This window comes from Rhipicephalus microplus, chromosome 4, assembly GCF_043290135.1.
Source record: "Rhipicephalus microplus isolate Deutch F79 chromosome 4, USDA_Rmic, whole genome shotgun sequence".
NCBI lineage: Eukaryota > Metazoa > Arthropoda > Arachnida > Ixodida > Ixodidae > Rhipicephalus > Rhipicephalus microplus.
This window is the reverse complement of record NC_134703.1, coordinates 42,250,265-42,386,087: the sequence shown is the minus strand read 5'-3', so window position 1 is coordinate 42,386,087 and position 135,823 is coordinate 42,250,265. Positions and strand designations below refer to the sequence as shown.

The 135,823-nt window shown below is 44.4% G+C and overlaps 2 protein-coding genes and 1 long non-coding RNA gene across 4 annotated transcripts; 1 reads left to right on the top strand and 2 right to left on the bottom strand.

Moving 5' to 3' along the window:
• Nucleotides 1-15,721: 15,721 nt before the first annotated feature.
• On the bottom strand, nt 15,722-16,733 carry LOC119171382 (uncharacterized). The gene is made up of 2 exons (XR_005109801.2): nt 16,634-16,733; nt 15,722-16,013 (listed from the first exon to the last, which is right to left on the bottom strand). It is a non-coding gene; the product is annotated as an uncharacterized LOC119171382 (long non-coding RNA).
• Nucleotides 16,734-26,818: 10,085 nt separating this feature from the next.
• LOC142814247 (uncharacterized) lies at nt 26,819-33,270 on the top strand. 2 transcript variants are annotated; one of them, XM_075892632.1, is made up of 3 exons: nt 26,819-27,034; nt 30,670-31,156; nt 31,217-33,270. In XM_075892632.1, exons 1-3 carry the CDS (start codon nt 27,023-27,025, stop codon nt 33,145-33,147), a joined length of 2,430 nt encoding a protein of 809 aa, XP_075748747.1. In that variant the 5' UTR covers nt 26,819-27,022; the 3' UTR covers nt 33,148-33,270. The 2 variants fall into 2 exon arrangements, with proteins under 2 accessions (XP_075748747.1, XP_075748746.1); XM_075892631.1 differs by having other exon boundaries at nt 30,670-31,168.
• A 2,085-nt stretch (nt 33,271-35,355) lies between these two features.
• On the bottom strand, nt 35,356-119,898 carry LOC142814248 (uncharacterized). The gene is made up of 3 exons (XM_075892633.1): nt 119,394-119,898; nt 42,058-42,100; nt 35,356-35,910 (listed from the first exon to the last, which is right to left on the bottom strand). Exons 1-3 carry the CDS (start codon nt 119,579-119,581, stop codon nt 35,881-35,883), a joined length of 261 nt encoding a protein of 86 aa, XP_075748748.1. The 5' UTR covers nt 119,582-119,898; the 3' UTR covers nt 35,356-35,880.
• Nucleotides 119,899-135,823: the final 15,925 nt, after the last annotated feature.

Sequence of the window (135,823 nt, the reverse complement as noted above, 5' to 3'; positions counted from 1 at the left end):
AGATTTCATAACTATTGGTCTATATGCATTAGGCGAATTGAGCGGACGTCCTGGCTTTGGTATGAATATTACTTTCCCTCTTCTCCAAGCCTGTGGGAAGTGTCCAATTCTTAAGGCGGTATTGAAGATAAAATAGAAAAATTGAGGATGGTATTCAAATAATCCTTTAATGAACGAGTAGGTTAATCCGTCGTGTCCAGGAGCAGAGTGTGAATTACCCTGTTTCATCGTGCACTCTATCTGATATATTGTAAAAGGAGGGTCAGAAGTATGCCACGGGTAAGGATTAGCCGCAATGTTACGCATGATAGTGTGGTGCATGTTATCTTCAGAACAGCTGTCCACTACTACCAATGTATCGAGTAGTAGCCGGGCGGACTCAATTACAGAAGCTGTGCGAGCGCCGTTAGGTAAATCTAGAAGAGGAAGAAAAGTTACTTGGTGGTGTTTTTGAAATGTGGTTTTGAAAACATCACCATATAAACATTTCTTAGTGAGAAAGTCACAAATGTCTTTATCAAATGATGATTTTGCTTTCCTGATTTTGTCCTTGTAGGTTGAGAATGCATCAACGTACAATTTGCGATACATGTCTCGAAGGAGGGGGTCAGCTGTTTGCTGGTATCGTCGTCGCGTAGCCCGAACACGCTTACGTTCAATAGTCAATTCTGGTGTCCACCAACCATTACCTAATTTACTACGCGATGTTGACTAGTAACGTTGACTTAAAGCGGAGTATATGGCATAAAACTTGTCTATAACCATGTTTAGGGCTTCAGGTGACCCAATGTTGCAGCCGAGTATCTTTGTGAACCAAGTGTCGTCCTTTAATTTGTTAAGAATTTTCACTCTTCCTAGATTAGTTAATCGTTTAGCACTGCTGGTATGTGCTTGCGAGAACGAGAATTCATTGTAGTTGTGGTCCGAGAGGGTAGGAATTTGGAGAACCTTCCAACGTTAAGCATCGCGAGTGAGGTCATGCGAAACCATGGTTAAAGCTATCCATGAATCTGCATACGGAGTTGTGAAAGTTGGAGGGGAGTTGGGGTTGTTCAATATGACTAAGTCATTCGCCGTCACGAATTGGACTACTTGAGAGCCTCGAACATCCCCTATAGCTGGCCCCACATTCTATGCTCAGAATTGAAATCTCCGGCTATGATGACAGTACAATCTGTAATCAATGAAACTACACATTGCAACTCATTCAGACTAGGTCAATAGGTCTTTGCGGCAGTGCATACACAGCTATCAGTATTAATGTTTGGTCAAGGCTTTCACACTTTACTGCAACAACCAAATCTGTTACGTGTAATGGAAATAAGTCAAAATTAGTGTTGTGTACTAGAAGCATGACGGGAGGATTGTTTGGTGCGTGGAACTTTGTTATGGTGTGTGGTATGCCTTGAACAGTGCCTGCGCGAATGTGCGGGTCACACACGAAGGCGAAATTGAAGTGTTGTTGCGTCATGTGTTCTATCAATAATTTTGTGGCATCACGTGTATGGTCTAGATTAGCCTGTAAAAATTTTAAGTTATTGCTGTGAGTCATGATAGTTCTGATCAATTTTAAATAACAAGCACAACGCCTTTCCTAAAACAAAATTGCGAAAAGCTGTAAGGAGCCTTTTTTTCATGTATTGCAGTGTGACCCGCGCAACCAGCAAATATCTTGAGGAAAGAAATATCGTGTAATTTTGTGAAATGTGTAGTTACTTGTGAAATGTGTAGTAAGTGTGTGTCATATGGTGTAATTTCATGTATGATTATGCCATAATTAGAAGAATAGCAGCAAAAGCAGCAACCTCCGTGTGGTCCATATAAATGAGTCGAAAAGGATGCGGGCACTAATGCAGGAAACCGTAAATAACACTGCTCGTTATAGAGGCCGCTGCGTCCTTCTTTGATGTACACGCCTCCTAGGTTATCCATAGTCTATTCTGGCCCTCATGCGGGCGACACGTTCTCGTAATATAGGACACATTTCGTGTCCTGTTGGATGAGAACTAGGTCCTGCGACCTTTTGGCAGTCGTTGCAAACAATTCCTGGATCGTTCATTCTAAGAGTGCATGCTTCGCCAAGATGTGTACCCGTGCACTTCGTACCCACCACTTTGTCAGGTTCGTTGGCGACAGGACAGGACTTTCTTGTATGGCCGTACGTTGCACAATATGTGCACAATGGCACATGAAAGTCCTCACTCACGCTACATGCTGTCCAACCGAGAAGAACTCGTTCCTGAGCAAGCAGTGAGCGACAGGTGGAAGAATCCACTTCGAGCACATGTGTGAAGTTGCCCGATTGCTCCTTGTACGATACCGCCACTCGGCATGTGGTCGGGTCTAAATGTAGGTTCAGATTGCGCATGTTTAGCTGTGAGATGATGTTGGCGGCTGGAATATCGAAGCCTACATCAGTGACTTTGACGCGAGGTTTTCGCTTTTGGGGCAATCGGACTGACAATGACATGCTTGTGATTGCGTTCTTTTCAAGTGCATTCTTTCACCTAGTAATAGCGTTATGGTCATTTGTTAATATTGTTAATCCATGACGTGTCTTTCTGATAGTAAGTTCGCCAATGTTTTCCCTAATGGGGTCAATGTTTGACGAATCGCTTGCGGTCATTGTGGCAGCGATGAAACTATAGAGCACGTTCTCTGTCACTGCCCTCGTTACAGCGTGCAAAGACGGCAACTAGCTGCTGCGTTAGCTCGCCTTGACGACAGACCTTTGTCTGAACAATCAGTGCTGGAAAGACGACATGATTTGTGTGCTCACAGAAAATCAGTGAAGGCCTTACTGAACTTTTTGCGTGGCAGCGGCCTATTGTATAGACTGTAGCACCCCAGCTCCCCCCCCCCCTTGTTTTTTCGCGCGCGTCTGTTTCCCTCTTCGCTTTCTTTCCAATCTTTCTTCCCCATTCCACCTTCCCCTAGTGCAGGGTAGCAAACCGGATGCTCCATTTTCTGGTCAACCTCCCTGCCTTTCCCTCATTTTATTCTCTCTCTCTCTCTCTCTTAATAATCTTCGTGACCTCATTGGCACGATTGGTAGACGGAATGAGTGGGGTTAGAAACATAATATGTGTGTGTGTGTGTGTGTGTGTGTGTGTGTGTGTGTGTGTGTGTGTGTGCACGCACGCACACACACTTGAGTTGCGCACTCTTCGCGCACCCTTAAGTCGCGAGCAACGTGTGTGCGCACGCACGCGCACGTTGCTTGCGATTTAAGAGAGCGTGGTTAAGACAAGCCGGCTCCGCCCTCCGCAGAGGTAACAAAGAACTTGAGCAAGGCTCATATCTAACTCGTCGCTTGTTGTATTTTCTCGTGCTATGGCACTGTAACCGTCATGCATTCTGAGAAATGGTATGCGCACAACACGTGCGATATTGTTCGCGGAGATTGGAGCAGGCCACCGGCTAGATGAGATGCATATTTTAGTTATTAAACATACTTTGCTGTACAAAACTTTCTGGTAACTCAACGTGGAATGATTATACAGGTCATTTGGTTCGTTCTACGGTGGAGGTATTTAGATTAGTTACTAAAACGCTATGCTCGTAAAAATTATACAACGATGCCATGCAATTTAAAAGCTTTGTATCTGCTCGCGTGTTTTTCTCAGTCATTTCGGAATGTTTACACAAAACTCAAGATGCCCTAATTGGACAGCAAGAAATAAAAATTTATTATTAGGCTAGAATATTCTAAATAAAGTTGTATTAGCTATTGAACAAAAAAGGTAATATCTCTGCAAATCAATTTTCAAACTTTTTTTATATTTGGACGGCCTGTTAATAATATTTATTTCATGAATCTGGCTCGCATACCAAAGCTTTGGTTTCAAAAGACATACTTTTTTTAAAACTTCATCTGTGTCCTCCTTCTGCGAGCAACGATAGAATTTTGTGCATATAGATTCTCCTTTCTCTAGCTAGCGACCAGCAAAAAAAAGTAAAACAGGCTAATAATAAGTGAAAACAAAGAAAAAGTTCTCTCCTTTATATACGTTTGCACCCAATTTTTAGGTAAGGTTTTTGCATGAATATCTCAGCCTATCCGAGCTCCGGCATCATGAGTCAGGCGTTTATGGGAACAGGCCGCGCCTCTTAAAAATATTGCATTGGATTCGAAAAATGCTATCGAATATCGAAAAGAAGACAGAAAGAAAGCAAAGAAGAATGTAGGAAAAAAGAAAGAAAGCAGAGCGTAGAAAAAGAATTTTTTTTATAGTTCGATTGAAAAGAAAATTGAAGAACCTCCTGTTTTCTATAGGGAGTGTACGGAAAGGGGGGTTTGATGTAGGAATTGGAGAAGAGAATGTGGATTGCGTGCGCGATAGAGAATGCACAAAATAACGGTAAGTGGTCGTTCAAGTTGGCAGCATTCTACTAGTTTGTAGTAGTAGTTGTAGTAGTAGTTGTAGTAGTAGTAGTAGTAGTAGTAGTAGTAGTAGTAGTAGTAGTAGCAACAGCCGTAATTGTAGTAACAGTTGTAGTAGCAGTAGCAGTCAGGATCGCAAGGTTCAGAAATTTACGCCATTAGGGCTACTTTTCTGAGCCGTGCCAGCTGAAATGGCGTCTTGACTACCCGGCTGCTTCTTGGGTACCTTTGATTCCTCGACTGCAGAAAAAATATGTTTATCGCCGATGCAGCAGCCCGTTTCGCCGAAGTACGTGGTGGAACATCATTGTGGTCCGTGTGTTGTACTTGCTTCAAAGACTGAACTTGGAATTTGCAGCATACAGAGACTTTTTCGCGACTTTAATTCCACCGAGAGACTTTCTGACGTGTGGCTAGAATTCAGGGGAATATGTTCCATGGAGCCCAAATTTCGACACGGCCTCTTGCTTAATGCAACTTTCAACCGAAGTTGGGAGTGAAAAAGACAATCGAAGCGGCTCCGCATTTCGTATCGAAAGTATTCCGCGTACAAAAAGATGAGCAATCAAATGTGCTGCTGATTTTTCACACCCTCATGTGCTAGTAATGTTTATTGTCACAAAAGTTTCTTAATTCCACTCACTCAAACTGCTTAAAGAGAATGCTACTTTTGCGACAGTGGAGGAAGCTTCATTAGGCTGACTGTAGGGATTATTAACGTCGAACAGTAATGCTTACACCCAACTTTTCCAATTTCAAAGTGTCTTCAGCTGTCCTATTTGCATTTCTGCGACAATATTGGGTTCAGTGATTTAAATAACACGTGTGCGACTGCCTTTGGCTACATTTATTGCCCGTGGCTTAAGTTGGCTACTTTTCTGTCAGCTTTTCAAATTCTCATGCATTTTTTTCTTCCCCTTGTAACCTTGGTGGTGGTGGGGGCGTGGGCGTATAATAGTAGTAGTAGTACTAGTAGCAGTAGTAGTAACTTTAGTAGCAGTAGTAGTAACTTTAGTAGTAGTAGTAGTAGTAGTAGTAGTAGTAGTAGTAGTAGCAGTAGTAGTTGTTGTTGTTGTTGTCGTTGTTGTTGTTGTTGTTGTCGTTGTTGTTGTTGTTGTTGTTGTTGTAGTTCAAATGACGTTACTTATGACTTCATGCAGGAAAAGAGCACGGAGAGAACAAAAGAGGGGAGGGGGGCGAAGGCGTTTGCCACAATGGGTCCGCCGTCCCACTCAAAATCAGCTCCAGAATGGACTCGTCTACCTTGGTTGTGTAGCTCAGCAATGAATCCCCCCCCCCCCCCAGCGTATCACCAGTTATGATATTATTGAGAGCAGAAGGCGCTGGGTGTCCACGGCATCGCCTCATAACGTTGTTAACAATGATGGCCGCTGGAGCACAGAGCATTTAGTGAGACTCAAGGACTTTAGTGTCACAGAGCCCTCGGAACAGAGCCCCTCAGCCTCACTAATGGGACCAGAGATAGATAGAGGGGGGATTTATTTTAATGAATAGCTGGAGAAGTATGCCTGGTTTTTCATCTGACATGCTACTGCAGGTGCCGGGTGATGACTACGATATATACAGTAATAAACACATAACACATAACACATGCAATACACAATTTACAACGTTTCGTTGAGGACTGTGACCGGCAAGAATGTTAGTAGGACCAGTTCTGTGCTGCAAGGCAAGGCAACTGCCCCCATCGAAGAAAGGGTCCAACTACTTCAAGCTTCCGAAACTTCTTAGTGATCAAATATTTTTTTTTGGCAACAACGGATGTTACCACGCTTCGAGTTCGCTTGATCACAAGTTTGTACTTCCTAATGCTAAGCAGCAGGAAAAAGTTTTTCTCTCGATGGGAGGCGCAAGGGCTCCATTCATGGTGGAAAGTGTCAGTTTTGCTTGTTTTCAGAGTTTATTTATTCCTTTTTCACTAGAACGATTTCTCGTTCGCTCTTTCACTCTTACTGGATATAGCCTTCTGTTTAGCTTTAATTTCATTGGTGGCTCTTTCATACTTTATGCAATAAGAGTAGGTTTGTAATCTGCAAAACTGCAAATCCGCTTGCTTACAGAATCTACGGGACTACATCAGCATTTGCATAGTCTTCTCATGCAGAAAGCACCAATCTTGTAAGAAAGGATAAGGGGGTGGGCACACACGCAGTATTGATCTGTGCTGTTCTTTCAGTTGACTTCTCTGTTATTTCGTTTTAGCACAGAAACAGAAAGAGCAAGGAAGCAAGTTGGGAGTTACTATTCTGCAGGCTTGTAAAACTAGAAGCCCGATATGCAAAGTTACGAACACCAGCCGTCATTTCGGAAGCAATGCATTGGTCCGGCTTAATTATCACGCTGGGCATAATGAGTCTTAGTGAAACAGAGCAGCAATGCAGGCGATGGAAATTATCAAATCTGAGGCGGTCGAGTGCTTAATACCGTAATCGTGTAAAATTCATGCTAGAACTTTGAATCGTACCAGTTCGTAAAACTAGGGCGCCTTCTAGGTCAAGCAAGTCACTATTCTTAGACGTTTCCTACAAGGTTTGAGTAACACGCTTTACTACACTAATAAGCGTCTAACGGCGAGATACGGTGAGGGAATGATAAAAACGCGTGCAAGATTATTGTGAAATGATATTGCAAATGAGAGATAATCATGAGACGAAACTAGTAAATCAGTTGATCGTCTTTATTCCTGAAATAAATTTTTTCTTAATATAGAAGTAGCTTATTATAAAAAAAATGAACAGTTGTTTTACGTACCTCCTCTTTGTATAAGTTGTCACTGAAAAATAGCAATGAGAGAATGAGGAGCAAATGATTAGAACAATAATTCAGGTTTTCAGGGGAGGAGGAAGACGAAGTGATTTTTTGTGGAATGAGTCAAGATCTCCGAGGAGACAAGACAAGACATCTCACTCCTATATTACCTAATTATTCCAACCCTCTCTTTCAAGAAGTGAATTATTTAAAAAGCAAGGCACCGTCCCATTCATGGCCTATCCCCCTAGGTGGGTTGCGCCAAGGTGTTGAGGAACCAACCAACCAACCAACATCTCGCTCGTCTCAATGCTTTTCTGGACTTTTCGCTGAAGTTGTGGGATGTATTGCCCCGTGCGTTGCGGTAATGGATGTACAACCTTACGAAGGGGCATCCGACACCGGTTCGACTGCGGCCACTATCTTGAGGAAGCTAGGAAACACATCCTGCGAGAGCGATGACACTGAGCTGTACTCTGCATCCTGCGACGAGTCCTCAGATGATGGGTTTCAACCTGTCCTGCATCGCAAGGCCAAGCGACGGATCGTCAATCCATCGTCGGTGTCAAGTACGGCCACCGTGAAAACGGCACCCCAGCGATGGCCTCATTCCATCCTGCTTGTGCCAAAGAACACTACCAAAAGTGTGCCTGTTCTGAACAGGCAAGCGCGCTGACACTATTTTGAGAACACTGTGCTTAACGATATCAAAGACGTACAGCTAAATAAAAGAATAAACATCCTGGCTGTCGATGTGCTGCACCCGAGTGCGCTGAGCACGCTGCAACAAGTAACACGATTGGGGAGCATAGCAGTTAGGTCCATCATACTATCCGATGGTGCGACCCCATCAGGAGTCATTTACGATATTACCACGGAAATCCGAAACGCAGACCTTCCAATACTTATAAAACCAGCGAGTGAATACAACGTCATTGTCAGTGTGGGACGCCTTGGTAACACACGTTGTGTGAGAGTAACGTTCAAAGGTTACTGTCTTTCCGCCTACTTGAAGGTTGGCCACTTTCATCAACAAGTTCGACCGTTTATTCATAAACCTGTTGAATGTTTCAATTGTCAGAAGACCAGCCATGTAAAGATTGTTTCCAGAATTCCGCAGCGTGCCCCGGTGCACCGAACCACATGCGGAAGACAACTGTAGTGCAACCACACTGAAGTGTCCTAACTGTCAGGGCGCTCACAAGGCTTCTTCTAAAGAACGTCCACACATAAAGAAAGAGTTTTCTATTCTGAAGCAAATAGCGTGAGACAACTCAATCCACCAAGAACCCGCTGAGAAAATCCGGCGAAGACGACGTCGCCGTCGAAGGTCTTCATGTCGGACAGCGCCAACTTCACGGCAGTAAGTCGACGACGCATCAGGAAAAATCGCCAGCTGCAGTTTCTAGCACGGCAAACGCAGACATTGAAGAAGAGCAAAGGGGCAGATCAACCTCTATAGACGAGTGGCCGCCATTTACGCGTACAAAACACGCAGAAGAACCACAGCAGAAGCCTTCTACTTCAGAGCAAGCTGCTGCGATGGAGTAATTGCGGAACACAGGTGAGCAAGTGATAGCTCTTCTGCGACCCTTAATTCACGCCATGTGCTTGTTGTTAAGCACACGCACACAACGTCAGCTAGAAGTGCATTGAAATTACTGAACGCTTTGAGTCCAGTACTCATAGCACTTTCTAGCCACTGTCTTTCGGAGAAGAGGTCTGAAAGGCAGCGATTATACAATGGAATGCCCGAGGACTGAGACCACGCATCGCTGATTTCCGTCGGTTCTTGTACACCAATAAGCTCTCCATCATTGTCATGTGCGAGCCAAATTTGCCGAACGAAATCGGACTTTCTGGTTATGAGTCATTCATGTCATCTACAAGTGCGGACAATAGCAAAGTTCTGATGTTTATTCCCCATGACCTCACCTACATTCATCCTCCGGTGTCACCCCACGACGACAATCAATATATAAGTATAACAGTCAAGAAGAGACCGTCACGGTTGTGAGTGCCTACCTCTCTCCGTGAAGCCGTTTCAACCTTACAAGACTACAAGGTGTCCTGTCAGCAACTCCTACCCTCCTCACCCATGCATTATAATTGGCGACTTCAATGCTCATCATACAATCTGGGGAAGTTTGAAGACCAATGTTAAAGGGAGAAAGTTGAAGTCATTCACCTCCGACAATAAACTTTTCTTGCTAAATGACGGTAGTTCAACGTTCCTGCGTGGTTCAAGGTATAGCAGCTGCCTTGACTTGGCCTTTGTCTCACGAGGCCTCGTCCGGCATGCTGAGTGGTTTCCAGACATAGAAACGTATGGAAGTGACCACATTCCCACTTACGTCCAAATTGAAGGATTGTCCCATGCTAAGATACGCGATAGCGTTCAAAGAGTGGACTGGTTGAAGTTTCAGCCTCGCTTGGAAGAGCAACGTCAAGCAAACAGAACCCTTGACATAGAGGAGATATTCAAAAGCACAGTACACAACACTACACGCACTCTCACATGCTGCAAGATGGCAAGTTGGGCTAGTTGGATTACGTTCATAATTGAACATTTTGTTGAAGCGATCTAAAAAACGGACGGACAGAAGAGGCTGACAAGGACAGCGCTTTTCACATGCTCACATGCTCTACGAAAGTCACGGAATTTGACATCGAGTTAGAACGACTTCAGGCAACCCGACGGCGTGCTGAACAAAGATAACAACGCACGGAGGCAATGGAAGACTGAAGAATTGCTCGACGTATACAGGAGAAGATTCAGCGCCAAAGCGATAAACTGGAATCACAACGTTGGACTCCTTTTTGTGAGTCGCTTGACGCACGAAAACCTTTATCACAATTGTGGAAGACAGTACAAAGTCTCCGCATGAATTCCACTCAGCGATCACAATTCAGGGCTCTCGCACTTTCTTAACAGCGACGCGACATTGACGTGGCAGAAGACTTCCGTGCTAGGTTATCTCGGCCACTCGCAGTGCTCAATAACCTATTGCTCTCGACCAACTGTCCACAATCACTGGATTCTCGCATGGATGTGCCTTTTTTCATCCTTGAACTCAAAGCAGCACTAGCTTTGTGTGGACGCACGTTGGCACCAGGGCCCGATAGAATTTGTTATAAGGCACTGTGTTATCTGGGTGAACGCGCGAGAATCCTGCTCTTGGAGTTGTACAGCAAATTCTGCCAAGATGGGATGCTCCCGACAAGCTGGAAGACGGGTCACCTAGTTCCACTTCTGATCCCAAGCAAGTCACCGTTGGAGCTCTCATCCTATCGCTAGATCGCATAGGCCAGTTGTGTGGGCAAAGTTATGGAGAGGATGATCTTGCGACGCCTGCAGTGGTACTTGGAGTGCAACAACATCTACCCAGATGCCATGGCAGGATTTTGGCGTGGTTGATCTGGTCACTTACGTCCAACACGAGAAAGGCCGTAAGCGTCTCGGCGAATATTTGTTCCTAGACGTCAAAGGTGCGTATGACATCGTTACGCATGAAGCAGTTCTCACGGCTCTCGAAGATGTAGGAGTAGGTGGTCGGATGTATCGCTGGATACGTAGTTATTTGTCAATGCGATACTTCTTTGTGAGCACTGAAGACGGTCAAACCTCTCCGCATTACAGCCACTGTGGCGTCCCCCAGGGTGGCGTACTCAGCCCTGTGCTATTCAATCTTGGGCTTATTTCTCTCACTGAGCATCTGCCAACCACAGTCAGGCTATCAATGTACGCAGCACATATCTGCGCTTGGGCATCGGCTGTAACACGCCTGCAGTTGCGAGCGAGAATTCAAAAAGCTGCCACTCAAACACTACGTTACCTCCGAAATCGGGCTTAGAAATTTCTTCCAAGAAACGCGCCCTCGTAGCTTTCACACGCAAGCCTATGAATAAGCACATCATAAGCAACAATGGTCAACCTGTACCATACGTTCGATCGCACAACTTTTTGGGCGTCATAATTGAGAGGAATCTATCATGGAGTGAACACGTTTTGTACATCTGTAATCTGCTGAAGTTCTTTGAAGAGACGACATGAGGAATGTCACTCAGTGCAATGCTACAGCTATACAGGCTAGTTTTTCTTGGTTTCCTCCGGTACAGCTTACCGGCATTGACCAATGCAAGCAAAACAAGCCTACGAACGTTACAGAGCTTTCAGTCCCAGACACTCCGGATTTTCCTCGGCTTGCCTCGTAGTGTGTTGACCATGCCTTCTATAGCAATCGCCTGTGACCACCTCATCGCGACACATATTGACGTTGAGACACTCAGGACACATATAAGGCATATTGCTCGGACACCCTGCCACCACCTAGCCTCTTTACCAGCAGACAGACCACGTTCGTTCTTTTGCCAAACGGTAACCACATATCGCGACTCTTTGCCAACATGCTTCACACCCGCCGCCAGGCCTTCGACTCCTCCTTGATGCCTAACTCAGGCTAACATCAGGCTAACTATACCTGGCATTCAGAAAAAAAGCAGATATTTCGTCACCTGCTCTTAGGCAGCTTGCTCTGCTCCTGTTATACGAGACGTATCAAGGCTCTATACACGTATACACTGACGGCTCTGTTTTACAGAGGAGTTCAATGCATCATTTGTTATACTAATAAAAGGCACAGCACGTAAATTCAAAACCTCCCATTTTACGACATCAACGGAAGCGGAGCTCACAGCTCTTTGTGCCATATTGCGATTCATCAGGGATCAACAGCCACAAAAATAGACAATTTTCAGTGAGGCAAAGGCGGCACTGCAATCCCTTCTATCACCTTTACGCCGTGGCCCGTACGAACAACTGGTATTAGGATTGCAGAAAAGACTCACTATTTCTTTGATAAAGGACATGAAATAGCCTTGCAATGGCTTCCAGGTCATTGTGGAATAACTGGCAATGAACGGGCCGATTGGGCTGCCCGTTCTGTCCATACTGAAAGTGATCAAATATCGATTCCGCTCTCCAGAACTGACGCTGCACGGAAACTCCGCATACTTGCTCGCAAGCGTACCACGTCGCAATGGAACGGGTCACATTTCACCCTTGTACGATTATGTACCTTAGACCCAACTCACAGTCGTAGAATTCCTCCAGAACTTCGCCGACGAGACGCTACTATGATGTGCAGATTATGGTTGGGTGTCGCATTTACCAATGCGTACGCGTTGCACATAGGAATGGCCGACCCTGCTTCATGCGATCATCGCGGCAGTGACGAAACAACTTGGCACACTCTGGGAGAATGCAAACAATACTGCTCGCAGAGACAGTCACTCTGCAATGCACTAGACTAACTGGACAACCAGACTCTTTCGGAAGGAAGAATCCTGCGCTACCGACAGGACAATATGTCACAGAAGAAGGCTGTGAAGGCGCTCCTGCGCTTCTTGCGTTTAACCGGCCTCCCCAGTGTCTGTGATCGGAACGCCCTGCATGTGTGTGCGTGCAAATTGTTAAAGACGATATTCTTTCTTGGGGACCTTCGACGCAAAACTTTGGCCTGTATGTATGTATGTCTGTCGGTACATTTGTCTGTTTGGCCACTCTTAACGGCATCGGCTATTTGAAATGGTCGACCCCAGCCGCAGCAGCCACCAATGTTGCTCAAGATTGAACGTTCATACTTGTGCAATTCCTAATTAAAAAGCAAATATTGCGCATGTCTGGGACACCACACCAACACGTATATATTCTGCATGTGTGTCTTTTACAAGAAAAGGCATACATAAGTAATTTTAAGGACTGTAGCGCTTATGACACTGCGCTGACCATGCAACGCTTGCACGAAATGGCGAGTGTTTCCAACGCTTTGCTAAGACGAGACCGTGGTGGCACCTACCCGTCGCCTTGTGTTCTACACGTTATCACCTCTGAGACGGGCGCGCACAGCTGTCTCAGAGCCACACGCTTCGTTTTCTAAGAAAACTGCCAGATGGCGCTCATGTCTCACGCGTGACGTGCCTTGATTCGTTCGTTCGCCTCCGCTGCATGATCCAGGCACTCTAACACAGCACCTCCAGAATACTATTCACCGATTTTCTTGCGCAGGACATCAAATACATGTTTTGTTCACTCTCTCCACACGTAAGACTATCGTCTTTCGACGACATCTGCAGATTAACATGCAGATACGCGGCCATTTTTTATAATTTATTTTATACATCTCTATCTCTATCCTCTTTCCGACCCTTATTCCCCCACCTCTGTACAGGGTAGCAAACCAGTTCTTCTAGGTTAACCTCCTTCTCTTCCTTTTATTTATTTCTCTCTCTCTTGAGGTCTTTATGTGAAGTGACAATAAAGAGCTCCGGTTCAGGACCTAAGTTTATCTACCTTGTCACAATGAGCCAAAATTCAACCAACAATCATCCCGTAAATCGATGTGGTACTTTGAGGTGTACTGTTAGGAAACTTCGATCGTATGAAACGAAATGTAATGAGACGGTGTGGTCAGACATTATATGTCAATGTAATTACGTAGTCTACAATTGTTTCTACCATATTGGTGTATAAGTGAAACTAAAATGTTCCTCTTTAAACAATCAACTGTGTATTCATAACGTAAGCAAATTAGCTTGTACACTCTTAGAAAAAGTGTGGTAGTACTTGCTAACTTTGGAGTAGTAACGGTTTGTCACATATGTAACAAGCCTGGTAGTAAGCGCAGTTAGTAACGGCAAGGGTGGTAACAGTTACTACCTTTACTATTACTACCAGCATTTAGTAACTGTTACTACCGTAGCCATTACCACCCATGGGTAGTAACTTTAAAGGTTGCAAGAAAAAAGTAGTAACCGATACTACCTTGTATACTCATTCTGACGAATTATTTCTCCACTGCTAATGTTAATCAATAAGTGTCTCAATACTCGACAACTTCGTAAAATGAGGCGTGGTGTGCCATGAAGGCGAAGAATAGATACCCCTAACATGCTCTTTTTTTTTTACGCTTACATATACTCTAAAGTAAGCGTGGGGTATATATAGCCCCTACTTTTCAGGGGCATGTCTGACACAGGGCAGCATTTCCGTTTTAGGATGAATTACAAGAAATTTGAACCTATAGCACTATAATATACGACCTGATTATGTGTGTTTGGTGACGTAGCACAAGACGTTTATTCAGCCTTACTTATAAAAGATTATACGTCATATTTATTGATTATAAAACGGCCACAAAAAGACAGCACGTACAGTGGCCGAAACAAGGTACCGAACTTATTCTCAGTGCCTTTGAATGCTTCTCACGGCTAATACATCAGCGTTTAAAAGGTGATAATTGTTTTTGGGGTTTGGTGGCGCAAAACAGTGATAATATTTGGGGACGCTGCAGTGGAATAATTGTGACCGTCATCGCGGCTAATTGTGACCATCTGGGTATTTTGATACGCCGAGCTTGTTAATATTTGCTGCAATTTACTAAGTTTATTGCAATTGTCTATTACAACGCGTGTAGCGCTTGCTTACGGTTCGTTAACTTGTACTTCTCCATTTCGACGATATCATAACGTCGTTTACATATCTCGGTTGCGTAATTTAAAACAAAATGTATTCTCTTGATCTATAGATATCTTCTGCGTCATTTTTCTGTTTACTGATATACGTCTAGACGATTCTTCTCATAAATTATCAGAATAGGAATCACACACTATTTTGGATTAGATAGTCAACAGCCGGGTAGCAAAATGGTAGTAACAGCTAGGGCAATAAATGTAGTAACGGGTGCAGTTACTACCTATTTCATTCCAGTTACTATCTTTTTACTAACGTAGGTAGTAAACAGGTCGCAAAAAGTTAGTAACGGCAGCAGCTAGTACTAACGTAGATAGTAAACAGGTAGCAAAAGGGCAGTAACAGTCTAAGAAAGGTAGTAACCGCTACAGTTACTACCTATTTGCTTGCAGTTGCTACCTTTTTACAAACTTTTTTTAAGAGTGTAGGTTACACAGGGTATTCTAAAACTTCTATACTAATAGTTGCCACTTGTAAAACAATACCTTCTATACCCATCTGCTTGGCGTGCAATTTACTTTAAGCTAAAGTCGACAAAGGTTGTGAATATGAAATAGTTAATTACTTTTTGTTCTATCTAATCATACAAGTTATTACGAGATCGGAATTCTGTACATGTTGAATGACATCGCTTAACATGCAGACAAACGTTGTGTACGAACGGTGCTTGTTGAATACAGGTTAGCTAATGGATAACTTGGGATATTGACGGTTCGTGTAATTTTATGTCATGGCGATTGCACTGATAACGCTGTTAACAATGGCCGTTGTAGCACGGAGCTGTTCACATTTCGTGAAGCCCAAGGACTCTGATGACATAGTTCCATCGATATGTTGTGTGGGTCCAGTGTATACCTTAGAAGCAAGACGAAGAAAGGGAACAACAGATATGACATGAAAATTGCTGACTCATGCACGTCTTGTCCTACACTTTCTTCTAGGTCGTTCTCCCCTTCGAAAGGTCGCAGAGTCGAACTTTATAGAATGAGCTGAGTGACCTCTGTCCGTTGCATGCTACTAAAAATTACAGAATCGCGTTTCATGTATTGCAACAGAACACTTTATTGAAGCACATAGCACACAATCACATGACAAGGCTTTCGAATCCCTCAAGGGCTTGCAGCAGCCTCTTCATCCATGATGCTTGCCACCACCGTATCCTCCGTATCTGTGTCCGTAGCCGTGAGACTTTCCGCCATATCCACCATGGCCCATGTGATAGCCTCCCTTGTGACCACCTCCATATCCTCTGTGACCACCACCGTAGCCACCATGGTAGCCGCCAGCCAAGGCAACACCAATCGCCAAGGCGAAGACAAACAGGAAAATCTGCAATGAAGCATGAGTAGTATTTTTTACTTATCGTTTGAGTACGAATGGTTTCTAATATAGTTTGCGCCATACATTGCCGCATCAGGCCCAGTGTAATTCTGGGAGCTTTTGCGAAATGCTTGCTGTAGTGGGGACTTCATCGAGCAGTACATAGTGTAACAGCTGAATTGACAGTAGGTTTTAATAATGAATATGGGAGTCCGAAAAAATGACATAGCGATTAATAATCATAAAAACCACTACTCTTACTTTCTGAGGCCTGCAGTACTCAATAATAATCCGCGGGAATGAACAGAAAAAGTGTGAGAAATGGAATTTCAGAATGTATGTAAAGGATCAAGGGAACTAGTGGATAATTATCAGCATGTTCAACATTACGTTAGTTAACAAAACGACAGCTAATAATTCATTTCATCCTAACTTTGCTTTTCTGCGTTTTATTGTCTTCATAAAAGTATCTCGCATGTAAAAACTTCGCAATGTAGGGGCAGAACTTCATTTTCCTGAACCTACAACAGGGTTTCAGAATGTGTAACATCAATCAATATAATATCCGCTTTTGACTAAATTCAGGAAAACCACAACCCAAAATTATTATGTAAAGAAGCGTTTCTTACCGTGACCTTCATGGTAGCTAAAGACTTTCGATGGAAAGATTCACTCCAGCGATGTTCGCAGACGGCAGCTTCGGAGCTTAAATACAGTTTTCATTCTCAGCACCGAACACGTCCAGAACATAATTCGTGCACACGCGCACACCTCCCGTTGTGTTGCGTGCAAATTCCAGATGGCATATTTTGCTAGCTACAGGATGTATCAGACCTTTCTATTTTGCCTGTTCGCGATGCCTCCAGTTCGTGATGCTCACAAGATGACTTTATAAATGTTACTTCGTATTATGCAGATTATTTTTTAACGCTCAGAATGACAACAAAGTTTAAGATTCGCCGACACGTCTGCTGAAACAGAAAAATGCGTCAAGTTCGGTAGTTTAATGTACATTCGTCGTCAAAGCCATGACTTTGTACTTCATTCAAAACCTCAGAGAGTACATTCGCTATGCCTCTATTATAGGATGCACAAAGGCATTCCATCCTGTTAGCTGTAATATTTTACGAGAATAAAAGAAACCCATGATGTCAAACGACTCTTGATTAGCAGTGCTGGGAATAAAGTTGGATGCGTGCATAGAATGAGGACATGAAATTCTCAGTGGGGGCAATGCCTTAACAGGGCCTCTTTTATGGATGTGGGAGCACACTTTAGTAAACGGAAGGGAGTGGTGCTCGGTGGCGCTTGGTCGCGATGGTGATGGTCATATACAGTAGTGCTAGTGACACTAGTATCAGTAGTAGTAGTAGTAGTAGCAGCCGCAGCAGCAGTAGTAGTATATGGTAGTAGCATTCAGTATGATAAAATATTTATATATACAATTAGGTATGACAGTAGAAGATTCGTCTAGCACCTGGGTAGTTGCGCCATCAACAATATACAACTAGCGTCATAATTTTTTAATTTTCATTTTGTGTCACGTAAATATGTAAGCAAGCTCTTAAAAGCAATCTTAATACGAATGCTTCGCAGCGTATCCTTATGTAGTTTGATTGGTACTAACGCAACGTATACGTTCGGTTCTCGAGATGTTACCCATGCATGCCAACATACCATCCAAACATACTAATTATTATCTTTGCAACAGCATCCAGCGCTTTGCCGCTCGCATCACCCAAACTAGTACAGGTCCCGCGTTGGAGCTTGCGGACGACTGTACATATAGATTGCTGCTGGCTTCAAGATTTTTCAACTTCTATGTTGTTCCCAAATCATGGTAAAAAGTGAAATAATACACTTCCACATAAGCCTTTTCTAGCTCCGTTTTTTTTTCTTCTTTCCTTTGACGGTGTCAACATTCCCTGCGTTAGGGTAGCAAGTTGCGCGAGTTGAAAATGGTCATGACGGTCAGCGCAAACAAAACACGTACGGAGAATAAAATGAGGACAAAAGCGCTGTCTAACAACTGAATGTTTAATAAAAAAAGTCACAAATATATAACTGTATGAAACTCATGGGTGTGCTCAGATGTTGAAGATGTGGTGATTGCGCTGCATGGTGTGTACACTACGCATGTCACTCCGGTTCCGGTCCATGTAAAAAGTACAGTCACGCAATTAATAATGTCCATTGAGAGTATCACTTTGTCCTGCCGTCAATCTTATGGTGTTGTTTTGCCCTAACAAGTAATCACTATGCATTCCCACCAATTAGACCACCAACGCACTGTGTATCTTCTGTTCACTGCGTCACTTGAAGTGCGAAGAATGATTCCTTTTTATTACGTTGACTAAGCTGAATATTCGGTATGGCTATGCATTGCGACAGCAGTGCTTGTACAAAGATTAAGAGCTCAGATATTTGTTTTCAATTGGCTTGAAACGCGACTTTCTAGGAATTTGCGCAGAATGGAAGGAGGGGAGCGTGCGCGTGCGCAAGTTATTACACGAACGTGTTTTCTCGCCAATATGAAAGGGGTATTTAAGCTTCTCAGAATCTCTCTGCGGTATGAGAAACACGCTCGCACCAGCGGACTATCAACCATGGCTTCCATGAAGGTTACAGTAAGGAACAATTGTTATTTTCTCTCTCATTTTAGTAATTTATTTCTTTTTTTATTTTGTGGTAGAACCCAATAAGGCTTTGATTTTCGTCAACAACTTGTGAAAGTAAATAAGGCCTCGCGTTCAACCAATGCTAGAAAAAATGCAATATGGTAGCCAAACGCAGAAAAAAAAAGTTTTTGGCGCATTCGCAAACACAAGTCGCTAATAGTAGAAAAACCACCTACAAAGCAAGCCACCGAAGTCTGTAAGCTGAGACATGAAACTGCCAGGGGTTGCAGACATGCAGAATTTATATATTTATATTTTTACTGTGCCTATTACTTCAGTGTTCTTAACAAAGCGGTTATACGGGTATTTAGGGACTGACCGACATCCCGGTTATAGACCTAAGATGTGGGCTCAAAAAATACTCGTGTTTTATCCAATTTCTGGAGGCGTTATTCTAACAAAATTATAATCACAATATGGGCACTGACGCAAATATCACTTAAGAGTACGTCACTTGTCCTTTGTTTGGATCTAAATAGGTTCGATATTTCGATAAATTGACGCAGTTGTAAACTGAAAATGTCGGGCGAGCCACTAATGTGTGCATGAAAACGTTGTATGCGCTCTTACGTTCTTGTGGCACATGCTGTCAGCCTTTTGATATGGCGCCCTACATTGCACTGGAATCCTATATGGTGATACCATGCCATTATGGGCCCCACTTAGCTGAGGATCAGCTATGGCCCTGAATGTGCACAATCGGATTATGACAGTACTGCCCATGTGAATTTCACCGAAGGACCGTGCGAGATGTCACTTCAGCAAAAAATACATCAGAAGCCCTCCATGATTTTTTGTATAAATGTGTTTTGTATAAAGGTAATGAGTACTAGAATTGAGTTGAACTTCTAGCAAAATAACATCCAATTTGTCGTTTAAGCTTACTTTAATAATATAAAGAACATTAAATGTCACGCTCACGTAGATGGTTACAGAACTATATAAAGCTTTTCCGAAATATGTAATTTCTTTTTACGAACCAATCGCGGTATGCCTGATAACAGGACTTGGCACTTGCAGTGGATCATCGCCTATAGCCCTCGTCAGTGAGCATTACGTCAATTGATCATTCGTGCATGAATAACAAACAATCTAGTCTCTTCTATTTTTTTCTACGATTTCCATGTGCCATGTAGTAGCGCTAATAACTAGGTCAAACAGTACTGAATTCTTGGAATGTGAGGCCTGCGCGAAATCTGACCGATATTCACAACTTCTGGCGTAACACTACCTGGTCGCTGTGCGGACGAAAATGCTGATCGTTTTTCTAATCTCCACACGCTTTATCGAAATTTTTGTGAATGAAGTTGTAGTGCATATCCGTGTTTGTTTAAGCATAATGCAGTTATGCGATCACTGCATACACGCCAAATGTCGTCCAACTCAGCTGCTGAAGTCTGCTTGACATCTAGCCAGGCTGACAACACCACTTTTATGTCGACCACTTTGCCTCTTTTTTTATCGGAGTGACGGGCATTTCCTGAAACTTAAATATTGCTGAATGAAAGCCAACGGAAAGATAACAGGGAATGCTATTTTCAAGTCGTTGAGAAGCTGGTCTGCCTGTTAGGTTAGCTAATAACGGCAAAACAAAAATGTGCAATAATGGCACAACTGTGCTGACATAATTTTGATGTCATAGAGTTGAAAAGCTCGTTCCACAGAAATCCCGATGCCGCGGTGTTGGCGTCAGCGTTCGTGTTGGCACTGTGTCAGCATCGTTGCTTCGGAGTGAAAAGTAATTTTGCCCGTGACCACAAAATTGAGAAAGATGCGAATGCAAAATTAACATTCAAGTAATAATTTTACGTTCGATTGAGCACCAAGTCAAGGTCGTCGGTTTCACAATCAGGTGTTGAACCACAGATCCACACCATTGCTTTGAACTGCTTCGGCCCGTAATACTATATTAATGTTATGTAGTGGTTCTTCTCGGAGGATCAGTGGATATAGGTGCTCGGCTGCTGATCCGAAGGTAGCAGGTTCTATCTTGGCCGTGGCGGTTGCTTATATGAATTGCGCTGAGCCCGCGCGTTTTAAAGGCAAGTCCAATTCAAGGCACTCAGGCATATATACCTGCTATCAGCTGGAAGCGCATCAACAAAGGGAGCAGCGGCGTAGGTTCGCATGTTGCCTTACGGGTGCGTTGTGGGCCTTTCACCGATTCTAAATAAGAATTATGGCTTAGTGAGCACCGAACAACTGTACTTGCAGTAGGCATTCTAGAGTAGATTTAAACAGTCAGCGTTTTGTGTGCAGTCGTTCGCTTCCTTACGGCGTGGTTGCGGCATGTACCGAGAACTGAAGTCGGGCTGGCAATCGAAGAGGCGATGCGCATGTGGTCTGATTACGCTATGGCGTTCTACTCTGGAAGGCGAAGCTCAAACGTCCTCCAAGCTTTTCAATGCTTCCTAATCGGGGGGGCTCTAGTGGTTAAGGTGCGCTGGCCTCAAGGTCACGGGATAAAATCGTGGCCGTGGCACCCGCATTTTTATGGAGGTAAAATGCTGGAGACCCCTTCGCTTAGATTTGGGTGTACATTGAACACCATCAAGTGATCTAAATTTCCATAGCCCTTGATTGCGACATTCCTCGTAGTCAAATCATAGTTTTCGGGCGTAAAACTCAATTTAATATTCAGTTTCAAAGCCCTTCACGCTTGCGTTTCACTGTGTTATGCGTGTGCCTTGAGGGGGCCTCTATAGCGCTTATCATTTCAAAGTACGCACCTAATGATGGAAAGCACATCATCAGAATTTCCGGGCGTCCAAACGGACAAAATTCACCAAAACACTGGGCAATTCGAGCCGCCTCAACGGTGTCGCTGTGAGTCCACCATACAGCAAAGAATGTTGGGGTTTCATTGGGAACGAGGGATGAAGCTTTAGACAAAAATCCGAAGAATCTGATTGATTGTTCGCTTCAGTTTCTCTTCCGATGCTGAGTTCCTTGAAATCCTCACAGGTCGCCTTCTTTTTGATTGCCTTGGTTGTCGGCCTTGCCTCGGCTGGTGGTCACTACGGCGGCTACGGTGGCGGCCACAAGCATTACGGCGGTGGCATGGGACACAGTGGATATCACCGCAAGAGTCACGGCGGATACCACCATGGTTACAGTCACGGACATGGCGGTTACGGAGGCGGGAAACACTATGGTGGAATGGGACATGGGGGCAAACACTATGGATGAAATTGTTACGGACACCACAGATGAATGAGGCGAATCCTCCGCCTGTGTCTGTATCTACTGACCTATTTGAATAAAACTCTGTGTGTGGAATATGCTTCATGATGTACTGTCGGATATCGCATTCCAGCTGAAAACTCCAAGCGGATCCAGGTTAGACGTTTTCACTTTATGGCAACAAAAAAGAAACATTTCCGGGTGTTTTATGTTTGTTGCTTTCTTATATACCAATAAGCAAGTACAGTTAAATATGTTTTATTTACACGAGAGCCCGCACACATGGCGGATTATTCGAAAATCTAGAAAAAGCTTCATATGGCTAATACCGCATGTCGGAGGTGCCACACACCTCTCTGGTCGCATGACTATAGAAATGAAGACAACAGAGTCAAGCCACGCTGAAGCTAATCTTTGGTGTCAGCCAAGTACTTGACGTACCACGAATCAGTTTTATTAAACGTTTGAGCGAACTTTAGCTGTTTAGGATTACCACGAACACTTTGAGATTTGTGGGATTCATTCATGTTGTTGACCGACATATAGCATCGCCGCAATTATAATAATTGCTGAGCCACAATTTCAGTAAATAATTATGCGCCGAGTAAGTGAGCCACTTGTTTTATTGCTCTTGTTTCTGCATGAAAAGACTCAAGGCCTGTTCAACTTGATTCTCATGAGATGGTTCAACAGGAAGCATTGAGAAAATTACAGGCAGTGAAGACTCCTTAAAAAACTACAAGAACATATCTTCAAGTCCTACGTGAACGGGCTACGCAAGGCGATGCAGCCTCCCTAACAGTTTTCGCAGCTTGATTCAGCATTGGCTTCTGATAATAACAAAAGCCAGCCAAAGTGTGTTCCATGGGTCACATTTTTCATCGTTTTGTATTGTATATTTGCCGCTCACTATCTCGCCAATATTAGCATACTATAGCGATTTACACTATTAGAATAAAATAAAATAAGAGACGCATAAAAACTGTACGTCCAAGAAATAATGCAACGCAGCGTCTAGATGTGGTGCTGTTACGAATACTTTTAGGTCGCTTTTGTTCCCGCTTCACTAAAAATGTGCGCGTGCTCTTATAGCGTTAGCAGTATTAGTACACGGTTTATATATACAACACGTTGCCCGCAAAATTTTGTTGCCTTGTTCTAGTCGTTGTGAATGTCACGGGCAGTATAGGCTAGAGCATCAGCGTCTGCCTTTGGCTTACAACCTCTTCGCACAGCAGCCTGGACGTCGTGCGTAGGCTTAAATAGAGGAAGCTTAGCGCTATAACTCTGTATACAATGCATTTAAGACTAGAAATGTGCCAAACTACTAAAATGCTGTGTTTCACAGTTGAGAATGTCGTAAATAAAGGCACATAAAAGAGCGCCGTAGCTGCATATGCCACTCATAAATAGCCGGAGAGTTAACACCTCACCGAAGTTGGAGTCGATAACCACGAGTTTGAATTGCGGGGAAAGAGTACACTACCAAAATGCGAGTTCACCCATGACGCCGTGCGTATCCGTGTCTTTTTTACCTATAGTCACTTTGTGCAGTTTAAAAGAACACTGAACAAAATGTTTGCCTCCAAGATTTGTTTATTCTTCACTTCAGTTGTTCATTTCACGTTTTTCGTTGTTCATTTCAGGCAAAAAGTAGCGTAAAATAATGATTTTGATGTTGCTTTTTCCAAACTGCCGCGCCTGGCTGGCTCGACATCAACTGATAGAGATCTTTGAAGTCCCAGAAAAACGTGCGTGCCAACCTTGCCAGCCATTGCTCGAGTCTTTCAACCCGTCTTGCCCCGATTTTGAAGCAGTACTGCCACAGCAGCGAAATCAATCCACTCACCTCCGCCACAAAAGCGCGTATAAAGAGCACGTAGTATCCGCCTCAGCGCCTTTGTGGAAGGCTTGTAAATGATGTATAGCAGAGGTGCGAAAGTGAAGTAGCAGGGCAGGAAAGCTGGCACCTTGCTTTCACGTCAAGTCACGACCGTTGATTCGCTGCTCCTAGGATGCTCACAATCACCTCAAAATACAACCAACTGTTCAGCGCCTTTGTCCTTTTTTTTCTACTTAATTTCAAGGTCCCTTTAAGCCCACTAAATGGTTCAATTGTTAACCATTTTTATTCACAACATGTGATTATGTATGTTGGGACGACAAAGTTTGTCCGACAATATAGAGAATAAAAAAATTGTACTTGTACTGTTACATAGCGTAACACATATGATCTATAATCCACCACTTGATAGGCATAGCGCAATAAATGCATTGGCAGAAAATGTTCGCTAGATGAATTTTTTTCCCACCCTACTATAGTTCTTCAGACCGTTGCGTTACCGCTGTAACAAATAGTAAAAACAAATTATGAAAAAAAACAACGAAACAGAATATTAGAATAGACCAATCGAAACTATGCTACGAGTTCTTCGAGTATAGAAATGGAGTTTTCACTATGTCATGATTTGCATTCACTCCCACCACGTAGTTGTATTGGGCACAAGTGAACCGAGAACAAATATTAACGTGTACACAAAAGCGCGTTGTAGAGATCAATGCGCAGTTCTTTCCCGCAACATACAGTTAATAAAAAATAGGAGGACGTGTCGTTGCATACCAATAGCGCTTCAGTTTGCTTTATTTTACATTAGAAGAAAACTAAACACTGCAGGAAGTCAAAAGTGCCAGACTACTGCGGCACCACTAAATCTTATTATGCCTCTCACATTTGTGAACAAGCGAAGGCTATCTTGCACTGGCATAAATGTCGTGAGAGGTTTTTACCTCTCACGACACGCTTCCAGTAGATTCGAACTTGTTTGAGGCCAATGCAAGTTTGAAATTAAATTAACAACAGTGCATGAGCCAAACGTCCTGGAGGCCGAAATGTTGAAGCAGCTTTTTAGCCATTGCAATTTGCTCTCGATGAGATGGAAACCTAACATAGCCTAAAGAATTGAAAAAATAATGGACGTTTCAGCCTTTAGCTCGTGGTTTCTTTGTAAGCGAGTTGTCTACCTCTTTATAGTCAAAACCTAGGTTTTTGTTGCGAACCTTTGCACACATTTACCAGTCTTTTGTCACTGATGAGGCTACGTGGCTTTTGAATAGCAAAAGGTAACCTTGATTTAAAAGATTATTATGCCGTTGCTGTAAAGCTTCTATTTATTTGATATAATAAACAACATGAACATAGAAAATTGACAATCAGAAATTGAATACACGCATTTGCTTATTCTGGGCATAGAACACCCATGATTCACATTTTTGGACAACTTCTTTGGACGAAGGCCTGCTTTTAGTGCTGTGGTGAGCAAGAAAGATAATCTGATGGACGGAACCCTCACCTGCGCAAAAAATATAAATATGACACCTCAAACGAGACAGGCAGCTTTCATTCTTCAAAGTTTTCTCTAAATTTGGTGCGCTCTGACTCAAGCTCAATCATCGCGCTGTTTGCTTCCGAGATGAAAATCACTTCCGCAGTATTTATTCGTGCTCCTTATTTGCCTAATCCTTCCATGTGCAGAGTTTTAAAGGTTTATTTTTATACTCTCCAATTATGCTCATCTATTTTTTTTATTTGCTGGGTACAACAGACGCAAGCAGGAAGCAAAAGGATGGAACAGAGCCCCAGCACTTGATGTGGTTATGCTGTACTCGGCTGTGTTACATTCATATAAATCCGCAATCAGTTCTCCTTTAGTTCATTACTTCGTTCATGCGTAGACAAATTGTGGTTCTAAGAGAAGTAGACGTGATTGGATGACACAGGTGGGTTAGGAAAGAGCAGCATATTTGTTGCGCTGCTTGATCAGCTTCAGATGCGGGCGTATATATGCGTCTTCTGGTCGATCGGTTCATAGATGATAGAGAAAGAGCTCGACATGTGCTGATGGAAAGGTACAGAACATCTGGTTGTTGGCACTCCGGCACTTCTTTCTTTTATTCTTATGTCGTGGTTGTGGGACTATTTCTCGAACACAATAGCCAGCTTTTACCAAGTAAACGAGTTTACTATTGTTGAACAGGCTGCTAATTATTTACTGCGCTCTGCAACATAAATAAAAGGAAGCATTGGTTGCAAGGCCTATTTATATAAAAAAAGGATTGATGAGGTTTCGTTTCTGTTCCTGGTGTTTATAAAAGTGTTTTGGGGTCCGCATACGTAAAAATGATATAAAATATAACAAATGTGAAACCTGTATGAGATGCGCTTAGTCCATGGGCATTCAACAATGTTATGTCATAATATAGGGTTAGTATAAATTTAGAGCATATTCACCTCCAGTCAATTAGTGCTGTTATAATACAATAACTTGTGATTTTTACAAATGTCTGTATGTGTAGTCTCATGTCTCCTGACTGTCTCCAGTAAAAATACCTCAATATTTCGTGTAGACGAGGTATCACTGTATTCTATCATTACGGCTTTGACTGTGATAATAATACCTTATATATACGTGCCAAAACCATGGTCAAAAGGACTTCGTATAGGATTACGAAGTTTCGAATATTTGGTGTTCTTGAACGTGCACCTGCATCGCCCAGTATACGGTACTCTATCATTTATCCTCAACATTAACTGAAAGGCAAAGTGGTTACTTATATATTTTGGCTGGCATATGTAGACCTAGCAACTCATCTCAAGGTAACGGACACACGCGCCCAGCTGAAACTGCATGCATGCAACAATACCTGCTTCCACTTGGCTTTCATTCAGACTTCATCAAATTATCTAAGAGCAGTTCCGACCAACAACCGTTTATCTTTCAGCAGGTATCGTTGGTGAAACGCGAAGCCATGACTATCGCAATCCGCGAGGCTTGCTTGTTAACAGACGAAACGCGAGCTCCCTGGAGACTTCATCGGAAATGAGGTGCCAGACGAGGTCGAGAATTTCACAACACCGCGTAAAAAACCCAAGCCTGATAGGCCAGCTGCGAGTGCACCGAGCAGAGATTAGCAGCGGGTCAGTCGGGCTCAGCAGTCTTACGTTGCGGGGTCTTCCGACAGTGTCCATCTGCACAACTCTGCTGCACTGACCACTTTCCTCTGTCAGGGAAAAGATTGCAGCAGCATTGCGCTGGACGGGCGCAGAGCGCTCGACTTCAATTTGTGTGGGAGGCCACGCTGAGTTGGCGCTGCACTGAAATGAAGTTCGCGGTAAGTCAAGATCGTGATGTATTTCCATCTTTGAAAAAAAAAACCTGTAAGAATTTATGCAACTCACTCACAACCCGAAAAAGAGGTTCTTTGAGACATTCTTGCGTAAATATATTACATAAGGATCCCACTTAAGGCATTCAAGCCGGAAATTGTCAGTGTTCTTTTAGTTCGTTCACTTTCAGGGCCATTTGTCTAGTTCTTTTGTCGTTCCGTGCATAACACCGTTTCTTCGAAGGAAGAAGAAAAAGAGAGGAGGTAGGGTGGTTAACCAGGCAAATGACCGATTCGCTACACTACGCTGGGAGAATGGGAAATAGGTGTATAAAGGTGAGAGAGAGAGAGAGAGGAAACAGAAGAGAAAGAGAGGAGAAAAGTGTCAGTACATGCACTGACACGTATGCAGCGGGAGTAATGTGCAAAATTCGAAGGCGTTCACATAGGCCCGTAGTCCTCAGAAAGCGCAAGAGGACTTTGACTGCCTTGGGTGCTGAATTATGCAAGTACTAACTATCCCAGTCAAGTGCACTCCTGTAGTTCTTTCATGTTACTGTGAAACGCGAGAAGGTCCGAAATTACTCGAATGGTATGTGATTTTACAGTTGTAGCAGTTGCTTCCTTTCAACTCTTACAACCTACATTTTGAACCGCTTTGGTTTTAGGAGTACGCTGCAGAACGATGTCTGGCCCCAGCTCTACCTATCTCATTACGCTGAAATATTTAACTATTTACTTTTTGGCATATAGTGTTTCGATAATTCTATAGGCACTCTCCTTTCGAGTGATTCTGACCAATATTTGAATTCCCCATCAGATAGACGTGATATCACTTGCACGAGAAGCATTACTATACGCTAATAGACTTCACACCCTATTCAAAATGATGTGATCATTAAAGAGACCCTAAAGTGAAATAACAGTTTACACCAGAGCGAAATCTCAATGTACGACAACATATAAAACGACAATATTATCGACAGCAGTTCCCAACTTACCCATAAATTGACGTAAATGCACAAGAACACATGCGCCGCAGTAGGACATTCTCAAAATGATGCCGTTGACATCAGATGGACCGCCTAGAATTAATCACTAGTAATCGATCTAGCTGCACTATATAAAGAACCTCCAGTACATCAAGAGACGCAATAAAATGCTGCCTGTTCGTTTCTGCTTGATTCATAGAAAAAATAACCGCCTGACGTTACTATGAGGAATGGCGAGAGTGCTTCGAAAATTCTATTACACTGAACAGGGGGTGCCATCTAGTGGGGAGCAGTTGAATGAAAAAACATCTGCAGTCTCGGAGCTGATGGTGGAAAATTGATCAATGGCCATTGTGGCTGCTGTGGCTTCCATTGTTTTCGGTCTGCCGCTACTAGCGCAGTAAAGCCGGGCAATGTTGTGCACGGTAACAGTGACGTGAGTCGGTCCGGTCAGTCCGCTTGTTGAGGCGGGTAATTTTAAGTGCGCTAACCTGATGCGGACCACTAAAACGTAATTTTATTTCAGAATAGGCCCTTCCTTGGCACAAAACTATCACTACGAGATTTCTGGACCACTATTTCAACAATCAACGTAGACTTAATACTTGCCTTTAGTGTCCCTTTAACGGTTATTTGCGAAGGTGAAGTGCCCACATGTTCAAATAATTTCTCACAGAGGGCTCAAACGAGGTGCTTAAGATTTCTTTGCACGTCGAGACACTTTTACTCTCACCAGTAACCAGAAACTATGTTTAGCCGCTATGTCATGCATGCTATGAATTACTAGATGCCGACCTGTTCAAGACATGGGGATTCGCAGAAGTTTTGAACGCCTTACGAAAGTTTTCTGGTTACGTAAGTTCCCAATGTTTTTGGGTGTGATACAACTATCATCCATGTTATCAAACTTCTTCACTACAACAATTAGTAGTTGGTACCACTTGTTAACCCTGTTTTACGGAGCCAGTGTTTCTTATTTTTTACAGCTTTCATATCTCAGTCTGCCTTGCCGTTACGCGGCAATATTTTAGACACGGACCACAAATTTGAGTTGGAAGAAAATTCGGCAGATTTCGCGTACCCTAGGTCACGAGGAGCATGCGGATAGAAGCTGATTGTAGTGCCATGTTATAGCTCAGCGAAACTTTACGAAATGACGCTACGCATACACGCAAATGTTATAACAGCACACATGTTGAGCAGTAGCATATGTTTGCAGTTGCGTAAAAATCCCAAGAGCAACAAGGGTATTACTAACACCAGAAGCAGTAAGCTGAAATGCAGCGCTGCGCTAGCGAAGATGCCAGCCCTATATGAGACTACGTAGACCATCTTAAGTGGATGGCGTGAGTTGCACTTAACTGCAACTCACGCTAACCCGACGTGACGCCTGTATCAATGGATCACATATGTAATCTACATAAAATTGATGGGCACAACTGCAAATGAAATTGGCATTACACCGACATTACGCCTGCACAGGGTCCTTACCAAAGGAGTTCAAGACGTGGCTTGGCTCAGTGGTAGAATACTTGATTGCTGCGCAAGATGTTTGGGTTCTATTCCTGATGGGACCATAACATATTCTTTTCATTTGTATGGGTGAAAGCTGGCGATTTAATTCTTTCATAATACCCTCGCACTTGAATGACCAATGTCTGTTCTCGCCGTTCCTCGGTAGGCACGAACTGTTAAACTCCTGTGGCTCATACCCGCATATCGTGGCTCGTGATGCACAGGTATGTGCCTCACTTGTTTTGAAAGAAGTGTTCAATGTTACACAACGGGATTTTCACATTACTTATACCATTACCAGGCAGTCACAATCGTCAAACCTCTTATCCTTGTATACTAGTTATGGGATAGATAGATAGATAGATAGATAGATAGATAGATAGATAGATAGATAGATAGATAGATAGATAGATAGATAGATAGATAGATAGATAGATAGATAGATAGATAGATAGATAGATAGATAGATAGATAGATAGATAGATAGATAGATAGATAGATAGATAGATAGATAGATAGATAGATAGATAGATAGATAGATAGATAGATAGATAGATAGATAGATAGATAGATAGATAGATAGATAGATAGATAGATAGATAGATAGATAGATAGATAGATAGATAGATACGCTCAAAGTGCGTGCAGTACGCAAAGAAGTTCTTCGCATTTAAAACGAATCACTTCTGACACCCAATCATAAAACAGCATGGACAAGATTGTAAAGACATGGATAAGATACCTTCTGTAGGATCCTAAGTTAAAACAACAAATTATAGTTTGGTACTTTTTGCTTCACATGAGCTATGCAAGATTTTTCAACGTATCGCATGACATACATATGATTTCATTGGATCGTGGTGATTGATCACCAATGGCGCCATTTAGTGTTACCACGTCGTTGTTACTCACGAATGATATAAAGGAAGATTACTTTTAAATAAGTTCTAAAATACTTCACAAACGTTGAAGGTACGTAATTGTGTCATATAACGCATACTGTGGTTATTTTAAGAAGATAAAGGTGATATATGATAATGAATAGTAGTACCAGCACTGTATAGACGGCGCAAAAATTTTGAATAAATTGTGGAATATCAATTGTTGCATAAAGTTAACCTCTTTCTTTTTCAGATTTTAACGTGCCTTGTTCTTTGTTGTGGAGGCACGTCAAGCCACAGCGTATACCAAAGGCAGTTCCGGTGGTGGCCATCGGGAGACAGCGCAGATCAACTTCCACCTGGAGTGCCAGGGCAAGACCATGTTACTGGTGACACTGCCGAAATAACTAGCAGAATCGCCTCAGGTGCAGCCAGTTACAGCGGTTCTTACGGAGGCAGCTACGGCGGTGGCTACAGTGGCAGCTACAGAGGTAGCTACGGAGGCAAAGGTTACGGGGGTGGTTATGGAGGTGGATATGGGGGTGGTTACGGAGGAGGTTATGGGGGTGGTTACGGAGGCGGCTATGGTGGCGGATACGGGGGCGGATACGGTGGTGGCTACGGTGGTGGATATGGAGGCGGCTTTGGTGGTGGTTATGGAGGCCAAAGCTGGGTAGCCAGAAGCGGAGAGAGTGGCAGTGATACCACAGGAAGCAGCGGACATGGTGGTGGAAGCGGGGGTGGAAGCGGGGGTGGAAGCGGGGGTGGAAGTGGGGGTGGAAGCGGGGGTGGAAGCGGAGGTGGAAGCTTCAATGAAACTGATCACACAAGGGGATACAGGAGTGGCTTTGGTGGTGGTTACGGAGGCGGACATAGTAGCAGTTATGAAAGTCGCAGTAGGGTTGTGATTAGCGACGAACGAGGAGGTGATTTGCGCAGAGGCGGAAGCATAAGTCGGAACGAAGCGGGCACTGGCAGTGGCTATGGAGGTGGTTATGGAGGAAGCCATGGTGGCAGCTATGGTGGAAGAACAGCCAATCTCAGTGGCACAAGCAGCACTGACACTACAAGCGGCAATGGTTACGGTGCAAGTGAAAGTGGTGGAGGCAGCCGATATCGAGGTGGTTATGGAGGTGGTTACGGAGGCGGCTATGGAGGTGGTCAATGGGTCAGCACAGACGTGCGTGGCAGTGAAAGTGAAAGCAGTGCTGAAACGGCGGGGGCACACATTAGTAGTAGCAGAGGTACCATGAGAAACGAATCAGGTAGTGGCAGTGGGTATGGAGCAAGTTACCAAGACAACTACAGAAGTGAACAAAGAATCGGACATGGAGGTGGTTATGGAAGCGGCTACGGCGGTGGCCATGGAAGACATAGGTTCGCGAACACCGAGGAAACTGGCACGGGACATCGCAGAGCGAACGTAAATGAAACTTCAAGCGGTAGCATGGGTGAAGGTGGCTACAGAAGTGGATATGGAGGTGGTTATGGAAGTGGTTACAGAGACAGATATAATAGAGGTGGTTACCGTGGAAGTTATGAAGGGCGAAGCCGAGTTGTGCATGCTGAAGAAAGTGTTACTGAGACCAGACGTGTCACCGAATACGGTGATACGAGCAGCAATGAAACAGGAACCAACACCAGATACGGAGGCAGCAACAGAGGTGGCTACGGTGGAGGCCACGGTGGAGGCTACGGTGGAGGCTACGGTGGCGGCTACGGTGGTGGCTACGGAGGTGGCCATGCAGGTGGTTATGGCGGTGGTTACGAAACGCAGCGACGTATTTCAAGCAACCTCAGAAATGAAACCGACAGAGTGAATGTCAGCGAATCTGGAGGAGACCATGGAGGCAGTTATGGAGGTGGCTATGGAGGTGGCTATGGAGGTGGCTATGGAGGTGGCTATGGTGGAGGCCACGGAGGTCATAGCAGTGTTCGTGTCGGAGAAGAAAGCGCCACAAGTGTCAGAAGTGGCGGCAGATATCTGGGTGCAAGAGGCGGCAGTGAAACCACTAGTGATAATGCTCATCACCGTAGAACCGGCGAAGGCTCTGGAGGTGGATACAATGGAGGTCTTGGAGACACAAGAGCTGTTGTGAACGACACCGAAAGCGGCAGTGAATCCGCAAGAGGAACTGGACGTGGAGGTCGAAGAGGAGACATAACAGTGACCGATTTCGAAAGCGACGCCCAAGATTATCATGGCGGTAGTAGAAGGGACGGCGCCAGTGAACGAAGAAGCGGTACAAGTGGACGTGGGAGTGTAATCAGCGATATAAATGGTGGTGGTAGCAGTATTAGTAGTGGTGGTGCAAGCGGAGGTGGCAGCGGCGGTGGTGGTGGTGGTAGCGGGTTCAATACAAGAAGTGGCAGCACTGGAAACCGGAGCACGAGTGAAGGCAGCAATGCCGGTGACAACAGCCGTGGTTTTGGCCGTGGTCTCACTGGCAGCCGCGGCGTGTACGCCGGTGGGTATATTGTCGAGTACGGAGAACGAACAAGCTCACGTGTTGAAACTTCCCGGGGATCTGATGTTCCATGCGTCCGAGTGCGCAACTGTGCCAGCATAATCACAGCATCCACGGGAATGCGTCCTGGGGCGGTACATGCGCCCGAGCAACAGTCGACATCAAGAGGACACGTGCAAGAAATCGTTGACGATTCTCAAGTACGCCTTCGTGACCTTGCTCAGCGACCAGTAGAAAGTGAGGAGCAAATAGGTGACGACTAAAAGCTCGTCTTCCACTTAATCCCACATTCATGAACTTTGTTGCATTTGATTTCGACAAACTAACTTCAAACACTGAGCTGATTCGTTAAGCACTAGGAATAAAGATTCATTATTTGCAGTTAATACTATGCGATTCATTTTGTTGCATGCATCACAGTGCCTATTTCTTCGTTCCCCGGATTTTATATGGACCTTTCAGCGAAGTTAGGCTTCCGACAGTCAGGGGTATATGACAAGAAAACAGAAAGCGAAGTTGTTCTAGGTTAAAACCAAATAGCATCCCAGATAATAGGTTATGCTCGAGTTTACTTGTATAGAGAACGCATTCTCATATCACATGGACGACATCTATAGTTACAACGAAACGTCTGTATTAGTGGTATCTAGTTCAATTTAAATACAAATAAAAGCGTAATAGTCTGTTCTGCCATTGAGATTATTTAATAATAAGTAGCGTCGTTACAGTGAAGCACCATATTTTATTCAATGGTTAGAATTTCGTTTCTTGCGTTAAGATTCTGTGCAAACTTTTTAGCTGTCAAAGCCTCGTTCACCAGAATACGGGTTGGAGTTCCGTCTCTATTGCGGCGTTTCGTTCGGAACCGATAGAAAAATACTTTTACGCAGGTTCAAATGATTCAATCACTTGATAGTGGAGCTGGGCAAGGCCACAACGCTGCCTTTATTCAATTTCCTTTTATTCCGATCAAAATTAACGCACGAGGGAATGGCATATCTGGTGATAACTTTTTTTTTTCACTTGATGGCTAGCATTAAATAAAAACTGCGAACAATAAAAAGATGGGGATGTACATACCCGTTCTCATGACCGTGCAAACGTGTTGCAAATTACACACACTTCGTGTTATAAACTATAACACGTTATAAACGTTATATTCATGTTGGAGATGACAGACCCTTAATTATGAGCACAAGGTGCTTTTGTGTAAGATACGGAAGTGTATGCCGTTGACTACATGATGTGGGAGTGGGGTGTCGCTCTGGTAGTCTAGATGAATTGTATGCTATATTATTTTTATTGAGTTGTTCGTGATTATTATCGAGTCAGTCTTCGTAAAATGCGTTGTACGTAGAATTGGGGCATGGCTGTCAGACGGATTTATGGGTAATCATGAGTTTCATTTTTCAATGCATTCTCCATATAATCTTTTTCTTTATTCCCCACTATCTTTGGTCTCGGTCCAACATAATGATGTGTTTAGTCATGTAGGTTGCGAAGGTTGTCATAAGACAGCAAAAAAACGCGTTTATTTGTCTTCGACTAGCATTTCCAATCTACATATGAAACACGAGGAAACCAGTGATAGTTAAGGTAGTAATTAGTAATTCAACTAATCTGATAATCAGTAACTTAACTAATCTTATAATTAGTGAAACGGCTACAAGCCCTTGGGAATGCCACCGTGGGGGATTTTCATAAGTGCAAATTTTCGTAAGTCACCGGCTGGTTGTTTACGGGACGTGTGATGCGCGTTATAGGTGCAATATTTCTTATAAAACCCCATTGCATCATGACTGTCCTCACACACTGACTTCTACAAAGCACTTTGACAAACTAAGCTTGAAGAGCGAAATGTATATTTGCATAACCTTAATGGTCCATCTTCTCGTTGCGTAATCTCAAGTACACAACATAAACTGTGGCTTTGTGAAAGAATGCTTATCCTGATTTCTCCACAATTCTTTCAAAAAAGCGCAGCCTGGCACTATGCGACAGAACTCTGGAGTACACACAGGGCAATCGTTTTGTTACTGCGAAAAGAGCTGGGAGCTTAAGTTCCATCCCTTAAAGAGCTTTGAAGAAAGCCGGCGGCTAAGCAGTGCGCCAATGTTTCCCCCCAGGATATGAATTTACAGTAACAGCTCCAACTTTACAACAGCGATGATTAGTGCGTTGCTATCTCTGCCTCTTGTGACGGTGAATAAGCATTTCAATATTATGAGAAACATCCGACTCGCGGTAATATTATCTGAAGTTCTGCTCGTGTACCATGGATCCTGAGCGAACTTTAAAAATCGTTGAACAAGAAAGACAGCTGTCGTCCCTAACAAATACTCAGGATAATTCGGTAATAGTCAGGATCTTCGGCTACTGAGGTTTGTATCGAGTAGCCGAACCTATAGTAATCGGGGCAGCCGAGTCAAGTATGCATGCTAAAAAAAAATGTGGATGTGTTCACGCAGACATGTCGTGTAGTTCTTATTCATTTATTTTTTCTGACATCCGCAGAGAACGTCCTGAGAAGAGACATCTCGAGCACACCGATACAAAATGGTGGCACGGAAAACATTTACTTGAGACGCAGGAACATGACGTGGCGTTCAGGAGTAGGTTCTGCCCGGGTATAGCTATTAGCTGCTTTAACGTAGCGGCGAGAACCATAGGGCTGGGTAGCTAGGGCTTTTTTTCATTTCGTTTCTCGCGTGCCGTGCGGTGGAGTTCGTGACACACGATCCACGTCAGTACGGCGATCGCGAGAGGGGGGCCCAGCACAGCGCACAGAAGAGGACGAAGGTCACCAACGAGGGCTGCTTTTTCAACAAGTTGCGGTGTTGCGATGCGCTTGTATCTTCATCCATTTGATTTTTTTTTCTTGTTCGGAACTCCCAGAAACTCGGCTGTGGCGCTGCCCGGACGTGACGTAACCACAGGTGTTCTTGAAGGAAGGCGTGACTGGGTTTCCGGTGCCTCGGCGACGACGCCTGCCTGTGCTATCTCTCGTACTCATCAGAGGAAGACGACTGCGAACAGAGAAGCAACAAAGGAACGATTCATTAGGAAACATAACAAAGCTAAGCAAGATACGTTGATGCATTTACCTGCGTAAATATAGTGAGTGAAACAACGCTATTTGTTCTATGGCAGATACGAGTAAACTCAGTGTCACCTGGCTAGAAGTTGAGGAATCCAACGAACCACGAAAAGCCCACTGGCAGGGCAAATACATTGAAGGGACTCGGACTTGCAACAGTTAATCAGCTCAGACAGGTAAATTATCCTTTCGCAACTCTAGCATCACAAGTTTCGCCATCAAAGGACAATTATCAGAGAAGATGATGGTGAAAATGTATTTTTGAATTTCACCGCAGATATACTTCAGCGGGTGAAAATCACTACGATGTCACAAATTTGAACGTGCTTTGGCGTATTTCGGCCATATGCATTCAATCACACTTTTACTTAAATTTTCTGTGCTTCTCCTCTCTCACTCTTTCTCTCTTACACTATCTTTTAAACTCCAGAATCTTTTTCCACAGTGTTGAATTCGCCATACTAACTTTTCTAGACTAGTTAACATCCCTGCCTTCCCTTTCTCTATCATGTTCCTTCCCAACCTTTTGAATTGTTATATGTTAAGATTTTCGGTCTATCACAACACAGTGGAAATTAATTTTAGCGACAGTAAATTTTGCAGGCCCATGCAGATACCACTTGTGGCATCATGTAAATCTGTGACGAAAACATCAAGATAGCGCCGCCACCAGTATTTTTATTTATTTTTTGCGAGTTTTCCCGTTCATCAAGCGTGTTTTCGTGGTGAGAGTGGCGCTCTGAGTGTGGTGAAATTTTAATTTACTAATCCGAAGAAAATCTTTTAATCTTTAGTGTCTCTTTGATGCTAAGAAAAGAGCCTAAAGCAACTAGCATGCTATCAAACGCTGGGAAACATGAAAGTAAACCCTCGCAAAACGCCATTAGCAATCGCAGTGCCTCCCAGACGGGATAAGCCCCAGAAGCCAATGGCTCGTTTGTGTTTCGGATGAGCTACAGCCGTCAACACCGTTAACTCGAACGCTCCACCACGACGTCAAACTGGAAAGATAAGATGAGCTGTCGCACGCAATGGTTTATCGCCGAGATAACCATACGGCAAAGATTTTCAGGCGTGTGCACGAAAATGTAGACGTGAGCAAAGCATCTTAAAATGAACATGTCAGGTAAGTGTATTGGACACTCCGGTTAGGCTGAAGTAAAATATAAGTTTGCTAGCATAATCGGCCCACGTTCCATCTGCCCTTAGCAGCAGCAGACATACCGTGTCGAACGCTTGGCGGCGCTGGCGTCAGTCGAAGTGAGTCGAGGCGACGCGGTACATCGTTCGAGTTAAGTGTTCTGGCGGCTCTACGTCCTGTAATACATTTACCATTGTCTTCATCGAGGCCAACGCTTGTCCACCTGCTACACAGCCTACTAATATCTCGTTTTATTTAATGAAAAACCAGGAGATAACAAATACAACGCTAGTGCAGGAGACGTTGATTGTACTGTTTTAGGTGTATTGTGGCAATTGTGATACCGATGAATACAGCAAAGTAAACTACAAGACAGATTGCCGCCGGCAGTGCCTGAAGTTGCAATATAAGTTCTCAATGTTTTCTCTTTCATTGTGTTTCTGTTTGAGTGAGACACCCGTTGATTATATATATATATATATATATATATATATATATATATATATATATATATATATATATATATATATATATATATATATATAATAATGAGATATAACAGACAGTAATGCCAAGGAATGTACAGGGGAAGTTATTAACATTAATGGAATGTAAATAAGAAGAAAGAAAAGTGGATGAAAAAATTACCAACTGTAAGCAGGAATCGAACCTACGACCTTCGAATTACGCGTTCGAAGCATCGAACGCGTAATTCGAAGGTCGTAGGTTCGATTCCTGCTTACAGTTGGTAATTTTTTCATCCACTTTTCTTTCTTCTTATTTACATTCCATTAATGTTAATAACTTCCCCTGTACATTCCTTGGCATTACTGTCTGTTATATCTCATTATTATTGTGTTAAAAACACGGAAAAACGAGCCCTTAGGTATACACTTCTTTCCCTTATATATATATATATATATATATATATATATATATATATATATATATATATATATATATATATATATATATATATATATATATATATATATATATATATATATATATATATTGTGTAATAATAATATTATTGTGTGATTATTATTGTGTAAAAACACGGAAAAACGAGCCCTTAGGTATACACCTCTTTCCTTATATATATCCAGAGGCTGCGCAAGTGCTGACTATGCATGGGGCTGACTATTCGACCCCTCCCCTCTTTTAGGTAAGGGCTAGTTTTCTTCGTTGGACACAATATTCACGAGAACTAACAGACAATAATGCAGGAAAGCATAGGGGATGTTATTAGAAGTACTTGCAATCTAAGTGTAAAGGGATGGCGCAAATGGTGCAAATGCAAACGTGTCATGTTGCCGCTGTTATTGCAAGGGGGAGGTGGGACCAGTGAAGCTGCCTGTAAACTATTTTCCGCTAGACGTCTGGGCGACGCACTATTGGGCTATGAAGCGAATGTTCGTTTGTTTTCGTGTATCGTAACATGAAAAAATAAGGCCATGCAACATCGAATGTACTAACTCCACTGTCTCCATGCGTATGCGCCTATCCTAACAACGTTTGTTTAGATGTTAACAATACAAAACACTAGGGTAATGGACCATTAGGGTGACACTCAAACACATCTCTAAAATAGTGAATACAAAGTTTTTGGGCCACCATTTTTGTTGTTGAATCACGTTTCTCAATACGTGGTAATTAAACTTAAAGCGTATACAATAGCTTCTCGCTCCCTTCTTATTCCCCTCTGTGTAGCTCTCAGCGCACTGGTTGGGATGATGGGGGAGAGGAATACCTAAAATAATGCAGCAGAGCCCTGTAACTGCACTCGTATACACTTTACACAGTGAGCGAAACGTATTGAACATGTTCTGCGTTATTGATCGGACTCGGGCTAAAAGCACTCAAGTCGCTGCCTCTGGGGCGTATCACGGTGTCTGCAACACACTAGTAAGGCTTATAACATCAGCAAAAGGTTTACTTGACGCATTCGAAAATATTTGTGACATTAAGTTCATGAGGATATAAACTGTCGAAAAAATATAAAAGGGAAGCTGATAAGTGAAGCAACATATGATGGTGCGTGGCGTAGGCAATCCCAAATATATCCGTGCTATACCTATCCCGCATGTTTATCAGATATTGCCTCTTAACACGCGCACGCCGCTAGTGATAATAATAAACAACCGAGAGCGGTCACCAGCGCCTATAGACTTCGTTATCGGCGGCCAAAGTCAACAGACGGCATGTACATTCGAGCTGCCGACTCATCTCACCTTTCCTTCTGGGGCGACGCTCTGGCTCATTGCACGTAGTATATTGCCACTTCTAGGCAAGCACCGCTAGCTCCAGAGCACGTGCGTACCCATTATCGCGTGCAGGCACGATCGACTGCGCGACCACGCCAGCGTGTGAGTGGACTTTGAGACGGTGACGCCAGACGCCAGGCCAGTCACCCTCTGCCACAAGCCACCGGCTCGCACATTGCCGATCACGCCATCAGTCAAAGATGCAAGCTTCGGCGGCGCATTAGGCTACGCGTTGCCAGCGGCAATGCATGCGTAACGTGAGAGCGTTCGCTACGTTGGATATAGTCTCATATAAGTATACCTGTGTATACGGACTTCTACATACAGTGCTATTTTTGTCTGTTATTCGAACGTAGGCATCGTTACAGCAACCTTGTGGCCCTCCCGTAAAGATCCTTTCTGCCTTCATTCTCCAATACCTAATTTCTCGTTCACAAGTACAGTGTAGCTAATCGGCAAAGGTGTCTCAGTGGACTCTCTGCATGTCCTTTGACTTTCTCTTTCTCTCAATTTCTGATTAATTTGATTGATATGTGGAGTTTAACGTCCCAAAACCACCTTATGATTATGAGAGACACCGTAGTGGAGGACTCCGGAAATTGCGACCAACTGGGGTGCTTTACCATGCGCCCAAATCTGAGCACACGGGCCTGCAACATTTCTGCCTCCATCGGAAATGCAGCCGCCGCAGCCGGGATTCGATACTACGACCTACGGGTCGGCCGCCGAGTCTATTAGCCACTAGACCAGCGCAGCGGGGCGTCTCTCACTTTCTATATCCACTATAATAAACCGAGTAAAAAGTGCAATAACGTCTTCACCTTAGTGCTTTAGATAATGCTGATAGTTTCGACGCAAATTGCAAAGGATACTGAATTCATCCTAGGCGTCTTCCCAGCGACTATATTGTTGAATATAAGCGAGGAACTTCGTGGTTTCTTACTCAACAAGATTTCATTTCCTACACACATTTTTTTTTTCTCAAACTAGCCTATGCTACGTCTCCGCCTTATTCAGATCACTGGATAACTCATTATCATTAACTCAGGTATATCATTGTCGGCCACTAGATTTGCACCAGAGAAGGCGTAAGTTCTCTAGCGTAGACGCAGTTACAGTTAAGGTACCACTCGTCAAGGTTCCTTGCAGGCGAATTGTTGATGATTCCCAGTCACGAGGGGGCCATATTTTGGTAATAATGCCCATGTACTTTAATTTAGATGCAAGTTAGAGTCCCACTAGGTCGAAATTGTTAATTCCACCTCTTATGGCTTGCCTAATAGTCATACCGTGTTCTTGCGCGTAAAACCTGAGAAGTGTATTTTATTTTACGCATTCTAATTGCTAAGCACAAAGCGGAAACCTTTGATCAGACGCCAACTGACCTCTTTTTGCACAGGGACATGAATCATACAGAGGTGGTCATCCCCCATATACTTTCATATGAACGTTATCGGGAGGTATCGCATTATGATGAGGACATAATTAATCAGATACAAAGCCTTTGCCCACCAAAGGTACGCATCGAGCCCCAAGAGGCAAATGCAGAAGGGCTAACATCAAAAGCACACAGAAACCATGTGCCTCAGTATACCTACGCGCTATGCATCGCCGTACAGCAGCAATAATGCCTGTGTCCGGTGGTCTCCGTATTGCTTTCCTGGTATCCTACCATTTATTCATGATCAGCAAGAGGGGGAGGGAGAGAGTGTTTATTAGAGGAATGCGGAGAGGACTACGCCTGGTCTACAAGGACAAAAAAAATAGAGGAGAAAAATGTGGTGAAAGATGGCGATCGTGATGCACACATAATCCGAATGTTTCCCGCGCAAGACCATCGGGTGCAAGAAGAAGCAAAGAAGAACGTTGTTCGTGTTTCCTGAGCAGACATCAAAACCTTTTCCGCACGTCACAGCTATTACGGAGGCCACGACGAGGTCCCTGCATTACCTTAATTCTCGCTACTCGATTGCACTGATGAGCGTACTGGCGACGTGTACATGAGAAAGCGGGTGCTGTCTTTTGAAGCAGTGCTCTGTGTGGGCATGTTTACGGTTGGTCCCTATAGGCACACGGCCTTGAATAGCGGTGCATGCCATCGACGCTCGGAGGATCAAAGACACGTCGGCGGGCCTGAATGCATCGGTCATGCTTGCGACTAGTCAAACGAGGCCGAGTTTGGTGCACGCGATTAGTCACAAATGCTTTCCGCGCTAACCAGGCCATACATGACGTTTTCTGCTTGGCCTGTTTTTGTTTTTCGGAACGACAGAAGAAAGAAGTATTGAACGTCATATCAGGTTAGGTGGTCACCAAGATCTACGAAGGTAGGTGCCAGCGAAAAAAAATAGCCGCTATATACTTGAATCTGCCTGATTGCGGTAGAAATAATCGTTTATCAAGTGCACTGCAGTTTAGTGAGCCGTCATTTGCAGGGTAAGCTTAGTGTGGAGACCAGAAGAAGCAGCAACGAATCATTTGTTAATGTTTTCTTATGTGCTATATTCTGTTGTCACCCTCGATATGTGCTGCACACACACAGAGTCTGTTTTTCGTTTGTTTTTGTTGTTTTCCTGGGTGTCTGATAATCTTTACCTCAACCTGCATTTAGATGTTCATGCTAAATATGCAGTCACGTGAACACTTGTCAAATATGTGCTGTACATACCGTCGAGCCGCCCGCGAACCGGACCGGAACGCTTCTTCCGAACCTGCGTGAAGGAGACAGAGAATAAAATTAGACGAAGGCGGAGAGGTCAACTAGAGTTTTAGCATCCGGTTTGGTACCCTGCACTAAGGGGAAGGGATGAAAGAGGAGAAGGAAAGGGAAGAGAAAAGAGAAATCTAAAAGAAACCTGCCACAGTAAGGAAATGAAAATAAAAAAAAATAATCTGAAAGGCTAGAGTAAGAGTGTACGGGATTTCTAATAAAACATTTAGAGAAGCTCGATAGTTGATGTAGTCTACATGCTTTATTGACGAAGTCAATAAAATTTTCATTGATATGTGTCTTCATTGAAATGCACCATTCTCAACTCTGTATGAAAATGAGATGTTCGGTTCTGCTGTAAACACTGAAGGTGTGCCGACTCAAAAACCTGTGAGATCCCTGGGTTCCGTGATAGCCTGTGGTATCGATTCCCTTGAACATACGTATATCGTCTTCAAAATATCAGCAGCGAATAAGCCATAAAGGTATCTTGCATGATTTTTGATATTCACGTGCGCGATCTAGCGCTGCACGCCACACTACGTGGCAATGACATCCTTGAAAGTGGCTCGATGGTGAGCCCCGTACTTCCCAGACGTCACCAAGCTGCAGCTGGCACAACAAGGTAAGATTACGTCATAACCATCATAGAGTTTCCTAAAATCAACTAGAGGGGACTCTGGCGCTGCGATCATTCAGCGACCATAAGAATGATGGGTAGTACATACATTTGCCTACTCTTCGTACTTGCGGGCGGCGAATCCTACTTGCGGCTTCGTCTATTGCTGGTTACGGTTTTGTTTTGAAAGAAAGAACGAACCCTTTTGAACTTAGTGACCTGATTCAAAATGGTAAGCCTAAAAGAATAATGTTGTGAAGTGCAAACGGTGAATATTTGCTAATTTATGTTTTCATAAAAAACAGCTCCAAGCTACACGAATACACACGGAGCCAGAAGCATGCAGACCAGAAGTACGAAAATTAGACAAATGTGTGTACTACCCATTATTCCCATGCTCGCTGAAACGCCGTGCGGTGCAGCTTCCTTAGACACTAGCGCCAAAGTTCCATCTAGTGTTTATTGGGAAACTCTATGATAACCATCATGTCTTTTGCCGCGCTTGCGCCAGAATACTTATTTTCGATCATTGTTCACGAGTCCATGGCGCATGCGTTAAATGTTTTGAATTTGAAGACACTGCATGCTTTCAAGTTTTCTGTTCAAAAGAACTTCTGATGCAGACAGTGCTAAAGTGCGTCAGGGTTCAGTGTGCATACGTAGTCAATCGTTGCATATGCTTGGTGGTGACAGTATCACCCAGTGGCTTATCTAAGTGCTCCGAAAGTGAAACTGTGACGGGACGGTATTTACGAGTGTGTTTATTTTTGTCACGCGCTGCAGCGAATGATTTGCTATGTTATCATAAACAACCCCCCCCCCCCCAAAAAAAAAAAAAACACTGCAGCGACTAAATCAGAGGCCAAAATATTTGTGTTATAACCCTTTTACGTGTAATATTGCAACGGGTTACGTGTAATATTGCACAAAGAGAAAACGGCCTTTGTGACATGACGGCCTTTATGAATTTAATGTTATGCCGTTTGGTCTTTGTAATGCACCGGAAACATTCGAACGATTATGGACACAATACTTCAAGGACTTAAATGGGAAATTTGTTTGTGCTACCCAGATGATGTGGTGATTTTTGTCAGCACACTGAACGAGCATAACAGACGTCTCAGTCTTGTTTTGGATTGCATACAAAAGGCCGGCTTGATCCTAAACTTTAAGAAATGTCGTTTTGGTGAAACGGAGACATTAGTACTTGGACATTTCGTTAACCAAAATGGAGTAAGGCCAGACCCACGAAAAATCAAGGCCGTCAGCTCTTTCGAACCACTAAAAAATTAGTGCGGGAATTGAGGAGCTTCTTGGGCCCATGCTCATATTTTCGTCATTTCGTTCCGAGGTTCGCTGACGGGGTGCATACCCTAACATGTTTGCTTCAAAAGGACGTCCCTTTCAACTGGACTTCAGCTTGCGACAATGCGTACCGCCAGCTAAAGTTTCTGCTAACATCGAGGCCCATACTGTGTCACTTCGATGCGTCCTTGCCTACGAAAGTGCATGCTGATGCTAGTGGCATCGGCATCGGTGCTGTACTTTGCAGCGTCATCAAGGAGCTGAGCACGTAGTGGCTCATGTCAGTCGCTCTTTCAAAGCAACTATACTGTAACAGAACAAGAATGCTTGGCAGCTGTTTTTGCGGTACACAAATTTCGACTTTATATGTATGGACGTCCGTTCACTATCGTTACCGACCATCATGCTTTATGCTGGCTGGTGAATCTTCGTGACCCGAATGGTCGACTGGCACGTTGGGCTCTTCGACTTCAGGAGTACGACTTCGTCATCTCGTTCAAGTCTGGACGCCGCCACGCAGATGCCGACTGTCTCTCCCGCCTTCCCCTGAAGACGACTGAGTGTCAAGAAGACAGTTTGGACGACTGTTTTGCCTCCATTTCTTCCACATTCCCAGACTTGAGTACTTTCAAGAAAGAACAAGAGGCTGATATTAGCTCGGGGCCATTACTTGCCACGGCATTGCGTCCTCAAGCCAACGGCCACTTTTGTGTCCGTGACGGCCTTCTATACAAGACAAATTATTCGGCTAGAGGTGCACGCTTCCTTCTAGTCGTACCACAGAGCCTACAATTTGACATACTCAAGGCTATGCATGACGATGCGACAGCTGGTCATTTGGGGTTCATCAGAACTTTGAATAGGACACAAGAGCGCTTTTACTGGCTCAAAATGCGGAACACAGTCAAGCACTATGTCGCAACTTGCGAACAATGTCAACGCTACAAGCGGCCTACGACTCCTCCGCCAGGTCTTCTCCATCCGCTGCCACCTCATCATCTACCATTTGTTCAAGTTGGTATCGACCTTTCGAGCCCATTTTCACGCTCGTCTAACAACAATCGATGGGTGATAGTGTGCGTCGACCATCTAACTCGTTACGCAGAAACTGCAGCGATACCATCCTCGACAGCGACATGCGTGGCCACGTTTTTGCTTAGATTCATTATTCTTCGGCATGGTGCTCCTAGAGTGATCATTAGTGATCGTGGTCGTCAGTTCGTTGTGGACGCCGTTGAAGAACTCATTCGTCTGTGCAATTCGCAGTTCTGCGATTCATCCCCGTATTACCCTCAGACGAATGGGCTCGTAGAACGTACGAACAGTTGACTAACATGTTGGCCATGTACGTATCATCTGACCACAAGGACTGGGAAGACGTTCTCCCCTTCATTACCTATGCGTATAACACGGCCAAACATGAGACAACCAATTACAGCCCTTTTTACCTCCTTTACGCACGTTCACCGTTAAGCTGCATCGACACTATTCTACCATTTGACTTCCATAGCGACTACTCTGTCTCCGGGACACTCTGCCTAGCCGAAGAAGCCCGGCGTTTTGCTCGTCTTCGTACTGTGGCTTCGCAACACCGATCAAAGGAAAGCTATGACAGCCGCCATCAGTCTGTATCATACTGCAAAGGAGACTGTGTGGTTGTGGACGCCACAACGTAAACGGGGCCTATGCGAAAAGTTTTTACCTCAGTACAGTGGCCCATTCGTCATTGTTGATCGCTTGAGCGATTTGACATACGTAGTAGCACGGCTGATATCAGCTGGCCGTCGGTCAAACCGGACCCAGCTGGTACATGTCGCCCGCCTTAAATGGTTTCACCCTCAACATTCAGAATGATTCATACTCACCCAGCGGGCTTCGTCTAGGAGCCGGGAAATGCAACGGGTATGAGCCGAGAGAGGAGAAGAGGAGGAAGACTAGAACTGGCGCAGAGACAGACGCCATTACTACCGATCTATCAACTCTCCATCAACTCCGCCCTGCTAATATACACGCTTCGACTTTAACCGCAACAATATTTTAGGAAAGGCCACCCAGGCCCTCCGTACAGATGGTTAACAGCGAAGCTGAAACGTGCGGCCCCAGTGTTAGGCAATTGTTTACTCCCGGCGGTGTATTGAAGCTTTCCTCAACTGTGGGTATGGTTCTAACGGCGAGATCTGCTGTCTTTTCGGAGTGTTGAGGATGAAGTCGAATATTTTGTTGACGCATATCGCGCATGTCACAGCAGGGTGATTCCACGAGAGATCGACGCGGGTCCAAAAGTTGATATTTTAGATTTCATTAAGTATTTTATGTTTCGTGCACCTCTCACCAGGTAGCCTGAAAGGCAACTTCGTTTTATGATTAACGGCATAACTTACGAGGAAAAAAAATATCAAACTTCACCAACACGGAGGCACCAATTTCGTCATCTGTCATTTTCAAAAATTGCAGATGCGATAAAACGACAAATATTTTTGTTTCAAGGAAGATATTGTTTACCTGAGATGTATGTTACCTGAAATGCACTTGTGCGCAAGTATCCACAGTGCGAATGCAAAACTGAAGTATAGTACGTTAAAATGAATTTCACAATGTTGTTGTCGATAAAATTACGGGAGGCGTAATATTTGTCCCTACTTTGAACCATATGATCTAAAGCATTGCCTCCGAGATGCGGTGCACAGCAATTCATTTGTAGAGCAGACGACGGATGACAACTTGCCCTAAAGCGTGTTCAGTCTAATGGGCCCAAATGATAAAAATTTGTTATGAATCGTTTATGAACTCATTCAACATTCAATTCTCTTACCCAACGTGTTGCCAACACATGGCCGTCACAGCAGCTCCATCTGTGTGTCAGTAATGGAGAGGCACCACATATTAGAAGTCTCAGTGCTCTACGTATAAGAGTGAATTCAGATACTGTAGAATACCGTGTCCAAAATAGTTACTCCTATCTGCTAAAACAGCCTTTCTTCACCAAATGCGGTCACGTTTACTCGCGTTTGAAGCTTATTGCCACTTTTCCGTTCCGATTTCTAGATTTCTCAACTTATCAGCGCATTCTCGAAAAGCTCTGATTTGTACCACGAATATTGTCACTAAAACAAAATAATGCAACATGTTTTTCTATATTACTGTATGATGGCCTTCGGTTGTCTATTTACGAGATTTTAAGAAAAATCGAAGATGGGTTTTTTTTATTATTCAAATTTCAGTGAAGTACACTTTTGCCAATATGAGAATTTTGAGGCAATATATAAAAATTTACATTTGCCCTACGGCAGCAATAACTTATGTACCTAATGAACACACTATATGCTTAAAACGTGTCAAGTTTGAAAACGCTGCTTGCATTACTTTCGGAGAAAAAAAATGAGGAATACGTAACTTATTTTAAACTGTCGCAAAATTAGACATTTCTAAAAGCTATTTTCTTAAGGTCTACAAACTTGAAACCGTAAGAATTCATTCTTCATTAGACTTGAATTTCACGTAAAAATTATCTTCCTTGAAACAAAAATATTTGTCTTTTTATAGCATCTGCAACTTTCGAAAATGACAGGTGACGAAATTTGTGCCTCCGTGTTGGTGAAGTTTCATATTTTTTTTCTCGTAAGTTATGCCATTAATCATAAAACGAAGTTGACTTTCGGGCTACCTGGTGAGAGGTGCAAGAAATATAAAATAGTCAATGAAATCTAAACTATCAATTTTTGGACCCGTGTCGATCTCTCGTGGCATCATTGTTCAAAAGCATCATTGTTCCAAAGAATCATTGTCCCAAAGCATCATTGTTCATTGTTCAAAAGCATCATTGTTCCAAAGTGCGACGCGCTCGAAAAACGCCATCTCCGTCATGGACTGGCGTTCGAGCAGCTCAATGCAAGTCCTGATGCACTCGAGCAGTTCAGTAAAGAGGTCTCAGGGAACTGTCACTATGGGGTATTCCTTACGTTGATACTGCTTGACCACTGTGTGCCATTTTACTGAACTGTGGTTGAGCAATCGACGTAGTCTCTCGTCCTCTGGTCACTTGCCTTAACAGCGGGATCCACTCTTCCTCTGCACTGCAGTTCTCGGCGAGCCTCCTCATCCTCGTGCGCCAGCGTTGTCCGGCCGAGATGCATGCTATCGCACGTGGCGAAGTTAAGGTTTCTAGATAAAACAAGTGACCTTAGGCGTAGTTTGTGCGTTCATGCAGTAGCAGCAGTGGACGCACTCGGTCAGCCGACGGGAACGCTCCGTACCCGTAAATCTTTATCAGCCCGTTTGCAACCACCGGTTCATGTGGCAAAGATCGGCAGATCTTTCGCTTGGAATTGCATAATCATGCCACCGTTCACCTTTCTGTGCACTTAAAAACCGAGTGTAGCTCCCACTGGTGGGTCGAGGCTAAAGACACAGCGGAGATGATCGGTTCCTATAACTGGTCCTGGCCATAAGACGTGGTGCCAAGTGACGGTAAGTTTGAACAAATTATGAGAAGTGATGCCAATTTCCACTCGGGTCCAGCACAGTCGCCTCTTACCATTTCTACAGTGTTACGCCGTGAGCCACATTAAAAGAGTCGAGTACAGCAGTTCTAATTGCCAGCCACCCTGACTTCCTGGTATGCAGTGCGAACCTACTTCGGTCTTCTGTCTGCGCCTGGCGCCACCGTCACGCATTGTCACTGTACAGAATCCAGGAGCGCATGCGCAGTCGGCCATGACGTCACGTCTGGCATGACCGAGCAGTCACGCAGTTTCTAGGCAGGCGGGTTGTTGTATGGGCTAGTGAAGCAGGCGCACAGCTGAGCAAGGGGTGTCTACGCAGCGCGTGGTGTTATCCTGGCGCAAAGCTGCATTTTCTTTCTCGTCGTCGTCCGTTTTAGATAGACAATGGCCGGCTACAACAGCGCCACTGTTAATACATCTCAGTTGATGAACAGCAGCTAGCTAGCCATGTTCACATGGACTAATAAGAGGCCGCCCACTAGTTGAGCAAACAAAGTGAATAAAAAAGTTCATTTTTCTCCCTCGTTTGGCAGATAGGGCCCACCTTGGCCCTTTCTATATACCTATTGGCATTTCATCGTCTCCCGCACTAATTCGGTAGTTTGAAAATGCACATGGGAAGAATAGTGAATGGCAAGCTTGAAAACATTGTTCCACTTTTTGTAGTGCAATGATCGTTGAAATTTATATTTGAGGAAATTTTAAATAGAGCTCCAAGATAATACTGGAGACTGAATTCAGAGTAAATCGCGCAAGCGTGAATTCAGCGGGATAATTGCGGTTTGAACAAGGGAGCCTGGATATTGAGAACCAGGTTTTACTTAAACACATATTCAAATTTGTGTTTCATTAGCGTAATACCTCGTTAACTAAAATTTTCTGCGGGCGTTGGCTGATTATACCGCCAAGTGGGCAGCTAAGATACGAGATCTCAATTAAAGAAATAAGCCCATTCGGAAAAGTGCACCACTTTAGCCTATGTATACGGCTTCTGTGACATTAGGCAAATTTCCAGTGCTCAAAATAGGTTTTTTCATTTCAGGATAAGTTTCTGATTGCGTAGTCTTTAGCGTAATCTATCATGCTTGACCACCTAAATCTTCGTGGTGCATGGCGTAGCCATGTTATAAAGCATGCCTCTGGACGAAGGATTTCGAAAAAAATAGATTTTTAAGACCTCACACTTATGAATACGCAAAAGAAATTTTCTTCTTGTGTTTTCAAACACTTAGAACACAGCTGGCAACACCAAAAATATTACCCACGGTCTGAATTTATATACCCGAATCCTATAGCAGTTCGTTCATGTAGACGAGATCTGAGTGGGAGAGCAGAGCCAGGATTCATTAAAATTAGGGTAATTTCTTTCAGTTGCAGTCACAAATGGCATTTTAGTTTCATTGTGTGCTGTAACCTACATCTATTCCTGCATCACGCTTTCGAAAATGCCTTCAAGTTCGTCTGGTCATTTTGTATGAACTGCCCATGGTACATTTGTGATCTGAGGTGGAACTGTGCATCAATTTTTATTGATTGATTGATTATTTGATTGATTGATCAATTGATTGATTTATATATTGATTTATATATTGATTGATTCTTCAGTTTCCACGCAGATCGTGATTTTTTGATCAACTATGTCGTATAAGCCATGCGAGTGACTTTGGCAAAAATAATTGCAGCAGAACCGAGGAACCATTGAGCTACAGAAGAGCCCGGGACTGCGCTTTTAACATTTTGGCTTCTGGGCCACTGTGAAAGGCCTCTTGAGATTAAGCATCTGTGACGTCAAGAAGTGCAGGTAGTCATATTGTAAGCAACGAGCATTGGCTTGGCGAATATTTATACCTGTAAAAAAACCGCTTTATAGGAACCAGTTTGCTATGGGTCTTTCGGAAACTCTCCTTTTTCTATAGGTCAGAACGAGAATACTTCCTGCATGTTTCCTCTTATTTACAACATCTCGAGAATGCTAACAAGAAGCACCAAATCAACGTGACGCACCGAATACGACATGTCCTAATATTTGATTCCCTTACCCATTTCTTGAAGTAAGCCTCTATATACAAAGCACCTCATTGCAACGATCGCATCTCCATTCGGCGGGCCCTTTTGATTCTGAAACCGAATAAGACACGACTACCTCAGTGTCGAGCAACAGCAACAGCGCAATAGCCCTGACTTCGTCTCAACTGTTGGCTTACGGGTCATCGAGCCAGTGGGGTCATTTTGCTTGCCCCAGCGGGACGTTATACGAACGCAATACAAGCGTAGGACATGACATGTTTTTCTGATGCAAGTTAATTGCTTCCGGAGCCCAAGAGTGAAAGAAAGCTACTGCTGCGACTACCCTATACGAAAAAACATTAATAAATTAAACATTCCAAACACTATCAAGCAATTCTGGTGATAGGGCCGCGGGACAGATATTTCAATTAGGCTGCCAGAAAAGTCCTCTAGATGTCACCGGACAGTGAACACGAGATCGAAAAGAGCGGACAGAAACGTCCCCACTGATTCCTGGTGTCTTCTTAAGTGATAAGTTCCGAGTAATAAATAAAGCAATGACATTATTTCTTTCGGGGAGTGAAAATCCAGGGGTTGACCGAGGGGAGGGGGGTGCCGACCTACCGAAGTGTCCCGGCTGTGGTATCCCCGAGGTGCCATAGCGGCCAAGCCAAGGGGGAATAATTTATGCTACCACGATCTGTGCAGTTACTACAGCTAGCTCCCCGCCCAACTCGCAACGGAAGGGGAGCAATTAGGCGTGGCAGGTGAAAACAGGTCTGGAGCTTGCAAAGCCCGCAGTCATATCACACATAGCCACCTGTATTCGCCAGACGTAGGCGCAATCGCGCGCCATGCGCACCTGCATTTGCTTCTGTACACCCGTCTGTTTTGTGTATATCTCAGCTCGCTCCCATGTGATCGTGCGTACCGGTGCGAGTGGCATCTCCTGACTTTTCTGCCCTGCCTAATAATGTTAGAGAGTTATATTGACGTTAGCGCATTAGCAAGCGTAGTATCGAACCTCCCGAATGCACGGCGTCGAAATGCAGTGCATTGTGCTCTACAAATTTGTCTGCTAACCCTAACGTTTGGAAGTAAACTTGATCGTAGTGTGCAATGAGCAAGGGTACTCTAAGCAGGGCGTCAGGATTACACGGCTGTATACCATCCGCTGCCTCTACCGAATCAAGTGATGCAAAAAAAAGATGCCAGGTGTCCCGGAGAGTAAAACGGCGAAGCGCATTTGAGTGGCGAAGTTGCGACTGATATCCCCGTTAATGTTCGAAAGGAATTTAAAAAAGCAGCTAGGCCCCGCTGCGGTGATCTAGTGGCTAAGGTATTCGGTTTCTTACCCGCAGGTTGCGGAATCGAATCCCGACTGCGGCGGCTGCATTTTCAATTGAGGTGAAAATGCTGCAGGCCCGTGTGCTCAGATGTGGGTGGACGTAGGTAGTGAAAATTTCTAGAGCCCTCCACTACAGCATCTCTCATAATCATATGGTGGTTTTAGGACGTTAAGCCCCACATATCAACCAGAAAAGCAGCCAGGCAGAATTTATGGATTCATTGATTAGTTACTGTGTTTAAAAAGTGTTGAATTATTTAGAGTACTTCGTGCTCTACTATAGGACAGCTGCATAAAAAAGTACCGTGCGGTTACCCGAGTACAATGCGCAGCTTCGAACGAGCATTGTGCGTCGCTCAACTTGTCTGTCTGTGAACCTAAATGACACGCCTACTAGGTAAAGTTCAACCACTTTTTCAACGCCCATCAATCTTGATCTGGTTTCTTCGTTAATACTTGTACTCAATGTGTCGCGCGGTGGTGGTCTAGTGGCTAAGGTACTTGGCTGCTTACCCGGAGGTCGCGGGATTGAATCCCGGCTGTGGCGGCTGCATTTTCGATGGAGGCGGAATTGCTGTAGGCCCGTGTGCTCAGATTTGGGTGCACGTTAAAGAACCTCAGGTGATCGAAATTTCGGGAGCCCTCCACTACGGCGACTCTCATATTCATATCGTGGTTTCGGGACGTTAAAACCCACATATCAATCAATCAACTTGTGCTCCTTGTGCTCAAAGCAAATCTTGCGCATACATGAGGCACAATATCAAGCTGCCAATATTCTGCGGCGTGTTTTTTTATACTAGAAAGCCATATATAAGTAATTGTAAAGACAGTAGCATTTGTTACGCTGCGCTGACAATGTGATGCAATACACGAAAAGACGGGTGTTGCCTACGTTTTACTTACAATTTAGCTAAGACTAATAATACGAGAACTCACTGCCTTCTAGCTGTGGCCTTGAATTCTACAAATTATGGCCTCCGAGATGGCGCGCACATCACGTCTTCGTTATATCTGACGCCGCCCTTTCGTTTTCCAACATTACTGCCAAATGGCACTCATATCTCACTCAGCGCCACCACAATCTCATTGATCAATTTTCTCGCGCATAACAACAAATAAACATCTTATTCAATCTCTCTAGACTGAGAACTATCATTTTTCTATGACATTTGCAGTGAAACATGTAGATACTGGGTAAATGTTTGTCTGAGAGTCATGAGAAAAAACAAAATAGCGTAAACGGAACGATGACCTTCTGTTAATTGCTTGCACAGTGCAATAGTGTTTCCTTGAGTAGTATTGAAAATCGGGCAAGTTAGTAAATATTCGTGTTTTATGGTAAACAGCGCGAAAAATGAAGACAGAGAAGTAGGAAGACACAGGACAAGCCCTGACTTTTAAGTGAAAAGTTAATCACAAAAATATAGGTTTGTGGAGTGTTCAGTTGGAGTTGGGTACAGCGTACTCTTCCCGTGCGGATGCGTTTATATTGGCCAGACGGGACGATGTGTCAAATCTAGAATGAGGGAGCACCAAAATTCTCTTTGGAGTATCGTGCCTCGGCGCACATGGCCATCCACTGCCGGGACTGTGGATGCACCCAAGACTTTTCGAGAAGGAAGGTACTTTTCCGCCACCGCGACCAGCTGACAAGGGAAATTTTTGAAGACAACAGAATTCAAAAGGCAGGAAAAAACTGCGTCAGTGAACCATCAATCGCTCTCCTTGATAAAGAATTATCATTTTTCAGATTATTGCCACTCACGTAGTAAGGGCAAGATGCTTCGTGTCTACAGCAGTTATCTTAGTTTACTTAGTTTGTTTAGTTTTCTCGCCATGCAGAGAGCATGCGTGAGTAACTGTTTATATATACGATGTTTCTTCATTAAAATTTTAGTTGAAAGTCAGTGCCTGCCCTGTGTCTTCCTACTTCTCTGTTTTCGTTTCTCGCGCTATTCACCTTGAAAAATGAGTGTTCCCGTTTTTAAATCAATATTCTGTATTGCCATGTATAGCACTCACGAATGCCGGCTTTTGCACTAGGCCGAGAGCACCTCTAGCCTCTGTAATGAAAGTTACTAGAAAGGTAGAGGTAAGTATTCCTCCCAAGATTTAACAAGTGTTCATATTTCACCCTAACGAATTTGGTATCAGGCACAAAGGCTCGTTCTTTCTTGTTGTAGGTACATCTAAGAACAATATTTGCGTTAAGCGCTAAAGTATCTCAGTCGTGAAATATTGACAGCAGCAAATTCTGTCACATCAGGGAAGCTCAGACATGTTTATGCCTTCTCTATCCTCCGAACAAAGACCAGTGTGGATTATCGAAGGCTCTAAACGCCAAACAACCTGAATTAAATAGAATACCTTGAGTGCATCCTTTGTAGCCCTACAGGTATAGACATTTAAAACAAAAAAAAAACCTGCAATTAAAAAAGGGAATTTTTTTCTGTATTGGAAGCTGGAAACAAAAATAATGGATATGGTAACTGCATGCTCCGAAGCTGATCGTATTATCCGGAGTTTCATCATCAGTTTGCCGTTATCGGCCAGCAACCTGAAGTTTAGCCCATTTATTTAGATTTCAGCTTTTAAAACCTGCTATGTTGCACTAATTGCTATGGTGCTCAACAGCTGACGCGCTGGTTACGGGATCGAATCCCGATCGTGGCGACCAAAAAGGCCGAGCGTGGGTGCCAATGGAGGTCTAAATTTTTGACACCCATGTGCCTTTAGATGTTGGCACACGAGAAAAGAAAAACCTAGGTAGTCAATATTTACGGCGTCCTCCATTACGGCATCACTCATAGCTATAGGGTGGTTTGGGGCCGTTAAACCCCGGGCCCTGGGTATTAGTACCGTTGAGCTTTTACAAGTGAAATAGTATTCTAAGGCCAATCTTTTTGTCGTCTCTAGAACGCAGCCATCCTTGGCCAGACATTGCAGATCAGCAGCTAGAGATCAGCGCTATCGAGCTCACGAGCTTGATAGCGTCCGGTCTGTGCTTATCACAAGCTTAGCGCCAGTGTTCCCTCGCCGTTGGTTGTGACGTAACGAAACCCGCTGTGTGGTGCTTGACAGGCTGACAGGTGATAACGGAGGTCAAGATTATGTCTGCTTACTGTTAGAAGTTTGAGAGTAAAGCAATCTGGTATACATAAACTGATCGCATCACAACATTTTTTTTTAAGTTACGCACCCGGCCTTTCCGGTTTTACGCTGAAAATATTAGCTACTTTATTAGTGACCTTAAGTTTGCTTAGTGATGCGAGGCATGTCACCTGTAGATATTTTATAATCTCAAGATCTGTCGCTCCCTTGTGACTGAATGCATCCCGTCACACATTCGTTGCGTTTATCAATTTCCGAGCCTACCATTTGTATGCCGTGTGTTCTGCCGCTGCTGTCAGCTGCGGAAATCTTCAGCGACAGACGCGTCCATGCGTCTAAAAACTGGAACGTCGTCACTCAATTAAGTCTTACCTGGTAAGTCTCACGTTACTATACTCACTGTGTCAACATCGGTAAATTATTTCAACCTTCTCAACTAGAACGACCACCTCGTCTTCGAACTTGTGAACGACGGTTTCATTTAAGTAGTTTGGTAAGTAAGAAACAAGCCACACAAAGTGCGTCAAGTTTTAGTGGCCTGTCACAACTCAGGTCATAAATCAAATTAGACAAGAAATAAGCCTGCCTTGCTTGCGCAATAATCTCTGATGCTGTGCCGAAAAGACGCCTATGAAATCGTCATGAATAACACGGTGGTCCACTCTAAAAAATAACATTGTAACGCGTGGCAGACTCGGGGCAAGACCTACTCTACTCCTGACCTGCCCAGCTGGTGGTGGTCTACGGAGCTGCCTGCGCCGGCTCGAATTCCGAACTTCGCCGCCTATGGGGCGCTCGAGTTACCCCAGCTGTGTGCCGGTGAATGCATGGGAATGCATGGGTTGCCGCCGGTCAAAGAAGAGTTGCATCACGCATTGAGTAGATGTGACGGCTATATTGAATAATTTCATTTCATTTGACTTTGAGAATCTACTTTTGCATTTTAGTTGACATTTCGGTGAATTATTTTTCAAATATAATCGCAAATCAGGTACAAACACATGTATCAGCGTGCAAAACAAGAAAGAATGACGACATAGACAGGTTGTAAAAAGCGCTGGCCACCAAATGTTTATTTACCTCATGATACCAGCTATATGTGTATACAATAGTAGACTTTTTGCCGTTGGATTACACTCAGCTTGCTTGTATTTACTGTCTGGGCAAGAAAAGGCAAGGACTATGACACTCGAAAGTGTCCGCGGCATCCGGCGTGCATAGAAAAAAACCCAATACAGGTAGTTTTGCGCATAAATACCTTCGTCTCAAATGGCAAACGTAGATCGCAGGTACATGAATAATCAATGAAAGACACTCTGCAACTGTTTTGAAACGAAACAGCACTTAAAATAACTTATTCAAAGCTAATTCCTCACACAATGGGTGTGTTTCAAAACCTAGTTGCATAACCACATGTAGTGACATGGTTTCCATATGTACACTCATGTCATCTTTCTTTTTTTTTTTTGTTAATGAACAGTTGTGAGTACAACGCGTCGTCGTTTACTTTCTTGAGGTTGTCGGTTTATTGTTTTTTTTTTGCGCTAATATGCGTTTCAGTTTGTCATGCACCACCAACCAGCCCAGCAACTCACTCTTTTAGAGACATGTAGTCCTTTACAACACAGAAATCACCTTGATCCATTTTTCATAGACCTCGGTCACTGGAAACTCATGAAAAGTCACATCAGGAGTCTTCCCTTGCCTTGATTCGCAGAAAGGCACGCAGCACACCACCATCGTGATGGTTAATTTGCACCAAGAAACCTCGCTTCGCTGGTGTACAAACTGCACAGACCTGCACGTTTCTGTCGCAGCTCGGCACGAGCTGCGACAGGTAGCGAAAGATCGTCATTATACTTTTAAGTTTATTCAAAACGAGGTTTTTATTCACTTTAATTGTCCAGAGTGTATGCTCGCGTAAACATTGCTGCTTTTCTTCTCGCGTCACGCAAGCAGACAAAAAAAATATAAAAGCGCGGCGACCCATGTTTTGGCCGCCAGCAACTGGTGCGGATGAGGTAAGTTGCAGCGCCACAGGGCGCATAGCGGCAGGCACTAATTCCAGAAAGGGAATGCTGGCGCTTCGCTCACTGGGTAGGTCAGTAAAATACAGAAGGTCGTGCTCTGGGCCACCTCCGGCTAGCGGCCATAACTGCTTTCACGAAAGAGCCGTGTGCGCCATGCTCTTTCAACGTGTTGATGGTTTGCTTCGCGACGAGACTACAGCTATCATAATACAGTTACAGATAGCACCCTAGAACCTCTTCCTGGTTTACTAGCTTACCCCTTACAGTGTACTAACTGGACGTTCATTATATAGCGTAACAAGTATGTTAGTGGACAATTAAAGCACACCACTTATAACGCGCACAGTGCCTGCGTGAAACTCGTTATACCCGCTAGCCGGCGGTAGCGCCGAGTGGCGGTCTCGCGCTCCTATGTTCCCTTTTGCAGTGGATCGCATTCCGCGCAATCATCCTTCACGTAACCCTGATTCTGCGGCATTCAGAGCGGTGACAGAGTAACACCGACGGGGGTTGTGATTTAGTTTTCCCCCCGTTAAACTTCATGACTTCATGAGAACGCAACACGGGTGGTAAAAGTTTGACCCATGAACTGGTCTCCCGCCGGATAGTTTTACAATTTACGTCTAATTTAGAGACCCAAAATAATGCGATGACTGGTGAATGCAAAACGTATGAGAGCACTGTGGTAACAACTCAAGATATGTTCATGCTTACTTCACTGAAGGCAAGGAGCCGGTGCTCGCTTTTCTACTGGCTTCTTTTTACACGTCCATGCACCTTGGTATATATATACGCCGTCGTGAATCAAGGCTAACTCGCCCAACTCTTTTATGCTATCGCGTAAAGATCTGTGTTAATGTTCTTACATGAGGACTTATTTATAATGTGCCATTTTATGGAGGTCTATTGGTTACAGCACTCGAATGCCGACCTGAAGGTCGCGGGATCTGATCCCGGCCGTGGCAGTTGCATTTTCGATGCAGAAGAAAGTGCTTGCAGCCCATGTACTTAGATTTAGGTGCACGTTAAAGAACCCCAGGTGGTCGAAATTTCTGAAGCCCTGCACTACAGCGTCTCTAATAATAATATCGTGGTTTTGTCAAACCATCCACATTATTATCTTTTGTGATACCAGCGTCTCTCACCATTATTTATATGTGCCTTTTTTTTCCGAGTATGACAGTGAACATCTACAGCCACGGCCACTGGATGGCCCTTAAGCAGAGCGTCTTGTCATGAAATGTTGAAAATGTTGAAATGGTGAAAATGCTGACGTGACCATTCAGTTACCACGTTTCACCATTACGAAACAAAGTAAGAGAAAGCGTTTTGTTGCTGAAAATGTTGATGCCATACTATGCTACAGTGTCACAAAAGCGCAATATTGTTTGTGTCAGATGTACTCACATCACAGGGCGAGCTCTTCAGCATGACGCGAAGCGTACAGCAGCGCTTAGGTCAGCTGCAAGTACAACGCCACAGTTTCTTTTTTTAGGAGCAAAACTCCTTATAGCGGCACCCGTTCGTCCCCCATAGTATGTAACAGATATAACATTTTGACCTCCAAGGTGGTGCCGGTGAGAGACTTCTTCTGTGCGTTGTTGAACAATAAAAAATAGTGCTCAATGTACATGTCAATGGCTGCTAATCGGGAATGAGAAACAAAAGCATTCGGCTTTTAGTTAACGCGCAGGCTGCGATCACCATTAGCAGCTATTGGCATGTACATTGAGCACTATCTGACAAGAAAGGGTTGCTACGTTATACTCGCTGGGTGTAACCTCCTTAGCTTTAGAGAGGTTTAGCGAGCGTTGAGCCGCAGTGCCATGAATACAATGAACTTGTATATACCATGAATGAACTCGAGGTGGTTAAAAATGGGAAGCAGATACGAAGCGCAAGCCGTAAGAAAGGAAAAGCCGAATTCTCCGCCTCTCATTTCCCATTAGCAGCCATTGGCATGTACATTGAGCACTATCTGACTGAAAAAGTTTGCTACGTCATACTCGCTGGGCGTAACCTCCTTAGCTTTAGAAAGGTTTAGCGAGCGTTCGGCCGCAGTGCCATGAATACAGTGAACTAGTACATACCATGAACTCCAGGTGGTTAAAGGTGGGAAGTGGACCCGAAGCGCAAGCCGTAAGAAAGTGTGCGTGTTCCACCTCTCGTTTAGTCCTTGGAATGTTCGCTGGATGGCGGTGCGTCTATATGGGGAATATAGGATGAAAAGATGCGAGATGGTGGTACTTGGAGTGTTGAATAGATGGACGAACGGACACATAGACAGATGCATGGATGGACGCATGAACGGACGCAGGGGCGGCTGCATGGACGAACGCAGGGACGGAGGCACGAACAGACGCACGCACGGACGGGCTGATGGACGCATGGACGGTCACACTGACGGACGCGTGGACGGACGGAAGCAAGAGCGAATGGACGGATGAATTCTTCGCCCCACTCTCAATCATTCACTCCGTGGATATGCTGCCATTTTTTTAATCTGCGCCATGCACTGGGAACTTCGATTTAGTGATACGAACTTAACATTCTCGATGCCCAATCTATGACATAGTCAAGCACACAAACCACGCTTTCTTCATTTATTATGTTTTTCACCTGAAGGAACTGCCACACTTCCAGTAAAGTTTATTCCCTCATTCGCCTCTTAGGTTGTTCGAAAAGCGCGACCATGCAAGCAGAAATATTTAAAAATTTGTCCTATGTATAGTCATGTCACAGTGAATTTTGATGCAAGCTCAGCCCAAAAACTCGCAAGGCCACGCATATTTTCCTATATTTCTTTAGTGTGCCTTGGAGGGACGCTAAAGTGAAATAACAATTTACGTCAGAAAGAAAGCTCAATGTATGACAACGTCTAAAATGACAAAATAATCAATATGAATGTCCTTTACTTACCGAAATATTACGGTAATTGCACGAGAACGGATGTGCTGCGCGTACAACATTCGCAAAATGATCCCGATGACGTAAGAGGTACCGCCTACAATTAATACTAGTAACCGAACTACCTGCGCTACATAAAAAACATTCGTGAATCAAAAGCTGTAAAAAACTAAAATTCTGCTTGTTGACCATCGACGGTGCGTACAAGAAGCTACAGAACTAGGATCCAGAAGTAAGAGAAAGAGAAGAGGAGAAAGGGCGTAGGAGGGGTGTTTCTTGAGCTATGCATAGCGTGGGCAGCTAGTCGGCTCGTCTATATTACGCCAGGTTTGAGGGGTCTTACAGAAAAAAAATGAAATAGTATACGCGACCAAGATGCATAGGTATAAAAAGATACCGGCAGCACTCAATGAGCTAATTTGACGTTATAAGAGCTAGGATGTTGTTTTTTCTTAACACTTAACGCTTCACGAGGCTTCATGGGGCGAAACACCTAAAATAGGCACATCTCCATATCGGCCAGCTGAGAGCACTTTAACGAGGCAGCCGGTACAGGAGGGCAAGCCGCAACTTTGGTGTCTCTAGCGACTCAACGCAGCCACCTCTCCATATATAAGCTGCCACCCGCGTGAGAGGGCGGCACAAGAACCTTGAAATTTATTCGAACTGGAAGCGTTCCCTTTCCATGCGTCTTTGCTTTCAATGTGCTGCTGTAGTGCTGTGGTCGCTTACCCCGTGGGATGTATATGACTACATACCACGCATGCAGTTATATAAACCACCTCCACAGACAACAAGCTTCCCTTCACCTCACGAGGTGAAGACAAGCTATATTATATATATTTATATATATACTGATAGTTTGATGATATAAGTCATGTACGCATCGATAATCGTAAAGGACTTCGTGCTCTACGCATTCATATATAGTAGCTTCGTCAGTTGGGATGCCAGGCATATGTAGCGAACTTGCTTCACAGATGTACCCGAATCCACAAAACTTTGGTAGACTACGTGCATAGGCGCGAATGCATTTATCAAGTCGCGTTAGATGCACCAGCCATTTAAATTCGACGGCGAAAGCGCACCCTTCTGGTGGGAAGTCTGCAGTGCTTGACGTATCTATATACGCGCCTGACTTTCTTTGATTAGCGCTCAAAGTGGCACAGGTCCTTATTTATACTTTTTTCTACCGCACCCGCAAAAACTACCGCCGCAAAGCGCTCAGCTGCTGCACCTGTTGTCGTAATCTTGAAACTTTAGGAGCCCTTGTGCTATCAAGAAATTTATTTTCCTTTTACTTTGAGAAAAATACGCGCCAAAAGACTTCATTAACATGCAGTCTATTCTATGTTATCATTTTTCGCTTTTATTATTAATGTTGCCGCAACGCAAAAGAGCTTTTTCTGATGCTATAAAAGACACGATGCAGAATGAAAAAATACCAAGAAACGATGTTCCCAAGATTTCTTCAACGAGGTTGCCACTCGACGCCTAACTTCGGGTTTTACAGCTTCTGCCTTCCAACCTTTCTGCGACAGCCAAAGAGAGCCTGCGCCGACATGGCGAATGCTAGTTTCATTTGTGCTGTAAATACGTTCTGCACGGGAAAAAGTATACACACCTGCTCATCTTCACGCCTAGTGTACGCGCCCTTGATTGACCTCACCCCCATCTATAAAGGGACGAAACGGACGGTTACGCATCTCAGGTAATTTGCTCATGAAAACAGTTGAACACTGGTTTAAATCAGATGCCAACTTTCAATCGCGTGCTAATTGGTTGACACACTCATGAAAACAATGTCCGTTTAACCTCAAGGGCGAAAAGATGAATGCGTTCGCAGTGAGTGTGCTCGCACTTGACTCCTTTATGATCTGATCTCGCGTCACGCTACAAAGCGTCATGGAATACGGCTGTTCCAGAAACCGAGTGGTTTTCGTCCATCTGTCACATAAACGCGAACAACGAGAGGTGATAGCAGAGAACGCATGAGGGTAGGAGACATCTATTGACACTTCTCGAGATAGCACGCGCTTCAGCACTGCCCGTTCGATCAACACCCCAAATGCACACGCTCGCACGTATGGTGCCGCTTGCTTGCGTCGCATGCCAACTATTTGCTCTATTCCCCCCCCCCTCTCTCGCCTCGCGAGAGAGAAAAAAAGTTATTGGCAATAAATCAGTTGCTATAGTGGTTGGACCTCCTAGTTTGGAAAAGCATTGGCTCTTGCCACCATCGGAGCTTGGTCGACCAGGGCTTGTTGCTGCACTGCGTCAGAGCTGGACAGGGTCGCCTCCCACCCGACTAATGTAAGATTGATTGTCCGATATACCGAGATTATTTTGGCACACCCAGACCATGTGAAATAAAGTGGCCGTCTAAGGACAAAATTACACTGCGGATGGTACATCGAAGGGTCTGTCTTTGACAATACATAAGGATCTGGAAATGCTGATGGTTGAAGTCGTCTCCACGTGACCTGCGATGCCTTATCTAATTTGGGATCAAGAGAGGGTAGAGTGCGTCTACTCAGCTTGATGTGTTGCAGGATGTCAGTATACGAAAGGAAGGGCTGGGGATCGTCCTGGTCAGCGAGAAAGTGCGCTGTGGAAGAGGCAATAGAAACCTGGTGTAAGAGATCGCGGGTGAAGGCATGAGCGCCTTCATTGCCTCTAGCTCTTGTGTACCCTGGTACCCATAGTAATTGTATCCGCTGACCCTCTTGACCCTCTTCATTTGCGATACGTCACCTGGGATTCCGTGAGGACGTTGAAAGGTGGCTTTTGGGTTACGCATAGCTAAGGATATACCGGTCTCTTCCATGGATGTGATGTCTACTCCGCTAGCGGAGATGCAGTCCACGACCTGTCCCCTGTTCACCATGGCTGCCGTGAGGTGGTTGGGCAGGGGTGCGGCGGCATGCATCCTTAAAGAAGGCGTCTTCACAATCTGAATATTTGTGATACACTGTAGCTCCGGCAGCTCGTCTGTTTTGTGATAGACGGGGTGTATACTGCATGACAAAGGCCGAACATGAACTTCCTCTTGTCATTCTTGTGGTAGTAAAAGTTTACCAGCGACCTGCATTGGTCTCACCTCGCAAGGCCGACGCATGCAGGCAGCACCTGCTAGTAAAAAAAAAGACTGCTTTAGCTGCACAACCGTTCACTGGTCACACCGTATATCTAGGTATCAGATCACACACCAGCGTCCCAGCACTCTTTGAAGGCAACGGTTCTCCTCCATTCAATAAAAAAGAAATACAAAATACAATTATTTATTCTCAAAAAATCCCTAATTACGCAACAATCACGCGATACCCCCACAACTCTGCAACGCGTTTACTCGAGTTTCGCCCATGGGAAGAGGCGGGTAGCCTTTTTTTTTATTTTCAGGTCAATCTATGATGGTATTAGAGCGCACGTAACATAAAGAAGTACGTCTACATCAGGTATTTATAGTAAATCGACGCAATGAATGACATCATAGATATTTATTTACGTATTGTTAGCTGGCTAGTAGTTTGTTTGTTTGTTGTGTTTCCTTCTTTATCGCTACTCACACACATAAATTTTTTTCACCTTTACTATAAGACATTTTATTCGCTAGAAGAATTGAGTTGTCATTTGGTGAGATCAAAATGGAGCTTAACATTGATAGAAAGCATAGTCACGAAAAAGAAAAAAAAGCAATTTCGCAAACAAACGCTCCGCGTAGTTATCTAATCCATTCGAGAAAAACGAGTGAGGGGTATCGAAGTGAAGGCCACAAATATATCTTTCTGTTTCCGGAAGATACCGTGTAACCTTAAACCTAGCGCATTATGTATCCCACTCCCTCAACCGCATTTCCGTGAGCCATAGCTCCTGGCAAGAGTGTCGTGATCTGCTACAAGAGCTGGGTGGCAGCAGCTGGAATTTCTTTTTTTTTTCCCAATCAACGGCGACGCAACTGTTTAGCCCCAGGCAAATGGAGCTGTCGCGTGCGACACCTGACGACCGTCGCCACCAAGCGTGCACGCAACCGCGCTAAAACGAAAGTAAGGCAAAATAAAATAAGGGGGTTCCGGAATGAACTACGACCAGCGCTTGTGTCCTCTTGCGTTACTTCTCGGCTTTTATGCCACACTTCTCTTCAGTAAAATGGCAAGCACTTAGCAACCGCGCGTTGATGGAGGGAGTCGACATCGTGAACTCGTGCAATGATCTGTCGGCGGAATGTGTTGACGCAGTGGCCGACGTCAGTAAGGAACACTGCATCGATAATTAGCAGTGACCGTATGTCATCGACAAGTTATTCCGGCCTAACGAGACCATTACGACTCGTCTTGGGACCGTGACTCACTGGTTTAGAGCTGTTAAGTAGCGAAATGAAACGTCATCAGTGAACATGACTTGCGTGGATTGACTGAGGATTATTTGAAACACGCCTACAAGCAGCGGTAAGTCTGTGACGATGATGAATGCTGAAATTTGCATGTCCAAATTATTTTTGCATCACGAAGGAAGTTTTGCCAAACAGATATGTCACTTCAAGCTGCGCCCCGCCTTGGTGGTCTAGTGGCTTAGGTATTGGGCTGCTCACCAGTAGGTCGCGGGTTCGAATCCTGGCTGTGGCGGTTGCATTTTCTATGGAGGCGAAAATCCTGTAGGCCCGTGTGCTGAGATTTGGGTGCACGTTAAATAACTCTAGGTGGTCGAAATTTCCGGAACCCTCCACTACGGCGTCTCTTATAATCATATATGGGGGTTTTGGGACATGAAAGCCACTTTAAGCTGCATATTTCAGCTTTACCGTGAAAGGCTTTTTTGCACGCTTTTTTTATTGAGCTGTAAGCAATATTAGCCGAAACCCGCTCATTAACACAGACGGACAGTATAAGCAGATACTCACAGTCACTATATAATAAATTTGCTCGGGATACGCGCATTCATTTAATTTTTTCCCAAGGCCACCTTTGAGCGTTCTTTAAAGAGATCCAGTACTCATGCTTAAAATACTGATAAGTATACGCACGCCACTTAATTTTATCGCCATACTTGTATACAGTGAAACATAACACAAACGTGTTCGTAATAGGTTTGTTACAATTAGTCTTTATATAGTATTATCACGAAAAAAATACATCATGTGAATACCAACACAATATTTTCCTTTTTTCTTAGTCTTTAAGCCACGGGTGCGTGGTAAATAAATGAATAAATAAATTTTTAGGTTCCCTGTATGTTGTTTATGTACGATACATCATTCTTGGCGGAGACCGAGTAATATTGGAACATTTAGGCCAACAACGCAAGTTTTAGCGCGAAATAAACACGAGAGACAGACCAGCGCTTGTACGTCTCTCGTGTTTATTTCGCGCCAAACCCTACGTTGAGAACGAACCAACTCGCCCAACTAGTCACTCTGCTTAGGCCAACAAGTTCACAGAAATATTAAACATCAAGTCAGTTTTTGCTGGAAGGTGTAGAGAATGAGTTGCAGAACAGTCTATAACTTAAAGCGGTTAAATCTGGTTGAAGATGGAAAGTTGGGTTTCATTTTCTTTCAGATCTCTCGGTCTTTTTTTATTCACTTTATGCAAGAACACGCGTGGCGTATCAACGTTGGAAACTAGCGCGCTGTGTCAGCATGAGGCGGGCCCCGCGCTAACCACGTGTGGTCGTTTACGAGCAGGTGCGCAACTTTATCACTACGTCACTGCATCCATGGCACGCGGGAAGGAAACGTGGCTAGAAGTTGCTTGCTTTCCTCTTAGCAAATTACGTCATTGACGAGCCCGACTGTTAACGTAAGGGGAAAGGCGTATATAGTCAATGGCTGATTGGAGCATTTTCGCGCTTCATAGTAGCAGTGGTGTGTGGGCAGCAAGTGGTGTACCACACAGCCACGCGTTTGCTAGCAAAAACAGTTGAAATAGCTTCCTTTGCTTATAAATGCAGTGAAAATAACGTCCACGCTTTACAAACACGTGCATTTTGTATATATTTTATTGATGTATGGGGTTAACGTCCCAAAACCACCATTAGATTATGCGAGACGCCATAGCAGAGGGCTCCAGAAATTTAAACCACCCAGGGTTCTTTAACGTGCACCCAAATGTGAGCACACGGGCCTAGAGGATTTTCGCCTCCATCGAAAATGCAGCTGCCGCAGCCGAGATTCAATCCCGCAACTTGCGGATCAGTAGCAGAGTACATTCCCCACTAGACAACCGTGGCATGGTGCGTCGCGTATACAGGCTTCGCATGATTGATATGTAGGATTTAACGTCCTAAAACCACCATATGAATATGACAGACGCTATATTGAAGAACTCCGGCAATTTCAACCACCTGGGGGACCACTTTTTGCCTTCACATGCATGCGTTGACATTGATTGCCTGCTTATATATTCTTTTCTCTTTTTAATAAATGTTTCAGTGGCGATGAATCGCTTGTCTTCTGTTCCTTCGTGTTTCTTTGTGAGATTAAACGACAGTTATACCATGCATATCTAACTAGCCTAATTTTTGATTCTGTTACAATATATTTCTATTACTCAAAGCACTAATTCTTTTCCTAACCCCAATGTATCGGACCCGGCCACGCTGGCTTCGATGATTGCCATAAGCGTTTGCAAGGCAAGGATGGCTTCTTGGCCCATTCGCTATGGAACCTGTCCTCCGGATCTTCAGGCCATGTCTGGGGTTCTTTAACCTATACCCAAATCTAAACACATAGGCCTACAGCATTTTCGCCTGCATCGAAAATGCAGCCGCAGCAGCCAGGATACAATACCGCGACCTGCGGGTCGGCAACCGAGTACCTTAACCACTAGAGCACCATGGCGGGCTACAGGCTTTGCAATATAACATGTAATATGTCACTAATACTATGCGGTACAAACTTGCATTGTCATTGGGCGTCAGAACATGTTACTATCATAACGCCTTCATTGTATAAAGCATGCCATTGATACAGAAGGCAGAAACTTTACTACGCGTGTTGCACGTAGTGAGTGCATAGCAAGTTGCAAAGATTTCACGCGCATAATTTCTCGTGGTCTATATAGCATGCTACCATTTACCCAAAATGTAGTCATATGCAAAAGCTTCATACGCAAGTCACTTTGGTAATTTACAATTTACACTTCTCGGGTAACATCAAAGAATGAAAAGTATGCACTAAGTGGTTGAAGGGCACCCTAGGGACAGGATCTCGCTATCGCGTTCAACTCCTAAAGGTGAAGCTCAAAAGTCCCCCAATTTTTGTTTTTTTTTTTTGTTTCACCATTCGATTGGCAACATTTGACCGTCAAGCAAACCAAAAGACGGCTACGTGTGTCATATATTAGAGCAAACGAGTGAATTTTCAGCGACCTCGTAACTGTCGCGATGCGTTTGGGAATGAACCTGAAGGCCTCCTAATGCAATAAACGCGAAAGCTGCCAAAACGTTCTTACGTCGTAACCGTAACACTAACGAGTTGGTCTGAAACTGTCAGACCTTCCTCGAAAATATGCCTGTGGTTGTTTTTCATTTGTCCTGGCAAGCTTCAAGTCTCGTTGACAAGAAGGTTTCCAGCTGGAACCTTTTGCTGATGCACACTCATACGCACTGGCTTATGCTGACACCTGGTGGCTCAAAGTATTATTTATGATTTATTCTGAAGACATATTGCAGCTAAGGCACATCGGTAGCCACTCTTGACCAACTATGTGAGTGGGGCTAACAATATATATAGATTATATATATATAGCTCTGAGTATTTGGCCATCTAGTGTTCGTTAACGTGTACCTTCACATAAGTACACGAGGCTCTATCATTTTGACGTCATCTAAATGCGACCCCCTAGTCCGTATTCGTCTCGTTTACTTACGGCCAGAAGTCAAGAATCATGAGCTTTGTACCATGGTGTATATGGAACTATGGGACATGGCGTACACATGGCGTACATATGGCGTACATACTTAAGTAAACGTCCACTAGTCGTTTGCTAATTAGAAGGACGAGTACATAGCCAAGCATGCACACGGAAATATCCCACTTGATGACGATGAATACAAGCTGTCACGACAATGACACCACCGACTTACGGCTACCTTCCTGTATTTGGGCAATTGTAGCACACCACCACCGATACAGAGGTGCGCAAGCACACGACACGCTAAGCATTTAGCTGTCTCTGCTAGACTCACCTTGGTAACCGCTGCTGATTACTTGAAAGACATGGTGCTGACGCCACATATGCATGCAGTGACATGAAGTGGGGACAGAGCAGCTGCGGCCGATCTGGTAACATAACGATTGTTGGGGTTTTACGTGCGAAATCAGTGGTTTAGTTATGTGGCACGCAGTAATTGGGGCGTCCGATATAATTTCAACCAAATTAAAGATTTGACGTACGCCTAAGTTGAAGCACACGGTCACTTTTCTTGCATTTTGCACCCATCGACATGTGGTCGTCTGGAATTGAACCCTCAGGAAAGGGCAGAAAAAAAAAGTGGTACGGTGGCCTGCTCTTTATGACCTAAGTATTTCAATCACTGAACCACAAGGAGCAGGGCAGGCGAGCCTCTCTCCTAATTAGTTGAACCGGTTGGTGCCCAACGCCATTGGGAGTCGAGCCCAACGCCTTCCGCGTAAAAGGTGAATGCTCTAACCACAAGATCACCACTGCGGTGGTTATGCGGTTTTGATCGGCGTCAGTTGAAGTTCGAGAATTGAGCTTGATGCTGGGGAGAGCGTCGAAAGTTCAAGCTTAAGGGCTCCGAAAGAGGGAGAACAAGATCACTGGGAAACAGGGTGATGTTTCTTTTGATTGCTGACAACGCCGGTCTGTCATGATGCATGATAGTGATGGGGTGCTTGTCTCCCGTGGAAAAAAAAAGAAAGAAGCGTCTTATTAACCCTTCTAATATGCACACGCAAGTACATGCTATCGGCTCACAACTTATTATATTGTAAGCAGGAAGGACTCTACAATTATTTGTACTGAAAGCACGTGTGGCTGAAGAGCATCTCATTCGCTAACTTCGGGGACAACTTTTCGTGGCAATGAAGGGAAGGCTCCAGAACCAAAGTGGGCGTGTACGTGCCAACGCTGAAGAACATAGCACCACAAATACGTCTGTGTTTTCAACGTGAAAATCATAACAACATTACTTTATTTTTCACGCGATTTCGTTTCGAAAGAGACGCTGCACGAACAAACAGATAATAATATTTGGTTTGTTTTACGAAGTGTCGTTTGTCGTTTTTGCACGTCCGAAAACGTCCCACGTTTTAGGTGCATCTCGCTGTCAAAATGGCGTATTCACCTTTAGGTGAGTTGTCGTCACCCTCCAGCTATTTAGACGACAAATCGAAAGAGCCTGTGGCAAATTTCACTCACAAATGGCTGTGTAAGCAGACGTAGCAAATTTTATTCAGGGGCATTCTTCCAACACGGCCGTCATTCAAAACTCTAGTCTAATCGGACATCTTCGCGGAGGAGTACATGTACCGTAGCTCCACCCCGGTAGCTTTCCCTTCATTGCCACAAAAAGACGTCCCCGAGTATTGCTCAACACTTTTAGACTGATGATATAACAATGTGGACCACTAGTTTTCGACCTAGGGTGACACGCGTCAGTGCATGCATTTCGCAATGTGCGACGACCGTACCGTAATAATAGCTGACGGCTGGACGGCCCCAGGAGTGTTCGCTTCTTATCGCGCTACATTGTGACACGTGCCAGAACTACGTATACTTAATAGCTGGCGTGAGACGAGTTAGTTTGCAGCGCTGGTGACGTAAAACATACCAAAGTAGAATGCATTAGATGCTTCATTCAACGCAAATATTGACCTGCAGCGTTGGCGTGAGCACGAGTGATGAAAAAAAACGTGATTGATCTTTCTGTAATAGGAATGGGAATAATAATAAAGTGAAAACTGTATTCACAGAAGCAGTGCGTATTGTGTAGTCATTATGAAAATGCTACATCCATTGTAGTTTGGGAGCTATAGCATTTCTTGACGCGAATACTGCCACGTCGTCATCGCGATGGAGGTGGAGTACGTGGAAACAACTTTAGTTTATTTTTTACGAGATTGTGTTTATAAAGAGATGCTGCTTGAACCAAAGAGATTATAATATTTGTTTTTTATTACGAAGCGATGGAGATGACGCCCATGGCCCTGATGTAACCGTTGTGCTAGCTGAAGTTGTTAACCTATACTTGTACCAGGCGTATCGGGAATCCCACGCAAAGATGGCATCACCAACCGCACATAATAAGCACTGGTACTCGATACGCACTTCTTCAAAGCTTCGTAAATTAAGGAGAGAACGGCGCGATATGCACTAGCGAGTCAGTAGGTGTAGGCATGGTGTAACCTACGCTTGTTCTCCGGCACACACTGCTACACTGCACTTCAAACACATGGGAGACAGAGGTTTGTAGCTTGAGCCACAAAAGCGCGCAGTCGTTCCGCATCCCGCTGGCCTCTGCCTCGCTCCTCCAAGGCAGGACATTCGTTCCTCGACATTATAGCCTTTCCGCAGAGCTTACTACAGCAGTCTTATTATCAGAGGCCAAGCGCCGTTCGCGCATGTGGGAAGCTGCACTACTCCGATAACGAGCCGTCCCACACTAACACCAAGCGAAAGACAAAGGAGGAGAAGGATGATTTTAGCAGGAAGGACAGGGAGGTTAGCCAAAGCGAAAGACAAAGAACATAAATGTGCCTAGCTAGATTCCACGATGTGAACGCGGCAGTGTATTTTGCTGCTTTAGCGACGCTTTGAGCGTGGCCTCCGAGATTGTGAGCCAGTGCGCAATCTCGGAGACCACGCTATGGTTGCGTCGTTCAGAAATAATTCTCTATCGGTGCTAGCAAGCGTCGTACCGCAATCATCGTCACCACTCTCAGACGGTGGCACTGCATCGATTGCCGACAGAAAGCACTGTGCGAGAGTGAATTCTCTGCGATAGTTAAAAAGCGCGTTTGTGCAAAGCGTTGGCTCTGTCTCAATAGCTTAATCGGTATAGAGCATCGGGTGCTTATCGTCGCGTGATTATAGGAGTCGGAGGTTGGATTACCGGCGGAAAAACCTTTTTCGTACAGTTTTTTTCTTTTATTGGCATTCATTTAATCACCATCATATCGTGACAGAAATACGTCACTAAAGTCATGACGGACCCCGCATACAAGACTTTCGTCTTTTAAAAAAGCGTCCACGCCTGCCTTATTGCGTACTTTCACTCATCAGTCACACATATGGACGGAGATAGTGCAGCCACTGCGCCTATAGTCTTCCTACCGTGCCAGCGGACAGCGCGAGTAACAAAGCTAGGAAGGGGCGAAGCATGTAGGGAAGGCATTTTCTCTTCCACTAATGTAAAACATGGAAATGGGCGAAAGACGCAATAAGATTTTAGTTAGCGCACACGCTGCGAATCTTTAATGTCCAGCTGCTCATAAGAAAAATCCCACACCGGCACTACATAGCAGGTCAAGAGAGAGATGAAACGAAAACGCTGTAGGTTAACCTGGTAATAGTAACCGGTTTGCTACGCTGCGTAGGGGTGGAGAAATAGGGGTTGTACAGAAGACATACATAAATAAAAGTGATAAATTTTCACAGCATATCCCCGGAATGAATGATGATGAACAGGGTGAAGCGTCCGTCTATGCGTCTGTCCATCATTGCGCCCATCCGTCCGCCTGTATGTCCATGCTTTCATCCAACCATCCATCCGTCCGTCGTTGCGTCCATACATGCGTTCGTTCATGACGGACGCACGGATGGATGTCGGCGGACGGACTAAAGAATGAATGGACGCACGCGTACATATGGACGGAATCATGAACGGACGGGTGAATAAAACCATGGACGGACAGATGGAGGGACGGGTGGAAGCATGGATGGACAGGCGCATGGACGGACAGAAGCATGAACGGGCGGATGGACTCGCGGGTGGACAGACGGGCGGACGGACGGATGGACAAAACCATGAACGAGTGGATGGAAACATGAACAGGGGAAGCACAATAGCGCTTGTACAGCCTTCTTTTGAAGCGTTAGGTCTGGTCGATCGCACGAGAGTGGTTCTTCCGAAAGAGTTCGCTCGTCTATTTTGCCAAAGTATTGTAAATCACTTGTCTCTGTAAACAGTACTGAGGGCACTCGCAAAGAAAATATCAAATCGTTTTAACACTGCCACAGTGGTCACATGTGGCGGTGTCGGCCATCCCTACGTGAAACACGTGCGCTTGCGCAAATGCTACACCCTACACAAACCTTAACAAAATTGTATCGTCGCATCGGCGAAGTCCCGGAGGAATTCGAAGACTGAGTGATGGATCCAAGGTATACAGCCGTGCGTGCTTGAAGTGCGGCTCTTTCGTCTGTGACGTGGTGGACGGGCGAGCAAGCACGTGGAGCTTCCATGCAGCGTCAGTCCTCGAGAGCGGTATAATTATCCGATTGTTTTCTGTATGGTACGAACGGGCAGCTTAATCGGCCCGCCCATTGTCTATAATCCCACAGTCACTTGGGAGTCATTGAAAAAAATATTTCATGCGCTTTTTCAAGCAAGCAGTGGTCCTCTTCTGCAATGTCAAATACCAGCTGTCATGCGGGCCGCGGCGTAGCGGTGACAGAGGGGATCGTGGTGCCGCCTTTGAGTCACTGAATATCACCCATTTTGTGCCCATTCATCAGTGATGAAATGTAATGCGACACGTAGCACCACCAGCTCTGCTGCTGGTCATTTGAGCCGTCTTGAATTTGATTGTTGTGGCCTTCCCAGGTATTTTGACGGCTGTGGTTCAGCTGTTCAGCATAACAGAGCCATCGGTGTATACGTGTGTTGAGCCTCGGTACTTCTCATTCAGCAGGATCAAGGCGAGCTGTTTGAGAGCTGGTGACGTGATGTATGCTTCTTTTACGGATGCCAGGTATCGCCAGGCTGATGCTCGGCAGAGTCGGGCACCACGGAGGGATCGGAGGTGTCGTGGCGGGTGAGGAGCATTTAGGCAAATACTCGCCATACGCTGCAATCGTTTCGCAAAAAAGATGTGCGCATTCTGTCTGTTTGTAAACAGGCTAGGTGGTGGCCCGGAGTCCAAGCAAGATGTGTTATATTTCATTTTATTTGTTCATTTCAGTTTTATTGAGCATTCTCTTCACAGAGTTGCGGAAAGAAAACGCAAGGATAAGAGCAAAAAAAGCTGCTATGTTAACAGCTTGACGAGGCTCCTACCCCTTTTCACTTGGCTATATCAATCCTCAGAGCACAAACATGAAAAAACAATTTGACGTCGATTTTCAAAACTTCAAAAAATTAGGAAAAAAAAAGAAAATGCATCAAAAATTACATCTGTTTCAGGTTTACACAAAATAAGCAAACCAGAAAGAGAGAAAAAAAACAACAAATAAAACAAGAAAACAGCGTACGGTCAATCATGAAACAATGCACATGTTGCTAAACGGCTAACGAAGTATTACAAAATGATTATAAGACGTTTACAACACTGTATGCGAAAAGCACAAATTTTGATGTACAAGGAAAACACTGACGAGGGAAATGTTACATGCTTTACTCGCAAAAAGAAAGCAACGAAAAAAAAATGGCAAAGAGAGCAAACATCATAGGATGTCATGTTACTCACGAGCACTATTATAGGGTGTTTCTTTTACATATAGTATTTTAGCTGGACAAATAGGAGAAACTAAACCACACGGCGCCATTCTAGATGAGAAGCTTCTTAAGTTGTTTTTATTTATATTGAAGATGTCGATGTTTTTATTTTCAAACATGTTAAAACAAGCAGGAATATAGTGTTCAAGTCTCAAACCATGATTAGTTCGCGAATAATGAACGAACCAAGAAAGTCTTTTGCGAATGTCATAATGGGATTGTGTAGTTTTTCTGGGGTTACACTGTTTATGAAAACAATCGTTGTTTAATAGCAAGCTTTGTATTTCATAATAAGGTTAAAGCTGTGTATGTGACCGACCAGTAAAGTGTGATATTCTCTAAATAATCACTTGTATGTGCCTCATATGGTACGTTTGCAATATAACGAATCGCTTTTTTCCGCAGTAAAAATATTTTGTTCCGATTTTCTCTAGATGTATCTGCCCACACTAGACTACAATAGTTTATGTGAGATGAAAACAACGTACTATAGAGTAAAAGTTTAATGTTTGCTGGAAGCATCTGTCCAAGTTTAGAGAGTGTACCACACGTCCTAGCTATATTTCTAGTTACTTTATCAACGTGTTTGTCCCAATTAGATTTTTCATTAAAAATTACTTCTAATGATGAAACTTCTTTTTCAACCTCAATTTTTGGGCCCTAGGTGTATGTCCAACCAACGACAGACATCCTTTTGAACCGGTGTGAATACCACAGCTTTAGATTTTTTTTGTTGATCATTAAATAATTTGCAGTACTCCATATGTAGATGTCGTTAAGAATGTTGTTGGCTGTGTCTGCAAGCTTACCTAAATCATTACCATGAAAAAATATACTAGTGTCGTCTGCATAAATTACAAAATCCACATATTTGCTGACACATGTTATGTCGTTTATATAAATATTAAACAGTAGGGGCCCTAATATGCTGCCCTGAGGTACACCTGACGTTATGGTTAGTAAGGAGGACTGGCTGTGATTTATAACTACAGATTGCTTTCTTTGTGATAAATACGATTTCAGAAAGTTAAGTGGGGTTCCGCGAAAACCATAATGACGCAATTTTGCATATATTATTTTGTGGTTGATTCTGTTGAATGCTTTGGAATAGTCAATGAGAACACCCAGTGTTAACAGTTTCTTTTCAAATAAGTTAAGTATGAGTTATTCCCTGTAATCCCTGTAATCGCTATTACAGGCACGAGAAGGGTATGATAAATCGGAGGACACCAGCGTTGTGAAGTACACGTTAAATTTATTGGCAAGTTCTTCACCTTTTACTATTTTGTTATCCATGTTTAACTCGAGTTCGTTGTCTCGAGAGTAACGACTATTTAGAAGCTTATTTATTTCTCGCCAAAGCACGTCGCCACGAGTGCTAACTCTCTTCAAGAGAGCTTCATAGTACGCATCCTTAGTTTTTCTGAGGTGCTTCGTTACAACATTTCTATACCGCTTGAATTCCGAAAGATCGTTATGGTGTCTTGTTTTCATGAATTTCGCGTACAGTAGATTTTTCTTCTTAATCATTTCCAGACTTTCTCGCGTCATCCATTGTTTCCAACCTTTCTTGAGGGTTTCGACCGTTTTGTATTCAAAGCACTTAAGGTAAGTTTTTGTTAACAGGCACATGAATATTTCATACGCCTCATTTAGCGTTAACTGATTTATAGACAGGATCCCAACTGATTTGGGTAACTTCACGCGTAAAAGTGTAATGTTTTGTTACTAATTTCCTGTATTTTGTATGATTCTGGAGTATACTTTTGCACGATTAAGATACTCGTTGCGATTTTGAAACATGTATATAGGGTAGTGATCACTAATATCGGCAATAACAGTTTCAGATGGGGGTTGAATCACTTATGTTATTTGTAATAAGTAAGTCGATAAGGCTTGCAGTATCTGAAGTGACACGTGTAGGTTCAGTAATATTATTAGGACACGCAAAAGAATCAAGTAGTAGTTTGAAGTTACCAGATGTTTCAGTTTGCTGTAAAGGTTAATGTTGCAGTCGCCCCCTATGATAATGTGCACCTTAGAGCACGCATACGTAAGCAGATTTTTAACAAATGGAAAAACGCTTCTGTTTTTCCGTCAGGTGGACGATAAACTACCACATATACATACTTAAGACATGCTAGCGATAATGCTTTATAGTCTGGTGTAATCACTGAAAAGTCTGAGAGAAGGCTGCAAACTAAATGGTCAGCAATTAGTTGCAACACACCTCCCCCTCAACGAGAGAGCCTGTTTAGAAAGAACGATTTATACGTTGGCAAGTGTAGTACCTCATCATTGCACGTGTACCAAGTTTCAGGAAACATGATGATGTCAAATTGAAACGAAAATTCGTCAAGAAACAGTTATATCATCGTGCTTGTTGCGAGCTGATCTAGCATTTAAGTGAATGATACTGCAATATCCACTAGCGTTAGGTACATGCATATCACGTGGTAATATCGCCATCTTCACAAAAGGAAAAAGAAAAAAAAAGGTCGCGCCGCAAAAATGAAAGCGCTGATCAGATAAGCTTACGGCAGGCTAGATGCCCCACGGCTGCTTGAAGCGGCCACGCGCATCTTATGCAAGTCGGCTTCACATGTGACTTGAACTGCACGAGATGTTTCCGTTTCACGCGGAACTATTTTGCCCCCACTTGCCACGCGAAGCGCCAGTTCATTTCCCGTTTCCGAGCAATCGTCATACCCAGCAATTTTTTCAGTTGGAGACAAAGGTGCTCATTTACGAAAGCAGTCTGTTTAGTTGTGAATCCCAGTTCCTCAGCCGTGAATAGAGTTCCCCGTGCTTTCTTAACGATGACATCCCTCTTAGCTCGGTGATTGATTTATTTGTGGGGTTTAACGTCCCAAAACCACCATTTGATTACGAGAGACGCCGTAGTGGAGGGCTCCGGAAATTTTGACCACCTGGGGTTCTTTAACGTGCACCCAAATATGAGTACACGTTAGCTCGGCGATCGAAAACAACCACGATGTTTTCGTTCAGGCGGGCGTCACTGCATGCTCTGCTACCCCGATCGGAAACAGCGCTTGCACGAGGGCGTACGTCGTTGTTCTTTGCAACACCAGTGTCTGGTGCCGTGTTACTTTGCGAAGCGGCACTCCTCGCTGGCAAAGAAGGAAGGAAAATAGAGGGAAAAGAAAGGCAGGGAGGTTAACCGGTTTGCTACCCTGCGCATGGGAGAGGGATGGGGGAGAGGAAAGAGAGCAGAGAGGGAAGAGAGAAACAGCACATTCGGCAGCACACGCGAGCACACTCAGTCATAGTCCAGTCTTGTCTTTCGTGGTGTGTGACATTGCTGTTACAGTCGCTTCTTCATGTCGGTGTCACATAGGAATTCCAACAGAGCTTTCGTCGCCTTCTGTTGCAGTGTCTTCTCTCGGGCACTTGACAGAATAGCGTCCACAGACATTTGGCTGTTGTCGATGCGTGCAAAAGCGGACGCCAGTGACTGTCTCTGGATTTCATACAACGGACAGTCACACAGGATGTGGTGTAGCGTCTCTTCGCAATGACAGGCATCGCAGAGAGCGTTGTCGGCCATTCCTATGACAAAGGAATAAGATTTTGTAAATGCCACTCCTAGCCTTAAGCGATGAAGAAGGGTGGCTTCTCTTCGGTCGAGTCCTGTGGGCATGCGGAGAGCCATCAAAGAGGACAGGTGGTGTTGACGATTTGTATCGATGCTTGGTGGGTACCATAGTGAAAACGTGATTTCACGCGCAAGTCGTCGAAGATTACTGGCAGCGTCGGTCCTCGCTGGCAAACGGTGGCATATTTCTATGTCTTGTTCACTTATTGGCTCCCCCAAGGCGTTACCAACTTTGGCAAGCAATTGCACAAGGTTTTCACTAGGGGCAAGTGGGATCCCTTTAATTTCGATATTTTTGTTTCGAGAGTATTGATCCTGAACAGTTGGGCGCGTGGAATTTTCGTGCACCAACTTTCTCAAACGGTCTATCTCACATCGCCTTGCCTCTTGGGACGCCATGAGAGCAGAGTTTTTCTTCCTAATTTCAGCACACTCTTGTTTTATATTTTCGTAGTCTTTGTTCATGTAGTCAAGGCTTTTATTTAACTCTCTCACTTCTTTCCGAATGTCGCGCTTGAAGTCCGCGAACTCAGTACCCATGATTAAAGGCCAGTTTGCAGACTCAACAGTGGGCAAAACAAGTAGGAACTTTGAAAATAGGCAACAGAGACAGCACTAGGATAGCGATTTGATTGATTTGTAAGGTTTAACGTCCCAACATCACCTTATGATTATGAGCACTAGGATAGCGAATGAACTATACAAAACATGAGGGCAAATGCCTAACCTGGGAAAACAACAGCAATGAGCGTCCCCGTCGTATGCTGTCCCTGCTGCCAAATGATCGAGGGAGGCGTTGCCGCTGTCTCTTTGAAGGGCCAGGGGAGGTTGATGTCACATGGTATGGTGCCGGGCGCAAAAACGTAGCCGGTCGGTCAGTGCAGCACTCTTGCAAGGCGCTGGATGCGCCACGCTCCGCTATCAATGTCGATAGTCGGTCACGGCATGCCTCGAACACCTGGGAAAACAACAGCAATGAGCGTCCCCATCGTATGCTGTTCCTGCTGCCAAGTGATCGAGGGACGCGTTGCCGCTGTCTTTTTGAAGGGCCAGGGGTGGTTGATGTCACGTGGTATGGTGCCGGGCGCAAAAACGTAGCCGGTCGGTCAGTGCAGCACTCTTGCGAGGCGCTGGATGCAGCACGCTCCGCTATAAACGTCAATAGTCGGCCACGGCACGCCTCGAACACCTGGGAAAGCAACAGCAATGAGCGTCCCCGTCGTACGCTGTCCCTGCTGCCAAGTCCGGAGTGTTTGATATACGTCCTGAGTGTTTCAATGTCAATGTGTGGCTTGACGAGGTGATCTCCGGTGGTCGCAATAAACAAACTGCCGTTGATGCGCTAACGGGCAAGCCTAAGCAGGTCTGGAACGCTTGGTCCTGAACACTGGGTAATATGTACAGGCTTATTTTGCTTATTCTGTTTAATTCGGGCAAGCTGTCTCGCAGGCAGCCGAGAAAAAGTACCCTGTACAGATGTAGTATTGCCTTCCCTGCGAAGGACTTCAATAAATGACATATGCCAATTAAGGTCAAGATCCAGTGGGCATATATAAAGGGCGGCCGCTGAACGGTTGTGCTGCGTATTGTCTCTAGCGGGCTACGTTTTTCACCCATAAAATATATAGTTGCCGAAAATTGGACCATCTCCCCGAAGGTAACCCAGATGGGAACCAAAGCAGCAACGTTGCGCAAGGTTGACCGGCGCTAACACGGGTGCTGCGGTGAGTGCTGGAAAATTCGTTTGAAGTGATGACTGGTGTAGGTCTTGTTGGTGACACGCACAGGCATGTTTCAACGTGGGCATTAGGCGCGCGTCACGTTTATTGTGTGCGAACCAATTAGTCGGTGGTGTAGCGAGCGGTGGTCCCGGCAGGTGTTGCGATTGAACAGACGAGAAGGCACCTGCGGACACCGCAGTGATCACGAGACAAGTAAGGGAGAGATAGGCGTCAGTGTGCGCTTTGAGGGAAGCGTGACATCGACACGCAACTACGGCGTGACCAACTTGGCACCGCGCCAACACCTGCGGCATGCGGCTTGTTCGTACAGAGGGACAGCGTTGTGCAGCCTAGTCAAAGAGCTCCTTCGCACCTAATAGCGAAGCCTGCAGCAGTGGCGCGAGGCCGGAAACAACAGTGCATATTACTTCGACAACACTCGTTCTAACCTATCGCTTGTGCGGCCAGGCTTGAGATGCTGTTTCTGGTTGTATTATTCTGTACGATTCACTTGAATATCCATCACCCGTTTCGGTCGGTTCCCTACACTAAGCACGTGTCACGTAGTTTTTTGCGGGATCATGTCAGGTGGCTACTTGTTATGTGATGTTGTGACTCCCCATGACTGGCTGTTACGTGCCTGTTACGTGGTGTTCCGTCACTAGTTACGTGGTTTATGGCGGGAAACGTGTCACATGAGTAGCTGTTGCGTGATGTTACGTGTTCTTAGTCTCGTGACTAGACACACAGTTTCATTCACGGGCCCCTTTACGTGGTTTATGGCGGGAAACATATCACATGAGTAGCTGTTGTGGGATGTTACGTGATCTTAGTCACGTGACTATATACGTAATTTCATTCACAGGGCATGTTATGTAGTTTATGATGAGAACGTTTCACGAGATGAAACGTTACATGATTTTAGTCTCGTTACTAGTTGTTACGAGATGTGCAGAACACTTTGTGATATTTAGATGAAGAGGGCGAAGCGAACGGGTGCCGACTAATTTCTGTTTGCACTACCCGGTGCAGCGTAAAGTTTAACAATTCTGATCTTAAAAACTATAATTACGTGATGTCACAGATGTGAAAATTTGTGACTTCATCATGTCGTTACGATGACTTTAGATAACGCGACGCTATTCAATGAAGTCATCGCTTGTTCTGGGTAGGGGGTGCTCAAGAGTAGAAGGGACCGAAGGTAGGATAATGAAGTTGGCTGGGAAGGAAAATAAAAAAGTGGCTTTCACCTTGAATCGGCGAATCGGCTTAGGCGTATGCTTAAGAAGCCCTGGGATTTTTTCTTGCGGAAATACAATGCGTGTTGTCGACCGACCTGAGATAAATAATTACCCATCCGAGAGGTGGCGTTCCATCGAACTAACTCTTTTAAGGAACAAAGCCACATTGACCCATTGTAAAGGAATCCTTGCCATCTTTGTCTTCCACCGAAACTGGAGAAGGCGCCGTTTCCAATGAAAGGAACGCGCAGGGAAGGTATTGTGAACGAACGTTCAAACAGCGGCGATGAAGCAACAGGCATTCATGCAGGCGATGGGCTTTCAGCACCCTAATATGCGCTTGCTGTTACAACGGCGAACGCGTTTCTTCCTAGTTGTGGCAGCGCCTATAAACGGCCAGCTACAACGCCTTTAATGTACGTATATCTTTCCCTAACAGGTCGAAGCGCTAAAACAATGCATCGTTGCAGCAAGTCCATATCGGTTTCTGAATCTAACTCCTTAGAAGCTTTCGAAGCGTCTGTGCTACGGCGTCGCCAGAGGCGATAAAAATAACTGCATGTCACGTTATAATACTGCTTATGAAGCTACAGCGTAGGGCGTTTACTTTGGGCTCCGCGCAACGCTGGAAGCTCACTGGCTAGACACGGATGCCTTATGTGATTATCGGAAGGGCATGACATAATGCGATTTGCAGATAAAAATGCCAGTATGACTGTCCCTCGCAGATATAGGAGATCCTCGGAGGCAGGTTCGATATAGGCTTGACCAGAAGTTAGGAAGTTGTGCGGGTCGTCTGGGCAACTGCCTTGTCTCTCTGGTAAGAAGCTTGGTACACAAAATAAACAGATTTATCTTACTTTTATGACGCAGATTGCACTGAATAAAGCCTGCTTCATCGCTACAGCCATAGACGTGTGCACATGAAGTGGGAGGCCTGCCCTCCTGGTCACCTAAGAGAAGGGAGGGGGCGGGAAGGGGCACTAAGCCTGCCCCGCACATTGAGTTAATAGGGAGGCAGGTCACTGCGACAAACCTTCATCTCCCTCCCCCACTCCGAAGGGGAACCATGAGGACGAGTATGATTACTATTTCTAAAAGAGGTCGTTCTAGAAAAAATGGTAAACAAGGTGACACAAAATAAAACATCAATAATAATGGAATTGAATGCATGGAAGTCCTCGTGTTCGTCATTGCGTGTGTGAGCTGATGTGTTTTGTATGCTTGTTTTTAAACTTCAATTTTATTTGCGCTCTTCGTGATACTTTGATTGCAACGCAGCTATTCCGTCTCAATGGAAAGAAGTGCGAAAAAATGCGGGGACGAAGCAGAGAATACGCAGAGGGCAGGCGCTTTCTGAAGCAGTTGGATTCATCGCCAGAGAACTCGAAATTCGTGCAGTTATATTATATAAAATTTCTTAGTTTTCCAGTAATAAAATCATTCGTTAGAAAGCGCCTCTACTATGCGTATTCACTACTTCGCCCCGTGTTTGCTGCTCTTGAGGTGGTACTCTGACTGTCATTGTGTCTACCGCCAATCGACCCTCCGTACATGATCAAAAGTGTGTTATCCTGGACACTGTCGAATTCCCCAATCCTGTCCAATCTCGTACTGACAGCACTTTAGCCAATTGGAGAGGGCATAGTAGTCGTCCAGGCAATCACAGTTGACCAATGGCAGCTGGAGTTCAACAACATGGAGAAATTTAATGATGTCCCGAATAGCACTCAAGCACAAAGAGCATTTCTGGCGCTTCTGAACATGGCAACAACAGCAGTCGTTGACAGTTGTCACCGACCGTTATTGTCGTCAAGTTGTCCTCAAGCTTGAGATGAAAAATCCAGAAATACCGCATTGAGTCGTTTGTTAGGGCGAGAGGTGAGGCAATGCTACGCTGGCCACCGCCGAACGAATTTCCTTGTCGTTATGCAAACGTTACAGCCTTTTTCTCGCCCCTTGACCCCGTCTGCATGCGTTATAACGCTTCCGTGATTGAACACTATAGACCACCAAGCCGCCTTCCGAATTTCTTAACATGTTCGTTTCTTGCACAAGAATGTCTTATTCGCACGTGTACCTCAGCGTCAATCTCACCAGTCGTCATTAGATGCCGTAGAAGATTGTGCCACTTTTGAAATGCACCGAAGCGACATGCACTCGGAGAGTTTATCGCGTGCCATAATTTTAGCAGCGGCAAGTTCCAAGACGGCACGTGTTGCAACTAATTGCATCACTCAGATGCACCTTGCATATCGCCCTGAGAACACCATCCTCATTAATTTTATGTGCACTTCCTATGCAGCACGGAGGCGTGCAAAAAAGAAGAAAGGCACATGCAGCCTCGTGGGTGGAGTTTATATTTATTCTAAGGCTTCAAGCGACTATAGGCGCTGAATTACCACTTTGCAATGCTAATTGTGACCAAAAGCATTCAGCAATTAGGACACACATTAACATCGATTGAAAGGTCTGTAAAGTGGACGACAAATAAGCCTCACAAACATTTGGGTTGAATACGGGCGCATGCACTATTCCTCTTGGCGTGTACAAAAAAAAAACATCTTGGCAGAAAATTTTCGTGAAAAGATATTTCAGCCAATCACAATGCGAAGCATATCAATAGCTGGCCAATAGAAGAAGTTTTGTTTGTTCGGCACCTATTGTGCAAAACAGACAAAACTTCGCGCATGTTTTGTGCGAGTGAAGGAGAAGACGAAGAGGACGAAGCAAGCGTGTGCAGGCTCAAAATTATGGTCATCTACATTAGTGACTAACGAAGTGTATAGGATCTTATGTTTTGTCTTCGTTTCCTCTTTTTCTTTGTTTTTAAATGCGAAGCATTCCTTGGCGAATTTCGGCGTCTTTGAGCGTATCTATCTATCTATCTATCTATCTATCTATCTATCTATCTATCTATCTATCTATCTATCTATCTATCTATCTATCTATCTATCTATCATTATATCTATCTATCTATCTAGCCGCCTACGACTTTTAGCTCTCCTGGCCAGTTCTATAATGTTATCAATACCAAACTTGGTATGGCATAACATGACTGTATGAAGAACATACATGACTGGTCATGACATGAAAATCATGATATGTATGTCATTAATGTCACGATTTACATTTCAGGGTCCTGCCGCTCTTGCAGTGGTTTCGTTCACATGGCATGTTGCAAAACGGGCATGGTATGACAGGATTGCATGGCAAACAGAAGCGACAGACCCCAACATGAAAATCATAACATGCATGTCATGTAACAACATGATTACATGCCACGCTCATGATGCGCTCGCGGCCATTTCGCTAGCGTCACATATACCAAATTTGGTATTAAGGTACGTGAATGGATGACGAAGGTATATGGTTGGTGCAAACATTATAATCATCAGATGCCGTGTCGTGTAACAACATGACAACATGCCCCGCTCATGATGCGCTGGTGACCATCTCGCTAGCTTCACTTATACCAAATTTGGTATTACGCGACGTGAATGGATGACGAAGGTATGATACTGGTGCAAAGATGATAAACATGAGATACGTGTCACTTAACAACATGACTACATGCTACGCTCATGATGCACTCACGGCCGTTTCGCTAGCTTCGCATGTACCAAACTCGGCACTACGCGACGCGAACGGACAACATAGGTAATTGACGCATCCAAGCATGATAATCACGGCATGCGTGTCATGTAACATGACTACATGCCAAACTCATGATGTGCTCGAGGCCGTTTCGCTTGCTTCACATATGCCAAATTTGGTATTACGTGACGCCAATGAATGACGAAGGTATGGGACTGGTGCAAACATAATAATCGTGAGAACATGACTACATGCCACATTCAAGTCGCCAATAGATTTTGGCATGATGCGGTGCGCGTGCCCGCCGGCGTTCATTTCGTTGCGTCACGCCGGCGTTGCCACGCCAGGCGCTGGTGCCATATACTCGCAGGCGCGAGCTGCGCTGCGTTGCTTTGACGCATGCGCGTTTTAGCGCGTCCGGCGTCCCTCCGTCACGAAAAGAGTGAGATGCAGTGTTGTCTGGGTAACCCATTGGCATAATGTTACTCTATGGCATCGGCGCCAAACGGAGCATGTCACATTACGCACTGGTTGCCGTCGGGTCGCGCCGACGGACGCTGGTCTCGCCTGACGTCAGACTATAGAGTGCACGCGTTTTGCTAACGTAGCGTCACTGTGCCCAGCGTGCGCGCGTGTCACCGCTACATTGAAGTATATTGGGCCCTTCTTGATGCGCTCGTGGCCGTTTTGCTAGCTCCACATATACCAAATTTGGTGTTGCGTGACGTCAATGGATGACAAAACATATTACTGGTGCAAACATGATAATCCTGACACGCGTGTCATGTAAAAACATGACAACATACCTCGTTCATAGCGTGCTCGTGGCCTTTTCGCTTGCTCCACATATACTAAATTTGGTATCACGTCACGTGAATAGATTACGAAGGTAAACAACACATCCAAACATGATAATCATAACACGGAAGTCATTTACGGCATCATTTACCTCCAACTTCTAACGTTGGGCTGAGTTTAAAGTGACATATCAACATTTCTCATTTATGCTTCACATATCATCGATTTTCACTGTACGTCGGATCTGCCAATTTTTTTTCTAGCTGCTTCCGGCTATTTCTTTTCCTGTCTTACTTTTTATTTTCTTTCTTTTTTTCATTCTCTCTTTCTTTCTTTTTTTTTACTACTTTCTTTATTTATTTTTGTCTTTCTTTCTTTATTTATTTCATTTCTCCTGTTCTCACGCACATCAGAATTATTTCGTCCCACGCCAAATTATTCAGCGCCCGTGTTTCCGAAGTGAGGCAGAAGGTGAATGGAGAAGAGGGGAGAATCTTGCCGGTTTATGATGACAATGACGATAATTTTATTTCGTCAATTACCAGTGTGTTCATTTTTAACCAACTATTTCTAAACGTATTCATCTCGTAAAACACTTTTATCTCTAAAGATGCCGTTCATTTCATGGCGGATCCCCTATGGTGGGTTGCGCCAAGACAGTTAGTTTTTTGTTAGAAGTTAATTTATTCATTTCAGTTAGTACCCGACTATTCTCTTCAGTCGTCTTAACATGTCCGCCACTGAAGAAGAAATTATAAAATCCGTGAGCAAATAACGAATTTTATTTGAAAATTCTGCGATATATTTTCTTCAATTACCCCATGCGTAGTCACCATGGCAACGTGCACTTCCCACAGGTTTTGTTTAAAAAGGAGATAGACATAGTGCCACAAAGTTTTCGTTGCACAGGTCGATTAAAACTACGGCAGCAGCCATTAGATTTCCCAACGTTGGCATCGTACGAGATATTAAGGCTAATTTACTTTTTCTTTATTTTGGCCTGAATGACGGCATCCGGTGCAATATTAGCTCGGGCTTATGCATTTTGTATCGATAACATGGTGACGCTGCTACGAAGCTTTCACTTCCTCGCTCTTAACAGTATGCCTAATTAAAACCTTCGAAGTTTCTTCGAACGATCTGCTGCATAGTTAATGATCCCCTCACTGACACTGCATTGAATATGAATTCTGTACCGGTCATTTAAACCTCGTACTTTTTTTATAAACCTTGCCACAGTGTCTCCAAAGCCGCTCTAAAACGAGGTTGGTTTCGAAGAATTTCTGCGATGCATGCAGCTTACTTGCCTGTCTTTACTCATGCACGTAGGCTGCAGCGTTCTCACATAGAAGACCACAGTGGCGTTCTCTCGTCAATCTTAATTTAATTGAGGGCTGTGGGTCGGTCGAGAAGTTATTCATTTATAAGGTGCGTACAGCACACATCTGCTACGGAATAGAGACAAGCTGAAAAGAACCCAGTGACGTCGTTCTTTGTCTGTGCATAAGCCTTTTCCTTATTAGGTGCGTTCTGTAAACACCTTCTAAATAAATCTTTACACAAAACACTCGTATAGTGATGTCTGTTGCCACTCCTCATTGCTCCCACTTCACAACATACAGTCATCATGTTAACCGATTCGAGCAATATCGGTGTGCTCACGGTGAGATTGGAAGAAAGGCGGATTGCCATAGCTTTATATTAAAGCGCCCCTTTCAGTCGTTTATTAAGAAGACAGAGCCAGGGACAACGGTTCCGCCTTCGACACAATCTGAGTTTGCTCTGTGGGACGACAGTTTGCACCAAGGAAAGAAAACCCTTTAGCATAACCATCGCATTGATTGAAGTATAAGCAGACAGCGAATACCTCACGCTTCAGTTCTTCACGTTAATGAAAACTTTCAATTTCTTTAAAAAAGCAACGACACGCTCTTGGTTTTCTTGTGTGGCACATCACGGCTGTATAGTGAATGGCTTAATGCGACAGATGTATAACGCCAAGGCCTCATCACGCTATACAGCTGCTTCTTGTCGAGAGTGATGCTAAACTGTTTTGAGGGGAAGCTATTTGTGTTCACGACGCTTATATTATTATTATTATTATTATTATTATTATTATTATTATTATTATTATTATTATTATTATTATTATTATTATTATTATTATTATTATTAACAAAGGAAGAAAATAGGAGACATGAGAGAAGCCGGGATGTTTGCCTTTTTAGAGTATCCGGTAAATGCAGTGCATATATTAGGCATTACCCTGCCGAATGAATACGCAAAAACGTTTTACTACTTGAATAGTATGGAGACATACGATTAAATCATGGAAATATATTTTAATTGCGTTATTTGTAAGAACACTGTATGACAAAGCGTTAGTATGCATGACACTGACCAAAGTTGTTCGAACAACACGAACCCTATAATATTTTTTCGCATAACACCAATGCCGATCACTTATGCTTGCTACTGTTAGCAAATCTTGCGAATAAAAAGTATTCAATCGTAATCAGTGAATTGTATTGGTCACCAATTTAAGTCTTTTATCTATCGCTGAGTCACCACCATTTTTAATGGGCTCATTCTTTAAGGCCGTGTAAAAATACTGTTCCCGTCTGTACGCTTTAAAATTTTCTTACATCTGCACGTGCGTATGGCCCACTTATTTAAAGAACACTGCTGCGCCAGAATGAGAATCGAACAACTGAAAAATTTGAAGAAATGAAACAATGAAAAAAATGTGGTATGCAGCAGAGCGCCGTAGTTGATCAAGTTGATAATGCGCATGGGCGCGAAACGAGTAATAAAAGGCACGTGACGCAACCGGCCTGTGGCTTATCGGGACCGGGCACGCAACGACGAACATGCGGCCATAAACTTCGCACACCCCGAAAACCTTTCCGCATGAATCCACGACAACACAACAATAATGCTGAATACCAGTACTACCAAAAAGGAAAGTAAATAAAGACAGACACTACTGATGAACCCGACCCATGGAGGTTTCACCGGGTTTTCTCGCTGAGAATAAGAAACTATGCGTTGACATTTTCTATCTTGACAAACACTTCCACGTCGAAGGGGAGGAGACCTACCGGTCAAAACGTTCAAAACATTTAAAACGTTTACCTGCCATCGCGTAAGTGAAGGCATATTTCAAGGCGAACAGCCTCGATGAATTTGGGTTGTAGTATAGTCCAATCTACATCATTGAGAAGTGGTTGTCAAGCGTGATTTTCTAGAATAGTCTTCGTTCCGAGTATGGAGTTTTTCCGGAGTCAATCGCGGTCTCAGTTAATTTTTGTTATGTTACTGCTAGCAGATTCGTCATTGTGTGACAGCTGTATACAAAACGCGCAAGATCTTATCTCTTCTGTTCGTCGTTTTGTTTCGTTACCTACACTATATATTCTTGTCTCTCAAGGTTACACCTTTTATTTTTATTTTATTTTTTACTGTAAGCTACGTCGTCTTCAGTCTAAGTTGAACCCTCGTCGTAAGCGTCCAAGATTCTGCCTCATAAAGTCAATACCGGTAACATGCAGTTCTTCAACACCTTTTATTTCGGGAAATAGTTGAGATCCTTACGTTAGCGCAAGACCAGTCGTATTTCTCAATTTCGTTCATATTGGTTCCGGAATGTAAATACCGGCTAGAAAGGGCTGCAAGCCACTCCAAGATATGGGAACGGTGAAGAAAAATAAAGAGTCTTCGTTCGAGGACTTCTCATCCAAAAATAACAAAAGCGTTGGCTTGAAAAGCTGAATAAAAATTCTCGGGCATATGGCATCAGTGGTGGCTCTTCTTTCGCCGAATTCCCATCGCAACCAGACGTACCAAACGCGTCACTCCTTACTCAAGTCTTCCCTTCTTGGTTCTTTTTTTTTTGCGATGGTACAGCTAGCCCCAGTCCTACCAAACCAAGGGTCTCAGACTGAATATGGCGTCTATGTGTGACTAAAATGGGGAGGGGAGGGGGGTGGGTGGTACGAATGGTCAGAAGGATGGGGATGGTCCGGTCCTTCATGAAGAGCGTTCAGACGATCCCTTGACTCGTCTGGGGGAACTCGCTGAGTCAACACAGGGGACATATCGCAAGACCTGAGGGCTCATTCAAAGCTTCTCGCCCGTTGCTCGAGAAGCAGTATTTCACGCGTCTGCTTCACGCGACCATTCCTAGAGCAGAAATAAACTATGGTGAGGTAAGTGACTCGACCAATAAAGAAGCCGAGCACTCCCAGTATCGGCAATTTCGAAGCTCTAGTTACATGCATTGCCTACATCGCGAACCCAACAGCGTCGTTCGTTTAGTACACTGTTATGCTCGATAGCATTACTGGATGCTTCTCACCTATAGCATTGTGGTATATTCTCGTTCGAGATATGCTGGCGTTTCTCTCTTGCTGCATCACCTTTTGGACCCCAGCTCGCTTTGAACACTATGCTAAAACGAGTACTTTACTCTAGTCAGATCCTTTCAAACGGCGGCTACTAGAGATCGGGGCCAACTTGACACACTTATGAGAGAAGCACCAGAAACACCGTGTCACGGGGAACGATGCCGCTCGGGAAGCGTTGAAGTGTCGCCCCATCTTGTTTGTGCACAATAACACGTTGGTCAGCGCAGCTTGTCTCTTGCCCTGAGAGCTAAAGTAAACTGGAGCACAAATATCCTCTTAGCTGACTAGGAGATTACAAAACATTGATTTCCAGATGTGTGCGCGCACGCGGTGGGAATCAGTAATCGCTGAGCGGGTGTTCATTGCGCTCAGAAGTGTGAAGTTTTGGTTATGATTCGGCTTGCAGAAACGTTAAGGCAACTATAGGTGCCCACAGACGAAAACTAATATGCAATAACTCTTTGAAAGGTCGACCTATCTTCGAAAAAAAGCCTTGGCGAAGTGGTATTAGAGGGATAGCCACTGGCGTCACCGGGTGTTGTTTTCGGGTACACCTGTATTCTGTAAAAATATACTCACTCTAGGAAGAGGATGACCCCATTGCGTGTTACCATTGTTTCACACTTAAACGTGGTCAGCCTGTAACTTTGTGCTGTCCACCAAAGAGTTATACTGAGGAGTTTAACCCGCCACGGTAGACGCCACAAAACATTTTCGACCCACCGTTCCAGCCAGGAAATATGTAAGCTGTGTGGAGCTTTGGCAGTGTTGCACATTGCCCATACTACCATATATGTGGTAAGCACCAGTAAACGAAAGCTAAACTATGTTAGTAGTGGCTCACGGGGGGATAAAAAAACATCAATGGACTAGTTTTGCTTACATATCTATGTATCTATCTATCTTTCTATCTATCTATCTTTCTATCTATCTATCTTTCTATCTATCCATCCTTTCAAACGCACTGCACCACGACAACAAGGGAGTTGGTCGTTCAATGACGAACGGCCCTCTTGATGACAGTGGGTTATCGGCGGTAGCGTATGCCCCCAAATGATGCGAAGGAACGGCTAGCGCAACACGGGTATGTTTTTCGTATCGACCGAATGGGGCCAACGCCGCAAGCTGCCGCGCCCACTCGCCTGTGGCTGCTTTTCCTGTGTTCATCAAGAGTTTGTTTATTTGTGTGCGTGAACATATATATCATCGTGAAAAGAAGGCAAAGACCATCTCCGAATCATATGATCAGGTCTTGCGCGTGTATACATACTAGCTCTCGTATCGGAGAAGTCATAAATCCACTTGACCCTACGTCATGAGTGCGAGTAGTCTGCCAAGGGGCGACTTGTGCTATATGGCTTGCTCTTCCATTCGTGAAACTTACATCGTGTTAATTTAGTGGTGGATCAGTAAACCTAAATATATCAACGTGTACTCTATATAAAGCGCTTCACGCCATACTCCTTTTTATACAGCTACACATAGAGAGCACTTTGCAAGCTCAAAACATCACTATGTTGAATTCTCTATCTCAACATGTATGTATGTATGTATGTATGTATGTATGTATGTATGTATGTATGTATGTATGTATGTATGTATGTATGTATGTATGTATGTATGTATGTATGTATGTATGTATGTATGTATGTGTGTATGTATGTGTGTATGTATGTATGTGCGTATGTATGTATTTACGTGTGTGTGCGTGTGCGCGTGCGTGCGTGCGTGCGTGCGTGTGCGTGTGCGCGTGCGTGCGTGTGTGTGTGTGTGTGTGTGTGTGTGTGTGTGTGTGTGTGTGTGTGTGTGTGTGTGTGTGTGTGTGTGTGTGTGTGTGTGTGTGTGTGTGTGTGCGCGCACCTTGATGACCGCCCGAAGAGAAAATATGTCTTACGTCGCCGCTGGGTACATCATCCAAAGGAGCACGTTTACCGGAATCCATCCCCACGCAACCGTAAGTTGAGAGCTGGCTGAACACGATAAAGAAAAGAAGACTTGTATAAGGAGCAGGCGATGATTCGGGTTAATAGTTGTATATAATATATCATACCGTAGCGTAAGTTTAGTCGAGACAAGACAAAATAACTGGCAGGAATTTGAACAAAAATGAATTGAACGAGTTGATTGAATAACGGTTTTCTTAGAACAGCTGTGATCACAGCGGCACCTGTCGGAGCAGACCTGAACCACGAGCTTTTTATCAGCGAAGTCTCTGCGATGTGCTTCTTCAGCGTGACAGTTCACTGCCGAAGCTGCTTGCAGATTGCCCCGCTGATGTTAGTGCACCTCAACTCGTCGAGTACGCTAAAATTAATGAAAACATGTTCATTGAAAGAGCGAGCTCTTTTCTGGTAGATCGCTTTTCCTGAATCCTGAAGCACGGCTGAAGAGTTAAGAAAGAGAAATTGACAACAACCCGTTCGTATTACGAAGCCACAAGTGGGTTAGTATCACGCTGTGAACGTGACGACTGGGTTACCAAGTTTTTTAACAACCCCTTCGTATTACGAAGCCACAAGTGGGTTAATATCACGCTGTGAACGTGACGACTGGGTTACCAAGTTTTTTTAAAAACAATTGTCTTTCTTAGGAACCTTAGACTCAAATATTTTGCTGTGTTTGTCTGTCTGTACATTTGTTTGGTTGTCCGCCCTTAACGGTACCCCATACGATACCAGACCATGCCCCAAATGGTGGAGCCGATCCGCAGCACCCACCAGTATTTCTCAAGCTTTAGCGTTCATCTTTGTGCGATTGTCAATTCGAAAGCAATTATTGTATATATCTGAGGCACCACAACAACACGTCAATATTCTGTTGTGTGCCTTCATACCAGAAAAGGCATACATAGGTAATTCTGAGGACTGTAGCGCTTATTACGCTGCGCTGATAATGCAACGCTTGCACAAAAAGGCAAGTGTTTTCAACGCTTTACTAAGACGACACGGTGGCGGCATCTACCCTTCGCCTTGCGTTCTACCCCTTATCGCTTCCAAGACGGGTGCGCACGCCACGGGCTTCGTTTTCCAAGATAACGACCAGATAGCGCTCAGGTCTCACGTTTGACGTGAATCGATGCACTCGCTAGCCTCCGCTGCACGCTCGAGGCACTCTAACGCAGCGCCTCCAAAATACCATTTATAGATTTTCTTACGCACAACATCAAATAAACGTGTTTTTTTTTTACTCTCCAGACGCAAGCCTATCGTCTTTCGACGTCATTTGCAGTGTAACATGCAGATGTGGGGGCAATTTTCTATATGTTTTCTTGTGGGTGTGGAACACCAAGATGGCCCATACAACTATACAGAACAATCTTTCATTCTATTGCATCAACAGAAGGGAACCAAAAGTTCCCCAAATGCTAGGAACTATAGCGCCTATAAAGACACTTAGACGGAATAATAAGGTTGCCTAAACTTAGTTTCAACGAGGAGCTGCCCACTAAAAGCTCCACTTAAAGTTCCCTGCTTTGACTTTGAAAATTGTACAATGAAGCGAATGTATATGTCTGCTACCACTCGTAACGCCGGCAATAAACCAAGCTAACTTCAAGCAAAAATTGAAAACAAAAATATGTCTGATAGAGAAATCTTCGGCAGGAAACCATAATGACAAAAGTACTTTTTTCAAAGAACGCACTCCATCCAACTTGACAGAGACAACCTGCACGTGAAGCTGGGCAGATTTTCAAAGGTAAAATATAAGTCATCATAGTTTTTATGAATAATAGCCTTCCGAATTGATTTAATCAAGGACGAAGACGCTGTCGGTGACAAAGACATATATAACTGTTCGGTGTCACGAAATGTTTCCTTTCTAGCTTCTGCGACACTTAAAAAATCGTGCTAATGTGTCCAGCGGACACTGTACAGGGCATGAAATTTGCGATACACCGTTTTGTCGCCAAGAGTAATTAGCTGGATTCGAAAGTTGCTCTTAGCTTAATGAGAAGGGTCGTTTCGTACCCTGTCGAATACGAAAATACGCAGGTACTACTACCGGAAGGAATAATGGAATGGCGCCGGTGTTCTGCAATCCTCTTCTTGCAATTTGCTCACCTTTGTAAGAGAACTAAATGTCCTGCATTGGTGATTCTCAAATGAAGTTTTCATTTATTTTTTTCATTCAGCTCTCCGTTATTTTCTCTTTGTTTTCTTATTTTTCTCGGTTTTTTCGCTCTCTTGAAGCAGAAAACTGTTTTAATTACTTTAAAATTCCTTCCAGCAATTAGGTCACATTACCATTTCCTTGATCTAATGTCGCCCTTTGAAAGCAGCGTCAGGTAATGTCTTCCGCGTAATTACCAATGGCTGATTGAGGTGTGTACCCGCACAAATTATCCGAGAATATCTTCTGTGCAGTAGGGGTCTAAGGTAGAGCGTTTTCTAAAAGAATTAATACATGTTGGACGAGCGGTGGGTACGCCGTCAAACACACACACACACACACACACACACACACACATATATATATATATATATATATATATATATATATATATATATATATATATATCCCGTCAATGTTTTTATCTTTTAAGTTTCTAGTGTAGCGGTCTGAGTACTGTAGCGCGGAGACTAGTAATACCCATTCGCTTAGTCATTGGTAACGCTGTTCCGTGGGCAGTTCATCTGAAGTGCAACATTATTCTTTGACTACTTTATGTTGTTCTCGGCAATTCGAGTAAGCGAATGCTCTGTGTCATAAAAGGGTTCACTTTGAAGACACTGGCTGAGGGTGCGTAAATATGTAGGGCTGCACGGCATGCCATGCCTTTAGAGGCTTCAGGATGCCATAATATATATAAGATATACAACAGGGCTGTATACTACACATAACTATAGCGCGTCGGCGCGTGCTATAATTTAAACTGTGATATATATATGGGATATGGCACGACGGGAGCGTTGTCAACAAGGATAAATATATTTATTTCCCAACAGTTTCGGGAGGGGTCCTCCCGTCCTCCTTTCATCACGGGATTAGTTATACTGGCATGAACTTCCAAACTTCATTGCTGCCGTGTCCCTCTCGCCTTGAAAGATGTTCGCGAGAGTGAGAGGGAACTACGCATGCCATCACGGACCCTCCCGGCACCGCGGCGACAATCTTGGGTGGCCCGACACACGTCGAGAACTGAACAGCACGTGATAAGAAACGTATAGGGACGTACACGGACAGTTGGTTTCGTTCTCAGTGTTGACAGTGGTTCTTCCTCTTTTTTACTTTCGTTCTTTTTTTTCTTTTTCTTTTTCGTCTTTTTTCTCCCCCTTTTTGTTTTTGTTTTTTTGTTTTTTTTTGTTTTTTTAGTTCCCTCTCACTCTCGCAAACATCTTTCAAGGCGAGAGGGACGCGGCAGCGACGAAGTTTGGAAGTTCATGTCAGTATAACTAATCCCGTGATGAAGGGAGGACCCCTCCCGAAACTGTTGGGAAATAAAAATGTTTATCCTTGTTGACAATGCTCCCGTTGTGCCATATCCCATACCTTCACGAAGACTAACTGGCCCATTGAATTATTACTCCCAGTATATATATATATATATATATATATATATATATATATATATATATATATATATATATATATATATATATATATATATATATATATATATATATATATATATATATATATATATATATTTATTTATTTATTTATTTATTTATATATTCCTCATTGCGGAATACACCTACAAAGGAACAAAAACAAACAGTGCTTGCATTGCCAACTGTCTGGCGGCTATTTTACTTTCCCATTCACGGGAATAGCCATACAATATGGCGGTGGTAGCGAAGGTGTTACCACAGGTTGGTTTGTTCTGGCATACCTGGCCATTAGTCATTAGTAATATACGCGGCGCTTGCGAAAGTTCAGTAAATGTGTGTTCTGAAAGCTACAGACTCAATTTCCCACGCTTTTCGCTTGTCTTAAGGGTCCAAGGTTCACCAGGCGCGTCTGCTAGTAACATTTCAACTAACACTGCTTTTTATCACCCTTAGTTCGGGACATTTTAGGCATGAGAACTTGACTCGGTAAGCAAGCCCCCAATTTTATTAAAGCTTTTTAAAGCTATTAGGCGTCTAAATCAAACTAGGTCCTCACAGAAGCTGACAGCACTAATTGCCATCAATTATCTCCATAGAGACAGCAAAGTAGCAAAGTGTTTGTCTGCGAGTATTTGATATTAAGATTTATGTTGCGCATTTAAAAAGCCGTTATTTCTATAGATGTAAAAAAACACACAAGAAGGCCGAAGAGAGTGGATAATACACGTCTATTAATTCATTTATTTATTTATTTATTTATTTATTTATTTATTTATTTATTTATTTATTTATTTATTTATTTATTTATTTATTGTTTTCTGTCTTTATTTATTCAATGATATCTGAGACTGCAGGCCCAAGGGCATTCAGTAGGGGGCACAGTGAAATCAGACGTAAACTCATAAAGAACAACGCTTCAGTGCACGTTAGTGATAAAGACAAATACTTCGTAAGAAAATTAGCAATACATATGTCATCGTAATCCAACAGTTCGCAAGGAGCTGATAGCAGCACGTTAATCGAAAGAACGCAAAACATTTCAGAATATAAGAGATTGAAAGTTAAACGACCAAGGCAACAAACTTGCAACGCTGTATTGAGAAAAAAATGTATCTCAAGTTTGTGTCGAAGCATGTTAAGGGTTACTATTGGAGGCAATGTCATCGGGAAGATCATTCCACGCGCGGACATCTTGCGGTAGAAGCTGAGATAATTTTGCAACCCACGTGATGGTGAAGGGTGGATGTTCATCTTCTAACGATGATGTTTTGTCACTGTAGGCGTACTTATGAAATATTTATTTTATTTATTTATTTATTTATTTATTTATTTATTTATTTATTTATTTATTTATTTATTTATTTAGGTACCCTAAGGGCCCAAATGGGCATTACATAGGGGGGGAATGGGTTGAAAGCCGACACAACGTACAATATTGTAAAAAGAAAGAATCAACACAACAAAAGTGACATTACAATATCATAAAGGCAGCAAAAGTACACAATTGCAAAGTACAGCGTGAAACATATAAAAAAAGTGTAAAAGTGACAGAAAATCTGGTATTTGGAAGGCAGGAACACAAATTTACAGCCTAGAAAAGATGAGCATGATGAAGACAAGTTACGGGGTATTTTGAATAGCTAGAAAAGCGAGGAGTGCGGTTTGAAAAGAAGAGGTGTCTGTTTGGTCCACTAGGCTACTAGGTAAAGAATTCCATTCATTGATTGCCAGAACAAGGGGTGAGTTCTGATGTTTGTTTGTTCGGGCAAAAATTGGCCCAACTTTGTGAGCGTGGTCAGCGCGTTCGGACGTATAGGGTGCCGGGAGTATAAATTTGCGAGCGAATGGTGTTGGATGATGGTACAGGGTGTGAAAAAAAGTTAATCTTGACAACTGCATGCGTTGGGTGAGAGGGGGGAGATTAAGTTCGTCCTTCAAAGCAGATACACTCTGGTATCTTGAGTACGATGACAAAATGAAGCGCGCGGCCTTGTTCTGTACGGATTCAAGCATGTTAGTCAGACACATCTGATATGGATGCCAGATGATTTGCGCGTATTCTAGTGAAGAGCGGATAAGAGCATTATACGCGTGAAGTCGTGTCTCTGAATTAGCTAAATAAAGGTGACGCTTGAGCAGGCCGAGCTTTTTACACGCCTTCGATGTGATTTTTTCTATATGGGGGGTCCAGCTTAAATCGAAGGTGAATGTAACTCCCAGATATTTGAAAGATGAAACTGTTTCTATTTTGGCATTATCCATTAAGTAATTATAAGTTTCGGATCTTGTCGTAGAAGAAAATTGCGCATGCTTAGTTTTTTCTACGTTTATTTTCATCAGCCATTTTTCGCACCATTCAGTTAGAGTAAATAAATCATGCTGAAGTGTAGAAACATCATCGGAAGTTACTATTTCTCTATGTATCACACAGTCGTCGGCAAAGAGACGAATTGACGAGGAAATGTTACATGCGAGGTCGTTTATATAAATCAGAAACAGTAAAGAGCCAAGTACTGACCCCTGGGGGACTCCTGATAAGACACCCACTGGGTTAGAAACGTGGTCATTTAATTTTACAGATTGCAAACGGTCTGTTAAAAAACTACGAATCCAGTGGGTTGTTTTTTCATCCAGATTAAGGTTACAAATTTTAGCCATGAGACGCTGATGTGGAACCCGATCGAACACCTTCGACAAATCGACAAAAATGGCATCGGTACAAAGCAACCTGTGCTGCGAAACGTGGAGTTCAGTGACCAGCTCAAAAAGTTGTGTCTGACATGAGAAATGTTTCCTAAATACGTGTTGATTGCTAATGAAGAAGTTATTCTGAATAAAATGGGTTACAACATGCGTGAAAGGAATGTTCCAGCAACTTGCAGCTGATTGAAGTAAGTGAAATAGGCCTATAGTTGAGGGGATAACACCGGTCGCCAGATTTGAAAAATGGTAGGGTATGGGCAAATTTCCAATCGTCCGGCAAGCAACCTGAATCTAGGGATTGCTGAAATAACAACGAAAGCAGGTAAGCTAAGTAAGGAGAAGTTATTTTCAAGAGCTTCGCTGTTATACCGTCAGGCCCGGGGCTAGTCTTGGAAGCTAGGTGGTCGATAACGCATGCCACGCCATGGGCTGTAATTACAATGGGCGTAAAACTGTAATGTATGTTTGTACATAACAGGCACCCTTGACGAGGAACATATAATGGTTGTAGTGATTAATCGACTTTCTGAGTAACACTTGATTGATTGAAGTAGATTCTGGAAATGTAACGGGTGCCTCTGTTCTGAATTGCTTCAAGTATATTTGATCATGAGTGAACGGGGAAGAAGTGTCGATAAATGTCCAGAAAAGTTAAGGAATGTCGTTTTGGGGGTTGGATATTCTAGTCTGGAAAAGGGCATGAATACATAATTTGTGGTATACAGAGGCAACGAAGCTCCACGACCGATCACGGCTTTGAAGCCTGATATATCGATTGATTTATTGATTGATTGGCTTATGGAGATTTTTTTACAGTTTTTTTTGCAACCGATGACCACAACGCCACGCGATGGGCCATGTATACTACAGAAGTACTCCAACGTCTGCGTACTTCCTATAAAAACGACTTACGAGTCGGTTATAAATTGACTGACTGTAATAGAAGCCGAAAAAAGAGCAAAAACTGACACCTCTAGTATCCCTTTCTCTTGCCCCATAGAGAAGTAGTCAGAAAGGCCCGAAGATTCGGGTATTTTAGTACATATATGTAAAGGGCGGTGCATGAGCTTGACCACTGCACTGTCATGGTGACATCCCTTGCCTGCTGAATAAATAGTGATGCCTCGCACACATCAGTAAGCTCTTTCTGTCCCTTCAGTGCGTCGACATGCCATATTCTGCTGTGTCGTATGGTACAAAGTGTCTATCCTCGTTGTTATTTCTTTCAGCCGCTTCGTACCGATAGCTGCAGTGGCACGTGTAGCTTTCTCTATGCTGCCCAGATCCAAGTTCTCAACACACGTTGTGAACCCTTGAGCTAGCATGATATTTTTTTGTAGCTAAAAAGCGGCTGATCTCAGGTGGCGAGATGACAGGCACGCAGCCATGCAATACGTCAGCAAGACTCAGGTCTAAGACCTTGTCCCATCCGCTCAGGGTTAATCAAATATGGAGGGTGAATATTTTAGACCTTAATTATTTCATCTAGTTGTGGTTTTGTTCCGAAGTTCTAAATTTATATGTAGCTCCAGGCTTAACATTCAGTAAGGATTGCAATTTTATGGTCTGTTCTTTTTGTTGATGTGCAACAAAAATATAAGCTACAATTTATAAGAAATAACGAAAGACACATAATGCTACACAAGGAAGGAAGACGTACCTATAAATATGATTATCATGTGGCACGCTGATCATGACAAGCAAATGTTTGTATAAACTATAGAGGTCTGTAATCACTGACCCAACACCATATAAAAGGCCACCCTAAACGTCAAATTGTTTTGACTCTCAAACTGTGTCCAATTTCGTGGAATTTTGCGGTTTTCAGTAAAGTTTTATAGCATTGAAAAAAAATGAACAGGCGGTTGAGTTTTGGTATTTTTTTTCATTCTTTTACCCCAAACCGCATTGAAATAGGATCATTTGCAACAAAATTACACCCTAATGAAACGTCAGTTCTTAATGAATAGCTTCTTTCTGTTTTTTTATTTGGAAGGAAACAGGTATCGGCTTTTCTGCATAAGAGAAGACATTTTTGCTGGAAGACAATTTAACAAAATTTTAAATGTTCCTCATCCAAGCTACGGGTGCTCCTCAAAATGTTTTGTTATGTGAGGCTTTGTCTCTTCGCTTCTGACGTGCTGAAATTAGCGTCAGGGTTCAGTATTGCCAGGATGTGTTTACGAGCGTCTCAGCGGGAGAGCGCATTTTTTCTTGCTTTTCGAGGACCGCAACATTGTTTTGAGTCACTTGTTTTCATCATTGACCACTGACCTACATATGCTCCCCATATACCCCAAGTGAAGAACCCCAGATATGGAATCCCACCGCTCTAGAGCTCATGGATTAAGCCTTGGCCTTCGGCGCTAACACTGAGTGGGTTGTTCGTATAGAGCAGTGGCGTTTACTGAACGCAAGCTGTTACCCTTGCCACATTCTTTCTTAATATTTGCATCTAATATACGCCAACGCGGTTATGATAAGAGCCGTGAGAGCATTATAACGAACCGACAGACCATATGCCACTACGCAGCTAACCGTGGACGCAAGCAGAAATTTTATTCGGGGGGGGGGGGGGGTTGAGGGGGGGGGGGCTTCTTGATTTAAGAGGAAGGATTGCTCCCTTAAATGGTCGTCATTTTTCACTGTGAACGCTATGGCGAAAAAAATGCATGCGTTAAGGACGGGGCGAACGGGCCCGGTGGGCCAGCGTCTGCCTGTGCCACTGATAGGTGACGTATATCACTGTATAGTGTAACTTGATTCTGTGAACGCCACCCGTTCCGCAAAGTTGTTACGTTCCTTCGTGTCACCCTATGGGCTGCCCGTCACGTAGGCCTAGTGGCTATGGTGCTCAACGGCTGATCCTAAAGACGCGAGATCGAATCCCGGCCTCGGCGGCTGCATTTTCAGTCGAGGCCGTAGCGCTTGATACCGTGTACTTGGATTTAGGCACATGTTAAAGAAACGCGGGTAATGAAAATTTTCGGCCCTCCACTACATTTCTTGTAATCGCATTGTCTGGTTTTGTTACGTTAATTATTTCAAGACCAAACGGAGAAAAAATCTTTGCCTATATATTCAAAAAGATTTATCCGCTCAATTTACTGAGCTTCTTATGTTTATGAATAACACGGTACGAATCTTTCAATTCTGTGGCATTTCTTGATTACACTAATCACGAAGAAAAAGATAATTCAAAGGTGGCTTCACCACATGTCAATAGAATGAGAACTGGTAATCAAATTAAAGCCAGGACACAAAAGTCTTGAAGTGAAGGGGTGCGGCCACCTAGCATCCAGAAACACCACTATAACGGTACACTTCACTTCGACTACTCTTCAATGGTTTCGCGCAAAAGCCCACAAGCGAGAGCACATTGTATATAGTCAAATATTTGTTTAAATCGATCAATCATTTCATCAATCAATCAATACTTTGTGCTGGACCAAGTAGATCGCGGCATTAGTCATCATTGGTCATATTGTAAGAAAATTTCAGGACGAGTAGAATCATCAACGTTCGTGAACGCATCGTAAAACTTTAACAATTCATAAGGTATTTCTGTTGGCTCGGTGGGCTGTCGGCGTGTTAGTGGCTTAGCCCTTACAAGGAAAGCTACAGAAATATTGTTGCCTCTCTTCATTCAATAGAACTTTCTCCTGTGGGAATCGCTTTCATACTATTTGGTTCATACTCTTTGTACTCTTCGAGTTCACACTCTTTCATACTCTTTGAGTTCACACTTTCGTCAATATATCTTCTGTGGAATATAAAGGTTGTTTGAAAGCTTTACAATATTATCTATGCACCCCAATTACATCGTGAATATTACGTACATGCAAGAACGCGGAATCCTCTGGCAAGTTTTGAAACAATGAAGTACAAATAGAGGTAGTGTCAAAGTGGATTTAAGGATGACATTTGCTAACAAAGCCAACTAGGCTTCGTCATCAAAGTTGTTCACAAGAAGAGCGAAGCTCTCCGTCTCGAGCATTTGGAAAATTTTTGGCATCTCCAATTACCGCTTCCATTATGTTCCGGCCATAAGCATACTGCTATAATGAAGCATGTTTAAATAATGACCATGCAGGACAAAGTAGCCACGCATGCATCTCGGTTACTTCCGTTCACCTCTCCGATGACAGTGTTATTTATTGCCGATAAGAAATGTAGGGTCAGCATGAAACTCGCCCTAACGTTCCCGCTCTAATACTAAGATATCAAACTGGCTGCTGCACGTGTACTTTAGTCGCCCCCCCCCCCCCCCCCCAACCTAGAGAGGTCACTACACTAGTTCTCTAATATCTGTAGGAGTAATGAGGAACCATTAAAGGCAGAGAAGGTACGCAGGGCTGAACTCGGTCGGCTACCATGCATTAGGAGGGTAACAGTGAGTAGAAGAACAGTTAGAGGAGGAGTAAAAGATCATTGGGTCCTTGTGGCTGCCAACGTAGCAGCTCTACGCATGACGTCCCAAAACTGTGAATCAGTCTGGCATAATTTAAATATCACAGAGGCGATTTCCTTGCCTTTCGGAACTGTGACAAGCACATTCATAGTCCCAAAATTTTGTTCATGGCGAAAGTGTTTGCGTAGAACTGCGCTAAATCACTAGCAGGATTATATTGCCGACTAAATTTAAGTCTCGGACACGCCCTCTCTTACGGAAAGTAAGTGGCTCGGCGCAACTAGCATGCTGCGCGAATCACACCATCTTTCGTTTACGTCACAAATGTGTCTAACGATAATAGCACGTCGTTGAATCTTGACGACGGCTGCACAATAAATCCCTTTGAGAGAGAGAGGGGGGATGTCATCGAAACGCGCAGCGGTAAAAGATAAGTGCAGTGCGGTGTGTGAGCATTGTTAATGGATGGTGATGTGTCTTTATTCGGACACAACATCCCGTAGTTGTGACAGCTTGAAAAAAGTTCGCTATTTTTCGCCCGCGCCACGGAACAGCCAATAACTGATAATGAGCTTCTATTTTAGAAATATTCAGGTCAAACCACTGGCTGACTGGTTACATCTGTGGGCAACTAAACAGTATTACAGTAATATCTAACGCAAAGAACTCTGTAAAGTAAACAAATTGTTGGATGTTGCCAGGAAACCATATGGTTTAATAAAAAACTGTGGACAATATCCCCCAAGTAGAACACTGATGGGGTGCCAAGTAGTAGCGGTGCGCACGGCGTCGACCCGGTTGAAACGGTTGTCGACGCGGGTGCTGAAAGAAATTTTTGAAGTGAAACCCGGTGTAGCGTTTGTTAGAGTAAGCGTTTGCCTGAAACGCAAGGACACGGGAGGCGGGATGCGTTCCTGACGCTTGCGCTCTGCTTCCTTGACTTGCGTCTCGTCGGTGTTACCCGCGCGCAGTCGGTATTTTTCGACAGCGATCAGTGTTCTGACTCGCACATTGTCAGTGTCGCTGGTCTTCCACTGCGTGCGCTTGCGTTCGACTTCCCTGGCTCTCGCCTCGTCGTTCTTGACATCGCCATTCGCGAACGCGTACGGCTTCGCTGACTCTCGCAACGCCGCCGAAGGCGATGAAAGGTACGCGCACACTAGCAGGAAGCATCCTGCGACGGCGTCCCGCCCGTCGGTGCGATCGCGCGGCAAGCAGCGGCCCGCTGCCCCAATTGTCGGCACCGCAAGATTCTCGAGGTGCGGGCAGAGCGTGCACCCGCCGGCTCGCCGCTTTATCTCACTGACAGATATAGCCCGGATGAGATGATGCCCACGTGAGGAGTGGGCTCGAGCAACGCCGACTAAATTTCAAGGCCGAAAGGCTGCCGCAGTGACGTCAGAGGGTGGGGGCCCAGTTACGCCGCGAACGCGGCGGAAAGCATGTGTTTCGTTCACGTTTTAGGAGAACCAACGCTCCCGCTCTCGCAGCTGCTGTGGCTTGATTAGCCCGAATAAAAGATGTGAAAAGAAAGTCTTACTGAGCATGCTCAGTTGGGCAACTGGGCCCCCAACCTCTGACGTCACTGCGGCAGCCTTTCGGCCTTGAAATTTAGTCGGCGTTGGCTTGAGCATTGCGAGTGGTGGACAGGCTGAAGCAGGAGGGAGCTTACACGCGGCGAGCACGCGGAAGGCGGGGCAGAGAGACGTCACCGCTCACTGCTAGACGGGCGTGAGCTACTTGGCACCACTCCATCACCTGCGGCGAGGGTAGCGGTGCGGACGGAAGGGCTGCGTTACACAGGCTAGTCAAAGAGCTGCTTCGCCTATAATAAAACTGAGTGGGTCCCTTAGCCATTAGCCGAGTCAAAGACAAAAACCGTCTTCCTTATTTTTCGGCCTCGATGTATATACCATGTGCTCGATGTATGCGTTTTCTTCTCACTCTATGGATGCTCCAGAAACTTGCTGCTTTACGCAAGGTTTTTCGCAGTCTCAAGGATTGGAAACATCGAAAGCTTTCGGCACTCAACGTGGCTTTGTACTACCTCCACGACTGGCCGGCCTTCAACAAAGCGGAAGTGCCATGTGAAGACGTCATCACGTTGCATCATAGGGGTGTCACACATTTTGGTGATATGTGACGCCCCCACGTGACGATTTCTTGCCTTACTCATGCAGACACCAACGGCCAATTTCGTGTTTGATGAGACATCTCTAGTCTCAACGCACGAAACGCAGCACAGTTGCTTAATGCTTACGCACTATAAAACAGAAACTTCGAAGTTCCTAGCATTACCTTTATTACTCAGTTCCATGCTGATTTTTCAAGTTCCTTCTTATCTCAATTTTATTGTGAACGAAAAAGTGGTCGCTACCATTTTCAGCCATCTGCGAGGCTCAACAAATGCTCCCTCCGCTTACTACACCCAAGGAAAGAATGGATTCGCTATAAGCGATACACTAAGTGACGTACAAAAGGAGAGGTGCTAAAACGAAGGCCCTTTTGAAATCCACCGTCAAGAAAAACATAAAATACAAATCAAATCTGCGAAACGGATAACCGAGTTACCAAATGTCGATATTTTCACGCTGAATTGAGTTCGTCAGCGTTTCGCTGTTTTGCTAATTCTTTTCTAGGAAACAAGCAGCCATTTCAGTGTATTCAACGGGCTTTAACCTTTCCGTTAATGTGTTTGCAAATCGATTAATGGGGCGATGTAACGTGCAGAGCAACAAAGCACGCATCAACGTCGCTTTTGGTCGCGCCGAGAAATACACGACCTCACCATTATGATTAGTGAAAATCGATGCGTCTTTCAAAACACTAAACACTGGAAGTGGCGTACAGAGCAGTTAAGATATTCGCAATTGACAACTTCCTACTCAATCATCTTAAAGCGAGACCTCATGTTCTCTGCACGCAAAAAATAGAACAACCTTACAAAACAGACACGACTGACGCCGAGTAAGGCAATTAACTTTCGCTAGAAAATGAATACAATCACTGAACATGCACAAATTTGAGCGTGGGAGGACGAGATATCAGTCACTAATTATGCTCGTTTTTGAAAGAAGTGTCCTCAATAATAAGCCCCATGGCACTCGCATCTTCATCGAGTTCCCCGTGTGTCTGCTTACAACGTACTCATTTTGCTGCCATTGTTCCTAGTAGCGATCATATTGAACATAAAACAAGAAAAAAAGCTATCATGCTAATATTAAGTCTCAAGATCAAAAAAACATTTTACTCCGATGTGTTTCGCCAACATTGCTCGAGTATTTTGTGAGATTAAAGGGATGCATACTCAAATCAATAACTCTCTGTTTATAAGATCAATGCAGCAAGCGCGTCTTCACTGTATAATATGTTGGGCATGATATAGCAACAGCATTTTCTAATTGTCGCCACTGAAGACCTTAAAAGATGGACATTACATGTAACATAGTCGAGGAAGCCTCTTGGATTTTTTTTCTTCTATCACAAGATGAAGAAACTGCACTGACTCTGCCTGCTGAATGATACACACACGGATATACGTATATGCGTTTGGGAGATAATATACGTTTTCCTACAATATTAGACAGTTTCCTGAGCATTAAGACTCCGCCACTTTTACAGACAGTTAGAAATAAATTATACAATACTTGATTTCACACTTTTTAATTATTTCACAGCACTAAATTTTCATTTCATGAGCACAAATTTCGAAAATAATTTAAGATGTCATCTGAAGAGGTGGACCTTGTTCTGTTACATTTTTGTCATCTGCATTCTCCACAGAGCCATGATTAAAAGCAAATTTTTTCGATGTGGTGGTGACAATTGCAATTAAAAAATGCGCAGTACCACTGAACGTGACCACTGATGAAGTGCTTAGCAGGGACTCGCTTGCTCATCAGCGGTGCTCGCTTTCACAGAAACGTGTGCAATGGCGTTTCAAACGTGCAGCCTACTAGATGTACTCCGCGGGAAAGGTTCATTTGTAATCAAGAGTTGAGCCCTTTCCCCTACCTCTCACCCTCCCTTTCCTTTTCCACCCACTTACGTACGCGCACGTACGCGCACGTACGCGCACGTACTTTTATACGCGCACGTATAAAACGCACGTATAAAAGTACGCGCACGTACTTTTATTCGGTGATTTTAACTTCCCACATATAGAATGGCGCACCAGCAATGTGCATTCATCTACGGGTGTAGGTGAAGCTAATGCGTTTCTTGATATTTGCCTAAACTTCAACATGACCCAACTAGTCACAGAGCCAACACGTGTATCGCAAGATACAGCCAGTGTCCTGGATCTGATACTAACCAACAATCCTGAAAGCCTGTCACGCATTCACTATCTACCCGAAATCAGTGACCATAAGACAATTCACGCCACTTTTTCTTTTCAACCGCTTAAACGAGAAACCTACAAAAAAACGATCCATCTATATGACAGAGGGGATTACGAAACAATAAACGAAGCTCTTAGCGCATTCTTCCACACTTTCCAAGCAACTTTACATCAACACACAGTAGATACGAATTGGACCCGCTTTATCGGTAAACTGACGGAGCTAACCGATAAATTCATACCTAAAGTCAGCTTCACAAGCACCTGCAACAAACCCTGGTTTACTAAAAATCTAAAACGCCTTGAAAATAAAAAGAAACGTTTATTCCGATCTGCCAAACGTGCAGGTCAACCGAGTGTATGGGATAGGTACTATGAGGCTGACCGCAATTATCTTTTAGCCCTGCGCAAAGCAAAAAACTTCTTCTATAACACAGACCTACCCAAGCTACTGCAGACTAATCCCAGACAGTTCTGGAAAACACTTAAGGCTGACAAACCGCGTGACACTGTACTAACCCTTGAATCTGGTGAAGCTATTACTGACGGGGAATGTGCGAATCTATTCAACGCTTCTTTTGCTACAGTTTTTACTGATGAACCAAGCATACACTCCCGCATACCTTCACTTGGCTTTAATTGTAATCATGACATGCCAGCAATCAATTTCTGCGCAAATGGAATATTGTCTATAATAGAAAAAATGAAATTGTCATCCTCTGCGGGCATGGATGGTATCAATTCCAAAATTCTAAAAAACGTTAAAGAGAGTGCTTCGCTTTTTCTTGCTCTAATATTTTCCCAGTCCCTTTCCTCAGGAATCATCCCATGTGACTGGAAGATAGGGAAGGTCGTTCCGGTCTTCAAATCAGGCGATAGAAACTCTCCACTTAACTATCGCCCCATCTCCCTAACAAGCGTCCCCTGCAAGATCATGGAGCATGTCATCTACTCCCACATAATGAATTTTCTCGACAGCAATAATTTTTTTCACCCTTCACAACACGGCTTCCGCAAGGGGTTGTCGTGTGAAACACAGCTGGCAGCCTTCTTGCATGACATTCATACTAACCTCGACGTAAACGTGCAAACTGATGCCGTTTTTCTTGATTATGCTAAAGCATTCGATAAGGTGCCTCATCAACGATTGTTCGCTAAACTTTCCCAACTAAATTTACATCCCACCGTCATAAAATGGATAATAGAGTTCCTTACTAATCGATCACAACGCGTCGCTGTAAATAACCACCTGTCTACTGCCATCCCAGTAACATCAGGTGTCCCTCAAGGCTCCGTCCTTGGCCCGCTACTATTTTTAATCTATATTAACGACTTACCTTTGCATGTAACCAGTAATATACGTATGTTCGCAGATGACTGCGTTGTCTACCGCACAATACTAAACACCTCTGACCAGTTAACCTTAGAGAACGATCTTACTAACGTTTCGAAATGGTGTACCACTTGGTTAATGACACTAAACGTAAATAAATGCAAAACTATGTCATTTACGCGTAGCAATAATCCGCTCATGTTTCCGTACACAATCAACAGCTTACCCCTAGAACTGACTAACTCTTATAAATACCTAGGTGTCACCGTGACTAGCGATCTGATCTGGCGTACGCATGTCCAAAACATCATTTCATCGTCTAACAAAACCTTAGGCTTTTTAAAACGTCACCTCAAAAGTGCTCCAATACAAGTAAGATTACTTGCCTACACATCACTAGTGCGACCGAAATTGGAATACGCATCCGCCATCTGGGACCCGCACCAAGCATACCTCATCTGCGCTCTAGAATCAGTTCAAAACCGTGCAGCTCGCTTCATTCATTCTTCGTATTCATACGACATCAGCGTCACATCACTAAAATTACTATCCAATCTTCCATCGCTCGCTCTTCGTCGGCGCATTTCTTCTCTTTGTCTTTACCATAAATTTTTTCACAGTTCAATCCTGCATCAACCATCTTACATCAAACCCGCAACACGCATATCAGCCAGGACAAGCCACACGCAGCAGGTTTCATTAATGCGCGCTCGAACATCAACATTTCTCGCGTCATTTTTTTCCCGCACAGCAAAAGACTGGAACGACCTCCCTTTTTCCATTGTCGACATAATATGTCCATCTTCTTTTGCACAACATGTCACTGACCATCTTCTAACAAATAACCTTTAAGTGCTTTTTTGAATTACATGTTGGTTACGTGTGTTATTTATTGTACATGCATATTTCCTTGTAATATGAAGAAATGTATATAGTTGAAACCCATGTATTGATTACGTTTGTTAAATATTATTCCCACCCCTTATGTAATACCCCCATTGGGGGTCTTTAAGGAAAATAAACTGACTAAACTGACTGACTGACTGACTTGCTGTTCTATGCTACACCCGACTATAGTACGATTTATTTGTCCCTCGTTTCTTCCTTGTGCCCCTTCCACCCTCCTGTTATACAACACTATACACGGCTGTGCGATGCACTACCCTCCCAGTTTTCCTTTCTTTCCTCCTCACCCTCAGTTATGTTTAATAGCCCTTGTTATATTGTATTACACATGACCAGGCTATGCCTTACCCTCCACATTTTTTTTTTCTTCCTCGTTCCCAGTTCTAATTTCAAATACTTGCTATACTTATCCACAGCTCTGCCTCATGTATTCGTACCTCCCCACCCTGACTAACATTTCCCACCTTTTTCTTTACTACACTATGCATGGCTGTGATATACATGGTTTTCTTGTTGTCTTGATATACATGGATATCTGGCTATGCTATACTTTATCCTCACCCCTCCTCTTTTCCTATCTCCTCATCCTAACTTTCCTTTCCTGAAAGCATCGAGCGAATTTTTTAAAGAAAAATTTCATCATAGTCCGAGAACTTAAACTTACTTTTTGGCCTCTCTGAATGATTGTAACCAGAACGCTCTTCGAAGACTATGTGTGTGCATGTGGTTTTGTATACCACTGCGTGCACATCAATTTTTTTTCTCTCTCCCCGCACCCGCTTTCTTGCCCCTATTCCTCATTCCTAGTACTGCATAGCAAATCGGATGCTCATATCTGGTTAACCTCGTGGCCTTCATCTTTACCTCTCTTTGTCTCTACTTTTGACGCTTGCAGATCGAAGGTGCCGCGCCAATGTTCGCCACGTCCTCGCATGGTGCCCGAAATTTTTACTGCGAATTCAAAGCACTAAAACTACCGTTGTAACAAGCTTCTTCCCTTACACCCAACGCGCTGATTGGAAGGATTTTCTGAGAACGGTACTAATAACCACGCTATGACTCCAAAAAGAATTTATGAAGCAGCTTGGCAGGTCCACCTAATGATGTGAAATACAAAGCTTTAAGAGCAAGCGCAAGAGGCGCGAAGAAGATTTTCGCAGTGTTTGGGCAAGCGTATCGAACTCACCAATAATGGAGCGGAATTTTTCCGAAACACTGGACATGCACGACATATAAACCGAAAAAGCCTGACTTCATTATTACTGAACTTTAAGCCCGCTAAAGGTACGAGCCTCGTCGAAAACAAGGTCTCTCATTTGACACGTTTGAAGTAAGATTACCTGAAAGCTCGGGGCTGTAACAAGGGATTAAAAAAGTGTTTAACTAAGATGTGTTTAACTGGAACTTTGTCTAAAAAATTAGGGCTTAAGGAAGACGTTGAAGGGTAGGAAACCTGGGCAAGTTGGCAAAATGAATGTAGTAAAAGTGCATTACACAAGGGCTGACCGGCTGAAAGACAGCGCTGTGTGCGTTGTCACCACCAGCCCTTGTTCTTTAAACCTCCTTGACCATTGCCTGCTGCGCTGTTCAAGCCACGTGCCCATTAAAGAGCACGTTAAAAAAACCGGCCCTCTCTTTTGTTCAATCAGGTGTAAACTTAAGGGTGAAGCGTCTTAACAGTATGCCCAGCCCGGCGACAAAATCTGTTCCGAAGCTGAAAAAATATTAGCAAGGTGGTAGTTCTTTCGTAAAAGCGCTTTTCGACATTACAAACATTAGTTCCACCTCATGTGAAGTTCCTGAAGTTAGTCTGGGTCCCGGGACACTGTGGCATACGGTTGAATGAAATAGCCGATTCACTATCTCGAGCCACACTTGATGGCCCTGTGATCTCGGTACTACCAGAATCGGAACACATAGTGTCGATCAGATATAGAAAATGGGCTATTTATACGGATATTATGGAAAATATTACTAAATATACGGACTATCAGCACCTAACATACCCCTGGAAACCTCAGTGGAGTCAATCTAAAAAGTTAGAAGTTATTTTAACCAAATTTCGATGTCGTGTCCCTCCATTAAACTTTTACTTGCACAGAGCTGGTCTGGCGATATCCCCCCTGTGTCCATTCTGTGAAGAAACGGAAACAATAGAGCATTACTTTATAACATGTAAAAACTATTCATTAATTAGGAAAAGACTTTTAATTGTTCCGTTTCAAGCAGTAGGTTTAAATTTAACTGCAGATAATGTTCTAAGTTTCGGTGCCTTTAGCTTGGGACATTGCCACAGGAGCGTATTCGATGCTGTATGCAATTTCATTCGAGAATCAAAGCGCATGTCATAATAATGCCTGCTTAAATATATTTCTGACGACACTTGTCTAATTTTGAATGAAATTTGCATATTCATTTGATTGTGACCGGGTGAGATAAGCTCGATTGTATGGTCTACTCAAAATTTCTGTCTTACACTGTAGTATTACCTCACCTTTTCTCTTCTTGATTCAATCTTCAATTATTTGTTTAGTTTAATATTCCTTTTTAGTTAATTATTATTTTCTATTACATCATTAGTTTTTTCATTAAGGATAAACCTTTTAATATATCTCATATAGGATACTTCTAGATTTCATGGCCAATCCCCCATAGTGGGTATGTGCCAGTGCGAAGGGGCAACAACAACAACAACATCGACTCATCACGATGATAAATCCTGATTGCACTACTCCGCGCCACGAAAAAATCACAGCATACCCACGGAGGGAATGATGATGAGTGGGGCGAAGCGTCCATCAGTCCGTCCGCGCTTCCGCTAGTGCGTTCGTTTCTGCTTCCGTTTATTCTCGCTTTCGTCCATCCGTGCATCAATCTGTCCATCCTTTCGTCCATGCATCCGTCCATCTGCCCGTGAGTCCATCCGTGCGTCCGTCTGTACGTCCGTCCATCCATCCGTGCGTCAGTCTCTGCGTTCATTCGTCCGTCCCTGCGTCTGCCCTGCGTCCGTCCGTGTGTCCGTGCGTCAAACAGACGATGGACGCACGCGGCCCGTGGATATGCTGTGAGGCGGTTACTACAAACATGCATACATACAGGCGACGAACGACCCGCGCCTTAAGGAGCTTCGTCCCTAAACACTTAAAAAAGCTCTTCTGTTAAAATCATCCAAAGCAGAAGCATTGCACATCACCTATCGCCATATTCCATGCCAGCGTATTTCTTCCAACAGGCTGTGCGCGTAACAACGCAGAGGACAAAAGGGGAGTGTAGACAAACGAGACAAAGTAAGAAGCGGTTGTTTCTTTCTTACTCCATCCCGTTTATTTGCGCTGCCATGTTGCCCTGTTGAAAACCCTAAAAACACCCACTCTCGGCGCAATTCGCATGTTTTGACGTGTGGTGCGATTGTGCTCTTTTGTCATTCGATATTAACATGCATCAAGGAGAACAGTCCGACTACATGACTTTCATATATTATTTCTTTACGCAGTTTCGACCAATGGCGGGACTCTGTGGTAAAACACATGCTCACCACGCAGAAGGTCTGGGTTCGATCGTCACTCTCTATTACTATCACGTTTAAACCAAGCACAACTGTGAAACAGTATAGACGTCCCACAAAACAGCAATTAGGCTCATAAAGCTCAGCAATGCAAAAACCTTGAAACGTGGATCACAACAACATACCGCGTTAATTATCAAACATGAACAACGTTAGCTATGTATCGAATAGTCTCAATATACCACTGAACGGAATATCACTCATATGTGCTAACCTGGGTGACAGATTGTCAAGTAACCTTTTACACAGAAACTTACTACTTGCTTTCTCGTAGCTTACGGTTTAACGCAAGACCTTTTTGAACAAAACATATGTTATCGTTGCAGTAAGAGTTCAACCAAGGTCAAAAAAGAAAAAATAGGATCGCAGTGGAAGTGGTCCATCCGTTAAACTCAGCACAATTTAAACTTTTCATCAAATCAGAGTTCTCTCCACGCCTCGCGCGTTAGCGGGTCTAGTCTGAGGCATGTAGACCCAATCCTTGAAATTGCGGCCGCGCGAGAAATTGGATTCGCAAGGACATATCAATCGGCTCGGTCAACATGCCGTACTTACTGTACCAACTGTAGTGGGATTTTAAAAATAGAAGTAAACGCAATAAAAAGGTTTGCTTTCCAGAGTACACACACTTTTCTGATGAAGTCTGCGCCTGTTTTTTTTCTTAAGTTTTCGGTATTTTATCATGAAACGTGCGCTTTCGAGGGGGGGGAGTCAAATTTTTTAGTATTTAAAATGGCCCTTTATTGCTTGGATTCGGGTGTATTCATATGATGAATATTCAGATCATAGAAAAATAAATGTAATAAAATGGGACAAAAACAAAACATAAAATCTAAACTTTCAACCGTGACATTATACGAGGTGTTCACTTTGAAAGTTTATGACCAAGAACTATAAAATAATGTGACATTAATTAAAACAAAGTGTAGCTTACATGGGCGCACTCACTGACCTTATATAGGCGCACTGATCACCATGACAGCTGAAAGTCCATTGCATCTTCTTGATTCGCAGATGACACTAGCACCTTCGAATAAAGCTATAATTCCTCATAAACTGCAATCGAATTGTGTACACAATATAGCCATAAAAAAAAACTACTTTACACAGGAAATTTAGCCCCCTCCCTTTCACTGCCGGTGGACCAACCGTGCAAAAAAAAAAGCGGTGCACGGGAGTAAGCTTTCTTTTTTTTTTTGCCTCAACTTTGCGTTCGTACTAAAACGCAATAACGTGAAGCCATTCAAATCATAAATAAGTTTGCGCGAGTGGGGACATTTTTGTGCGTCAGCACCGTAGGACGTAGCCAAGTTGCAAACAGCTACAAAGCGCGCTCAGCCAACGCCACCTAGACTACTCAGTAGTCTATAGGTGGCGTTGGCTCAGCTGGGCCCGTCAACTGCCAGGCTCTTTCTTTTTAAAGGTCCACTCAGTGGCTCACCATCGCGCATTCACAGACGAGGGAGTGATTTTCTCTCGCCTTCGTTACTCATTTTACAGGTGATATTTCTTACTCGCCACTGATTACAAACACATGTTCAATGTCAGCACTGTGGGCTTATCAGATTTTGCGCTTCGGCTACATGTTGTTCTCTTCGCTCGCTCAGTCGGAAACATAGAATGTAGTGAAATCGGTGATCGTCGATTTTTCTGTCACACGATTCAGCCACCAGACCAAAATTAAAGTCCTCGTTGAACGCTCACCAATATTCAACTGGGGGCTGCGTTCATACTTGTGAACATTGTTCATTAAAAGGACGTAATACGCATATCTGTGGCACAACATGAATCCGTAAGTATGGGTGGTGTGCTCTTTTACTACATATATACGAAATTCTAAAAAGCCTAATGTTTCTCGCGCCGCGTTGAAAATGCGAAGCTAGGCATGAAAAAGCGCTCTGCCGAGATATCGTGCCCCCACCCGTCAGTGGTCCTGGGTTGTGCACAAGCCCATGTTTCCCGATGGCACTGCCAGATGGCGTCCTTATCTCACGCAGTGCCGCCTCTATTTCATCAGTGCTTTTTTTAGTTTTTTTTTTGGCAATGGTAGCATTTTTATCACAGCTCTGATTTCGCGCGGTATTTTGAGCCTCAGTGTGGGTCCAGTTAGTGGTTTTAAGTTTAGGAGCTTCAAGACGTCATGTCCTTGTCGAGTACAAGATAGTCTCCACCATTGTGATGCTCGTTGTGCTTCAAATATTTCGTTTACGGTGTTATGTACACCCAGTTCCAAGAATTCACGTGGACGCAAGTTCCAAGTGGACGCCAGTCACGTCGGCGCCATGAAATATGTTATTGCGGCAGTTGATGGCTATGGACGCACATTGCGCACAGAAACCATTTAGGCCAGCTCCACAACCGAGGCAGAAAAAACTGTGATTGCTATTGGAACTACCATTGAGGGCACAAATTTTATTATGTCGGATGCGATATCGGCTATCAAGGCATATGCTGCAGGTTATACAAATAGAACGACACTGCGAAAATTAGAATGACCTCAACAAGAAGTCAGGCTCATTTGGCTTCCGGGCCACTGTGGGAATCCGGAAAGTGAGGCTGCTCACCAGACAGCCAGAGGAACTTAAACCAGGCAGTGGTGCAGTCCCAGGAACCAAATCCGAATGACCTGGCGCTCAGCTACGAAGACCGCCTCAGCTAGCACCAAGAACAAAGGAGGCTTTGTCCACCTCCAGATGAAGCATTAACCCGGGCCCAAGCTACTGCACTGCGAAGGGCTCAGACTCATTGTATACTCAGTCTGAGGAGGCTGGCTGCGATAGGGAAATGTGACAAGTTACACAAGAGTATTAATTGTGGCCTAGCACAGGCAGGACAAGACCACGTATTATGAGGTTGCCTCAACAACCTTCCACCCGAGGAGCTCCTGCAGCCATCTCCCTCACCATAAGCCTGGGAGAGGTCCTTAAGGATCTAGAATTTGCGTATACAGGCCAAGCTGGTGGACTAGTCTGCTAGTGTTGCAGCCCCCGTCTAACATGGTTTCCCCCATTTCCCCTCCCCTTTCTGAATGATAAAGTTTATTCCTCCTCTATTTCTTCAGCGCCAGCCAGATGCGACTGATTTACCATAAAGGAGGCGTTGTCTGTCTGAGGCAAGACAAAACATAGATGGCCCTTTGACCGGCAGAAAATCTTTCAACTACATTTGCAGGAAAGCATGTGGATACGCAGCCAATTTTTCGCCATGCAGTCTCGTGCCCGTTCTGCCTTGTGTCGCATGGCTATCATGCACGATCAACTGATTTCACTTCATCTTCTGCGTTTGCGACTGCACAAGCGAAGATAGCAATGTTCAGTCGAGAAGCACGAAGTCCTGAATGGCTCAATAATTAGTGATGAAAATCCACGCGTTTTCTTAAGGCATAAATGGCGAGGGAGGGCGAGGAAGAAACTACTCTCTTAGCTTCGAACTCGGTATGGCTGAGGGGCCCTTTAAGACGGAATAGCGCGGCAGACGATGGGGCCGTCTGAGCGACGAGATTTGTGGGCATGCGCTTACCTCCGCCCGGTTGGCAACTAGGCTTCTTCGTACGTCGCAGACGCTCAGTAAATTCGCCGCTCTCGCACGTCCGTGAAAGATTTGGGTGGCTGTTCTGCTGTTCCGTTTTGCTTGACGTCGTCGGATTTCCGTCAACGCCATCCAGAGAACGGACGAGCAGCGCCTTCGGAAGTGCCCAATAGCACACCCTTCCTGTTCCCCGAGAATCCTATTTCTTTCGTTGGAAAACGAATAACATTGCCTGCCCTGAGACAATCTATAGTCTGATGACTGACAGGACTCAATAAGCGCGCAGAAAGCGGGGATGAAAGTTGCGCGAGGATCTTCTGTTGGCTCTGCTTTGCATTGCTTATCGTGCAGTGTACTGAAAAGTTCGCGGCAGCAAATAGTAAGGCGTTTAAAAATACCGAATCTCCAGCAGATAAAAAAAACGCGTGAAAAAATTACCAGATGGTGTTATATAATCCCTCATATGCTATCACTTATGCGAAAACTGTCATTTCTAGCGGTTAGTACAAGCACGCCACTGCCTAACTTATAAATGGGTAGGTTTCTTCTATTCCGTTTAAATGGAACTGCTGCAGTACTCTTGCTTCAAAGGGAAGGGTTTTTTTTTTCACCTACAAATAAGCTCTTTAACCTAAAATGACGCAAGTGTGGTCACTATACTTGTCATTCTTATCTCGTAAGTTTTTCTGACTTCGTGAAGTCATGTGATAGGCGGGCAATTAATTCAAAACGCAGACCAACGATGTCTAAAAAACGGCGAAGGAAACATACACTGCAAAAAAATTACCCTCGAAAATATAGAATGCAGCGAAGCCGTCCAATATTATAAGTCATTTGTTAAGACATTCCATCTACCTTTAAGAATGGTTGAGTCGATACAACGCATCTTCGGTGATACGTGTTATGTGGGGTTTTGTTACTCACTACGCATAGCTTAAGTCAGCCTCTCCGCAGTGCCTTGTTGTTCATTATAAGCGTATTATTCCATCTGCGGCTGATTGCCTTAGGAGAGCTCATAAGTTATATACAGTTCTTAAGGCTTAGCTGTGGAAGGAAAGTTGAAGACATGCCGAACCAATGACAGGCCGGAAAGAAAGAAATCACCCTAATCAGATTGAAACTATGCTTGTTAAATCTCACTCAATGCCGCCATGGCATACCCAAAGTGAAGATAAAAATATCAACAGTTAACAACCAACATGTGCCCGTGTTTGTAGCGATAAGGCTGTATAGTTGATGGTTGAATCCTGGCTGTGGGGACCATGTTTTTATAGGCAAGAAGTGTAAATGCATAAGCGTACCTTGTGTTTTGCCGCATGTTAAAAAAACTTGTCGCTCAAGTTAATCTGAAGTCCCCCTCAACAGCGTATTTTGCAATCCACAAGTGGTATTCGCCCGTCAAACCACACGTTATTTTTATTTTAATATCAATAACAATAAATAGGAGACTAATCATGTGAAGTGTTGTATATAGCATGAATAACATTGAAAAAGGGGCTCAGTATTTCTGAAAATAAAGTGAGCTAACGCCACAATCGCAATGCAGCTTTGAAAATAAGGAATCGGTCACAGAGTCTGTTTGTGTAACTGTTCGCTATTTATGCCTTGGTTATGGTTGTATAATTTGTGTTGTATAACCGTGTGTGCACATCAATGTAATTGTTGAAAATGGTGGTTTTACTGATACGTCCCGACTCTTACGCTAAGTTTTATTTTGTATCAGCTGCGGCTTTGTGATGCTTAGAAATTCGGATCGTATGTTCTCTAAGTTGGATATACCTGAGAGCTAAGGAGGAGACCATGCCCTGTTTGTGTGCCAAAATCTTGCATTGTACCAATTAAAAAAAAGCACATTGCCCTATATATGCTTTGCTAAGCCAATTTTATGGGTTTCAATATTACTGATACGTTCCTAAACATATCTCTGATGACGCATTCTCGGGAGGCAATATGTCTTCGATAGTTCAGCTGCCAATAGGAGCGGAAAATAATTTCAATTATCTCAGACAGTACAAGGCGCGTCAGTCCACAGTAAACAAAAATATTGCTCTAAATAGCGCAAGAAGCTATAGTGATTGCAAGACAAATCCTGATGCTAAACCAAAATCGATATATCACCCACAGTATAAGCAAAAATAAAATAATCCGCATTCACTTTTCAGGACGAGAAAGAGGAAAAGAAAAGTGAGGGCAATTTTTGGCGTTTGTGAAACCAGATAACTCAGTGAACGCAGAACACACGTACGTAGGCCTAAAAATATTCATATCTTTTTGCTTTTAAATCAGCCATAGCGCATAGCAAAGAGAAACGGAATCGTATCGTTAATGCCATCTGGAGAAAAAAAATCTCTGAAGACAAGGGTATTGCCAAAATTGAATTTTCTAGCAGTACCGCTACGGATCTTCGTATTGAGACACGCACTGCCGTACTTGTCGAACCCGTACACACGTGTACTGAACCACTCGACCTTAAAGCCCTGCTTCCGAAGAGAATAAGTTTTTTTTTTCTACAGTTATAACCGAGCAGTCCATGTCTTCACGACCATTGAGCAAGTATGGTCTCATCTAGTGATAAAAAAGCCGAGCCCACTTATTTGACCACCTGAATATTTATCCAATATTTCAGTTGCCTGGCATGTTGCCTTTTTATTTTCATTAGAACGCGAGAATGGTTGCCTTGTCATTCGGTATCTCAGATCATTAAAGCTTTTGTTTTGTTTAATATCGCATCAGTACCATAAAAATGACGCCTTTAGGAATACATGGCTGAAATCATGGTGTTCCGTGCAAGCGTTTGGTGAAAATGTATTTCACCAAACACCGTGTTAAGCCCAATCCCGCTAACGGTATATATACGTGTATATATAAGCACACGTACGAATTGAAAACAAAACATGATTAAAGTATTTAGTTGTTGGAAGTGTCACAAGTGATTTCTGAGAACACTGTGCGCAAGCAGCTTTTTTTCAGGTGTGAAAAACATACCGCTGCTCCATAGGGATACAGCCGTCGTATACTCATGCAACGTATTCCTTCTTTAGCTCACGAGTATCGAATGCAATCACTGGAAACATCTTGCGACTCCTCAAGGACACTGTGCGCTGAACACGTCAACGAACGCATCCCAACAAAACCACATTGTAGTTAAAGATTACTGTAAATAAAGAGGTGTATGAAGAGAACACTTATACATTATGCATAAGCGTGCACAAGACGCTAGCAAGTAAGCAATCAAAGTTTGATGCAGTCGTTAGGAGGTACACACATGATAGTGCATAATATATACATATATATATATATATATATATATATATATATATATATATATATATATATATATATATATATATATATATATATATATATATATATATATATATATATATATATATATATATCAACGAAGTTAGTTATAGCTCTGGCTCCACATCGTATCTTTTGGGTGAAGATTAGCGTTGAATATACAACCAACACCAAAGTCCAAAGCGGGCGCCAATCTAAACATGCTGATAGTGCACTTTCATATGTGTGGACATTTCAATTGTGTGAATGCGTATGTTTTGTAAACTTATGCGCTGAGCGTCCACTGAAACTGAGTGCGTGAGCCTTCTACTATGTGCGCTTGTATAGTGTACTATTCGTACTCTACTTGGAGACAACTATTATTCAAGAGAACAAAAGTAGCCGGTGCCCCGAATCGGCACCAACCTCTTTACATACATTTACTAAATGAAAAATTACTACGAAGGATGAAGGACTGCTGTCCTACTGACAATCTGCTTTGCTGTTGTCTACAACAGCGCTTTAATCGAGCGTAAAATTGTAAGCATAATTGGTAAATCAAATAGCGACAAAGTGAACAGCTTAACTTTTATTTTTTTCCTCACCACCATAGAGTAAAAATGTTTTCACTGTATACTACCCATAAAACCCTGACGCACTAAAATAATATTGACCATGTCTTTCCCACATTTGTGTGCAGTCCTCAATTTTACGTCACAACACGTGGGCTAGAGTAAAAATTTCCATCGAGGCGCGGTAGGTATCGAGAGAGAGTAGCACTCACCTGGGCCGGTTGACATGCGAGTAGTACTTGTCGAGATGCTCGAGCAGGCGTAGCGCTTCCACCACGCTGCCGCCCACTTCCTCGGGGTCCGCCCGAGCGAGCACGGCCGTCATCTGCAGCACCAGCAGGGCGACTAGCAATGCCAGGGACATGGTGACCGCCATGCGGCTCCTGCCGGCAGCTCCCATCAGTGCAGCGGTAGCGGAAGTAGAGGACAGCAAGGGGCAACTTTCTCGCACTTCCTCAGACTTCTCCCCCCGTGTTTATGTACTTTTTGCTCGAGAACCAGATAGAGTACTTTGTCTTCAAGACGCCTATTTAGATCAGGATACCTTTTTTCTTTATCTGTAACCTACTATTTATGCGAGTTTTCGAAGTTTTCTTTTACTTTTGCAGTTATTTCTCGGAGGATCCGCACCAACCCTTCCCCGCGATCGCGCGATCTCACAGCGCGTCTCGGCGTTCCGTACGTTCACGTATGTACAACGTGCGCGCAAGCTTCTTACTTTGGCCACGGGAAAGCGCTTCCCACAAACACCCGGTTTTATAAGGCGCGCGCACCCGCGTGCTCCCGGTCACGTGATCGAAGGATAGAGTCCGGGAGCCAATAGGAGCGGCGCCGCCCACGAAGGAAATGAATAAAAAAGGGAGGACGATCATCAACGAAGGGAGGTAGATCGGAAAGAGAAGCGTGGACATACGCAAGAAGGAAAAAAAAGGGAAGAACAGAGGACGGGCCACGCGGCGGGCGCATTCGCCGGGATGTTCGAACGTGCGGTGCGCGCGCTAGGGATAGCGGGATTTCCCGCGGAAGGTATACGTCGCGCCAGTTTCGGTCTCCGCCGGACCCCGCGGTGCAGCGCCGGCGTCGCTTCTGGCGCGGAGCGCTGCGGGAGCGATGAGAGGGAATAGGGTGTCGACGCAGACAAATGGCCTCGCCCCGCGTCCAATCGCGTCTCCACGCGTGCAACAGATAGGTCGTGCCGCTTCCAGCAACTGCGGGAACCAATATCCATCCCTTAGGTCGTTCTTGGTGGCAGACGCTTGCCAAGTTATTCATTTCGTTTCCTTTTATTCCCCTTGTTTCCTATTTCTGTGGGCGCGACTGATATTGCCGGACTCGGCCGAATGTAGACGCGGCTGTCAGTGGCTCCCGTGCGCCAAACAATGTCTGTCAAACAACGCTCAACTTTTCGCTCCTCCACGTCCTCCTCCATTTCACGGTGTTCTTTTCGTGGCGGCAAAAACGGACTTACGAAAACACGACTATGCGTCCGAGGAACCATACTCGGGGTGTGACATTTACTCACCTTTGTTTTCTTGAGTGCGTGCGTACGCCTCAGATTGCTATTATTACAGCAGAGGTGTTTTGGTCGAGGTTTGCCGTGTGCCACCGATGTAGTGTTATCATCACCACAAACCGGCCAAGCACTCGGTACAAATTGGTGAAAATGGAAACTGAAACGTAGCAAAGGTGGCATCTCACTACTGCCTGATTCGCACTAATACCGAATTAGCACACCGTGCGGAAACTTTCAGGATAACTACTTCAAGCAGCGAAGTCAACAGTACTATGCGTAGAAGTTTGCAGGTAACTTGCAGCACAGTCAAGGCTAAGAGACCGTTCGAAGAAACAAACATCAAATAGCAGCATAACGTTGCTCACACTAAAAATATTTCGCTCAAGGCAAGTTGTATTAGCTGTAGTAACTATGCCCAATTCAATGCTTCCGCAAATTCTTCAGGCCCTTTCAGGCACACGTAAGTAGTGTGTCCACTAATAATTGACCTGGACAACCACATTGTATAATATGTCTACACATACGCAAGTACATACATGTACGCATGCGTATACATTTATGTGTGTATAAGCGCCTACATATACACAAGCAAAAATGAGAAACTCGGAGGAAAAAGGGGGCTTTATTGGAACAAACCAAACGCCCCCCCCCCCCCCCCTGCTACGCCACTTTTGTCGTCGTAAAATCAGAAGAGAAATTTCGTTATTGTGTCACTCTGTAATTTATTGTGAAGAGAATATTGAACATATCGTCCTCACGTGGTTCAAGCCTTACTACGAAGGTTCACTAAAAAAATGCAGCACGTATACATGGGCCTTGCACGCACGGTAAAATTGACACGGTGAGCCGGGTCGCCCAAATGACAAAACATGCGGGCAATGAAGCTTCGTCGTTTGGGCAGGCGTGCCCAACCATTGGTTCCAAGACAGAATCCATGTAGTGCCTCCCATATCAACGGTTATACATGTATGTATGGGCCATTCCATGCCAAGTTTCTCATACGTGGCGCTCTACCATCGCATATTCTGCCTATAAAATTTACACCCTTTCCGTATACCCCTTCAAAGTACGGCCAAATATTTTTGCTCAAAAAATATTTCAAGGTCGTGGCACCCCCTCAAAGTTCGCTTGCTTTTCCCGTATAGTGTATACAATAGAAAAATGTATGTAAAATCAATATTCGTTTTCAATACTTCGAAACAGTGCTTGAGCTACTAAAGAGAATTTGTTTAGCTGTGCTACTGATGCATTCGGAAATTATTGCATTTACCTAGCAGTTAGGCCTTTTCAAAAAGCACAAAAATATTCAAAGTTTGCTATTTTTTATGTGAACTTTAACTCCATCTCAGCAATCCTAATGTTATTGTGGTTTTCAGAGAAGCGTAATATTGCACAAAAATGTTTAGAAGCAAGATGGACTCCAAATGTTTCCGAAAAAGAACTTTAGAATGACAGAAATATGCGATTTTTCTCACATTTGACCGCATTTTTCGTACTGGTGTGGTCAGAGTAAAACTTTTCGCGATGCAGCGTTTGATAAACCACTTGATGTTTAAGTAAAAACAAAGTTTGATCAAATTACTTTTTGTTTTAAGAAATAAAATAATTTTTGAAGTTGGCCTTCAGAGCGCCACCTGCGTTTCTTTATTGCCACTTCACCGCAAAGCACGCGGTCACTCTTTCGGTTAACACTCAATACAGGAAGCTTCAAGGTGTGAGATGCATGTAAGCGGCTTATGAATGGTCGAAAGTCCTGATGCTTTGATGTTAAGGCCAAGAGCATTGCTTTATGATGCTTAGCTTTATGATGTTTAGCTTTATGATGTGAGCTTGCTTGCATTGCCCAATGCGAAGTATGGAAGCCGTACAGCAGCTTGCAGTATCGTTCGCACATTGTGCTACAGGGCTGTCTGCACTACTGTCACACAGAGACCGACACAAATAAAACATGTTCTCGGCGTGTCCTTCGATAGATTGTGACCGCTGCGTCAGTACAGTGGTGTGGTACTCGGCTGCAAAGTCGAGGCTCATGGTTTAAATGCCGGCCGCAGCGGCTGGGTTGCCGTTGGAGGCTTTTCTGCGCTGAAGTGGCTTTTTTTTAAAGCCCTGTCAGGCGGTGAAAAATTCAGGTTGACTCGCTGACTACTCTCTGGGTACATTTGAGTTTGTTTTTGGTACAATAATAGCCATTCTTTTTGTCATTTGCAACGAAGTACACTGCTTCTAAGCTTTCCTGACTTGTCTTCCGACGCGCTAAACATTCTAACCTCAACAGCAGCCATTTGCGCGTCGATGTGCCCTTAGGCAGTGCGTGGCGTGCCTGCAAATTCTTAGTGTCTAACTTGCTTCAAAGTTGCACGCAAGCTGGTAAACGCGTGGCTATAACACACTGTTCATGCTCTCCTCTATCTGTGATGATGCTACACCCGAGCTTTATACTATGACGAGCAGTATGTGTTCGCGGGCGAATGGCACAAAACGATATCCCCAGTTAGCTGTAACTGGACTATTCCCGTTCAACCAGATTTCAATAATCAAAGTCGAACCCGCATAAGGTGAACTACAAAGGAACGAAATGCAGTATGTGGCTTCGAAGAAAAATTGCTACAACGCTTATTGTCGCTGAAGATTGTCGCTGATTTTTCCAACATTATTCTGCTCCTATTAAGAACTCTATTAAAAACTACTAGCCTTATATATGTTAGCGCACTCAAATTTCATAATTTCTTAATTTACATGCAGCATGTCTGTGTATTCACCAGCCAGGAAGAAGGAAAAAAATATCTTGCTCTTGTATTCTTCTGTTTTTCTCTAATTGAAGACGATATTATTTACAGATCAATAATGAAGTTTACCTATGGCACCTATTCAGTTTTGTCTGGCTACATATTTGGTGATAGAGTCAAGTGACGTGGCTGCTTTGGCTACGTTAGGTTCAAATTCTGGTTCATTTTCATTTTCACCGTACGACACCCTTCCGAGGTGGTGTCATTTTATTTCGGGTGAAACGGTAAGGACCCGTGCGCCGTGCCATGTGCTTTGCCCCTTAATAAACACCAGAGGGCCGAAATTTTGTAAGCCCTCTACGACGGCGTATCTCCTAAGCACATCGTGGTTGCCGCACGGAAAACCCCCTAGTTTATTATTATTATTATTATTATTATTATTATTATTATTATTATTATTATTATTATTATTATTATTATTATTATTATTATTGTGGCATAGCCTTCGAACAGTGGGTCGTCCTCTCGAGTGCCTTCTAGTGGGTCGCCCCTTTTCATAAGAAGAAGAGCAGCTCGTGCAGAGAGTCGGTCCCCGCATTGACTGTCGCTGTCGTGATTCATCAACGAGTGTCCACCAATAAACGTCTTAACAATTTGGTGGAGAGTGCTGTCCCCTTCAAACATCTTTGGTTCGCATTCGATGCCCTTCGAGCTTCGATCCCGTACCGTGCCTTCTACCATGCACCAGGACGCCGCTCAGCAAACGCTCCCTCCTACACCGACGCCATGTCCCGGTGTCCCCCGCATCCGCGACCCTCCTGTCTTCACCGGCGCGGATGGCACCGACGTCGAGGACTGGCTGGCCATGTACGAACGTGTGAGCGTCCCCAATCATTGGGATGAGGCAGCTAAACTCGGTAACCTGTTCTTTTACCTTGCTGGTGTGGCCGGAATGTGGTACAATAACCACGCATCTGATTTCCCGACTTGGTCCGCTTTTAAGACCGCTGTCGTTGACGTGTTCGGCCGCCCTGCCGTTCGTAAACTGCAAGCCGAACAGCGTTTACGGGAACGAGCACAGCAGACTGGTGAGTCCTTCACGAGTTACATCGAGGACATCCTTGACTTGTGCAAGAAAGTCGACCTGAACATGTCAGAGGCTGACAAAATCACGAATGTTCTAAAAGGCATCGCCGACGATGCCTTCACCATGCTTCTGGCCAAGAACCCTCATACTGTGGCAGAAATTATTACATTATGCCAAAGTTACGACGAGCTGCGGCGGCAGCGCTTGATGACCCGTCGATCGCCACCACGTGATGCTGGTCTCTCGGCTTTGTCAGCGGTTCCTGACCACACAGCCTTGCTCGCCGAAATCAAGTCATTCGTGCGTGAGGAAGTTGCCCGCCAGGTCTCTTTACTGGCTTTTGCTCCGCCGCAACATGCTCAGCAGCCATCAAGTACACTTGTACCTCCGCTCCGCCGAGCCATTCAGCAGGAAATCGCGCAGGTCGTTCCAGAATACCACCAGCCGCCTCCTGTATCTGCGCCACTCAGCTACGCCCAAGTTGTAGCCAGGCCGCCCCCACCGATTGCTGTGGATTGCCCTGTAAGTTACACCGAAACCACCGCGAGGCCCCACGCCTTCGGAGAAACTGTGTCGCCTACATACGCCGACGTCACCCACGTGCCACGAGTGCCGCCCACCATGCACTCATATCAGCAGCCGGTTCGCCCAACGCGTTCTGCGACATGGATGGGACCCGCGAACAGATGGCGCACTGCTGACAATCGACCCATCTGCTTTGCTTGCGGTCGCGTCGGTCATGTAGCACGTTATTGCAATCGTGTGCAGCAACCGCAGGTCGCCTCGAACTTTCCCAGCCAATCAAGTCGCTCTTATGACCAACAGCCACCTATGTCACCGTCGTCCCGCCCCGCTCCGTCTACCCGTCGTTCACCATCTCCGCGACGTCGCTCACTGTCGCCGATGCGGCCACGTCCACTCGAGGGCGACCAGGAAAACTAGTCGTCGCAGTCCACGAGGCAAGGGCTGCGACGCTGTCGAACTGCGGAAGCCCTCAGGAAAGCCCATCGAACGTGATAGACGTACTTGTGGATGGCGTTCGTGCATCTGCCCTTGTAGATACTGGAGCCGCCGTATCCGTCATGGACGCAAAACTTAGCCGATTACTGCGCAAAGTGACCTCGCCACTCTCCGGGCTCTCCCTCCGTACAGCCAGCGCCCAAAGCATTCACCCTACGGCGATGTGCACAGCGCGCCTTATGATTCAGGACGTGATGTATGCGGTCGAATTCATCATAATTCCTTCATGCTCACACGACGTCATCCTAGGATGGGATTTTCTTTCCCGCCATGACGCCGTCATTCATTGTGCACCAGCAGAAATAGAACTCACCCAATTCTCTTCTTTGACGCCGGCCGACAGTCCATCTGCCGCAAGCAAGTTACTCGTCAGAGATGACACCCAAGTGCCTGCAAACTCGTCCGCGATGGTGTCGGTCTACTGCGCAAGCCTTTCTGACACCGCTGCACTCCTCTCGCCATCTCATCGTGTTTTCATCAGAAAAGGCTTGCTGGTTCCCTTCGCGACCGTGCAACTCACTCACGGCAGCACCACTATTTTTGCAGTGAACTCATCCCCGTACAGCGTTACGTTGGTGCGAGGGGAATCTCTCGGCAGCGTGGAACCCATCGAAGACGAACAAGTTATGGAACAAGTTATGGATCAACCCGATGACATGCACTGCTCAAGTTCCAGTACGCTTAGTGCTGTTTCGACATCTGCTTCATCATCCGATGATGTATTCGGTCCTTCCGTTCCCGACAACCTTACGCCAGGCCAGCGTTCCCAGCTTCTGGGCCTGTTGGAAGAATTCCGGTCTTCTTTTGATGTCGCCCAACCTTCTCTCGGCCGCACATCCACCATTACGCATCGCATCGACACAGGCACACAGCCACCACTGAGACAGCGTCCATATCGCGTATCTCCCACAGAACGCCGTGTAATCAACGAGCAAGTCGACGACATGCTTCGCCGCGATGTTATTCGCCCTTCTAGCAGCCCCTGGGCATCTCCTGTCGTTCTCGTCACGAAGAAGGACGGTTCTGTGCGGTTCTGTGTGGACTACCGACGCCTCAACAAGATCACTCGTAAGGACGTGTACCCACTACCGCGGGTAGATGACGCTATTGACAGCCTGCAAGGAGCAGAATTCTTTTCATCCCTCGATTTGCGCTCAGGGTACTGGCAAGTACCTATGGCTGAGGACGCTCGACCGAAGACCGCTTTTGTCACCCCCGACGGCTTGTACGAATTCAACGTCATGCCGTTTGGGCTGTGCAACGCGCCCGCCACCTTTGAGCGCATGATGGATACTGTTCTGCGTGACCTGAAATGGCACACGTGCCTGTGCTACCTCGATGACGTTGTGGTTTTCGCTCCGGACTTCTCGACGCATCTTCAACGCCTACGGCATGTTTTAACGCGTCTGAGGGACGCCAGTCTGCAACTGAACCTAAAGAAGTGCAGATTTGCAGCTCGGCAGCTGACAATACTCGGCTACGTTGTGTCCAAGGACGGAATTCTCCCTGATCCAGCTAAGCTTCGGGCCGTGTCCGAGTTCCCCAAGCCGACATCCGTCAAGGAACTGCGCAGTTTCGTAGGGCTGTGTTCCTACTTTCGGCGCTTCATTCGAAACTTCGCGACTATCATATCGCCGCTGACGAAGCTCCTTGGAAGTAACGGGCCTCTCCATTCGTGGTCATCACAGTGTGACGACGCTTTCACAACGCTCCGTCGTTTGTTGACGTCGCCTCCCATACTCCGCCACTACGACCCTACGGCCCCTACAGAGGTACACACGGATGCCAGTGGTGTCGGCCTTGGCGCTGTCCTTGCGCAGCGCAAACCAGGGTTCCCGGAATATGTCGTGGCGTATGCAAGCCGTACGCTTACTAAGGCCGAGACTAATTACACCGTCACCGAGAAGGAATGTTTGGCAATCGTCTGGGCCCTTACGAAGTTCCGACCTTATTTGTATGGTCGCCCATTTGATGTCGTTACCGACCATCACGCACTATGCTGGTTGTCGACATTGAAAGATCCCTCAGGCCGTCTCGCCCGGTGGGCACTTCGCCTGCAAGACTATGATATCCGCGTGCTGTACCGCAATGGAAGGCAACATGCTGACGCCGACGCCCTGTCACGCTCTCCCTTGCCTGACGACAACGCCCACAACTGCGCGTCTCACCTTGCCATTTCTTCCATTAGCATTCATGCCATTGCTACTGAACAGCGCAAGGATCAATGGATCGCCTCACTGATCGACTTGCTGGCTGATCCATCCACTCCATCCACTCGCACGTTGCGTCGTCAAGCCCACCATTTCGCCATTCGCGACGACCTCCTCCACAGGCGCAATTACAACGGTGACGGTCGCCAGTGGCTACTAGTCATACCTCGCAGTCTGCGCTCTGACATATGCGAATTCTTTCATTCTGATCCGCAATGTGCACACTCCGGGGTAGCGAAGACTTACCACCGCATTCGCCAACGGTACTTTTGGCGCGGCATGTACCGCTACGTGCAGAAATTCGTTCGCTCCTGCATAGAATGTCAGCGCCGCAAAACTTCAACGCAACTGTCGCCGGTAGGTCTGCAACCTCTACCTTGCCCTGCCAGGCCGTTTGGGCGCGTTGGAATTGATTTGTATGGGCCACTTCCACTAACGTCAGCTGGTAACCGTTGGGCCATTGTCGCTGTGGACCACCTCACGCGATACGCCGAAACGGCCGCTCTCCCCGCGGCTACAGCGAGCGATGTGGCCTCCTTTCTGCTCCAACGATTCATTTTGCGACACGGTCCACCCCAGGAACTGCTCAGTGACCGAGGTCGCGTCTTCCTGTCTGAAGTAGTTGAAGCCATTCTTAAAGAGTGCAACATTGTTCACCGCAAAACTGCTGCTTACCACCCGCAGACAAATGGCCTCACCGAACGCTTCAACCGTACACTCGGCGACATGCTCTCCAAGTACGTCGCCGCCGATCACACAAATTGGGACGCCATTCTACCCTTCGTCACCTACGCATATAATACCGCCCCTCAGAGCACTACTGGCTTTTCACCTTTCTTTTTATTATATGGAAGGCACCCGTCGCACACCATCGACACGATACTTCCGTACAGGCCAGATCCGTCTGAGTGGGCGCCTATTTCTGCTACAGCCAAGCTTGCTGAAGAGTGTCGAGAGCTTGCAAAGACCTTTACTGCGCACGATCAAGAGCGGCAAAAAAGCATTCGCGCTGACGCCAGCACTACTGCGCCCACGTTCCTCCCTGGAGCGCTCGTTTGGCTCTCGATCCCTACCACTGCAACTGGCCTATCTTCAAAACTATTGCCAAAATACGAAGGCCCCTACCGTGTCGTCAAACGCACTTCTCCTGTCAACTACTTGATTGAACCAATCGAACCATCTTCGGACATGCGCCGTCGAGGACGCGACATTGTTAACGTGGAGCGCCTCAAGGCCTACCATGACCCGCTCATTGTAACCACCTGTTAGGTCGCCAGGCGGCTCCCTTTTCGTACCCGGGGTAGTTGTGGCATAGCCTTCGAACAGTGGGTCGTCCTCTCGAGTGCCTTCTAGTGGGTCGCCCCTTTTCATAAGAAGAAGAGCAGCTCGTGCAGAGAGTCGGTCCCCGCATTGACTGTCGCTGTCGTGATTCATCAACGAGTGTCCACCAATAAACGTCTTAACATTATTATTATTATTATTATTATTATTATTATTATTATTATTATTATTATTATTGTTGTTGTTGTTGTTGTTGTTGTTGTTGTTGTTGTTGTTGTTGTTGCTGTTGTATGATGTTCTTTAACGTCTGATGATATCGACAGTAAAGGCAACGTATTATAAAAGCCGTGAACGGAACGTAAACAGGTATAGAACAATAGCAAATGTCAAATAGGAAAGTGGGATAACCACCGCCGTTGTGCCCGACAATATCTTCATTGATGTCGCGCTGCTGAATTTCAACCAATGCACAATACATGAACATGAGTTGAATCACTTCGGAGCCGTGTGGGCAACAGGTTTATTAGGTCTAGAAGTACTCCTGTCCCGCTCGTCACCATTTTGATTGGCACATTTTACGTAACCCTTGTTTTCCTTCCCTCGCTTGCGTAACGCGTTCTTGTTTTAAGCACTTTCGTTCGCTATTGCTAGTGTTTTTATTCTATTACGCAATCATTTGTTTGTTTCATTATCTTTTTTCGGTTAATAATGACGTCAGAGAAAGCTTTTAGTACTGGCCCACCTTTCCATTCTATCACAAGGGAGGTATAAAGCAGAAAGAAAACAAGAAAGTTGTGTTTTTTTTTTCTTAGCGCCCTCACAACTGGTCAACGGCGTGAATGTTTAATGCCTTCACATATCATAAGGCAGCCAACCAACAATTATAAAGCTACGTTTCCCGCTCTTGCTAATGGGCCGCGTTCCTCATAAATGGCAGCGAGTTACGCTAGCTCTCATCGCCACGCGTGCAGGTTGTAATTTTTTTCATCATCATTAATACCGTGAAGCTGACACCCGATTTACGTTTACTTGGTGGTAGTTCTCGTGTCCTATACTTATGCGTCCGTGAGAGCGTTTATCATACACAACTCTTGCTTTCCGTCATCGTCGTCGCATAAACTAGTATTTGAAAATGGGGAAATTAATTGCAAAAAGTGAAGCTCCAACCTCAGTGCTGGAGGTCAAAAGAAGCTATCCCCCAAGCCTGCCGATATAGAACTGAAAGCAAGTGTTTATCACGGTGAGCATATACTCCGAAGCATGCACACAATAGAATGACGAACAACGTTCGCTTATACCTTATGAAGATATCGCTTCCATAGCCACCATTTGAGATATTAGTCAAGAATAACAGGGGCAAGACTGCACATTTCTTTTTCCAGAACTCTATACTTATTCCATGTCTGTTCGCACCGTTCCTGATACATTTGGAGCTTGCAACTTCACCAATTTATCATGGGTTAATGAGCTATAGGGCACGTAGTCCTATATTCGATATGATCTTGGGGGAGAATGCTACAGTTACGTTTGTGGTCTACTTTGCCAAGTGAAATAAAATTGGTTACTCATATCGCCAATGAGAGACGCAAAAACCTGATAGCGCCTTCCTTCGCTCATTCAACTTTCCCTTCGTTGGTTTGTTTATGGAAAAGTTGCTTAAATTTAATCTTACCATCCTAATTTTGTGGCCTCAGATTTATCTGTGCTGAGTAAAGCAAAAATTATGCAGAAGAAAAACCAGAGAAAAAAGGCAGGAACAATAAACAGTTTAGCATAACCGGTATGCTACTCTGCACAGGAGAAAAATGTGGGAATAAAATAATAGTAAAGAAAGAAAGAGATGGTGAGCACTGAGCCAGTATGTCTGAAGCAGAACTTTTCGAAAAGGGGAGCAGGTGGGCGAATCATTTATGTGAGTCAGTGCACGCGTTTGTATATGTGCACGCGCACAAGAAGAGTGGAGTTAGTGCTGAACCCAGAGATCATGATGCCCCCTCGCGAGACAAGTGGCAGTAAGGTACTTTCTGCATCTTCCTTGCGCAACCTAAATGCCTCGAGCAGCTTGAATTAGTGAACAAACTACCTTCAACTTCTATACTTTCAACCTGAGCAAAACTTGAGCCTTCTGAGTTGGTTGCCTAATCCGCTTGACTCGATGCGATGGTCGGGTGCGTTTGACTGTGCAGATTATTTTTGTATAGGCGCATGTTTGGGTAAAACCTACGTCATAGATTCAAAATCGTCGCAGTCACCCACTTTACACGATTAATGCATTACAAGCGTGCAGTGTACATGTCAAGATAAGTTCTGAACACGAGCTGCAGACTTGTTTGTTTTGCGCTTCGACGTCGCTTTCATGAACAGAGTGACGATGCGCATGTCTGGGAGAAGTTGCGGTGTTTATGTCTCATCTTCCTTGTTCTCGGCCTTCTTAAACGACGGCCGGAATTTGATGATCACCGATGTATAGTCATTAAGAAACTTTTTATAGAACTATAGTGAGAAGAGGCGGATTTAGTTTTTCGACAGCAGGGGATAGAAAACGATGGGCCTTCTATATTTGGGGCTAAGATCTTTCTGCATGCGTTGGCGGTTCATTTATTCAGCTAGCACCTAGTAGTAGCCACTCACCAACACCACGTCTACACAATGTGCTGAAAATTACGCTCGCAAGAACACATAACCAGAAAACCTCGGCCGAGAGGATCATTTTTTTTTCTTTAGGAGCTTGCTCCTTTTGCTCGCGGCTTGTCATACGGTGGCTGCCGGCGTCTACTTGAGTGTGGCCAGTATGGACACTTCTGCGGTCACCGTTCAAGGTCACCTATCCGGTGATTTCAACAATGCTCTCTGGATGGCGCGCCATTCGCCCAAGGTATCAGTTTTCGGAGGCCCACGCGCTCGCCTTCTCCAAGTGGCTTTGGAAGAATGGAAAGTGAAGATAAAAGTGCGACGTCGTAACTGTATCTCTCTCAGGAGATCACCTCTAAACGCCACAAGGGGGATTGGTAGGCGGGACCATGGTGTTAGATATATATATCTAACACCATGGGCGGAACGGAAAGAAATGTGAAAGAAAGAGAAACTGGGAAGATGTTAGTGGTTTATATAGTGGCCGCGTGCGAATGCGGAAAGGAAAAAAAATGGCCCGAATCTACATGTTAGACGGTAAATGTCGTCGGAAGACGATAGTCTTGCGTCGGAAGAGAGTGAACAAAACGTTTATTTGATGTTTTACGCAAGAAAATCGGTGGATGGTATTGTGAAGGCGCTGCGTTGGAGTGCCTCGAGTGTGTAGCGGAGGCGAACAAGCGTATCTAGGCACGTTAGACACGAGCGCCATCTGGCAGTTATCTTCGAAAACGAAGGCATGCGCGGCCGCGGAGAAAGACGTGCGCCAGTCTCGGAGGTGATAAGGTGTAGAATGCAAAGCGACGGGCAGGTGCCACGACCGTGTCGTCGTAGCAAAGCGTTTAAAACACCTTCTGGGGCATCGCGTTGCACTGTCAGCGAAGCGCGATAAACGCTACAGTCTTTAGAGTTACTTGTGTGTGCCTCTTTTAGTATAAAGGCAGACAAAACATAGACGTGTTTTTATGGCACCTCAGATATGCGCAATATTTGCTTTTTTTTAATTGACAATCGCACAATTATGTACGCTAAACATTGAGCAATATTGGTGGGCGCTGCGGAAGGGGTTGGCCGTTTGAGGTATCGTTAGGTCGGACAAACCCACAGACAGACAGACAGACAGACAGACAGACAGACAGACAGACAGACAGACAGACAGACAGACAGACAGACAGACAGACAGACAGACAGACAGACAGACAGACAGGCAGACAGACAGACAGACAGACAGACAGACAGACAGACAGACAGACAGACAGACAGACAGACAGACAGACCAAAATTTTCCCGTCGAAAGTCTCCAAGAAAGACTATCGTCTTTAAAAAACATCATGGAGAGGAGAATACTCAGGACTACGTCCACTTCGTTCTCGTCGCTTAGAAGGCCCGGTAGCACGTGAAAAGTTCCTACGATGAGTGTTACGCACGGGTATCGATATTCTCCCAAGCCCCCTCACCGGCCTGCTCTCAACTCCGTTGAAGAACACCTGATATATCCACGTCTGCCATATATTAGCATTAGGCATTTGACTCACGGTAGCAGCCAGTATGGCATAAAGGAGCAGGTTGTTAACGTGCTGATTGACGTGACCAACACTGTGCAGTGCAGCCAGTGGGTCGTGTTTGGCAACGCTGCATTCGACGTACACATCATGCACCAGCTCATTAACAAGCTTTCGTGCAGAAACAGCCTTGCCAAGAAATGCTCCGGACACCTCCGAGAAAGCTTCTCTAACATCAATCAATTTGTGGATATCACGGGGAGTTTTTCTTTTAGTAAAATTAGGCCTTCAATATATGTTCAATGTACACGCACACAAAAACACGTTGTTTTTTTTTAACACCAAATTACAGAAGTTCCTCAGGAACGTACCATTTCTTGACTCATTTACTCCTTCCTAAACCATACAGTTCAAATTAGCTTTTTCAACTTACCAGACAAGTAAGTTTTACGAGGCATAATTTTAGAAATTACGAAGGCTGCAAAAACCTTTGTGCGTAGGCCTGCCATTTTTAGCGTGATGCGTCTCATAAATGGGGCCAAATCAAAAGCAATGCTTAACTATGTCGCGTACTTATTTCAACCTTATCTTTAGCTTAAAACATATTGCTGGTGCTTATGTGCCCAACGTTACGCCTCGTGTAAGTGTCATGCTCAAATGATCAGGTACTGAGATATGAAAATAAGAGAAGACGAATATGGCAAAACGAGTTGATGAGTTGGACATTACAAAAGCTATAAACGCTTGAACCCCTCTGCTTATCGATATAAATTACGTGCGAAAAAAAATTGAGATTACTTTGGCCTGCACGACCTGAAGCTGTTTCGACGAAAGGCGACACTAATCGTCAAATTACTCATTATAGTCGGTCTGTCGGCATCTATAGGCGAACATGTAGGTCTCGCGAAAGGGAACATAATAAAAATAAAGCCAAGCGGAGAAAATTGAATATTCTTAGTTGAGCCATCACTCACAGCTAAGCGCCACAATAAATTTCCGCACTAACAATGGGCAATACTGCCTGAATAACGACGGGCACGGAATGGGACAGCGGGTGGCGGGCCGCAACCAGGAAAAAAAAAGCACGCACTATTCTCTCCATAATTGAGGACGGCGCGTCGCAACCGGCATCATTAAAGCACGCGGGCAGAACACAAATAAGCCGTGGAGCAAGGCAGAGAATGGGGCCTAATTCGAGGATCATTCCCACTCACTTAATAATCATGGCGTCATCGCAGTAAGAGCCTCCTGGGAGTACGCGACTCAGAGAAGATGCAGCCGGCATACGGGGACTGGGCATACGGAAGGTCACATCCGGAGACATTAGGCCTAATCAGAAAGCACACACGCACACACGCATACACGCACACGCAAAAAAAAAGAAACTCTTGGAAAACGTCAATTATCGCGACGCAAGAGCAGGTCTTACACTCAAAACCAGGTCGCAAGTCAGAGGCGGGCCTCAATGCGTCGTCGCTTTGGGAAGTAAACAAAACAACGTCTGAATTTAATGGATCATCAGATTTGCTCCTCTACCGCCATTCTCTCTCCTTCGCTCTATCTTCACCTCTCACTCTTTGTGCCTCTCCTACTTCTGCCTGCCCCTCTCGTTGAGCCCAGTTGAGTACACGATATGCGCAACAACGAATGGGATTCGTTACGAGCCTGTTCAACGAGGCAATATTTCAGAACAGAGCTCTTCAAGCTTTTCGTCGTGCCGGGTTCTGCGAACAGAAACTATCATCACAGTGAAATGGCACGTCATCTATTCGCCCTCTTCTTTCTCTCAATCGTCTTCTACTTATCATCATCAATCGGGTCGTCCGTTTTTTTGTTTTTCTTCGTCCCCGAAACACCAGCACTAATTTTTCCGACGTGGGATGGAATAACTCTCATAGTGAGAGAACGAGTACAAAGAAAGAGAAAGAGAACGTATGGGCGAGTCGGGATTCAAACCCGCGTATCACCGATCTGGAGGCGAGCGTCCTCACCACTCGACTATACAGGCACGCGGAGGAGCATAGTGTATGCCTTGTATGCATTGGTCGGCAGACTCACTCATCAGTGGACTCACTAGGACTCACTCAGGCTCAGATCGAGCCATGAGTCTGAGTCTAAGTGAGTCCGGGTGAGTAATATTTTGGCTAGTTCGAGTCCGAGTGAGTTTAGTTCAAGATTATTTTCAAGAGTGTGAGTCTGTGAGTTCAGCTTAAGAGACTTTTGGTGAATCTGAGTCTCAGGGAGTCCAAAGGGCCAGACGTATTTCTTGAAGGAAACCGAGTGAAAGCCACTTCTTTTTTCCCGAACTAAGCTTGTTGCATTGCAAGTTAATAGGAAAGAGAAGGGAGGGCTAGGAGTCGAGACCAGAGGGCGAGGAGAAAAGAAATGTGGGGGGAGAGTAAAGCATAGGCTAGAAAGATATAGATAAAAAACAGAAAAAAGAAAGAAAAAAGAAAGAAAAAAGAAAGAGAAAAGAAAGAAATAAAGAAATAAATGGAAGTAAATAGACAGATATGATAGGAAAAGCAGAAAGATGAACAAATAGAATCACGACGAAATAAATACAAAAATAAAAAGGCAACGAAGCATGCCGCCCACGTCCGCAATTCCTACAAGATTGGCACAACTATAGTGCGATTCTGCTAAGCATTCATGAGGACCATAGTATACAT

What these genes read in the sequence shown, in the direction of transcription:
- LOC142814248 (XM_075892633.1), bottom strand. Translation starts at nt 119,581, where the DNA reads ATGGGAGCTGCCGGCAGGAGCCGCATGGCGGTCACCATGTCCCTGGCA. An exon ending in TCGCATGTCAACCGGCCCAG is followed by an intron (nt 42,101 to 119,393) that starts GTGAGTGCTACT and finishes TCCTTCACGCAG; the next exon opens with GTTCGGAAGAAGCGTTCCGG. An exon ending in GGTTCGCGGGCGGCTCGACG is followed by an intron (nt 35,911 to 42,057) that starts GTATGTACAGCA and finishes CTCTGTTCGCAG; the next exon opens with TCGTCTTCCTCTGATGAGTA.
- LOC142814247 (XM_075892631.1), top strand. An exon ending in AAGCGGGGGTGGAAGCGGGG is followed by an intron (nt 31,169 to 31,216) that starts GTGGAAGCGGGG and finishes GTGGAAGCGGAG; the next exon opens with GTGGAAGCTTCAATGAAACT.